Here is a 116,381-nt window from a genome sequence, read left to right as displayed (position 1 = left end):
GTGCCTCTCCTTTTCATCGCGGATCATAGTCAAAATAGGCTTATGATGAAGATCGTTTGAGTTAGTGCACAGAATTGCTCAGAAAAACTCCTGCTTTGTTTTCCTGTCTGCACTTAAACTTTTTTTTTTTTTAAGTGTTTGAAAGGCAGAGTTATACAAACAGTACTTTATACTTTGTGTTTCTGTGTGGGTGCAAACTGTTGAAATCTTTACTTAGTATATACTAAATTGATCTTCTGTATATAAAGATAATTGAAAGTTAATCTTGATGTGAATAGGATGGGAGAGGGAGCGGGAGATGGGATGGTTGTGGGTGGGAGGGAGGTTATGGGGGGAAAAGCCGCTATAATCCAAAAGCTGTACTTTGGAAATTTATTTTTATTAAAAATATAAGTTAAAAAAAGAAAGAAAGAGTTACAGAGAGAGAGAGAGAGAGAGAGAGATCTTCCATCTGCTGATTCATTCCCCAAATGGCTGCAAAGGCCAGAACTGGGCCAGGTCAAAGCCAGGAACCTGGAACTCCATCAGGTCTCCCATGTGGGTACAGTGTCCAAGTACTTGAGCCATCCTCTGTAACTTTCCTAGTTGCATTAGCAGGGAGCAGGATCGGTGGTAAAGCAGCAGAGCTCGAGCTGGCACTCATGGGAGGCTGGCGTCTCAGGTGGCCGTTTATCCTGCTGTGCCACTACCCTGGCCCAACTTTGAAGTCTTAACCCACGACTGAGTTTTGCCGACTACATATGGCACTAAGCAAAGCAGATTCAGACCCAGGCAGGTGGGAGATGTTTTAAATTTGAAATCCCTTGAAACAAGCAGCCAACCAGGTTCAAACCCATGTGTACTGTGTACGGAGCACAAGGAGATGTGTGACAGTCTATCAGGGCCATGTCCAGAGAGGACATGACAAATAAAGTGACAAGGAAGCCGAGACTCGGGAGCAGGTAATAGACATGGAGGCTTCAGCCAGGGCAAGGGGCGAGGGAGTGGAGAGCAACCCTGGCAGAGGGAGAGAACCCAAGGAGGGGACGTTTAGCACAGGGAGGAAATGGAAGAGGGCCACTGCACAGGGAGGGCAGAGGGCACAGGGTGAAGCACAGCAGTAGGCAGCAGCCCTGTTGTGTGGGACTCCAGCTGTTGAAGACGAGCCTTGCAGTCTACAGGTGAATTGGAGACCAACGCACACCACCGACACCTCTGTGGCCCCTCCAAAGTCTTCATTTCGGTGACCACAGCATGCATCCCTTGGGAAACAACAGGCGATGACTCCTATGTGGGAAACTCAGATTGAGTTCTGGGTTCCTAGCTTCAGCCTGGCTTAGCTCTGGTTGTCGTGGGCTTTTAGGGAGTGAGTCAGTGGATGGAGGATCTCTCCCTCATTGTCTCTCTGTGCCTTTCAAATACATTTTTAAAAATTGTTTGTTGTTTTTAGTTGTAACAGGACTTTAAGAAAAAAAGTGCTTTTCGCTGTGGTGTAGTGGATAAAGCTGCCGCCTGCTGTGCCTGCGTCCCATATGGGTGCTGTTCGAGTCCTGGCTGCTCCACCTCTGATCCAGCTCTCTGCTATGGCCTGGGAAAGCAGTATAAGATGGCCCAAATCCTTGGGCCCCTGCACTCGCATGGGAAGACCCAGAGGAGGCTCCTGGCTTGGGATAGGCACAGTGCTGGCTGTTGCGACCAATTGAGGAGTGAACCAGCGGATGGAAGATCTCTCCCCCTCCCTCTCTGCCTCTCCTTCTCTCTGTGTAACTCTTTCAAATAAATAAATCTTTAAAAAAACAAAAAAGTGCTTCTCTTCCACTTAGGAGTTCCTTAACATCGTCCTTGGACTTGGCTCCAATCTTTAGACTCAGAGAAAAAGTCCTTTGTATCAGCACTTTTGTCAGAAAAATAAAAAAACCACAGTATTCACTGAACACCTATTATGGGCCAGTAATGTCCTGAGCCTCTTACCCATCTTACTTCATTTACTGCCCAACAACCTACGAGGTAAGTAGTAACAGCTTTCTGTTGGATAATTAAGAAACAGAAACTCGGAGAGCACGAGTCATTTGCCCAAAGTCACACAGCTCTCAAAGAGTGAGGGCAGGGCTCTGAGCTCAAAGCCCTCATCACTCACTCCCTAGTGAGCAGGTCACAGAAAAGTCACAGTCCTGGTACAATCTCAGGAAGTCACTTCACTGTGTGCAATGATACTTTCAGGCAGCTTCGAGCTGAAAATTGCAGAGCCCTCTCTCTCAACCAAGTGTGGAACTCATTAAGCTGCAGGGAGCTCTTAATATCTTCAGTATTTCAGGGAGGCACTATGCTCCCTGAGTTGGAGGAAAAGAACTCACACCAAGCCTTAAAAAGGTGAATGAAAAAGTCTTTGCTAACTAAATACTGAAAATAAGCATCTTCCCCATTCGCCAGCAATTACCTTGGTCCCCAGTTACATCATTGCTAGTGAAATGATTAACAAAATAATGGTAATGGTACCAGTGGTAAATTAAATGGAAATAAAAGGAGCCCAGTGTACTGCTTAATTTCCCACTTGGGGGCTCCTCCTAAGTTGTGTTCTCCAGCTTCCCCCGAGAATTTCCACGTGGAAATAAACACGCCTGATTGAAAATGCAGACTCCCATGTGAGGAGCATGGAAACCTAAGCCAGAGCTGGTTCCTCTCTGAGCCCTGGTAGCGCTTCCCCAGGCTGGCATCCATGAAGATGAATGTCCCCTGTGACATGGCCCTGTGATGAGTGATGCAAACAGAGACAGACACCTTATAGCACTGACCTCTGCCACAGACTCTGACACCCTCCTGCCCTCGCCAAACCAAGTGGAAAATTGGATCGAAAGACAAAGAATCAGGACTTCATTACAACCTGGAGGCTTTGTGATGTCAGATTCTGACCACCACAGCTCAGCCCAACCTCACCGAGGGAAATTACCAACAGATGTGACAAGAAACGGCCCAGGGGTCCAGCACACGTCAGCTTCTTGTCTGGCCAGAAGCCCTCTCTTAGGGGTTTAGAGACAATCAGTTTTTCTAATACAGTACCCTACAAAGAGCTTGACAGCCTGAGTTTGAAACCTAGCTTTGCTCCATTAAAAACAAAAACAAAATTATTTATTATTTGAAAGGCAGAGCATTAGAGGGAGAGGGACAGGGAGAGAGATTCCATTTGTTGGTTCACTCCTTAAATGGCTGAAATGCCAGGTTTGTGCCAAGCTGGTCAGGAGCCTGGCACTCCATCCAGGTTTCCCACATGGGTAACAAGAGCACAGCACTTGGACCATCTTCTGTTGCCTTCCCAGGGGCATTAGCAAGGAGCTGGATTGGAAGCTGGGCAGCAGAGACTCAAACTAGAATTCTCATATGGGATGCCAGCTGTGCCATCACAGGTGGCAGCTTAACTTGCTGTACCACCAAGCTGCATCCCAAGCTTTGCCTCATATTAACTGAATGTTTTGGGAATGTGTTATTTAAAAAGTTTTCTGACCACCAATGTCCTCTTTTTTTTTAAGATTTATTTATTTGAAAGGCAGAGTTCTGGAGATGGAGGGGTGAGGGGAGTGGAGAGGCAGAGGGAGGGAGAGAGAGAGATCTTTCATCCTCGGGTTCACTCCCCAAATGTCCACTATGGCTGGGGTTAGGGCTGAAAACTTAAGCCAGGTCTCCCACAGGGGCGTCAGAGACCTCACCTAACTACCTGCTCTATCACCACTGCCTCCCAGGGTCTGCATTGCTGGCAAACTGGAATCAGGAGCTGCACCCAGGAAAAGAAGCCAGGCACTCCAGTGTGGGACACACGTGTCTCAGCTGGTACCTTGACCGCTAGCCAGACTCTGATTTTCTAAATAGGACTTGAGACCCTCTTTGATCTCAGACTCATATTGATTTTAGGTTGTATAAAATTCATCTGGTGTTGGAAAAAAATTACTTTTCTCCCACTTACTAGCAGTGTAATTTGAAGCAAATCCTACCTTCACTGAGTCAGTTTCTTTGTTGCTGTAAATTAAGTAGTCTGAGCTAAAACTTTAAGACTATCAAAAGAAAACAAAGTATTATGGGAAAATGACAGCAGTGAGATTATTACTGTTACCTCCACTCTTTGTCTCACTTGGAATAAGGATTTCCAAGAGCACAAGCAGAGAGATTTAAAAAGATTTATCAGAGTTAAAGATCTCCAGGCAGAGTGGCGTAGAGGGGGCTTCCAAGAGAGGAAAAAACCTGAAGTGGTTCCTGGCAGTTTTTAAACACAATTTTGATTGACGGTGCAGTTACAAGGTGATTTGCAATCCTTTATCCTGTCTGGCTCACTCGTGATAAAACTGAAGAGCCCTCACACGGGTGGGATGCCTACTTTGTTTACAGTAAACTGTGAGCTCAGGAGGATGCAATTGCCACTTCCTTGCTATTCTTAAGGTAAAAGTGGAAACTTTCAAGGTGTGGGCAGGCATGCACTTTTGATCTTGCTAAAGACAACCCTTAGGGGAGAGCAAGCACCCTACACCCGATTTCCACTGGGCTCACCCTGCCTATGAACCCATCTGACTCCTCACAAAAGGAGCAAGTCATTAATTAGCCAATGATTTTACACATGACAGCAAACACATGTGAGTGATAAAAGAAAATTTATCAATTGGACTTTGTCAGAATTTAAAATGTTATGTTTCAAAGGACTGTGAAAAAAATCCATATAATAGTAGAAAATATTTGAAAATCACATGAGGTTACTTCAAAAAGTTCATGGAGATATGGACTTAAAAAGCTAACTTTAGGGGTGGGCGTTTGGTGCAGCAGCTTAAGTCACCACATGGGATACCTGATTCCTATATTGGCGTCCCTGGTTCAAATCCAGTCTGGCTTCCTGTAAATGTGCCTTCTTGGAGGAACCAAGTGATAGCTCAAGTACTTGAATCCTTGCCAGCCACAAAAACTAGATGGAGGCCGGCGCCGTAGCTCAACAGGCTAATCCTCCGCCTTGCGGCGCCGGCACACCGGGTTCTAGTCCCGGTCGGGGCACCGATCCTGTCCCGGTTGCCCCTCTTCCAGGCCAGCTCTCTGCTGTGGCCAGGGAGTGCAGTGGAGGATAGCCCAAGTGTTTGGGCTCTGCACCCCATGGGAGACCAGGATAAGCACCTGGCTCCTGCCATCAGAACAGTGCGGTGCGCCGGCCGCAGCGCGCTACCGCGGCGGCCATTGGAGGGTGAACCAACGGCAAAAGGAAGACCTTTCTCTCTGTCTCTCTCTCACTGTCCACTCTGCCTGTCAAAAATAAAAAAAAAATAAAAATAAATAAATAAATAAACTAGATGGAGTTCTGGGCTCCTGGCTTTTGGCCTGACCCAGCCCTAGCTGTTGTAGGCATCTGGGAAATGAACCAGTAGATGGAAGATATCTGTGTGTGTGTGTATGCATGTGTGTTTCTGACTTTCAAATAAAATTTTAATAAATAATTTTTTAAATTTAAGTCTATTTTGCCCCAAAAAGTTTTTTGAAATCTATGCATTGTTTTTTCCTGATAAGCATTTTCCAGGAACTTTTTGAAGACCCCCTAAGGAACTTGAACCTAGAATGCATGAAGAATACTTACAACAACAAAAGGATGAAAATGGGCAACAGATTTGAATAGATATTTCACCACAGAAGATACACAAATAGCCAATAAGTACATGAAAAATGCTTGACGTTATTATCAGCAAAAAACAAATCAGAACCATAATGAAATCACACTTAACACTCACTGGAATGGCTCTAATAAAAAAAAAAAAAAGACAACGACAAGTGTTTGTGAGGACACAGAGCACTTGGAACCCTCATACATTGGTAGTGCAAATAAAATGAGGCACATGCTGTGTTGACCAGTCTGACAGCTCATCAAGGACAGTTACCATATCATCCAGAAATTCCACTGCAGGTAACCAAGAGAATTGAAAACATGTTCCTGAAAAAGCTTGTACATGTATATCATTGTTCAGGGGAACAGGATTCCTAATACAAAAAATACCGACCACCCAAAGGTATGCCAGATTTTGATGAACTTTGAAGACACTGGGCTGAGTAAAATGGCCCACCACACACTGGGACATGTTACGCAATTACATCTTTGCAAAACGTTCAGAATTGGCAGATCCATGGGGCCTGAGAGTAGACTAGTAGTTGCCTAAAGATGGAGAGGAAAGACTGAGGAGAAATGGGAATGACAGGATTTCTTTTTGGCGTAAGGAAAAGCCTTAAAATTAGATTGTGGTGATGGTTGGTCAATGTATTTTTAAAAAGCCATACATTGCAGGCTCACTGTGAAGGGCCTGTTCCAGGTGATTTATTTGGATCTTGCTAGATTTCATCTTTTATAAGATAGGTGTGCATCTTGAAATGCAGCTGGGCTGTACAGGGCTAGAAGGGCTCTGTCCACATTGTGCGCGGGGCTGGGGAAGGAGTTAGACACCCTTGTCTGCAGTATGCAATAACATTTATAGAAGCCTGATTGGCACTGAACATCTGCTTTAGGCCCCAGCAGACTAGATGAAACCAGAGGAACCATTCAAACTGGGAGCTACTTAAACTGAACTCTGAAACACGTTGGCTGGAAAACAAAATAAAATCCAAGTAGGAGATTCATAGCAGCCAGTCAGAGGGGGCCCCCTTTCTTAGTAAAATGGCACAGTTCCACCTGTGGCTTGATCTACATCATCCAAGGCTCTAGACCCCACCACATTGCTGGAAGCCAGGTGACCAGATGGCCCAACCACAGGTGTCAGCTCCACTCCCACCCTAGTGGGATTTGCTGCCCCTACTTCCCTGCCCACTGGCAAAGGTTTAACAGGACCTGCTTCCAGCACAGGTGCTCTCTCCCTCCTGATTTCTCTTACTCTTAGTCTCTCACCTCCCCACCGGCCCCTCGGGCTTCCCCCGCCCGACAATAAAACTTTCCTCTAACTCAGGTGTTTGGTGTGCTTTGTGGCGGCCTTACACCCTAGGCCTGAGTTGGCACAACAAAGAAGTTCCCTCTGCTTTACCCTATAAGAAAAGGAATTTGAATGAATCTATATTTTTTGTTCTGATCCTGCTTTCCCTTTTCAGTCTCTAAGACCCACCTGTGTTCGATGGACTATTGAGCGTGCACTGCCGGTCCTGTTCTTAGCACTTCCCATGCATCTCATTGAATCCTGAAAACACGTCTTCGAGACTCGGAGGTTCACAGAGGTGGGAGGCCAGATGCCAATGCAGGCAGCTTGACTCCAAGGCCACTGCTCACAGCCTCTGTACTGCTTGCCTTCCTCTGCACTCCACTGCTTTCTCTGTACTCCTACCTGGGTGCAGGCACTATGTGCTTCATCAGCACTGAGCAAATAACCAAGTTAAAAATAGCCTCATCGTTTCTTGCTCTATTTCGTAAAAGCAGGGGGTGTGATCGTTTCATTCTTTTAAACTCCCCGAATTCGGGCCTTTCTGGGCGCTGAGACAGGCACTGTCATTTGCTTGCAAGGCACACACTTCTGGCTTCCTGGGGGCTAGGTGTGCTCCTCTTATCTAAGCCACACTGACTGGCTTTTTTCTTCTTCTTTAGGAGATGTCTGGAAGCCAGCAGCTTCCCAGCAGGTCCCTGAAGCTGTGCATTGCTCTACACCAGAGAGGTTTGCTACAAGAAGCCTGCAGGAGCCAGATTTCAAAGGGCCTGTTACTGGTTTTTCCTCTCACCTTCAGCCATAATGCTTTGTCTGCAACCCGGTAATTATTCACAGCCAGTGACTCCTCTATCATAAATAGGAGAACACCACTCTGAGAATGTTGCAAGCTGTGGGTGATGGCAAATTATTCAGGCGTGGCCTTTGCTGCAAGCTGGCCCTGATGGTCAGAGCCTCTGTACAACCCTTCTCTTTCTGCCCACGCTGGAGGTCTGGCTTTTATCACACAGTCAAGCAGGGACCCAGGCAGAAGCCCAAATCCAGCAGACGCCGCATACCAACACCCAAACGTCTGCTGATAATACAGGAACCTCAGCCCAGCTTCCGCACTTGCCATGAAGATAGGGGTCAGTGCCCAGCCCTGGACAAGGACTGTCTCCATAGAGGCACCTGGGGCCCTGCGTGAACTCTCAAGACAGCCAGGTAGCCTCTGGAGTCCTATGTGGCCGCCTGGGCTCATGCATTTGACCTTGGTATGGACACATTGGCCGCAGGGCACACTGGGTCTCCATGTCCCTCCCGATAACCCCTGAGTCAGCAAGAGGAACCTGGGGCCTCAGTCTGGGCTCCGGCTTCCCAAGGCCTTCAGTTTCCACAGTGCTAGGGAAGAATGTGCCTCCCAGCCCTCAGATTGTCCGGTCTCGGAAGGATGGCTGGCCCGGCACGTGGAGCAGAGCCAACTCAGCTTTCTTTTCTGGAAAGGTGGCCTTTTCTACAGGGGCCCAGGCCTCAGCAAAGCAGCCCTTTCTGTTCCACTGCCCTACGCCCTGCACCTCCGCCCTGCCGCTCAGCCTACTCCATCGGCTTCCCCTCCCCTATCTTGTCTTTCCTCTCCTGCTTTTAGCTTTTGCTGCTTCTCTTCAGTCCTGGCTTCACTCCGTTCTCTGTATCTTTCCTTGATTTCTGTGTCTTCTGGTCTCTGCTTCCCCCTTTTGTCTCTTTTCCCTCCTGGGTCCCTCTCTCTTTCTCTGAGTCTACCTCCTTTCACACCTATGGGGGCTACTCTCAGGGCTGCTCACCAGGCCCAAGAGCGCACACAGAACCTGTTCACTTGGCCACTTGAGCTTGGAGCAACCTCAGCAAGAAAAGCCTGCCGTCCTACCCTGGTCCCTACTTGGAGCCAGTGGCCCTGTCACCATTCACTAGAGCTCCAGGGACTCCTGGGAGCTCCAGCAACTGCTTTAGAAAGATATTTCCTTTGCAGATAACTAGTACTTGCATGACAGAATTTCCAGGGTCTAAACAGAGTGAGTGAGAGAGATTCAAACCTAAACATCAGAATCGTAGGATAACCTCCCCTGGGGTGGCGACACGCCAGTCCCAGTACTGACTCCCACCTTGTTCTCCAATACACATTCTTTGTCTCCCACAGGGGCCCCATGGGGAGTGCTGGGTGCAACCTTGGGGTTCCCTGGTCACATACAATTCACAGGTGTTCAACTGAGCGCCCCAGGGCCACGCTGGGCCAACACACCACACCTGCCAGCAGGGCCAGATCTTCCGGGCTCAGATCCACTCCAGGAAATGCTCCTGTCTTCCTTTACTGCCAGGCAGCCCGGAGGGTGGGAAGAGCCTGACTTGCGTGGAACCAGACCAAGGGGCAAATGAGCGGTGTTCAATCTTATAAGGAGGGGCAAGAAAACACGTGACGTGTAACAGGCTCAAGATCATTTCTTTGGCCAGGACTCCCCTGGGGGAAAGTAACACGGGCGAACTCTGATGAACCACTTGAAGTGGGTGCAGGGGGTGAGACCACCCAGACACATTCCCTTGAGTAACAACAGGTGCTGCTGTCTCACTGGGAGGTGGGTCAGGTTAATGGGAGGGAGCTAAGTCTGGACTGCAGCCGACAGTTTGGGCAAGGGAGGTGGAAAGTCAAGTGAAGCCTTCTGTTCTCCTTTCCAGCCTTTTCTCGCAGGACTCTCTCTTCTTTCCAAACAACTAGAGAATGTCTGATTAAGGAGGCATCTAATTATCTGGCTCCCAGGCTCCCCCAGACCTAGTCTGGCTGGATTTCCTGCCCTCCCCCTTCTGCAGTTGACAGATGTGCAGCCTGCGGGGTCAGTCTGTGAGTTAGTGCTGTGATTCACCCTGAAACCAAGGCTGAGTAACAGAACTGCGAGCTCTCCCTGAACACTGTCGTGATCGTTCTCTTGGGTTCGTTTTTCCCTTGCACTCTCTGATTCTGGCCTGAAAGAACTGGGCCATGATCAAAGCTATTGGTGCAAGACTGGTGCTTTGATTTGCTTTTGGCTTCAAATTTGCATTGCCAAATTGCCTTTTCCAGATAAACCTCTTTGAGCACAAGATTTAAAAACTCATGGGTATCAATGGCCTTGAAATCACCAGCGCTTCCCAATCCATCTCAAGAATCTCAATCTATAAAAAATATTTCATAACATCCTTTTTATCATCCTGAAATTAAATTCAAAAGTAATATAAGTCACATAGGCACAGGATTTGAAAAGTCATTACAATGATTTTATCTTGGAGACATAAATTTATTATAATATACTATAATATATATATAATATATTATATATATTATATATATATTATATTATATATATTATATTATATATATATTAATATATATTATAATATAATATATTATATAATATTATAATATACTAATATGAAATATTTTAGTACAATCCAACTGGATACATAATGAAATAGTCAGAAACTACACCTACACATAGAATCATTTATTTTCCTATACATAGAATCATATGCATAGCATACCTATACATTGAATCATGTATGTATTATATGTATATTCTTGATTTTATATATACCACTGTGACTACAAGAGCTAAAATTTCAGATATATAGGGATGCTGTTTTTATGTCTCAGATCTCATTAGCAGTGGTGTTTTTCCAAAATCAATTCTAAAAGAGTTTAAACAACTCTTGAATTAAAAAGGATAAATAAAGTAATGCAGCAATTTCACCCCTAGGCATTTGCCAAAGGGAAATGAAATCCTAGTCACGCAAAGACTTGTGTAGGAGTGTTCACAGCAGTATTATTCCTAAGAGCCCAAACCTGGAAACAATTCAAACGTCCATCAACTGGCAAATTGATAAAATGTGAAACACTGCTGTGAAATGATATTCAGGAATAAAAGAACAAACTAATGATCCACAGTGCAACAGGAATGAATAAAAAAAAAAACAGTGAAAGAAGAGAAATTCAAAAGACTCTAAACCAAATGACTTGATTTATGTCAAATTTCTAGAAAAGACAAATCTAGAGAGACAGTAAGCAGGGGAGAGGCTGCCTGGGACTGAGTTGAGAGCAGGAATTGATTGCAAACAAGACCAGCGGCAACTTCTTAGGATGATGATGGATAAATTCTTAAACTGGATTCTGGTGACAGTTGCCCAACTCCATCAAATTTACCAAAATCATTGAGTTGATTACACATTTAAATGAATTGAAAACACTTAAAATGGAGTGGGTTTTATGGGATGCACATCAGACCTCAATAAACCTATTTTTGAAATATGTAGTTTGCCCTTGCTTTATGTGGCAATTCCATCATCAAACATTCAACACAGCCCTCTCTCAGTATCTGACCATCTGCATCTTCCCCTTGCCAACACACCAAGGGGGGCTACCACAAGCCTGGCCTGAAGAAGCTGTGAGCTCACAGCTCCATCCAGGCCACCCCACACCATGCTGCAGTGTCAATGGCATTGTGGCTACTGCCTTGTTCCACACCATGTGCCACAAAGGCCCTGAATACACGGAGCCCTCACAACAACCTCTTAGTGCTCTCCAAGGGTCAAGAAGCCCACATCCTGTAAGAAATCCAGGCTGAAGTTGGCTTCTTGCCTGAAACAGAACTGCTGAACTTGAGGAAGATCAGTCTGAGTTGAACAAGTACCCTATTCTGAAACAGGGTTTCGTGATGTGGCCGCTGGTCCCCTGTGCTCAGACCTTGGGCCTGCCTGTGGCATGGCCGACACAGGCAAATGCTTCGACAAAACCAGCTACTGAATCTATGCATGCTGGGGACAGGGATCTGTCCAAGGGTTCCAGGTGAGAGATCATGGCATGCATCAACTTCTGCAAGCTGGACAACCTTGGTGCCATTCTTGACATCAACGACCAGGGCCAGAGTGAAGCAGCCCCACAGCAGTAGCAGGAGGATGTCTATCGGAAATGCTGGGTGGCTTTTGCTGGCACATCACCATTGTGAGTGGATGAAGCACAGAGGAGCTGTGCAAGGCTTAGACCGGACCAAGAATCAGCCAACAGCCACCATTCCCAAATCTTCAAGTGTGGAAGGATTTTAGGGATACAAGATAGGGAGTCTTGATGGGGAGCCCCTCTCCAGAAATTTGATGGATCAGATCATTTAGGAAATCTACAGCCAGATCCACATGAAAAAGGTTCTGGTGACTCCTCCAAGGGATGATGCCCCCTTGGTGGACATGGCCAATATCAACATCCCCAACCTGCCCAGCTACAAAGTTAGAGACAAGATAACTACCTGCAAGGTCTATGCACAGGTCCATAGCTGAGCTGGGCTTTGCCAGGGACCATATCATCGCCCTGAATCAGGGCACTGAGAAGTCTACCTTCTTGGAGACCTTCAAAAAGGAGTGCCTAGGTCACTTCATTGAGGATTTCATTGCAAACCGAACATGGTGAGCATGGCCACAGGCTGCACCACATGCAATAGCATAGTGCCCTCCTCAACACTCCTGTGGCCTTCCTCATGTGTACCTTAGACCAGATATACAAGGCAGCCATCTCAGAGCAATGTCATCAACCTCTGTGGCTCCCACTGCTGTGTGACCATCAGGGAAGGTGGACTTCTGTGAGCCTGGTAGATCTGGCCATGTTTCGATCAATCCTCATGTGAACTCTCTTTTACCCAGGTGAGGCCATTGCTACAGAGAAGGTGGTGAGGTCAGCAGCCAATATGGAAATCATCTGCTTTAACCAGACCAGTCGCCTGGAAAATGCCGTCATCTATAGTAACAATGAGGCTACATAGGGTGGCCAAGGCACGGTGGTCCTGGAGTGCAAAGATAACCAAGGTGACCATGATCAAGGCTTAAATGATCCTGCATGAGGTTTCAGCTACCAGTGAGCTGCTGGAGAAGTCCCTGGACAGGAAGCTCATTACTGACAGTGCCTATGCTACCAAGGGAAGGAATCCCACAGTGGAGGACCACTGTGGCACAGGAGAGGAAGTGCCCATTGCCATAGAAGGTGAGCCTGGTGACACTGTCATCGCTTGGCTGTTGGCCAGGTACCAAGAAGCAGGAAGACATCTGGCATTGACAAGGAGGACACTCTGCATTGACAAGGATGTAAACCATGAGGGGCCTCATCACCAAGGGAGGGTGTGGAGCAAGGGGTGAGGGAGGTCTACACACACACACACACCCTCCCCAGCAAAGGTTCTCAAAGATGTACTGAGAGGAGGGCCGGCGCCGTGGCTCAACAGGCTAATCCTCTGCCTTGCGGCGCCGGCACACCGGGTTCTAGTCCCGGTTGGGGCACCGATCCTGTCCCGGTTGCCCCTCTTCCAGGCCAGCTCTCTGCTGTGGCCAGGGAGTGCAGTGGAGGATAGCCCAAGTGTTTGGGCTCTGCACCCCATGGGAGACCAGGATAAGCACCTGGCTCCTGCCATCGGAACAGCACGGTGCGCCGGCCGCAGCGCGCTACCGCGGCGGCCATTAGAGGGTGAACCAACGGCAAAGGAAGACCTTTCTCTCTGTCTCTCTCTCTCTCTCACTGTCCACTCTGCCTGTCCAAAAAAAAAAAAAAAAAATGTACTGAGAGGAGTAGTAAAAATGGAAAAAAATTCAATGCACACTGTACTGTGCAGAAATGACTTGTGTTCATGTTTAGGGCAGAACTCACTTCCAGAGCCAGGTAATTGTGAGCAAGTTCCTTGTCTGCGTGACTGTTGTGCAGTACGTGGTATAGTTCTGAAATGTGAGGGACTATCCTGTGTATTGTTGAATATCTAACATCTTCGTCTTCTACCCATTAAATGCCAGAAGCAACCTCCACTCTATGAGACACTGAAAATGCCCCCAGAGACTTGCAAATCACCTGCCAGGAAGTGGTTTCTCCTCTGCAGAGAATCCTGGTGTAGTCCAACATCACAGGAGGAAACTGAGGCTGAGGGAGGGGCAGACGCTTGCCCAGGGTTACAGAGTGGCTTAGTGTTTATCTGCAGTGAGCCCAGACATCTTAAATCACAGTTCAGAGCTCCTGGGTCTACACTCGGTTTTTTCACTCTTGCTTTTTTTCTCTCCAGACTTTTCCATCATTCTGGTACCTAACATGTAAACAGCTCAATCTCACTCAGAGTTCCGGAAGGCGGGCAGGGGGCCAGAACTTATGGGTATTATGCTGATGCTTGAAAGTCACTCTCAGGGAATTCAACCAGGGCAACTGGTTCTATGAGTCCAGTAAGAAGCAGCAGTGGTGAGCGAATGAGTCCAGGGATGTCAGATTTCCAGCATGCATACCGTCCCTCACCCATGGAAGACACTGATAATTAATGATGGCACATTTCCCTTCTGAGACTGGATGCAGACTCCCATCCTTCTCAAGGTAGCCATTGTCAATTAACTGAAATTTGCAGAAGAGGCCAAGTTACTATCCTGAAGTGATGCATCCAATGAAAGAAAACGTGCTGAGTGCAGGTCAGAGACAAAGAACCAACATTAGTTCAGGAAGTTCAAAGGAGAGGAGAAGGCATCTGGGTGTGATAAACACAGGAGCAAACAAAAATGAAAGACCAGACAAGGACACTGGATCCAGAGTTTCAGGCTTGGGTTTAGACAGATGGGCCCTTAGAGAGCAGATGCTCAGTAAGTGCTTGATGAATGACTGCTACAGAAGAACAGGGACTGTCTGTCCTGTTTTTACAGCAACTTCTTGGTCAGGGCTGAAGCAGGTGTATGCTGCTCCACAAAGTGAGACTGGAATTCATGCCTCTGAAGGTAATCGGCACAGCTTGTGCTGTCTGGAGAGTCCCCAGCCCTCATGGAATGAGCTCATTCTGGCCCCAAGTGTCCCCCACCCCACAGCTTCAATGACCACAGGAACAGGTTTTTCTGAGACCACCCAGAGAGACTCATACAGTGTCCAGCATTTGGGGCCATAGAGTCTAGTGGTTAAGTACATGGAATCAGATCTAGGTGTAAACCCCAGTGTTGTCAGCTACTACCTTGTGGTCTTGAGAAGTTTACTCGAGGTTATTTTTTCTCCTCATCTCTCCAGAGGATCTAACTCACAAGGTGTTATATGGATGAAATGGCTCTTCAATGTCCATTTGCCACTTTTTCCATTTGAAAATAGCCAAATAGTTACAATGACCTGCATCCCAAATTCCAGAGATAGTCCATGGTTGATCCAATCAGTCTGGATTAATTCCTGCTCAGGAATGAGTTACCTTGGCTATGCCAATCAACATGTGAGTTTCTCCTGGTTAGTTCAGCTTCATTCGGTCACGGAAAATCTCAGAAATGCTGTTTGATGGCAAAATACACACTCTTTTTCTGTTTCTCTGCTCTTTCTCAATGACGGAATGTGTGGTCCCAGATTCTGCCAGCAGCCAGTTTGCATCCGTGAGTAAGTCTGGCCGGAGAGAGACCAGAGCATGGAACAGAGCCAAGCCAAAGTGTTACAACTGAGAGTGACCCCAGGGAACTTGTTCTACCCAGGACAAAGTCTGGGGCCGATGGCCGAAGTGAAAGGGCGATTTTTTTGCAAAGTTCTATTGAAAGAACAGGGATAGCTCTTGCAGTCAAGTGGCTCAGCAAAGGGGTCTTTTGAAATAGAAAGACCTTATTGACGTGAGCAGAGAAGACTTCTGGGAAAGCAGCTGGGAGGGGATTTTTTCAGAGAGAAAAAAGCTGTTCAAAGGTAGTGATCTGGGGTTTTATATCCTCTAGAAAGTTTGGACAGGTCCTTTAAGAAAAATGTTCATCATGTGGTGAGCTCAACCTGCCTTCTTATCTCCCATTGCTCCTAGTTAGGCCGTCGCTGGTCCCAGGTGTGTTATCTGCGGTTTAGCTGATTTGCTCCTCTTGCTGTTCATGGCCCAGCTCATTAGCTTACAAGTACAGGTTTTTCTCTCTTATCCTGTTAGCTTTCAGTCTCTAGGCTTTTGCTTTTTAAGCTCGGTATTTGGTTTGGCAACATGTGTCTCCTAAGTGCCCTGTCCTTGTGTTACTTAGTAACCAGGGGCTGTTCTGACCATGTAGCTCCCCCAATGCTTAGCTAACTGCCTACATCTAATCTAACCTAGCTTGCTTTCTCCTACCTCCTGTATCAAGAGCACTGATCAAATCTTTTTCAATTCTTAAAATTTTTATTTAATGAATACATTTTTACATAGATACAACTTTAGGAATATAGTGGTTCTTTCCCCCACCCCCCACCCCCACTCCCATCCCACCTCCCATTCTCTCTTCCATCTCCTTCTTCATTATGCACCTTTTTTAGTATGACTTTATATACAGAGGACCAACTCTATGCTAATCATAGACTTCAACAATTTGCCCCCACACCCACACACAACATATAGGGTACAGTTTGGGAAGAGAATTTGTAGTCGATTCTCGTATCATAATTCAATAGGGACAGAGGTTCTACCTGGGGAGCAAGTGCACAGTGACTACTGTTGTTCCTTTAACAATTAACACTCTTTTTTTGACATCAGTGATCATCCAAGGCTCTTGTCATGGGCTGCCAAGGCTATGGAAGCCTTTTGTGACCACAGACTCTGCTGATATTTGGACACGGCCATGAGCACTGATCAAATCTTATCCTGTACTTGCACTTTTTTATTTTAAGCAAAACTTGAGCTGTGCTTCCTCTTGCTTAAAACAGTTAGTACATACAAATGTTCAATGAATGCCTGAAATCAAAATTGTTAGTACTATACTCAAAAGGATTACTTATTGAAACTGCCAAAAGCATTTGACATTTTCAGCACATGATACAGCAATAATTCTCCCAGTAGTAAACATTTATTTGACAAATCTATTGCACAAATTAAACAAATTATTGAGCTTCTACCATGTGATCAGCTTGTTGCTAGGTGAAGGGTTATAGTGGAGAACAAGATGGACATGACGCTGCCCCCTCAGTTCCTCATCCAGAAATTAGGTATGTATTTAAAGTCAAATATAAATGTTCAGGGCCTGTGCTGTGGTACAGCAGGTTAAAGCCATGGCCTGTAGTGCTAGCATCCCAGATGGGCGCCAGTTCAAGTCCTAGCTACTCTGCTTCCAATCCAGCTCCTACTAATGGCCTGGGAAAAGCAACAGAAGATGATCCAAGTGCTTGGGCCTCTACACCCACATAGGAGACCCAGAAGAAGCTCCTGGCTTTGGTCTGGCCCAGCCCTGGCCGTTGTGGTCATTTGAACCCGTGGATGGAAGTTTCTCTCTCTCTCTAACTCTGCCTTTCAAATAAATAAATACAACTTTGAAAAAACAAATATAAATGTTCACACAAAGGAATTCTATCAGCAATGGCTGCATATGTGGGCCCACTGCCCAGAAACTTCACTCCTTCTCTGCCCCTTTGAGGGGTTTCCTCCTGGAGCTGAAAGGGAGGTCAGCACCCTCACTCATAAACATGGGCAAACCTTGCAACTTGATAATGCAGCAAAAGCCATCAGGTTCTCAGTGTGGGGCTGTGAGGATTTATGCTTTTTCTTTCTTTTTGCTTCCACACACTCCACTTCAGGCCTGTGTACCTTCTTGACCTCTGTCTATCACTTCTCCATCTGTAAGATACTACTTAAGAGGCTCCTTGGCCAAGGTAAACATTTACTTTCTTCCTTCTAGGACATCACAACTGTTTTGTCTATAACTTATCTTGTTCTACTCCTTTAATTTCTCTGGGTCCACTGTTTTCCAACTACCATCTCTTCCAGCTGACTATCATCTTACTCTCCAGGCCTGGAGATGCTGTAGTTTGTATTTACTTCCAGGATTCCTAATGCAGTACTTTATCCTAAGGGCCCACTTTATACCTGCCCATGGTCCCACTTGCCCACAGGATTTCTAAATGAAATTCAGTTAGTTCTTGGCCTTCAGCCTAGACACACCTGGTACCTAAATACATTTCTACTATTAGCATAATGGAGAGGATGCCTTCTCTTCCCTCAAAATCTTCATTGCAAAACAGTAAAAAAAAAAATGCTACATTGCTGTCTCATCTTCCCCAGCCTTGCTTTTTGTTTTGTTATATATAGAGAAATTTAAAGCAAACAAATAACGTATGCTTAAGGGGAAAAGTCAAACAGTACAACATTTGCTAAAGTAGAAAGAAAATGCCTTGCATTTGCTCTCTCTCAGTACCTCTCTCCAGAGACAACCATGTTACTAGCTGACTGTGTAGCTGCCAACCTCCACGTAGGCTCTAATTGCTGGACACCTGGCTTTAGATCCCAGCTCTATCATTTATTTGCTGTAGACTTTTAACAATTTAGGCAACCTTTATATGCCTTAGTATATTTGTCTCTAAAAATAGGATAAGTAATAGGATCTCCTCATGGAGTCACTGGGAGGGAAAAATGAAGTTGTAAGTCAAGTACTTAGAACAGTGATGGGCACAGTTAAATGTTTAATAAAAGTAAAACATTATTGTCTCTACAGCAGTATAGGGTTCCATTGGATTGATATTTCTTACTTATAACATAGTTATGTTATAAGTATAAAGTTATATATGTTATAAGTATAAACCTATATGTTTTATGTGGTTTGTGTATTCACTGTCCAGCTACTCGAACTCGTGATCCAAAATGACTGAAGTTGGAGCCATGTGGAAAACAAGACTGAATGGATTTGGTTTGCTTATTTGGAATCCATTGCTCATTAAAGATTCCAAGTGTCCATGTCCTGGCCAGAAGGCACCTTAAAAGACAATTTCCTAACAAGTTTCACTTCTTCATTTTTCTAGATATAATGTTCTCAAACCAGGAAACCTTTCTTTCCTCCCAAGTTCTGTGTCCCAGGTACCCAGCACTCTAGATAATTACCTATTCTTTGAGCTGAGATTACTACTAGCTAGAACTAGAGTAGTTTTTCACTCTGCTTTACAACATACTTGGTTGGCAACACTTCCTACAGGGTCACAGTGACCACAAAGTGCTTATATTTGAATAGTCCTCTCTCCCAGAGTAAAGGAAGGCAAAGAAGCAACACAGACCAGATGGATCTAAATTGAATACACTTTTCTCTGCACTTAATTTCCTTTACACAAGGAACAAAAAGCCTTCAGGGAATACTTCCCAAGTAACGCCTGGAGTTTTACCATTCGACATCCATTAACCATATTGAGTCTTACGGGGCTCAGCTCCCCACCCACCCCTGAGGAGTCCAATCAGAACCACCATTTACCCTGGTACAATGTCCTGTAAGTAGCACCAACCAATCTTCCCCAATAAAAGCAGACTGCAAGCAATGCTAATTGAGCTCTGCAGAATCTTGATCTGTAGATGCAGATGAGAAAAAGAGAAAGATACAGTAAAGTCCCTTGTAAGCAAATTTTCTGACTTTCCTGATTAAGTTCTCTGTTCCTTTAATGTCAGTTTTCCTTTTGCCAGTGGTGTTGTCCGTGAGCAATCATGGGGTCAAGGGCAGACCAGCTGTCAAGTCAGATCTATTCTAATGGATCTTTTTTTCCTTTTTAAGATTTATTTATTTATTTGAAAGGCAGAGTTAGAGAGAGAGAGAGGGAGAGAGAGAGAGAGAAATCTTCCATCGCTGGTTCACTCCTGCAACAGCCAGGGCTGGGCCAGGCCAAAGCAAGGTCTCCCATGTGGGTATAGGGACCTAAGCACTTAGGCCATCTTTTGTTGCTTTCCCAGGCATGTTACCAGGGAGCTGGATTGGAAGTGGAGCAACCGGGACTTGAATTGGCACCCATGTGGGATGCCGGCACCACAGGTGGCAGCGTCACCCACTACGCCACAGCACCAGCCCCTCTGATGGTTCTTATATCCATCCCAATTTTAGCACTTTGGGGGACATGGGGGACTGACCAATTTATCTCAACCTCTGAAGCACATTTTCCAATTTTACCATCTCTCCCTGTGAAGATGGCCATATCTCTGTGGAACTTCTTGAGAAGTTTTCTAGCTATGCTGATAGGATCAAAGTTAGATCAAAAGAGATAAAAGCAGGTAGACAAGTGCAAGCCACTTAGCAGACCAGGAAAATAGAAACCAAAGCCAAAGGGGTGGGGCACCAAGAAAGAAGCTGGTTCATGCTATGGAGCCCTACAGACTGAAAACTGAAGGAACAAAGAACATCCTAAATTCAGGGTATGGCTGCCATGTGGGATGTGTATGCTAAAACAGAAGACTGGGCTGAAAATCTGTTTAAAATAGAGACCTTCTGCATATTTGCTCCTGCCCCATACAATTAAAGAAAAACATTCTTTTTTTTTATTTTCCATGATTTTTTAAAAAAAATTATTTTATTCATTTAAAAGACAGAGGAGTTACAGAGAGAAGTAGAGCCAGAGAGAGAGAGAGAGAGAGAGAGAAAGGTCTTCCATTCCTCTGGTTCCTCAGTTCTCCCACACTTGGGTCATCCTCTACTGCTTTCCCAGGCCACAGCAGAGAGCTGGCTAGGAAGAGGAGCAGCCAGGACTCGAACCGGCACCCAAATGGGATGCGGGTGCTGCAGACTGGGGTCCTAACCTGCTGCGCCACAGCGCCGGCCCCAAGGAAATATATTCTTCTTTCCCAGTACCTGGAATTATAATCTGTGGAGAGGCTAGACCAAAAGGACTCTTACCTGGAGATACCAGGCACCGCTAAATGTGGGGCACCACACTGAGAACAGTCAGGTCACACAACTGAGGGGAAAAGGATAATGGTGAGGAAATGAGATGCGCCCATGACCAACAGGAATTCCCGAAAGAAAGGAGGAAAAAATAATCCCCAAAGATGTCAACAAATTCCAATAAAACTTCCTACACCTGAAGGGAGATGAGTTTCCAAACTGAAAAGAACCCACTGTGTACTTTGCAGAATGAATTTTTTTAAAAAAAGAAAAAAAATAGAAAAACAGACATAGGACAATTCATTGTGAAAGTTAAGGTTAATGTAGATAAAGAGAAAAGCATCTGGGGCGGGGGGGAATCAAACAAATAGAAAACAGCAAAAATAGGGACGCTACAAAGGTTCAGAAACTCCCACGGCCTCAGACTTAGCGGCCACACTGGATGCTGGAAGATAACGGAGTGATGCCTTCCAAATAACGAAGGGAAATGATTTCCGTATGGGAAAGCCATACTCAGCCAAACTAAAATCGTGATGGTAGTCTGAGCATTTATCAGACATTAAAGATCTGGAGAAATTTGCTTTGTATCATCCTTAGAAGGTTAAAAAATGCCCCAAAATAGGAATATGTAGAAACCAAGAAATAGCAAGGGCCAGTTACTGTCTTACAGCTGCAAACAAACGCTTCTGTGCTCTGCTTTGAGATACTGGGGCAGAGACTCTAAAACTGCCTGTCACCTGGGCCAGCTGGCTCCCTGCTAGGCCCTGCTCATGGGGAGGAGGATTGCTAGGGAGAGAATAAGGGGCTGGAGAAGGAAGAGGGACTTGCTCCTTTCGGTTTGCATCCTGTAGACTTGCGTTTCCTGAGAGCATCACACTGGCAACTCTTCTTCACCTGGCGGAAATACTGCCTTCCCATAGAAAACAGTTGAGTCCAGCTTGCAGTTCAGCTTCTTGTGTCTATCAGAGAGATCAGCTGAGCCACTTCCCACCCTCTGGTCTATTAAAATAAGTGGCATGGCTCCTGAGAGCTGACTTGTAGGGGATTAAATTTGGGTAAAAACATCTCCAAGGATGATGGTGAGAAGAGAGCCAGGGCAGTTGTGTGCACCCTACTGGTAGATTGTTTGCACTGGTAGCTCCAGTTGGTGATACCCCTATTATCCATGTTCCTGAAAAGTGACTTTCAGATTCTTCCATCAAAACATGTGTTTGAATATATTGAAAGAATATTTATATTTCTACTGAAGAGCAAAGTCATAATTTCCTTTTAGATTCACAGAAAGCTAGACAATCTGTTATCATAAAGTTGTTTAAGAATGAAAATATATTATACTAAATGTCTCATCAACAAGTAATATTCACATTGCCATACTGAAGAAACACCAAATATTTTCACCCCAAATAATGGTATGAGGGGGCTCAGAGGAAGGGACTTATGTGTTCAGGTGAAATAGTGCAACAAGAAAATCCTACATTCTGTCTCTGTAAAGTCAAGAAACAGCAGAATAACCATGTTGGAGATATGAAGACACACATCAGAAAAGAACAGCTAAAAGATTAAGTAGATGGCTCTGTGGAGTAGTAATTGTCCATGGAGCAAAGAGTAGTGGATTCATATTGTAAGCCTAGTGGAATTACTTGATATAACCTATGTACAGGTGGTCCCTGACCTAGGACAATGTTTTAACTTTACAGTGGTGTGAAAAATGCTACACTCTAAGCAGAAACCGTATTTCAAATTTTGATCTTTTCCTGGAATAGCAATATGTAGTATGATATATGTGATCACTCTAGTTTACCGAGTTGTTCAGCTACGACATTCAGTAGTTTAGGTATCTATATGCCCTTTCTATTTAATGACATTTTCAACTTAAAATGGGTTTATGGGGAACTTGTTGTAACTCATGGAATACCTGAACATATATAACAAATGGAAATATAAAGCAAATTTCAAAAACTGAATGGACTATATGGATTTCCTTCAGTAGTAATTGCTATTGTGAACTTAAACCCCAAAGCTTGATTTTGGCAGTCATGTCTCTCCATGAAGCTATTTGTAGTAGTGGAAATGCAAACAGTACTCCTTCAGCAATTCTCATCAAGTTGCTTGGCCTCTTGGTCTCAAATCCAGTCAGGTCTTTGGTTCTGTCTCTTGAAATGGCAATCCCTTCTCTCTATCACCATGCCTTTCTCACAGTTCAAGGCACCATTATTCTTCACTTGGACCATCTTCCCAGCTAGTTTACCTGCCCTCATCTTTCTTGGTCCCTTCAAACATTTTTCACAGAGCTGCAGAATAACTTTTTCTGAACAAGTCATCTCTGGCCATTGCCCTACCTAAAGTCCTTTAGTGGTTTCCTTTTGTCTTCAGTGTAAACCCTTTAGGATGGCCGGACAGCTCTTCATGCTCTGTACTTTTGTCCCATTCCAGCCTAATCTCTTGCCATCTGTTAAGCTCATCTCCAGCCATAATGAGCCTCTCCCCACTCCTCATTTTTTGTCATGCACTGGTTTTCGCCAAGTTTTTGCATGTATGATTTTCTACCTAAAACATAGTTCTCTTTTCTGGTTGACACTATGGCTTGCCTACTCAAAATTCACTTTTTTTTTTTCCAACAGAATCCTGGAAATTCCTTGGTCTCAAGAAAGGTGGGCACAAACCCTGGTCTAGAGGTGGGCATATCATGTCCTTGTGGCTAATGATTTGTAAAAGAAACTCTTCATGGGACATATGGGAAGATTTCTCCTTCCTCTTACAGAGGAAGTTATGAGAGCAAAACTCCCAACCCCTAGCTTTATCCCCAGTAATTTGTTGTGGGACCTAGATCTGTGATAAATCAGTAGAAGAAAGGAAAATGTTTCCAACCAGAACTAGGTCCTCTGAACCACCACTAAGAAACATGTACCTTGGGGACGGCATTGTGGCTCAGCAGGTTAAGCTGCCTCTGACACTGGCGTCCCGTGTTGAAGTGTTGGTTCAAGTCCTAGCGGCTCCATTTCCAGAATGGCTCCTTGCTAATGCACCTGAGAAAGCATCAGAGGATGGCCATGCACTTGTGCCCCTGCCACCCATGTAGGAGAACCAGATGGAGTTCCTGGCTCCTGGGTTCAGCCTAGCCCAGCCCTGGCTGTTGTGGCCATCTAGGGGACGAGCCAGCAGATGGAAGATTCATTTTCTCTCACTTTCTCTCTAACTCTGCCTTCAAATAAATGATTTTTTTTTTACATCGCTTATCACCAGACATTTTGCTGTGTAGGAAAATAACCCACTCTTTACGTAAGAACTCTGTTGGCTGGGTTCCTTTGCTTGCAGGTGAAAGCATTTATGCTGGATACACCGCCCTTCCAAGCTAAATTCCTTGTCCTGTAGGAATGACAAGATCACTGCTTGCACCACCTGCACTCATGAAACAACTCTTTCCTTCTGCCCTATGTACCTAGAGCTGGTTCAGTTACAGCAGAATGGCTAAAAGCACCAGCTTGGAAGCCGGGTGACTTACTTAGGTTCATAGCCGACTCTACTACTTGCTACTTAGTGATCTGGGGCAAGTTTCGGCACTCTCTGTGCCTTGATTTGCTCATCTTTTAAATGGAGATAAGGACATTAGCATTCTTATCTCATTGTTATGGGGATTAGGTGGTTTAATGTGTGTAATGCACTTTGTACCTGGTTCCCAATTACCCTTCAGTGAATGTTAGCTATTTTAACACAAGCTTCATCATATTCTTAGCGCAAAAGCTTGATAATCCTTTCCCCTGGGAGATCATAAACATAATGAGGCAGAGACTGCATCTGTCTAGTTCATTGTTGTATCCTCAGAGAAACCTGGCCTAGAGATACGGCCCAGTAGATGTGTATTAGATAAATAAATAGATTATCCCATAATGTGAGCAGTATTTCAAGAGCAAACCAAGTTAACCCACTTGGGAAAGCATTTTTTTTTCCACATGCGGCCACTGAATGGAGTAAAAATTTAGTGCGATTTAGCGAGTCCTTGGAGGCTACTACAGGGAATATTCCCATGTTGGCTCAAAGGACAGGATACTCCTGTGTTCAGATGGTCCCAGGCAAGGGAATTTCACTTGACAAGGAAAAAAGAAAACATCACCAGATCAGCAAAAAGACATTCAACAGTTAGTGTTGGGCTGATTGTCTATAAGTGTTTTACCTTGGCCTTGTCCAAATCTGGCCTTCTAATGACAGAGTCTGCAATCAAGGCGAGGACTGAGAAATAATGAATCACAGAGAACTGACGCCAGTTAACTTTCCTCCAGTGGCTTCTTGCTCTGTTTTGATTTACTGTGCTCACAGTCAGCAGAGCAAGTTCCACTCTCTGGACTTTCAACTCCTCTATTCCTTAGTTGGCTGGCATCTCATGCAAAGTTATTCTTTGCAGTGTGTGTGTGTGTGTGTGAGGAAGGGAGATGGGGGTGGGGGAGGGCAAGTAGCCCATCAGTCATCACACGCATAGATTTTCTGGTGAGTGTGCAGTTTTATCCCTCACGCCGGACAGGTAGGACAGCAGAGGATGCTCCCTGGGTCCTCAGAAGTCTCCATTGATCTTCTCGATAATTTACTTTCTTATCTCTTCCCTTCCCTTCACCTTGAGCAATTACCACAGCTTTCTTTGCAGGCTTTCAGTAATTGGAAAACTGGTTTATGAATCTTGGAACTCTTTCTTTCCTAAAGTTTTTTTTTTTTTTTCTCATCTCACACAGAACAGAGAGAAATAGAAGAGAAAGAGGAAAAAAGTATGCATTTTATTGATATCCAGAAAGATGAAAATGGAATTTATTTAATATTCCCACTTAATACATTTCAAGAAGAACTTGAGGAAGGGCACAGGGATAATATGGGGCTGAAGCCACATTAGTGATTCTCCTTTTCAAATGTCCTTTAAAAAGACTTGTAGCATCTGTGTTGTTTTTTTTAAAGATTTATTTATTTATTTATTTGAGAGGAAGAGTTACAGACGGAGAGAGGGAGAGACAGAGAAAGAGGTCTCCCATCCTCTGGTTCACTCCCCAAGTGGCCACAATGGCCAGAGCTGGGCTGATCTGAAGCTGGAAGCCAGGAGCTTCTTCCAGATCTCCCTCATGGGGCAGGGGCCATCATCCACTGCTTTCTCAGGTGCATCAGCAGAGAACTGGACTGGAAGTGGAGCAGTTGGGACTCAAACTGGCTCCCATATGGGATGCCAGCACTGCAGGCAGAGGCTTAACCTACTAAGCCCAAGTATTGATTTTAAAATATCTTTGTGGGATGAAATCAGCTTCAGAGATCACACCATAACAAAGAGAAAGAATAACAATAAAAACACTAATAATATTAGTAACTGCTCATATTTATTAAGGATATGCTAAGCATGTTATTTTATTTCCAACAAACCCATGGTTAGGTTCTTTTATCGTCTCTTTTTCATAAAGAGGAAACTGAAGCTGAGAGTGATTAAAACCAACTTGCCCGAAGATCATGGAACTAGTAAGTGGAGGAGCTAGGACCCCACACTAGGTCTGACTGCAACATCCAGACTCTTCACCATAGTGGGCACTCACGGGACCTGTGTGAAGCCTTAAGCAGTGATCTGGACCCATTTCAAAACTGCCTCCAATTTTCTCAGGGCTTCTCTCATCTAAGTGCTCAGGAGTTGATAAACCCACTTTTGATCCAAGATATGGTCACAGAGTACAGGCAGGGGGTATGGAGCTCAACAGGCCCATGCACTATGCTTGCCCTAAAAGTATTTTTATAAACAGTACAATCAGAGGGGTATGATACTTCTCAGCACTTGTTTGGGGGATGCTCCGTGCATTTGTTTTTCCCCTCTGTTCCCATGTAGACATTTTGATTTGTAGCTCCTATTTCAGAGCTGGAAGGAAAATATAGAGATCCTTCAGGCTAATATTTTCATTTCGTTAGTGTTTATTTGTTGGCTTATTTATATGGCTTACTGTTGCTTCCTTGTTTTGCGTTTGAGTGTCTATGTATCAGCTAGCTTTCCCTAAATTTTACTTCAAGAACAAGCAACCCTCAGTTTTAGTAGCCAATGGGACACATTTATTTCTTGCTTAGATTACATTTCCCTTGTGGGTTGACTGTGACCCTGCTCTGTGTCTTCTTTCATGTGGGAGTTTAGGATAAAGGGGGAGCCTCTGTCTGGGACATGTGGCCTCATGGCAGAAGGAAAAGAGAGATGGAAGAATGATTTGATGCCTTGCAATGCCTTTGTTACTTCAAAGTTACTGCTTCCAGTTACATTTATTGGACAAAGAAAACAGCCAAGCTGGGTGTCAGCGATATATGGCCTATCATTCCTCCAGAGCTGCGAAGGCCTGTGGAAGAACAGCTAAGAGCTTAAACAAGTCAAGTGATTTCTGAATGTATGTCCTTCCGGTCTTTTTAGAAAAGTGTTACTGTTTTTCCTGATTACTTAATACATTTAAAAAAGTGCAGTGGTAGAAAACTTGTAAAGAGATAAAACAAAATTTAGTCTATCCCTTACCTTCACAGGCAACTCTTATTAATATTCACACATTTCTTTCCAGTCCTTATTTAAGTTTGTTTTTTCTTTACATACTTCTACTAAAGGTCATACTGTAGGTTTTCATTTTCCTTGAGTCTTAAGTATTTTCCTACATCATTAAAAATGATGTTATAATATTTCATTCTTATCTCTATACCTTAAATTATTCTTCCTGTCTGATTATTCTCATTCCTAAACTTCCAAAATAATTGAGTTCTAACTTCCTCAACAAACAAATATGCTACCAGGCCCTGAACTCAGGAATAGCCCCTAGTAAGAAGAAGTAAAGAAAGTCGAGTTTCTCACTGTGGTGTTTTGGAATATGAAATCTTCTTTTAAAGAAATTTTAGGTTTTGCCTGAAGGGGTCAATGTGATGGCTTATTTGGAATATTAAAGACAAGATAAAACTCTCAGAGTACATTAGAGTTATCCAGTGAGATGTAACCGATAGGATATGTAGAGAGATGGAGGAAGGGATTTCTTATGAGAGAGTAGCTCACATGATCATGGGGGCTGAGAAGTCCTATGATCCGTCTTCTGCAAGTCAGAGGCCCGGGAAAGTCAATGACGTAATTCCCAAACCTGAAGGCTGAGAACCAGCAGTCTCCTTGTGTGAGGGCAGGAGAGCGATGACTCTTCTCGAGCAGACAAAGGGAAAATCACCCTTCCTCCCTCTGTCTTTCTACTCAGGCCCTCAGTGACCTGGATGATGCCCACTTCCAAGGATGAGAGTGATCTTCAAATGCTACTCTCTTTTGGAAACACCAACAGAAGCACCCAGAAATAATATTTTATTCGCTATCTGGGCATCCCTTAGATTAGTCAAATTGACAAATAAAATTAACCGTCACACAGGGCAAGCAATGATCACTCCAGAACACTACTCACCCCCATCACGTGGACGTGAGTTGCTGTGTGCTGAGTTGAGATGGGCATGACCTTGGTGTAAGGTAACCTAAGAAGCTGATGCAATTTGAGGTTTAGAAAATCTATGTGAATACAGTCTGACCTGGTCTAGGATATTACAGTGGTGGTATGGATGCCATGCGGCCAATGGCATCTTCCAAGATGTTGCCAAAGTGCTAAAGTTTTCTAAATTAAGTTACATTGTCCTCCAGGTCCCAGGGCCCACAATTTAATGGTTGGAGTAAGGTGGGGAATAGGTCTTGGACCTTGAAACAGAATGGCCTGCCTAAGGTGCAGAGCTAGTCAAAGGAGTCAGTCCCCACTTTTCTCTACACCCATAATCCTCCCATTCCAAGTGGATGTGTTGGAGATTACAGTCCATATAATACTCCAGGTTCCTTAGCCTTCTGTCACTCAAAACTATTCCATGAACTCTACTTAAAAAAAGACTTATAACTTTCAAGCTGGTAATATTTAGATGAGATTCGGGAACTAGAGTTGATGTTATAAAAAATCAAAATTTTGGGGGCCGGGGCTGTGGCATGACAGGTAAAGCTTCAACCTGTGGCACCAGCATCCCATATAAGTGCCAGTTTGAGATCTAGCTCCTCTTCCTATCCAGTTATGTCCTATGGCCTGGAAAGCAGTAGAAGATGGCCTAAGTACTTGGGCCCTGTACCCATATGGGAAACCCAGAAGAAGCTCCTGGCTCCTGACTTCAGTTCATCCCAGCTCCAGCTATTGCAGCCATTTGGGGAATGAGCCAGCAGGTGGGAGACGTTTCTCTCCGTCTGTCTGTAACTCTACCTCTCAAATTAATTAATTAAAAGAATTGAAATTTTGGGGAAAATTGAGGCGATATAAATGAAAATTACTTTGCATGTGCAGTAAATGTGAATTTTTGGACGCCAAAGGCAGATAATGGCTAGCTGAAACATGTTTGCCTTTCCCCCAAAAGATATCCATGTCCTGAGCCTGGAAATCTATGACTATTATCTTCTACGGCAAATGAATGAATGAATACAATGAAGTCTTTTCAGATGTAATTAAGGATTTGGGGATGGTGAAATTATTCTGGATTAACCACGTGGACCCTATACTCAGTGTTTTGTGTCCTTGTAAGAAAGTGGGAGAGTGAGCTATTTATACACAGAAGAGAGGAGATGAGAAGAGGGAGACAGGTACTGGAGTGATGTGGTCCCATGAGAATGCTGGCAGCTGTCAGAAGTCAGAAGACACAAAGAATGAATACTCTTCTTGAGCCTCTGGAGGGAGTGTGGCCTTGTGACTACCTGGATTTGAAACCAATGGTACTGATTTTGGACTTCTAGAATTTCAAACTGAGAGAGAATAAATTTTGTTCTTTGTTAAAAATTTTTATTTATTTGAAAGTCAGAGTTGCCGGCGCTGAGGCTCAATAGGCTAATCCGCTCAATAGGCTAATCCTCCACCTGCAGCGCCAGCACACTGGGTTCTAGTCCCGGTTGGGGCGCCAGATTCTGTCCCGGTTGCCCCTCTTCCAGGCCAGCTCTCTGCTGTGGCCCGGGAGTGCAGTGGAGGATGGCCCAAGTCCTTGGGCCCTGCACCCACATGGGAGACCAGGAGAAGCACCTGGCTCCTGGCTTCGGATCAGAGCAGCACGCCGGCCACGACAGCCATTGGAGGGTGAACCAACAGTAAAGGAAGACCTTTCTCTCTGTCTGTCTCTCTTACTGTCCACTCTGCCTGTCCAAAAAAAAAAGAATGTCAGAGTTACAGAGAGAGACAGAGACAGACAGACACAGAGAGATTTCTTCCATTAGCTGGTTTACTGCTGGCTGAGCCAGGCCTAAGCCAGTAGTCAGGAGTGTCATCTGGGTTCCCCATATAAGTGGCAGGGGCTCAAGCACGTGGGCCATCTTCTATTGCTTTTCCCAGGCCATTAGCTGGGAGCTGGATTGGAAGTGGAGCAGCTGGGACATGAAAGTGTACCAATGTGGATGCTAGCATCACAGGTGGTGGCTTTACCCACTACACTACAATGCCAGCCCCAGATTTTGTTCTTTTAAGCTACCAAACGTGTTGGTAATCTGGTACATCAGCATTCCACTTCCAGGTACTAAAATCTGTATTACTTTCTTGTGACTACTGGTGTTGGGAGAATTAGATGATCTAATCCATGTGAAGCCCTTAGAGCAGTGCTTAGAGTAGTAATTGTTTCTGATTTTGTTAGTATTATCATAAGGATAGGCTTTGGGATGTTTCCTAGAACAAAACTTTACAGGGGTCCTTCCACAGTGGCCCATGGGTGTTCTGGGGTGAACTATGAATTCTCCAAATTTTTATGTAAAGTTTTATGTATTTGGTTTTATTATCTATATACTAATATACAGATGTTCCTTGGCTTACTATGGGGTTATGTCCAAATAAAAACCACTATAAGTTGAAATTATTGTAAATAGAAAATTCAGGGGCATGCATTTAGCCTAGTAATTGAGAAACCAGTTAAAATGCCTGCATGCTACATTGGAGTACCTGGGTTTGAGTCCTGCTCCATTCCAAATTCCTGCTTCCTTCCAATACAAATCATTGGAAGCAGCAAAGATGGATTCTTGTAACCCATGTGGGAGATCTGGATTGTATTCTCAGTTCCCAGCTTTGCCGCTGGCTGGCTTAGCCCTAACTGTTATGGGCATTTGGGGAATGAACCAGTGCCTGAGAGCCTTCTGCAAAACAAGTAAAGGAAAATGGATAAGATGCATTCGGTACACCTAACCTTCCAAACATCATAGCTTAGCAACACAGCACACTGTCGAGTGTTGGTTGTATTACCCTAGTGATCATGAGACTCATTGCTGCTGCTTAGAATCACAGGAGAGTTCCTCACCAAAAATGGCAAGCCTGGGAAAATATCAAAATTCAAAACTTAAAGAACAATTTCTACTGAATGCACATTGCTTTCACAGCATTGTAAAGTCAACAAATTGCAAGTCTCACCACCATAAGTCTGAGACAATCTATAGTGACATGTACATACGTGTATTTGTGAGGTGGAATTAGTTTGCAAGGGCTTCAGTAACAAGGTACCCTAAACTGGATAAATAACAGAAACCTACTCTCCCACAGTTATAAAGCCTGGAAATTCAAGGTCAAGGTACTGGCTGGAGTTAGTATCCTCCACAGGTTATGATGGAAGAATTTGTTTCAGGCCTCCTTGATCTGCAGATGGCCTTTTTCTCTCTGTCTGTTCACATCATTTCCCTGTATGGTGTCTATTTCTGTGTCTAAAATTCCCTCTTGGTAAGACACTAGTCCTATTGGATCAGGGTCTCACTGTAATGCCCTCATTTTAACTCAGTTGCCTCTGAAATCATATTCTGAAACAGTGGGGGTTAGGACCCCATTCTGTCTTTTTTGAGGTAAGTGCAATTCAATCATTAATAACATATGTTTCCATAAGATCTTGAAAATATACAGGACATACTTTGTGTGTACATAGGCATACTTGTTCAGAAATATTAAAAACTTCTTAAAGGATTAGAGTTCAGAAAGTGGGCAGCAGTTAATGAATGGTTTGGGGGAGGGTCTTCCGTGCTTCTAGATTCTCACATCAATAGGCAAATGCCAGATTTTCTTAAGTAGCCTTAGACCAGGCTTTGCAGCAGGCAGTTTATTTGAATGTAATGCCTTCCATCTAAAAAGCGCAAGCTACACAATGATACCAATTTGCCTTGGAATCTGGGTTCTGTGTTGCTTTAGTCAACTCAGATTCTTTGAAACCTTTTTTTTTTTTTGTCTGAAAATCACCACCATACCTTGAGGCTATAGGTTGAAAATGCCAAACTGTTTCTGGATTCCCATCAGGTATACCAAGAGCCACTATCCTTAAGTGTGATAAACACATACTTTGCCTCTGGGTGCCTAGCTCAAGAGCAGCAGAGACTAATGAAGTCTTGGTGGTGACTCATGCTCTGCTCTCAATCTGAGACAGATGCTTCTTGCCTATGCATGTGACCTTGACAGGACAGGTTCACAGAAAATTGCTTTCAGGAAAAGTGGCTCATTGGTCTTCAAGTCAATCAGGGTGGCAGGGAATCCTGTAGTCACTTGTATGGACACTGCCTCAACTGGACAAATGACTTCTTGTTCCCATCTGGAGCAGGCTCAGTTTAATATTGCATGGAAAGTCCATTGTGTCAGGGTAAAGTCTAAGCTGCTGTAATAAAGAGGCCCCACAAAAAAATGTCCTACATGAAGGATCTCTGTGTGTGAGACCCCAGTGAAAAGAACTGGTCATCAAAGAAGAATGTACTTTTCTCTGAACTGAGGACAGAACTTCCACTTTGCTTATGGTCTTGTCTAAATACTGACAGAGTTTTGGATTCAAAAGGCTTCCACAGTCCACACAGCAGATTCATAGAATGACAATTGCTTTAAGTAACACTCTGACCACAGATTCAGCCCTTAAGTCTTCCTGGTCTGGCTGAAAAGCCTGTGAGAGCATTTCAGGCATGGAAAACCAAGATACTTTGGCAAAAAAATGTTCTACATGAAGGATCTCTGTGAGTGAGACCCCTGCAAAAAGAAATGGCCATCAAAGAAGGATGTTCTTTTTCTCTAAGGGGAGTAGAGAACTTCTACTTTGCTTATGATCTTGTCCAATTACTTACAGAGTTTGTGGACTTAAAAGGCTTCCATAGCCTAGGCAGCTTATTTCAAGAACCTTGGGTGGTCACTGACATCATATATAAGAGTGTTAATTGTTAAATTAACAACAGCTGCAGTGCACTAACTCCCCATGCAGGACCTCTGTCCTCAGTAAGTTGTATTATGAGAGTTAATGATAAAACTAGTTCTCAAAAGTTGTGAGAGGCGGCAAGATGGCGGAATAGGCAGGGAGCACACTTAGTCCGGGGGGAGAGAAAGTTTAATATAAGTGGAGATACTGCAGGGTCAAGGAAGAGTAGGGGAAGAAACAGCAGAGGAAACTCTTCCGGAACTAGTGATTCACAGTGGACCTGCGTGGAGAGCGTGGGAGCCCAAGTTCGGGACACCAGCGGCAGACTCAACGCACCAGCGCTGGAACGCGAGGTGAGCCGAACCTCCATAGCCTGAGATACCAGCAGGCAAGCGGAAAGAGGAGGCTAGAGGGAACGAGGCTTGAAACTCCGTGGGGAAAATTTCACCAGGCTAACTAGAAGAGAGAGAAAAAAAATAAAAAAAGTGACTGATACGGACACAAGTTTCTCTCTTTCCGCTCACCTCTCAAAGGCGAGCAAGACAGAGCAGGCGCCATTTTGGACATACGTCATAAGCAGGGCGACCTCAGGTCTGCGCCAGCCCTGAGCCTAGCAGAAAAACCTGACTCTGTGGGGAGGGGTGAAATAACAGGAGATTAGCATCTAACTTGGCAACCAAGTGGGAGACTGCAGGAGAATTGGAGCCCACACTGAGGGCAGCAGAGATTCCCTGTGTGGTCCTTGGGAAAGAGCTTCCGATCTCTGGCTCCTGTGGGTATATCATTTGCCTGCTAACTACCTCCAATTACGTTCAGCTGTGCGGAATTACTTCCCTTTTAAATCAAAAAAAGAAAGAGAGATTTACCACACCTAACCTGGGAGTGTCATCTTTGACACACCCTCAACCCTGAGGAACCAAACACAGCTCTCAGGCCACACTCATCTCAAGCCTCTAAGGCTCCACTGAAAACAGACAGTCCACTTAATATAGAGCCATAGTGTAACAAGAAAAAACACCACAGTGAAGAAACCAAATATCTCCAACATGCCAAACAACAAACGCAAAAACCAAGCTAACAAGAACAAGGAAGACACTATGACGCCCCCAAATGAAAAAGACACCCCAATTCAAGACTATGAAGATGATGAGATCAAAGAAATGCAAGAAGCGGATCTCAAAAAATTGATAAGAACATTAAGAAGTTCTCAAAAACAAATTCTTGAACTACAGAAATCCTTCATGGACAAGATAGAAAATCTCTCTCGTGAAAGTGAAATATTAAGGAGGAATCAAAATGAAATGAAACAACTAGTGGAACAAGAAACTCTGATAGTGACTAGAAATCATAATGAAATGAAGAGTTCAATAGATCAAATGACAAACACATTAGAGAGCCTTAAAAACAGAATGGGCGAAGCAGAAGAGAGAATATCAGACTTAGAAGACAGAGAACAGGAAAGGAAACAGGCAAACCAAAGAAAAGAAGAAGAAATTAGAAACCTAAAAAATATTGTCGGGAATCTACAGGATACTATTAAAAAACCCAACATTCGGGTTCTAGGAGTTCCTGAAGGCATGGAGAGGGAGAAAGGATTAGAAGGCATTTTCAGTGAGATACTAGCAGAAAATTTCCCAGGTTTGGAGAAGGACAGAGGCATCTTAGTACAGGAAGCTTATAGAACCCCTAATAAACATGACCAAAAGAGATCCTCACCACGACATGTTGTAATCAAACACCACAGTGAAACATAAAGAAAAGATCCTAAAATGTGCAAGAGAGAAACGTCAGATCACTCTTAGAGGATCTCCAATTAGACTCACAGCAGACTTCTCATCAGAAACCCTATAAGCTAGAAGGGAATGGCGAGACATAGCCCAGGTACTAAGAGAGAGAAACTGCCAGCCCAGAATATTATATCCTGCAAAGCTCTCATTTGTGAATGAAGGTGAAATTAAGACTTTTCATAGCAAACAGAAACTGAAAGAATTTGTTGCCACTCATCCTGCCCTACAAAAGATGCTTAAAGATGTGTTACACACAGAAACACAGAAACATGGTCACCAATATGAAAGAAGGTAAAGGAAGGAAACCTCACAGCAAAAGATCACAGGAAGCTCAATTTCTCTTTGACATAGAATTAAACTCTGATGCTCTGTTAAAGCAATGTGTTAAAGTAATCTATTATGTTCTCTTGATGTCTGTTAAATTCTAATTGTTCAAAAACAGCTGAATTTTTATTAAGAGCTATGGGTTATTTAAATATGTGCTTTTTTCAAAAATATGAATCATCACCTTGTAACAATGATCAAATTTGGTCTATGTTATGTCATGATTTTAAGAAATCTTATTTCAACCAGATATTTTGGAGACATGATAGTTATCTTAATGAGAAAGCCCCAGAGGCTTAAAGGGTTAAATACTTGTAAAATCCTACAGGTGCTTTCAAAAATACTGTGAAGTAAGCAAGTGCCTCTTGTTGGTTGATGAGTTTATAATTTTAAATTGTCAGCAAGCGATCTAGGACTTGCTCCCTCATTTCTCTATTCTAAGCCAAACTTGTTCTTTCATTTCTCTATTCTCTTCAAGGTAGGAAACTAACTCTATTATGAAGGAATCTGTAGGATGCACAATTTAATCTTTAGACCTTATAAAAGAGATGGCTAACATTTTTCTGCAATAGCATAGCCAAAATAAGAACTCAAATAATAATCTCATAGCTAGATTCACTTCGCCATCAGCGAAGTATACAGTAAGTAGAAAAAACCTCCCTTTCAGACCAAAGGGAAAGAAAGTTTTAAAGTGAGAATATAATTTTCCTCATGGGCATTGTCTACCTTAGAAAAACTACTCCAGAACATGCCTGTGACTATAGACTTGTAGTTCAGGACACCGAAGATTAGAGATGGGACACGGGCACTCCCTTGACTTGCATCCTCTGGTCTGCTTTAACACAAACCAGGAGGAAAAGAAAGCTCGGCATCAGAAGCAATGGGTGGCAGGCCTATTAATGGCTGATCTGTACAGTGATCTGCCCTCAAGGAGACCCAACAGGCCAGTCCACTGCAGTGGCTTTCAATGTGGTAAGCATGGGCTTCAGCAGAAGTCAGCTTGTGAAGAGCCCTGGCAGCTCTGCCAAGAGTTGGATCACTGGAAATGGACCTGCCCTGGAGTCGAAGGATGCCCAGGTCAGAGCCACAGATCTTATTGGCTCTAAGCTGAAAAGCCCTTCACTCAGCCCAACTTCCAAAGTGACACTGCAGCTGAGGGGACAGCCAAGTAGGGTCAGCAACATTGCAGGCAGAACTGTAAATTTCTTGTTAGAGATGCCCCCTGCCTTTACCTGGCCAGCTCTCCTCCCAGGCCAGCCAAGTCATGAAAGTCAACAGAGTGCCTTCCCCTAGGAGGTTCACACCTCCCTTAGGATATACCCCATGTGAAGAGATAGATAGGTCTGGGCCTCTGAATTTACAAGGCCTAAAGCCCACCAGACTATTATCAAGCCCCTTCTATCAGGTTCTATTTGCCTCTCAATCAGAAAACTTAATTGTAGCTTAGACAGCACCTTTCTTAGCTCCTCTAATAATGACTCTGTCCTTTGTTCTAGGCCCTGTCTAGTGCACTTGGGCCTCATTCCTTTGTAATCATAACCTCTACTCTACCACCAATGGCTCTACTCCCAACCTGTGTGTACTGATGGTCCTCTTCCCCACTTAATGCTGTATAATTGTTCAAACCTGGTAAATGCCACTCTTAGGATCATTGGTTACTATCCTCACTCTGTCTTTTATGACCTTGTCTAAATATGATCAGAGTCGGCAAACTTGGAAGGCTTCCATAGCCTTGGCAACTCATGACGACAGCCTAGGATGGTTACTGGCGCCATAAACTAGAGTGTCAATTTGTTGGGTCAACAACAGGAGCCACTGTGCACTTGCTCCTCATGTGGGATCTCTGTCCTTAATGTGCTGTACATTGTGATTTAATGCTATAACTAGTACTCAAACAGTATGTTTCACTTTGTGTTTCTATGTGGGTGCAAACTGTTGAAATCTTTATACTAAATTGATCTTCTGTATATAAAGAGAATTGAAAATGAATCTTGATGCAAATGGAAGGGGAGAGGGAGCGGGAGAGGGGAGGGTTGCGGGTGGGAGGGAAGTTATGGGGGGGTGAAGCCATTGTAATCCATAAGCTGTACACTGGAAATTTATATTCATTAAATAAAAGTTAAAAAAAAATATACTACATAAAAAAAAAAAGTTGTGTGTGTGTGTGTGCAAATTGTTGAAATCTTTCCATAGTATAGAGTTGGTCTTCTGTATATAAAGATAATTCAAAATGAATCTTAGTGGAGAATGGACTGGGAATGGGAGAGGGAGGAGGAGGAGGGGTGGGAGGGCAGGTATGGTGGGAAGAATCACTATATTCCTAAAGCTGTACTTACAAAATGCATGAAGTTTGTATTCCTTAAATAAAAGGTTTATTTGGAAAAAAATAAAAAAAGAAAAAGGGGCCCTAGATGACAGGATCTCAAACTGAGTAAATTCATGTCACAGTTAAGAGGTTAGATGTTGGGGCTGGCGCTGTGGTGCAGTGGGTTAACACCCTGGCCTGGAGTGCCGGCATCCCATATGGGTGCTGGTTCAGAGACCCGGCTGCTCCACTTCCGATCCAGCTCTCTGCTATGGCCTGGGAATGCAGCAGAAGATGGCCCAAGCTCTTGGGGCCCTGCACCCTCGTGGGAGACCTGGAGGAAGCTCCTGGCTCCTGGCTTCGGATAGGCGCAGCTCCAGCCTTTGCGGCCATCTGGGGAGTGAACCAGCGGATGGAAGACCTCTCTCTCTCTCTCTCTCTCTCTCTCTCTCTCTCTCTCTCTCCCCTCTCTCCCCTCTCTCCCCTTTCTTCCCTCTCTCCCCTCTCTCTGTGTAACTCTGAATTTCAAATAAATAAATAAATCTTAAAAATTAAAAAAAAGGATGAAGGAGAAATGACAGCTCAGATACTAACATAATAATAAAAAAAGAGGTTGGATGTTGGGGCTGGAGGCATCTTGCCATTTTCAATGCCTGGCACTCTTCAGCCTCCATCATCCCTCAGCCAACAGGAAGGGGGAGAGACATGCTTGACAGGAGACAGAGATGCTATGCTCAAGCTCTTAAAGGGCCAGGCCATGAGAGCACACATCACGTGCACTCACATCCCATTGGCCAGAATTTAGTGACCAGACTTCCCCCGGCTGTGAGGGAGGTTTAGATGTATTGTCTTTCACTGGCTTGCCATGTGCCCAGCTACATTCAGTTTCTATAGAAAAAGAAGAGAACAAATGGTGGAAATACAGTTAGCAGACTGCTGCTTTCAACTCAAGGGATCTCTTTTTTTTCTTTTCTCATTCTGGGTCTTTCTTAGTCCCTATCTTTAGGCAAGTGACACTTTTGATTATGCTCATTTTCAAAAAACACTTCTGTTTCCCAACACACATGCAAACGTGCACACATTAACACATCTGAATGCTTCCAAACACACCTGTAGGTCTCAGATCTGTGAACAATAAGACAGCAGAGATCTGGGTTCTTATGATTATGGGGCATTTCACAACTTACCTAGGTCTCTCCACCTCATTATCTTATTTCACCTTCACCTCACCTTTGAGCATTGGACACAACAAAACCTATCCTCTCCATTTTACAGCTGCAGAAACTGAGTCTCAGAGGAGTCAGGGATTTGTCTGAGGTCACATAGTCACTCAGTGCTAGACTCAGGGCCTTGATACCTAATTTAGGGCTGTTTCCATCAAAGCCCAGGGAAGAGACTGGAAATTGGAACCCAATTTAATTGGAACAAAGCCATTCATTTTTTAAGAAATATTTATTTATTTGAAAGGCAGAGTTACAGAGAGGCAGGGACAGAGAGAGAGAGAGAGAGAGAGAGAGATCTTCCATCCACCGGTTCACTCCCCAAATGGCTGCAAGGGCTGGAGCTGGACCTATCTGAAGCCAGGAGCCAGGAGCTTCTTCTGGGTCTCCCATGCAGGTGCAGGGGCCCAAGGACTTGGGTCATCTTCCAATGCTTTCCCAGGCCATGGCAGAGAGCTGGATCAGAAGTGGAGCAGCTGGGAATCAGACTGGTGCCCATATGGGATGCCAGCACTGCAGGCAGCAGATTTACCCACTACACCAGCGTCAGCCCCAAAGCCATCCATTCTTATCAGTGACTGTAAGGAAGTGGGGATTCAGAGTAGCTGAAAACCAGGAAAGAAAGTGAGTCTCAGGCATCTTCGTATTTCCTTATCCCCTCTGAAGCCTGGGAATAATCTTCTTGTAGCCTAAGTCTCTCTGCTGCTGGAGGCTTCAGTCAAGTGCCCTGTGATACAAAGCTGCCTCTCCAATTCTGTCTTCACTCACTAGACTTTTCACTTATAGATACTCCAAAGAGGTGTAAGGAAGAAAGCAACATAATTGAGTGGATACCATGATGTAATGAACACTATAATTAGTTATCATAGGAGTAGGTTAAATTTTTAAAATCTTGGTTATAATACTAAAGGAATTTTGGACTGGTGAAATTTTTAGGTGACTATGGCAGAGTAAAAATCTTTGGGAGTTTCTTTTAGCATATGGCACTCCTTCCATTGCTGTGGTGCTTACCTGCCTTGCTGGGCAGCAAGGTATGCCTTAAAATAAAGTTAAGGAATCATAGTACCCGGCTGCCTTTAACTGAGCATCTGCTATGTCTCAGACTCTCTCCTGGGAATATTACCTGCATGACCTAATTCAAGCCTGGTAACAATGTTATCGGTAAAGAGTCATGTGGTATTCATTTTACAGATAATGATAAAAACTGACATTACATTTAGCATTGATTATGTGTAAGATGAGATGCAAGAGTGAATAAATTGACTAACATCACATATTTAATAAGAAGGAATTGAATTATAACCCTGAGGTATATGACTTCAAAATAGGTGCTTTTTTAAATCTAGCTTTCCTTTGTAACTGAAATATATCATCCCCTAAAATTTTTCCCTCTGGATGGAGGCACTGCTGGGATTTTATGTATTCATCCATCCCCCTTTCAATCAACACTTAGTCGGGGGCTGGTGCTGTGGTGTAGCAGGTAAAGCCACTGCCTGCCAGGCCGACATCCCGTATGGGTGCCGGTTCAAGTCCTGGCTGCTCCTCTTCTGATCCGGCTCTCTGCTATGGCCTGGGAAAGCAGTAGTGATGGCCAAAGTCCCTGGGCTCCTGCGCCCACATGGGAGACCCAGAAGAAGCTCCTGGTTCCTGGCTTCAGATCGGCACATCTCTGGCCATTGCGATCACCTGGGGGAGTGAACCAGCAAGTGGAAGACCTGTCTCTCTCAGCTTCCAACTCTGTAACTCTGCCTTTCAAGTAAATAAATATTTTTTTAAAGTCACTTAGTGACTCTTACAAACAAAAAGATGAAAAACATATTGATGATGTATTTTATGTTTTATGATATATAAATGTTCATAAAGTGTTCACTCTATATTAACTGTTTACAAAATATTGTATTAAGAATGAAGGTGCAAAATATATGGATCCCAGTGGACAAGGAAACATACATATATAGATATAATTTGGAAAGATTTACCAAAGTATTCAGTAGTTATAACCTTATAATAGGATTAAAGCTTGGAAGTGAATTGTATGTTTGTTATTATATATTATTAATTTGTCTAATATCCCTCCTGTACTTCTTCTGATAACTATGGTTTACTAGTCCACTCTTTATTCGGGAAGCTTCTTCCCACTTCTCTGGTTTTGATGGAACCTCCATTGTAGAATACCAACCTACCACGCCCAAGAGACAGACGTGGCACTAAGCTTGGGCTGATTCAGGTACCATGTGACTGGTCTCAGAAATAGAGAAAAAACTAGAGCTGAGCAGTACTTTCTCCACCCTTCCGAGTTGACCAGCAGCTGTGTTTGATGACTTCTGGCACACTGCTAGCTTCCTACCTTAATCAACCATGTCTCTGTTTCTCTTCTCTCCAGTGCTGTGGAAACTTGCTCGGTCCAGCCACAGAGTGCTTATCACCTCCAGAGACAATCCTCAGCCGGTAAGGGAAGAGAGTCTGGGGACAAATCATAGCCTAGGATCTCCTGAACTCCAATTGTTCACATAGATAACTTACTCACTGAAACACTCTCTAATTTTTTTTTTTATTTAAAAGGCAGACAGATGGGAGAGAGAAAGAGAGAGAGAGAGAGAGAGAGAGAGAGAGAGAGAGAGAGAGAGAGAGAGACCTAGTTAGATCAGTCAATTGAGCCTGGTTTTCCACATCTCTCACTGCTTTCCCAGGGTGTGTATTAACAGGAAGATGGATCAGAGGTGGAGCAGCCTGGACTGAGGCAGTGCTCTGACACTGGATGCTGGCGTCACAAGCTGCTGCTTTAACCCACTGCACCACGACGCTGACGCCCATCAAAGCGCTCTTTATTGACTCTTCATTTCACCTGCTCCTTCACTGGTGCTTTCTGAGACCCCTCCCTCCCCCTCAAATAATCTACCTACATCAAAGGCTCTCTGTCTAGGTCCTTCTAAAACTGGCCCCAACTGGAATAGAGATTTACTATCTGTTTTCCCTTGGGTTACAATCCATGAGCACAGGAATTCAGAACTCTGAGTGGCATGACTTCCAAGGCATGAGGGTCTGACAGCAAGTGACAGATGGACCAACAGATGCCAGGACTCACAGAAAGGCTCTTGAGGCTGTTGGCAGCCTAGAATCTTGCTGTACTTGATGTCAGCTCCATGTTGACTTTGACCTATCCGGCACTTGGCACCTTGAGCTTCAACTAGCTTTAAGTTGGGTTTGTCCCTTGTAATGGAAAAAGTCCTGGCGAAATGAAATTTATTTTCTTCTTTTTTTTTTTTTGTATAATATAATACAAAAGATACCATAATGCCAAAATTGAAGGAATGGAGCTCTAAGGAAAAAATACCATTTGAAATGTCTTTGACAGTGTTCCCTTGAATAGCCCACATTGGGGCACAGTGCACCTTTCGCTCTTAGTATCAGTGAAACCAGGCCTTCCTGAAACAATGGAATCATTGAACCATGTGTCCTCCCAGGCAATCACTCTCCACAAATGCTCCCACAGTGGTGAATGACACAGGGTCTTTCCTTTGTCAGCTCTACCAATCACCCAGACCCTGGAATGGTTTGGATGTAGCTCCTAATTTGGCCCCAAAGCTGTGCCCAAGTTAATGACTTGGAAAAACATATCATCATCCATATAATCTGCAGAAACCAGAGGCAGCCTGCAACCAGACATTTCCACTGAAGAGGAAGTGTTCACAAATCCTGCACATTTTGACAGTGTTTGCCTTATTTCTCACAACTGTTTAATTAAATCCTGTGTAAACAGATGGGCTTATTTGTTTGAACTTAATAGTTGTAAAATTTGGATATTGAGCATGCTGACAATTACAAATATTTGTATTTACCAAATAATATTGTTTCCGCTAAAAATTCCCTTATGCTGAAGAGGAAATTGATTTATTCTTTGCAGAATCATGCCATGGCTTCTTATTCCCATGGCTTTGAAGAGGCAGGGGTATTCACAAACTGCTGGGTATCACTGGGAAGAGGAATGGAAACAAACCACAGAGTGCTGTCACTCCCTGCTCAGAGCTTGGATACCTCTTCCCAAACAGCTCTGTCTGCATCTTGAGCCAGACATCACAGACACTGGTCCAGATAAAATGGATCCAATTCTCAAAACTATGCAATTCCTTTCCATAATAATTCCATTTTTAGGAACCTACATTAAAATCCAAATTAGAGATATTATCAAAGATATATTTATAGACAGAAAGATACAGATATCTAATACAGTTCTATTTATAAAAACATCAGAAGCAATTCAAATGCACAATTATTTATTAGTTAAATTGTGGTGCATTCATATCGTGAAAACCCATGCAGCAATAAATAATGATAATTTAGATTTCATGGCAATGTAACAGAGCTTTAATTAACAATATATCACAGGTGAAAAAAGGCAGGTTACAAAAGATTATTAATAGCAGTATCTCAGTTATATTTCAATACATTTGAACATTTAGAAGGCCTTACACCGAAACGTATATATTTTGGAGAAGAATGTAATGTATATTTTTATGTTCTTCTTTAGGGCTTCCCAAATTTTCTGTGACAAATATGCATTACTTTTATGATCAGAATAACAAAATTTAAAAATGAAAACCAATAAAAACACAAAAAAATATGGTTAAGAGAAAGCAGTGTGGGGACTTAAATAAGAAACCAAGAAGCTATTCTATGATTTTTATGTCACACATTCAAAAATACTAAGGGACTATTATATATGTCGGTGCAAGATGGAAATGCAAAGTCTTAAAGATAAAGCATGCCCTCTGCCTTTGAAGAGCTCACAGCTTCCAAGTGATGGAAATGCTCTCTGTAGCACCCAAAGTAAGCGACTGTTGGGCACTAAGAATGAAATTTTATATTTAACTTTATTTTAATTAATTTAAACATAAGAAGCTACATCTCAGCAGCCGAATGTAGTAGTGGCTAGTGACTACTGTAAAGAGAGAAGGCATACATGGAAATAATTATAAAGGACTAAGTGATAAGGAAGTAAGTCTCTAAAGAGACATGTTTTCGGCAATAAGTCTTACGGAGTAGCTAGGAATTCAGTGTGGAGGAAAGGCCATGTCAGGTAGAGGGCATTGCAGGTGCAAACATATGGAGTTATGATGGAGCCTGGCATTTTCAGGTGGAAAAAATGACCCATCCCTCTCCCTCCACACACACACTCAAAACAAGCAAGGCTCACATCCCATCAAGAAACAGGTGCAGAAAAAAATAAAGACATGGCCAAAACACCAGAAGTATGACGTGTAGAAAGGAGTCATTTGGATGCAGTTATAAGGGAGAGCTCCAGACTCTAGTATAACTTGCAAATAGAGGGTCTTGAGGTAGTATGAGCTCTTGCTGTACCAAGCACTGTGCTAAAGGATTTTGTACACGTGATCTTATGTAATACCCACAAAGACCCCATTTTATGGGAAATAAGAGTGAAACTCTAAGGATAAATAATTGACCAAGAATATACAGTTAAATCAGTGGATGAACTTGATTTAAAAAAAAAAAAAAAACCCATCACTCATATCTAAAGCCCCGTTTTCACTGTATTATCTTACCTTCCAAAGATGTTTAGACTGAAATAGAGGCACTCAAAATAGAATGCATACACTAAGAAATCATTTAAAAAGATGTCAGGGGGGCCCGCTCTGTGGCATAGGAGGTAAATCTGTGGCCAGCATCCCATATGGGTGCTGCTTTGAGTCCCAGCTGCTCCACATCTAATCCAGCTCCCTGCTAATGCACCTGGGGAAGCACAGTGGCGGATGGCCCAAGTCCTTGGGCCCCCACACCCATGTAGGAGACCTAGAAGAAGTTCCTGGCTTTTGGCTTTGGATTGGCCCAGCTCTGGCTGTTGCAGCCATTTGGGGAGTGAACCAGCAGATAGATCTCTCTCTCCCTCTCTCTGTAACTCTGCCTTTAAAATAAATAAATAAATCTTAAAAAAAAAATTTCAGGGATCAGACTGGGCATTTAGCTTAGTATTTAAGATGTATACCCCCTGGCTCCATTCCCCACCTACCCCAAACCTACACACTAACCTGAGTTTGTTTCCTGATTCTGGCTCCTGATTCCAGCTTCCTGCTAATGCAGTCCTGGGAGACAGTGGTGATGACGCACATAGTTGGTTCCTGCCACCCAGATGGGAGGCTTGGATTGAGTTCCTGACTCCCAGTTTCAGCCCAGCCAAGCCCTAGCCATTGTGGGCATTTTGGGAGTGAACCAACAGATGCAAGCTCTGTGTGTCTCTCTTTCTCTCTCTCAAATAAACAAATTTTAAAAAGTGTTTTTCTAAAACCCAACCACAACAAAAGATTTCATAGATCATTTCTGGGTTCTAGTGGTGACATACCAGGAGACAATTACCATCACTGCTCCTTGACTATGGGTTATATGTCCACCATGGTAGACTGAGCTGGGCCTGTCTGGGCTGTTGTTCTGTTATAGCTTCATTCTGTACTTGAATGTTGCAAATTACTAGAACCTATAGCTCTAAATTCCTATGATCCCTGGGCCCAATTTACAAGGGTACCACCCACTGACAAAAATCACAAGGTTTTAGTGCTTAATCGATGCTGGGAGTTTCTACTGGTGTAAAGTATTTGGAATTGCCCAGGCCCTGCTTCAAACCGTGGTACTTTTCTGAACCCTCTTCAGAGTCCACTCAATAGCCTTGGTTCACACCATAAACTGCCTATACATCTGTTCTGCTCTACTTGTAGGAATTCCTACTAGGTTTGCTTGATGTTGAACTCAATTTTTCCCCCTGCTAACTAGGGCAGCAAGGGAAGAGAGAAGGAGGAAAAAAAAGAGAATCTTACCAATATTGCAACATTGCAGACACAAATCATTAATTTTCTTGTGTTCCATGTATCAGAAACCTCCTATTTCCAACAATGAATATATTTGAGACCTGCCCTGTATTACTAGGCTGGTGTCTCCCATTCCTGGGTTTGGGAAATTTGAGCAGATGAATAAACAGACTTAACACCTGGAGGAGGTCACTAAGTTGTTTATACCATAGGCATGGAGGAAAGCAAGTTTACTAGAATAATAAGAGGCAGCAGAAGGAAGAGGTGAATATATTGTGTTATATATATATATATGTAAATATATATATGCATTAATATTGTCATTATGGAAAATTTAGAAATCAGAAATGTTTAGGTTGGTGTGATTTTAATTTAAGTCATTTTATAGTTTAGTGTACGTTTCAAGGGTGGGGGTGGGGTGAACAGAACACCATGATATTTTCCAAGACTCTGTCCTCTGAAGGTCTTAATTATATCCTGGTTCCACCTCAGCAGAGCTAGGAGATAGAGACACAAGGACTTTAGGAAGGAGGATTAGCCAAATATTGGTAGCTGGGATCCTTAATTAACTGAATTCATTTTTCTGAGCTGTACTCCTCAGAGAAAGACAGTAAAATAGATGTAGGGTTAATATTTCCAAATGAAAGTAGTCAGTTTAGTGAATATTAATTCTCATTAATGAAGGCAGTAAATTCTAGTGCAGAATTTTTTTCTTTGAAAAATTTTGTACATACTTTCATATAAATTTAAAATATGACGACTACAGCCATTTTAGAAAGTGTAGTCTTTTCTTCTTTTTTCCTTTTTAGCTTGGTTCTCTCCCCATCATCTCTCCACTCCACTCACATCAATGCCCAGATTGCCTACCAGTAATCCTAGAGTTTCCACATTTTACTGCACACACACACATACACACACACGGTTTTAGGTACTGTTCATCTTACAAAAGTTGGATCATATTATATATACTTTAATGTATCTGGCTTTTCTAAATACCTCATGAAAATCTTTCCAATATCTGTGTGATGATACTTCAAAAAGCTTGTGGGCAATGGAATTAAACCATAAGTTTATTTTGTTGCAAAAAAAATTGAAATCCATTTTTTAATATATTATGCATTTCCACTAACTTTTTGAAGAGCCTTTTTATGCATGAATTTAAAGTTTTTTAGCACTTCATAAACTTTTGATTCTATTTTCTAAGCACTGTTTGAATACCCTTGCATGGTTCTAATTCATTTAACAGCTATGTATCATTCTATATTGCAAATATACTAATGATCTACTGCAGATTTTTTTCAGTTTTTACTTTATAGATCTATGCTATAATTAACATTTTTGCATTGTGGCTTTTTCCCCCTTTGGAATCTACCTAAGTGTGATTGCCGGATCAAAAAAAAAAAAAGGTTCAACTGTGTTTTGCTATTTAAAGGAGAGATGCTGTCAGCTTTTGTTTCTAATTTGCTAAGTGACCTTGAGCACGCCTGGTTTTCTCCGTGGTGTAGCAGGCATGTGGAATCACAGATGACCTTGAATGTCCTCGGTTTGTTCTGAACTTCTCTGCTTTAGCCTTGTGTTGTGCTGCAGTGACGCGGGAATCCTCACTTCAGCTGAATCAGAAGCAAGCGTGCTGCCTGTCTCGGTCTGGAGACCCGACCTACACTCTGCAGGGACTGGTCCCTTAGCTGATCACTCACTTCTAAATATGGACTCCTTTGCAATGCTGTGCTGAGGGAAGTTCGCCTTGAGTAGTCTATGTCTCCCTGACACCTGGAGTTCCATGAGAATGGAGAAGATAGGGAGGCTGACTGCAAGGACTCCAGGCTTCTGCTACATATGTTGAGATTTACCTTAATCTAAGCAAAATCACTTCTGTGTTTGAGCACCTTTCCAATAATTTTTTTTTCATAAAGAAAGATACTTGATTATCGGTTAACTGAACCACTGAATGAGGAGAGGCAAATGTGGCACGATGATGAGTTACTTTGTCAGACTTTCCAATTCGGGTCTATCTACCCACATGAAACCTTCTGGGCCGAGTAGAGAAAACTGTCTTATTTGCTAAATCTGGGGCGTCTCCGTTTAGGTACCTCACATGCACATTATCATTTAATCCTCAAGCCTCCCCTTGAGGTAGGTTCATTCTTCTTATCTCTATTTTTGCCACCAGGACTCTCCAAGCTCCAGAGCTAGGAGGTAGTGCAGTGTGTCTGCAGAACCCACGTTCCTGGCACCAAACAATACTGCAGTGCAGCTGGGCGATGGCAGACAAGTGGGACAAAGATATCTCATGGCTTCGCCCCTACCAGCAGGGCCACTGGAAATCCACCCTGGCCCTAACATCTATCATCTATAGCAGCTTCAGGTGTCATGGCTCTCATTTTAAAATCACAGTGCTCACACTGTATTTCCCAGTGTTATGGGGGTGGCCAGGAATCCACACGGGCCTGGGTTCAAATCCTGCCTCTGCCCGCTGAGCTGGGCCACTTTCTCCGTCCTCCTGGCTAAGCGCACTGGCAGCTTTTTCCAGCACACTGCCCTGAAGAGCAGCGAAGGCTGGTGCCTTGGTCTTGGCACAAACAGTGGCGTCAGGGCAGTCACCTGAGGTCTCTTTCAGTAGGCTACCGCCATACAGTTGGGTGGACACGGGTTTGCAAAAATAGCTATTTATTTGCTTATCTGCATGGAAGGAGGGTAGGAACAAAGTGATCGAGGACAAAATCAATTACTATTTTTCATCTTTGACAAAGTAATTAAGGCCGTAGTGACTGGCTAATTCCGACCGAATGGCTGCGCGGTGATGGATGCGGATTTACGAGCTCCTTGGCTGCGGCGCGGGTCAGATTATCACTCCAAACAGGCGGCTGCGGAGGGCGGGGGCAGAGGCCCGTGTCCAGAGGACGTGAGCCTTTACCTCTTTTTATTTTTTTTACCCCCGCCGTAAAAACAAATAAATAAATAAATTTACAAAACCACAGCGGCTCCATTCTCTGCGTTTCGCAGGCGCTGATACACGCCCGGGCGCACAAGCTGCCCCAGGGCCTGGCCTCCCGCCCCTCCCCGCACGCTCTCTCCCGCCTGCCTTCGCACCCGAACCTTCCTGCCCGGCTGGTTCCCCGCCACTCCACCCCCGCGCTGGCCTAAGAGCGACACCTCTAGGCCCCTGGGTTCTGGGCTGCCCCTCCACCCGCCACAAGGCCCCTCCTTTCCAGTATCTTGCGGCTAAAGGGGGAGGGTGGTAAGCCCTAGCAGCGACTCCACCACCCTCCCCATCCCCTCAACACCCGCAGCTTTGACTGCGCGTCACCCGCCTCTGCAGGTGCTGACGCGCGGCGGGCCCCACGCGGGAACCCGAGTGCGCACTTGGCCGGGGAGGGCCGGCGGGCCACGCGTCAGGGCAGGGAGCTGAGCGGGGGCGCAGGCGTCACTCACGCCCAGGGCCGCGACTAGGGGAGGCGAGAAGGCCGGCAGAGCTCCCGCGCCGCTGTGCCTCCCTCCTGCTCCTCTGGAAGCCAGGAACCTCGTGCGCCCTGGAGCGTCTCGTACCGGGTGGAGGCTTCATTCACTCGTGGCCCTGTGCGGAGGCTGCTCAAATGCAAATAGCACTGGCCCGAACTTTTCCAAGTCGTGATTGTCCCTCGTGTAAGTCACTCCAGACTGCAGAGGGAGGCCTACGCAAGCTACCGGCCGCGCACCAGCGCTTATCTTGCCTGTCCTCTACCTCCCGGCATCCCAGTCTGGGTCCTTCTTGGAAATTGGGGTTGTTTTGGAATAATCGCCAGGCAGGTTCCCCCCTAAACTTCCCTCGTGGCACCAAGAACCTAGGATGTTTCCCAGCGCCAGCCAAGGCGGGAGAATGGGCCTGCCCTTGCAGGATTCTCGCAGGCTCGCCTGACCCTCTTCCAGCCCGAGTTCACAGGGGCTCACCTCTGGCTCCTTACCGTCCTCCCGGGCCTTGCCGGGTTCCTTCTGAGCGGGCCCTGGGGAGAGAGAGCGCGTGGCGCTAGCGACCACCCTCTAGGAGTGGTAGGGGACTTCTCCGGGATTCGACAAAGATGTTCTGAGCCTCAGCTTTCCCAGCTTTTTAAAATTGGCATAGTTTCTCAAAGACTGCTGCCAAGGCTTAATGGGACCATTCATGGAGAGCCCTTGCACAAAATTCAGTACTGAGACCTCGATAAATGTTAACTCAGACTACAGTAAAAAGCGCCCTGAAACCAACGCAAGCTCTTAGGGAACCTAAAGTTCAAGAAACGCAGGCTGTGGGCTCCAGCTGGCCTCCCTCCAAGGGCCCAGGTGGGAGAACCCAGCAACCAAGGCATCGGAGCGCGGTGGGCATCTCGGGAGGGGGCAGCCCTGCAGTGCCCCCAGCGCCCGCCGCAATCTGCCGCTGCAGCCTCTGCCTGCGGCCGCCTCGGCCTTATCCTCCAATCGCAAGGGGGCTGCCCAGCCGAGTGCGACTGTGAGGACCCGAGGCAGTGGGCCGGGCGGCGGGCAGCACGGAAGGGAAGCGCTGTCCACAGCTTTCCACAGCCACTCCAACCCCGAGGCCAGGAGTTCCCTGGGTGAGGCTGGCAGGGGTGGAGAGAAGAGAAGCCTTTTTGCTGAGCATCCCCCTCTAGTTTGCAAACTACCTCTTTGTGAAAGCGTTTCCCCTTTCTTATGATAGTAACCCCTGCCTTGTACTAATTGGAAAGTCCAGTTAATTGCGGTGGCCACTGCCCCTCCCCTCCTCTCCAACAGACTTAACGTCCTCCTTGGCTTCCTGGGGTCTGTGCTGACCCCGGTTGCCTGGGGATCGAGGTTTTTGTTTTTTTTTTTTTTGGTGGGGGGAGTGTCTCTAAGACTCCACTTGCTTACAAATCAGGCCTGGCTCTGGTTTTTTCCTGAAAGGAATATGAAGGAAAAAAAAAAGACAAAAAACAAAACAAAACAAAACAAAAAAAACAAAACGGGTGTCCTTTGAAAGTGGTCTGAAACCCAGGTCAGTGGTGAAAATGAAATCCTTTTTATTTCTCTAAAACATTTTCGAAAGAACTTTAAAAACTACATTGAGTGCAATCAATTGCTCAGCATTTTCTCTTCATTGTGTTATAACAGGACCTCAATTCGAAAACCCAGGGTCCCTCCAAGAACCTTTGTCTTGGATGGTAGGGATGCGGGAATCTGAAGTCTGCGTGCAGGCAAGGTGGGTACACCCAAGGGAATGCAGAACCTGTGTCTGTACCAGCCATGGCACAGCTGTGAGTCTAGGAGCAGACCTTCCATTGCTTTCCGGCTAGTGTTATGGAGCCTGCTGAAGGTTCAGAGAGACAGTTCTGCTCCTGGAATCTGCTGGAAGATAAAAACACGATAGTGGTCGAACCCCTCCCCCGCTCCTACCTGGACAGCCCACTCCACTCTGCTGGCGTCTGCGCCTGGCTTTGGGTGCAGTGGGACGTGTCCCTCCCATGTTTCCATTAATTAGGAGGAGGCAAACTTCTGTCTTCCCCTCCCACCAGCTTTGGTTTAGTAATCAGACCCACATGAGTCACGCCAAACACACAGCCCCCTCCTGCCCGACTGACAACTAGCAAGCGTACTCTAGGCTGTTGTCCCTTTAAAATTGGAATCCAAGGGGGTAATGATTTATCAAACTTGTATTATCAAGAAGATGTCAAACGAAGGGCACCTTGCTTTGCACTGACGCAAACCTGGCGTTTCCCAAGGAGATATAGAAACGCTTCTCCTGCGGAGCCAAACCCAGTTAATAGTGGCTTCGCTCTCTACCGGTTCAATCTGTTGCCTGTGTCGGACATGGTGAGTGTTCCTTTTGTTCTTTTCATAGGAAAGTGGTCTGAGGGGATAGGAAGGCAGATTCGTTTTGGGTATCTCCTTTTGAAAGACCTGTGCGTTGGGCGGGAGGAGGGTGAGCAATTATTGCAGCCGTAGGTATTTGTATTGGTGAACAACACCTGCAGTCGGAAAGAGGTTTGCTATGCTATAGGGCTGAGGGGGGTCGGTGGCGGGTGGCTCTCCAAGGCGGGATTCTGAGCACTGTCCTCGGTGCTGAAAAACCAGATGCCACTACACAGGCGCGTTGCCCTGGGTCCTAGAGGCTATTGAGACAGCAAGGCTGGCTTGGGTAAAGGCGCTTAGACTGGATGCAAATTAAGGAGTTCTGATCTATGCATTTGTGAAAGGGAGCTGGAGGGGGGGGGCAGGTGATTGAGGCGAAGGTATTCTGATTATTCTTACAATATAGCAATAACTATTGATGCTAATATTTAGGAAGCCCCAAAGCTAAGACGAGGGGCACAAGAAGCCCAAAGGAGCACAACTGACAGTTGTTCTCCTTTGAAATCCAATTGGGAGGAAGAATTATAAATTAATTGTGAGTTTTGGTCTTCATGCAAGGGTACGGGTGTGAAGGATATTAGATTCCTGTGAACAGTCAATGCCTACAAAACGAATGCAATACAAAAAAATTTCAGGCTTGTTTACATTTCTGGAAATCTGAAGGTGAATGTAGATTGTGGGAGATAGACCTTGTGTTTTAAGCATGGTTAATTATTGTTGTTGTGGGATTTTGCTATTGGTGGTGGTGTTTTGGTCGAGATCTTTATCTTTGCCTCTGCTACCCAGCAGGCTGGGGTGAGTTTGGGGGCTCTGGGATTTGCACAACCAATTTGGCCTCAAGCGCTCACTGGTGCCAAGGCATCAGCTTTGTGGCCACAGCTTGTCTATGGGAAAGAAAAAAAAAAAGGCAATGTGCATTGTTGAATGACAAAGGAAATGGGGCGGAAAATTAAAGAATCTTTCTACAATGGTGATGGGGGCGCCCACACCCCACAGCCGTGATGTGAAATCCAGAACAGGCGGGGAGCTCTGGGCTGTAGGGCTATTTACACCCTCCCATTTTGCCCCCTCCAAAAACCACTTCTCCCTCTTTTCTTACTTCGTCCTCCATCGGGAAGGGCATATCAGCTTGCTTCTGTCATCGGGTTACTCAGAGACTGCAGAGTTGAGAAATACTGACTGCAATCTTTCTTGGGGAAAGGGAAAAATCCAAATTCTGACTTGCGCCCCCAGATAATGCGTCTGGACGTGAGCTGTGAAGTCTCCATGTGTAGATACAGGTATTTTTAACGCTGCCGCGACTTAAATTTTTTTGCACGAATTTAACGTTGTGTTTGCAGGATTGCAGTGCCCCCAAGGAAATGAATAAGCAACCGGCCAACAGCCTGGAGGCGGCGGCGGTGCCAGGCCACTGGGATGGCCGGTGCGCGCCCAGGACCAGCCCTGAGCAGGAGCTGCCCGCGGCCACCGCCGCGCCGCTGCCACGTGTGCCCAGGTCGGCTTCAACTGGCGCCCAAACTTTTCAGTCAGCCGACGCGCGGGCCTGTGAGGCCGAGCGGTCTGGAATGGGGTCGTGCAAACTCAGTAGCCCTCGGGCGCAGGCAGCCTCTGCTGCTCTGCCGGACTTGAGCGAAGCGCACCGCGCGCAGGCGGTCTCGGCTTCGGCGGGCGCCGGGCCAGGCAACGCGCTGCACTGTAAGATCCCGGCTCTGCGAGGTCCGGAGGGGGATGCGAACGTGAGTGTGGGCAAGGGCACCCTGGAGCGGAACAATACTCCGGCCGTGGGCTGGTTGAACATGAGCCAGAGCACCGTGGTGCTGGGCACGGATGGAATCGCGTCAGTGCTCCCGGGAAGTGTGGCCACCACTGATACCCAGGTAAGCAAGTCGCGTGGGGCCCGCGCCGCCTTCTGCTCTCCAGCCGCGCACGGGGCGAGACAAGGCGAGCCAGGCCGTGGCGGGTGCACGTGTGCTGATGGGGAGACCGATTGGCAGTGCCAAGTGATGGATGCGGGACACGGCTTTGTGGCTTCAGAAGCTCGCACTGCGCTGAGGTGGCCGGTTTAGGGCGCGAGGGCTGCAGTGACCGTGCCAGAGGGGCTACAACTTGCCACTTGTCAGCCCAGGACGGTGGTAGGACCAGGGATTCGGGGCACAGATCCGACAGACTACCTGCTTTGTTCAGACACAATTCCTCTCCTGCCTCTTACCTCTTTATTTGTTTTCCTTAAATCAAAAAACAAAAACACGGAGTAAACTCTGTGGTGGTGGCGGCTAATGGTTTAATATCAAATGAGGATTCATTGGATGCAAGGTAGGTTTGCATGAGGCTATTGAAGCTTCAAGCTTTGGGGCCCATCTTTTGCCCTGACCCTTCCAAAACCTGGTATCCAATATTCTCATCATAATTTTGCTCCTCAACTCCCAAAACAAACTTTCATCAATTTTGTAAGCTCCAGGCCCCACCAACCTGGGTCTGTCCCTGCATTTGCCCCCTTACCATTCAGAGTGGTAGAAACACCCAGTGAGCTAATCTCTGCCCCTGGTTAGGGACAGAGGCAGCTCTCTTTCTTCCATGTAAGCTTTTGTTTTCTGCCATTTCCCTCCAGTCAATTCCCCTTCTCTCATCCTCTGTGTGAGTCCTGTTTCACCGACTGCAGCTCTCCCATTGCCTGCCTTTCTGCTGTTTCCTCTCCTCTTCTGGGCTCAGGGGCTAGGTTTTTGTCCAGCAATAGGGGTCTCAGACCAGAATATCTGCCTGTGTGCAATGCAGGGTTTATACAGCCCTTCTGTCCTTAGTCACGTCAGTGTTTGCACCACACACACACACACACACACTCACATTTATCCAATAGACCTACACCCAGCTGCTAGAATAACTAGAAATGAACATGAACTTGGACTTTCCCATTCACCCTTGCTTTGGGGGGTTCACCTCTGTCTATGTGCATTAGCCGTCTGTGACAGCATGAACCCCATAGTGTGACCCTGAACGTGGAAGAAAATTCATTTCACATGCCTTGCTTAACCTCTGCACTGCGGCAAGAGGGACTGGAGCTCCCCATCCTCCCCCCCCCCTCCTTTACAGCCTGGAAGCCTGGGAGGTGGGGTTAGAGGTGGGGGTGGTGTGTGGGTGGGAGGAGTACAGGGAGGATGTTCTGGTTCTTGCAAGTACTTTTTTCAGCCCCGCCCATCTTGCTGGTTGTGGTTTTCTGACACTCACCCTGCTCCTCCCCAGGACTTCTGTTTTACCCTCTGGGTGTGTGTGTGTGTAGTGAGGGGAATAGTACAAAGCTCACCAGGTTACTACAATGGGAGGAGGAGGGTGACTGAGGATGGCAGTGGCCTTCCTCTGGAAGCTTTGTGCAGAGTCCAAGTGTCCTGAACATGTTCAGAGTGCACCTTACGTGACCTCACCCCACAGCTTTTCCTGGTGAGCAGTCAGGCATTCCAGGACCGGGTTCAGCCCCAAGAAAGCATCGTAGTGGGAGCTCGGAGAAGTGAGCCATGAAAGATTACATAGATTGCTGGAGCTGGCCAGTGCCTCAAGGGACAGTTATTTCAAGCCCCTTGTTTTACAGATGTGGACACAGAGGTTCAGAGAGTGCAAGTGGTTGCTTGGGGTAATCTAACTGATCAGCGGTAAAATTTAGACCAGAACCCAAAGTTTTATACTCTCTATCTCTTACCATATGTACCTTTTCCGTTTGCCCTCTTCTTATTTTCACCCCATCCCCCTTCTGCATTTCTCCTTTGCCCCAGGGCAGAAGTAACTTCCCCTTCCCCTAAATTCATTTCCCCTTCCAGCTGACCAGGCAGGTTTCCTGTAGGCTTTGGTGAGGCAAAGGCTCTGGCTGGCTTCAGGCATTGCAGCTCTCTTTCTGGCCTTGGCACACAACCCACAGAAAGGGCAGGCAGGGGAGGGGTGGTGTGGTGGCGGCACTTTGGGAGGAGAGGGAGGGATTGGTTAGGAATCTGCTTGCTGGGAACTTTGGGCATGATGTTGGGAGCCTGCTTGCCAAATAAATTCTTGGGGATGGAGGGATCTGCTTGCAACCAACCTCTAGTTTCAAGGTTTGGGGACAGCTGCTTGCCAGTGGGTTCGGACTGCAGGATTTGACAAAGGGGATTCTGGGATCTGTTTAAGGTGGATCTTCAGATAAGAAGTTGGGGCCTGCTTGTTGAAAGACTCGCAGGGCAACGTTGAAGGGTGACGTCCTTGCTTGTAGATGCATTCGTCCTTTAGAATTGGGGTCCTGCTTGCCGATGCATCCTCGGTTGAAAACTGCGGGTCTGCTTGCTGGGAAGGACCCTCGGCCGGAGGGCGGGGTGGAATGGGACCTGCTTGCGACCTAGCCAGGGCTGTTATCCGACAATGTGCTTTTCCGCCCCCAGGAGGACGAGCAAGGGGATGAGAATAAGGCCCGAGGGAACTGGTCCAGCAAACTGGACTTCATCCTGTCCATGGTGGGGTATGCAGTGGGGCTGGGCAATGTCTGGAGGTTTCCCTACCTGGCCTTCCAGAACGGGGGAGGTATGGCTTTTCCGCTCTTTCCGCCTGCGGCGCGGCGGGGCGGGCTCTCGAGGGGCGTGGGGGGTACGCAGAGCCCTCGGGCAGGGTCCGAGGTGGGAGGCTCAGGGCAGCCTCGGCAGTCCCCAGCCTCATCCCCTGGAGGCTGCTGCGTAGAGCTGGAGAGCAAAAGCAACAGTAGGCGGTGGGCGCTGCATCCAGGAGGCTTTTACCTGGAGATGGAGAGCCAGAGAAGCCCCCCACACCTGCGCCCGATCCAGTCTGGGGACCTTGGGTCGCGCCCCTAGAGAGCATCGACGCATGGGAGTGCAGACTGTAGTGTAGCCGTCGCGTATTTGGGCAGTGACGCGAACCTAATCGATTTTACAGCCAGGTGCTGTGCAGTCCTGGAGGTCCGAATTAAGAACATTCTAAGACGATAACGAGGAAATCTAAGCTTCCAGGACAGACTAAGAATGCGCGCGGAGGAACGCAGCAGGCAGGCGGCCCGGAAGGCGCGAGGGGGGAGGGGCTGCCCTTTGAACCCCCCGCAGAAGCCCCCTTCTCCCGCCTCCCACACAGCCCCTCTCCGGCAGACGCCGGCTACATTTCGATTTTGGTAAAATCGATGAGCAATCGCAGTTTCCTTTCCATTGTCCTAACTGCGGAGATGGCGAGAACGCGGGATAGGCCCGCGCCAGCTGCAGGGCCACCACAATCCAGCACTTCCGTCCCCGCGGGGAGGGAACCGACGCGTGCAGGGTCCCCTTTGCTCCCCCCTCGCCACGCGACGCTCAGGCGCCGCGGACCAGACGTTCGTTCCCACGTCCGCGGACCAGGCGCCCTCTAAGAATAAATAGGAGTTTGCTCCTTTCCCGCATCGTCGCAGCTGCGGTCAAAGGGACGAGGCGCGCGCTCCCGCTCCCCAGAGAGCAACTTCAAGGTGGTTTCGTTTTGCTTTTGCCTCTTGGTTCCGCACCAGGCGGAGTCTGGCGCGGTGAGACGGACAGGTGGGCCTACACGGGACGGCTAAAACGGCAAAAATGGGTGACCTCCTCCCCCCGACCGGTTCCAGATTAGAACACGTGGACAAGGACTCTTGAGGCCCGCAGAGCTTTTGTAATCAGGAGTGTCCTGGAAAGAGAAGGCTCAGCGCTGGCCGCACGAAGAGAGATAGGCGCCCTGCAGGGTTTCCCGCAGGCAGACCTCAGAGCTGGGGGCGGGAGCTGGGCTACCGGGGCCAGAATGAGGCTTCCAGGACCAGCAGGGGTGGGGACCCGGGAAGGGAGTGGAGAGGGAATTCAGCCAAGGGAGTTTAGGGACACAGGTGCCTGCGCTTTGCTGGCCCGAGATCCGTGGAGTGCGGGGCTGCGGGCGTGCGGCCCGGGAGGTAACCGGGGATGCGGGCGGAGCCAGGTGTCGGGAGCGGGAGGCAGACTTCTCCCGCACTGCGACGGCGCCCGGGGCCCGCAAACCCTAGCGCAGGGTGCAGAGCCCGGCCCCTCCTTCTCCTCTCACAACCCCATCCTTTCTCAAAGCTGTGAGGAGAGGAGGATAAAGCAGGGTCCCCCGGTTGTCTCCCCGGCGGCCCACGGTTCCTGTGGGAGAGCCTCTGGCTGGAAAGGCCCTTCCGTGGAACACCGGCCTGGGAGAGGGGCCACTTGGAAGGCGGCACCAGAGAAAGATCAGCTTTCTCTTTGCTGAATAGTGTTCTGGGCTATGGAATCTCTACCCCTCAGACTGATCATGGAAGAGTGCTTCCTGGTTAAAACCTCCTAAAACATCATGGCAATTCCCCAAGCCCCTCCCACACAACCTCAAAGAATCCTTGGAGGGAAGAAGCCCAGACCACCCTCAGCAAGTCTGTGAGGTTCCCAGGCACTGCACTAGGGTGGGCATTCTGGGGAATGGAGAGAAGGCAGGTAACTGACTGAGGTGACTCACCACCCTGTCCAGACACCCACATCAACGTTAGCCAGGGATCAGAGCTTGGGGCAAGGTGCTGTGGGAAGACAGAGCAGGGAGACTTTCTGAGGATGAACATTTGCATTGACCTTGAAGGCTGCAAGGGAATTCTCTTATGGAAAAGAAGGGTGAATAGTGTGTGATGGGGGTGGTGGTTGTGGGGGAGGGATGCGCATGCTGGCTGCTTGTCCCACAGAGCAGACACAACCCTGGTTGGCACAAGGTGTACCTGGGTCATTGTGGAAGATGGCTCCCCAGGATTAGCTTAGCAGGTTTTAGATCCTGGGAAGGCTGGGACTCTGATGTGATTTCACCCAGTTTGCTTTCAGTGATCAAAGGCATGGATTTGTTGATCCCTAGAGGGGTGTAATTTGGAGACATAAAGTGCTGCCAAAAATGAAACTGCAAAGCCGCACATCACCCCAAGCATTCTGTTTGATGGAGCTTTGAGACAAGGAGTGAATTTGTATAAATTCCCTTACACTGTTGGAGGAGGGCTTTTAAATGAACTGGGGTTACCTGTTATTGAGCCAGGATGTCAAAAGCTTCTTTGGAAAAGGAGCTTAATTGTCCTTTAGCTCATTAAAAGGGAGTCCCACCACCACCCAGAGGGCTAAGGTGGGCCAGAGCCCTGCCTTTCCCTCCCAGAGCTCTCACTTCCCACTCTCTCTTTCCAAGGTGCTTTCCTCATCCCTTACCTGATGATGCTGGCTCTGGCTGGGTTACCCATCTTCTTCCTGGAGGTGTCGCTGGGCCAGTTTGCCAGTCAAGGGCCAGTGTCTGTGTGGAAGGCCATCCCAGCCCTACAAGGTGAGTCCCACCTGCCTCCCAGCCTGCCTCTCCGGGCCCTTACACTGCCCTCGCTGGCTCCAGTAGAACTGTGATCAGTAGACCCCACTCCTTCCAATCTTTCTGGAGGATAAGTCAAAGATCCTCTCTGACGGTGTTGAGGTCCTGTTAAGGTGCCTCAGTGTCCCTGGTAGACACTGAGTCCACCCCACTTAGGACATCCCTCTGTGCTAGATCATGACCCTGTAGTCAACTCTAAGAATTCCATGGGAATTGGGATAAGAATGAACTCTAGAACTTTTGCTTCTGCAGGTTGTGGCATCGCAATGCTGATCATCTCTGTCCTAATAGCCATATACTACAATGTGATTATTTGCTACACACTTTTCTACCTGTTTGCCTCCTTTGTGTCTGTGCTGCCCTGGGGCTCCTGCAACAACCCTTGGAACACACCAGAATGCAAAGATAAAACCAAACTTTTGTTAGGTAAGTTTGGATATACCTGCTTTAGGTGTGTGTGGGTTGAACTATTATGGGGTCATTCAACAGAGATTAATTGAACACATGTTTGTCAGCCTCTGTACTAGGTGCTGGGGACACAGAGATTAAATCAAACAACCCAACATGTTTCGTTCTAACATTTAAGGAGCTCATGGCTCAAAAGTGGGATAGTCAAATTCCTCTTTGCTCATGAATAGTTTTAAAAATGCAGACTCACTTCAACAATGAGGCTTAAAGTTATGTGTCCAAATCTGTCTCAACAGGGAGGTGATGCTTACAGTTTCCTATAGGCAGATACCTAGTAACCAGGTACAGAGCTAGCCCTGTTTCTGTATTGTACTTCAAACTCAATGCCAATTATCCGTGGTGACTTATTCAAAGCCGTGGATTTGGGTCAGGTGCAAAATCCATTGTAGTAGTCATTATAAAAGTTTGCTCTGCCTTCACATTATTTACAGTATCTTAAAACATAGTACATTTCTTTCGATGAATGTTATCCCTGCCTAGTCTGTACTTCAACTTAGTGGTTCTCAGAGTGCGGTCTCTGGACCAGAGGATAAGCATCATCTGGGAAATCAGCAAGCACACATCCTCAAACGTAGGGAATCAGAAAGTTTGGGGGAGGGGCCAGTGTTGCGGTTTAAAAAGCCCTCTGGGTGGTTCTGGTGCTAGTTTGAGACCCACTGTTGCAGCTCAAACAGCCGCTGCTGTAATTCAGGCCCGGTGAATCTCAGGTACCAATTTCCATATGAGTTACCTTATTAAATACCCTAATCTTGACCATCTGGTGGTGATTCCCCAATTTAAATATTCTAAAGCAAGAACATTTAAAAAAAATGCAACTCCATAGGCCTGCCAAATAGTCCGGCTCATTAGATTTTGGTGGAGTCATATAATTCGCAGTTTTACAAGGTCTTCCAGGATCTTATGTTCCAAAGTGCATCTGTCAGGCTGGCAACATCACTTCGAGGGTGATTAGAAGCCCCACTCTTGCCTGCCTAATGCCCAGGTGACTCGTCTGTATGGCACAATTTGAAAAGCATTGATGAAGGTCCTAAAGTCAAGGAGAGGAGTGATAGAAGCAATCCCCAGTCACTCTTCACAAAATACGGCTCAGGTCGCCAGGTGAATGTGAGAGCAAAGCCTTCGACTTAGCCCTCCAATGGAAACATGCCTGCTGTAGGACCTAGATGAGGGCAGGTCTGCGGGGGAGTGTTCTTGGAAGACCATTTCAGATGGGAGATTGCCTGGGATGTGAAGACTTGAGGGAAATGCCAGCCTCTTGGATTAAGGGCAAGAGTAGATTTGAGGAGGAGCAGGGCAGATGTTTGAAAAAGGCTTGTGACCTGCCAGACATCTCCCCCACTGACTGTGTATGTCTGGGCCAGATAACTTCTCTCTGGACTCACTTTGCTCATCTGAAAGATGGAAATAATAATAACATTCTTCACCCCACCTACCTTAGGGGATTGCTGTCGGGAGAAAAGATTTGGGAGAGGTAAGTGCTGTATAAAAGGGTAAAACTCTCCACATAGAAGGTGGTAGTATCAGTCACTTTTAACGGGAACGTATGAGCAAGGAGCTTCTCCTTTCCCTCGGTCTGTGCTGAGGACAGTGTCCTGTGATTGCTGTACAGGTACAATCCACTCTTTTGCCCTTATAATCTGTGCATTACAGAAAACATTATTTAACTTGTTGAGTCCATTAAGGGCAAAAATATGATTTTCTATCCTCTTACCACCCTAAGAGAGATGCATATACCTAAAGACGGTAGGTAATTCATACTGGGGTGTTTTTCCATACACATGCCTGTACATATATGCCATGTTCAGCCTCCACCTAGAGAGACCTTGAATGAGTCTGCAGGGGAACTCAACCTAGAGATACTTGCTCATTAAGTTCAAACCCTGTGTACTTGGAAGTGCTCAGTGGTAGGGAATGAGGATTTGTGGAGGTCCCTAGGTGTGTGGTTCATTAGTGGTATCCTAGTGTTATAAGGGACACAAGAGTCATTGTCCCTTAGCCTCTCTGGGCCATGGTGTCCTTATTTATACAGTTTTCTCATTAATGGTTCCTTAGGTTAGAATAATGGTTCTTAAGTCCAGCTGCTGCACATCAGAACATCCAGGGGAATTAAAGAATCAAAAACGTCATTAGCGTCTGCCCCAGACCAAGAAAATCAGGCTATGGGTGTGGAGCCTCAGAGTCTTCCTCAGGTTAACCCAGGGTTGGAACCACTAGGCTAGAGATTGCCCACCTCCCTTAGTTAGGCTGCCCTTATCCAGCTTTGGGATGGAGAGGCCTACCTTTTTTGCCCTGCTGTCCCCTTATCCAGTGGTCAGGTCTGCAAAGCTGCCATCTGAAAGAATCCAACCCAGGTGGCTGTTAGATTCACAACCAACAATCCCTGCCAGAACGGTTGCCATGTAGGATGTAGGGTCTGGAATGAAGAAATACCTGAAGGTCATAGGTCATCCTAGAGCTCGGTTTGTCCTTTCTGGATTATAGGTGGGGGGAGGGGAGTCACTTTCCAGGGGAGTGCTGTTGGAGGAGGGCTGTTTCTTTGATTGGCATTCCAAGGGTTGCTTCCCAGGGAGCTTGCTGATCTTCAGGAGAGATAGCATCATCAGAAGAGAAGCATCGTTCTCCTCTACCAACAATACCCACTCTTGTCCAGCACTGTGGTAGTGTAGAATAGCTGACCTCACAACAAGCACCATGTTGAGCCCTTTCATTGTATCACCAATGTACAGGTGTGAAAATCTGCAGCTCAAAGTAACAGTTAGCTTGCTTGTAGACTTGAGATTTGAGCCAGGTTTGCCTGCCTCTCAAGGCTGTGATCTTAGCCACCATTCTAAATTGCTTTCCAATCTATGAAGCAGCTTTATAAATAATATTGCTGTTATTCTTAGCGAGAATGCTGTGTGTGCCAAATGCCGGGTGACATAATTGCTATTTTGAAGGTGACAAAGTGGACTCTGAGGCTCAAGCTGTACGTTGTAAGGTAGAACCAGCCCTGGAATTTGGGTCTCATGACCCAAGACCTTCTGCTCGTCCAGGGTTCTTAGAGTCTTCCTACAATAGATTCTATACAGTCAGTTCCAGAACAATGATGTCATTCCAGGTGTTCCCTAGCTGATGTTTATGGTTGAGATTCTATGGAATAAAAAGTAAGCTTGTATGAACAGTGGTTAAATTTAGTACTTTTACTTCTGAAATCTATCTTAAGGGAGAAATTAGAGATGGAAGTAAGGAAGATACAAGGTTATTAAATGCAGCTGTATTTACAATACTGGCGCACACCAGAAGCATATAAACATGGGACCAAAACCCATGTCATGTTAATTCCACAGAACCAATAAATTATGGTTCATTCAAAGGATTAAGTATTCTATTGTCACTCAAGATGAATCATCATAAAACACAGGAAGATCCATATCATAGCATGTTAATTGCAAAAGCAGGATATACATTTATAGTATAATGTTATCTTTACTTGCAGTATGTGCAGGGGTATAAAACATAGGAAAATGACATAAAAATAATAACAATGGTGAATTGGGAACCACACTTTTCTGCATTTTCTAACATGGATGTGTATTTATTGCATAGTCTTTGTGTATGTGTTTTTTAAAGCACACACAGGCTGGCTGAATGGGCCAGGCACATGGATGGAGGCCCATGTGGTAGAGTAGACCCTGCCTCTGGGCTGGTGTTGTGGCATTTCCACTCTGGCTCACAATAACCCAGGGCACAGGAAGGGCAGAATGAAGACCCTCCATGGCTAAGCTCCTATAGACTGGTGCAAACCATCATGCTCTGAGCACAGGGAGACAATGGACATCTCTCACTCTGACTGCTCCCTGTGAGCATGTGGACAGGTTGGCCAGATCCTATCTCCTCCTTAGCCAGTGATTTCCTTTTCTTTCTTTCATTTTTTGGTCAAAGAAGCAAAGTGTCAGTATCCAGTCTCTTCATGCAGCCCTTCCATCTGTCACGCTCTATGTTATCTGCACTTGAATGTGTGCTGTTCCTGGGGCCAGGCTCTCCCCTGGCGAGAGTCTTGGTCCTTTCAGATTCTAGAGTAACTTGCAGAAGGTGGTGGTGACCTGACTTGCAGAGACCTGGGTGGCTCTGGAGCCTCCCCGCTCTGCTGGCCAAACCAGGAGCCCAGATAATGGGTAGCCCAGGCTGAATCCCAAGTGGCCATGCTGAGCAAGGCTATTTTAGAAGATGGAAAAACTCCTTCCCCCAGCACTGTCCCCAAGATGACCTCCCACGCTCACCCTCTCCCCTACAACGCTGTAGCAACACGCGTCCTGTGACAACCGGGCAAAGGGACTCGTTTCAGGAGAGGGAGGATAAGCAAGCCCTCCATCATGACCTTCAGCCACGGTGGGGAGATGTTCGTCCCTCATCCCTCTTTGTGCTGCTAGGGACATGCGCTCTGGGGTTCCTGATTCCCCGTGAGGATGCTGGGGCACCATACCCACTCTAGCCACCGAGAGAAGTCCTGGCTCTTGCTTGTGTGTGGAGGCCGCGTCTTTGGGAGTTTCTAAGGTGCAGGGGGTAGCAGAGGCTGTTTTTCTAGGGTAACGACCTCCAGGCGTCTGTAATGCAGAACCAGTAGGCTGTGCCCTGCCAAGTGAGACCAGCGACAGTTTTGTGAAAATACGGAGCTAGCTGGGTCACTTCGAATGGGAGCAACATAAATACCATTTCTATTTCGGGAATGGCTTAATTTTCATTAGAACTTTAATTAAATGATTCCTTTTCTCCCTGGCCTTCCATGTGCTTTCATTTATTAATAATTGCCTGAGTAAAGAGATTCCCATTCCAACAGCTTCCAATTTAGCGCGATCATTATCGCTGTTCTTTGTTCGGGGTTGCTGGGCCGCGGAGCTCTCCGATGAGACGGCCCATTATTCCTTCGCGTGCAGACCCGCGGGCTGCGGCGCTGAGAAGCGTGCTCCTGCCGCCCAGTGGTGAGAGGCGATATGACAGGAGGCCGGAGGCTGCCTGCAGCGAGAGCCCGGAGAACCCGTGAGCCCTGCTGCATTGCCGCAGGAACCACGACCTTGTGCGACTGCGGCGGGCAGCGATCCACAGACATCGCGAGACGCTCTCTAGGGAAGCTGCCTGCCTGCTTCCCAGTGGCGGTGTTGGAAACGAAGGATTTGGCACGTGCCCGTGGTGCTGGTGATCTCTCCAGTCTTAGGGAATGGAGGCACTGTTTTGGCAGCAGGTGGAGAAATACCTTCTGTGCTTACAGAATTAAAAAGGGATCTGGGTGATGCCGTAGTTGCTTTCTTTCAGGTTGCTGTTGCGGGAGAGAACAGCTTGCCCTGTATATCTCTGAGAGTTAGTACATGAGAACCGTTCTGAACCTCTGTTATGTGACCGAAGAAGATAATACTGAGTGGGAAGATACTTCAAGGACTCTAAGGCAGACATTTTCACCCAGGGCAGCTCCCATGAGGGCCATGGCCCATGGCAGTGCTCCCAGGTGTTTTCAGTTGTAGCTAGGAATGGGGTGAATGCTCCTGGCACTCTGTGTGGGGGCCAGAGATGCCACTGGGCATCCTGCAATGCACAGGACAGCCTCCCACCACAGAGAATTAGCTGACTTCAAACATCATTAGCACAACTGTTGGAAAGCCCGGGTCTAAAGAACTCATCAGAGGGAAGGGGCTCTTTCCATGGTTGTTTTAATCCTTGCTCCATATTCTGGGGATGTGTGAGAGGCAGCAGGTAATTTATGGCAGGCAAGTGGGCTGTAAGAGATAATGCTGAGGACCAGGAAATCCAACCCATGAAAAGTTACAAGGATGAGGATTGGGTAATGGCTAAGACTGGAGGGCTGGGCATTGTGTGACATTTTCTGATTTAATTTGGTCCTTGAAGTGACCCTGTGAAGTAGATAGCGCTATTGCCAGAAGATGGGGGCTTGGGCAGAGCCAAGCTCTCAGGGCCGGGGAGGACTCCCAAGCCTGTCCTCTTGCCCACTTCGCCTTCCACAGAGGGCATCAGATGGAAGTCCATGCACTGCATCTGTGCTGCATTTGTTTTTCTGTTGTTGGCCACAGTATTTAAAAACAACTTGAGCCTATTCCTAGCTTTTTAAAATGGAAGGGTCTCATGGAAATATTCAGATTTTCTGCATCTTTTGCCAGGGCATCTGGAAAAGTGTGGCTCTGATTGACAGGTACTCTCCGGTTGGCCACGGTTTCCACTTCTCCCAATTATTCCCCACTTTCTGCCTTCTTCATTGTGTCACCAGTCAGGCCCTGTGAGTGCTTGTGTTCATGTTCCCTGCTCTCTGTTTCACCATGGAGTGGTTAAGAGCATGGACTCCAAAGAGACAATGCCCATTTGCCTCCTGGCTTGATGCATGACCTTGGCAAGCAACTGCTCCTCTCCATGTCCCCTATTCTTTACCTGTAACCTAGAGTGACCAACAGAGCCTGTCACATGGAGGGGTGAAGAGAGCTTTATGTAAGTCAGTGCATATAAAGCCTTTATTACAGAACTTGAGACATGGAAAAGGCCATATAAATGTTCTGTTGATATTTTTACTCTTTGCTTCTTTACAAAATTATGTCCTTTGGGATTGGTTCCAGTGGATTCTTTGTTTACAATATCTGTCAATTTATCTGTATTGATAAAGCATTAAGGAGGCTTTGTAATATGTCAGAGAGACTGCAGATTCACCCTATTTAGAATGAAAACAGCGTGGGTTATATGAGGATTTCATGAGGTTACCTAAGCACAGTGCCTGACAAACCAAGACCCACATGGTTAAGTCCCTCCCTATCCTGCCCTAGACCAGGCCTTCTCAACCTCAGCACAATTGACAATTTGGACTGGATAGCTCTTTGTTGTAAGGGGTTGGCCTGTGCATTGTGGGATATAGCAGCACTCCTTGCTTTTACCCACTCAATGCCAGTGGCACTCAGATGTGACAACTACAAATGTCTTCAGCCATTGCCAAATGCCTCCCGGGGAGACTGTCTCTAGTTGAGAATCCTTGTGTTAGATCCTGGTGCCCACTCACTGGCGGATGGTATGGCCGCTGCTAAGCCATGTGAGAGGAGAAAGCACATGCATAGGTATCTTGGAGCTCTTACGTGTGTGCATCAGCTGTGTGCCAGGCTGACTCAGGTCCAGGGCAGACTCAGGAGTGTTTGTAAACTTTCTCTGGCAGTAGCCCGTCAAGAGGTTTGTGTATCTCTGATGCATTCGGCTCTGCATTTGTTTTCTGTAATGTCATAAAGATTTGGGTTTGAAGCCTGATTGTGTTCATCAGTCGTATGACTTCAGTAGATTTATCTAACTTCTCTAAGCCTCTTTCCACATTTTAGAATTTGCTCAGTTCATTCTTTTTCCAAGTTACTGGCCAATCTTTGGCAAACGATTTTGGCTTTTCTTTTTAAACTGCCAGAGAGAGAGAGAGAGACTTGTGTATGTTTTCTGTTCAGAGTTCACCACGTTTCTGTTCTGTCCTCACTTCAACAGATTCCTGTGTTATCAGTGACCACCCCAAAATACAGATCAAGAACTCGACATTCTGCATGACTGCCTACCCTAACCTGACAATGGTTAACTTCACCAGCCAGGCCAACAAGACTTTCGTCAGTGGCAGTGAAGAGTATTTCAAGTAAGAGGGCTTGAGCATTCTAAGGGAAACCCAGGGAATTCACCAACACCCTGCAGGCAGAGCGGAGGTCTGGGTGGGTGGCTGGAGGGGGTACCTCCCTCCTCATCCTCTTCCCGCTTGAGTGATCACAGAGGAGGCTTGTTCTCTGAAATGTCCTCCAGGAGCCCGTGGGCCTGGAGAGGAGGGTTGACTGAATGATGGCCAGTGGAACAGAATCAGGGCCAGCGTAGGACATGATGGTGAAGAAAAATGTTTCAAAGCCTTGGCCTAGTGGGATCCAAGCAGGCCTTCAGTTCACCAAATCCTTTTTCCCATCTATATTTGACTTTCAGAGACTGTCTGTCTGCTTCTCAAATAAATAAAGTGAGAAAAAAAGCCCTGGTCAACGTTTTAGTTTAGATAAGAACTATTTTTATTTTACAGCTTCACTTTAGTTTTGTACTTTCCATGTTTATGTGTCTGTACCTTCAAGATGGAAGTATAAGGACAATGGGGCATCCTCAGTTCCTATAGGAAGATTTAGTGATGTTCATGAAGTTATTTCTGAAGAGAGGTCAGTGCACACAGAGTTCAAGGGAGGGTGTGTGAAGAACAGCTCTAGCCTGGCTTTAAGTCAGGAACTGTAGACTCAGGTTCACTCAGGGCCTTCAGTGGGGCAAGTCTAAACCAGTGATGTGATTGAGAATGGTGGGGACTGTGGCAAACTCAAGAGCTGCCTGCTGTGTGTAAGGGAGGCTGGTGATGCTCAGCTTTGGCTGGTAACTGCCTTGCGGGAATAGGGGGCAGTGTGGAGAGCTTCCATCCCACAAGGGGAGTTGAACATAATGACTGGAGTTTTAAATGTGATCTCTCCCATTGTAAATGTTAGCAAAATAATTCAAATAAAACACTTGTGCCAAAAAAATGCACCTGTCAGTGGCCTCCCAGCTTATAGCCTTTCCCCAGGATTGGGGGACATCTGGCCCACGGGCCACATAAGGCCTGCAAAATCATTTGGTCTGGCAGGCCCAGGTAACTAAGGTGGGATTTGAAATGAAATTAACCTATAGCAGGGTAAGTTTTTCTTTAAAGATTTATTTTATTTATTTGAAAGATGGAGTTACAGAGGCAGAGAGAGAGAGAGAGAGAGAGGTCGGTCTTCTATCTATCTGCTGGTTCACTCCCCAAATGGCCACAATGGCTGGAGCTGAGTTGATCTGAAGCCAGGTGCTCCTGGCTTCAGGGTCTCCCATGTGGGTACAGGGGCCCAAGGATTTGAGCCATCCTCTGCTGCTTTCCTAGGAGCATTAGCAGCAAGCTAGATTGGAAGTGGATCAGCCGGGACATGAACAGGTACCCATATGGGATGCCAGCACTGCAGGCCAGGGCTTTAACCAGCTGTGCCACAGCACCAGCTCCACAGAATAAGTTTTAAATTGATAAATTGATAAATTGAGGATGCTATAAATATCCAATGGCCCTTGGTAGAAAAAAAAGATTGCCTTCTCCAGCTTAGGTCATCTGAAAGGATTACTAATTGTCCTGCTGTTTCTCCCAGTTACCACTAGTTCCTGACAGGTGTTCTCTTTATGGAATCAGAGGGCACAAGGTTACCCCTTGCAGGACAGAAGGGAGAGTCAGGTTGAAGGGTTAAAGGGTCCTTTTTGGAAATAACTACAACAGGAGTAGTCTGGATGGGCCCTGAATTCACTCTGAGTGAGAACTGACTCTGTCATGATGTTAGAGGGCAAATCCTGACCCCACAGCCACTGGGGTTAGCTGTACTGGAAAATGATGCACAGACCTGCTTTTGGTGATCTTTACTGATTCTCTGTGGCCAGTCTTCGTTTCATTTGTTTCTTTTTATTTATTTATTTATTTTTGAGATTTCTTTTTGAAAGGCAGAGAGAGAGATTGGAAGAGACAAAGACAGAGACCTTCCATCCTCTGATTCACTTCCCAAATTCCTGCAACAGCCAGTCTGGGCCAGGCTGAAGCCAGGAGCTGGGAACTGCATCTGGGTCTCCCACATGAGTGTCAGGGACTCAAGTACTGTTGCCTGTCAACAGGGAGCTGGACTGGAAGCTGAGTAACTCAGACTCAAGCCAAGCACTCTGATAAGTGGCGACTTAACCTGCTGCACCACAATGCCAGCTCCTCCAGTCTTAATTTCTAAGAAGAATGGAAATAGAAGTTTCTTGGGACTGGCCTGAGGTTGTAATGGAAGCATGGAGTGGCTGAGGAGGCCAGGGTGCTGTGCAATGGACTCAGTGTTTTACCCAGATGGGCTATGAGGACATGAGGAAGGGCTATCTCACTGCTTGGGAAATATGATGTCAAGGCTTTGCCTTGGACCCAAGTTCAGGGTTAGCTTGATCAGCCCTGTTCAGTTCCTAGTCCCAGGTTGCTCTAGGCAGAGCTTGACCATCCCCGTCCTGAGAAGCACGTCTGTGTGCTGGAAGACACCCTCTCCAGGAGTCCCTCCCTGCCTGCCTGGGCGTGAGGTAGCAGCCAGATCAGGAGTGGCACAGCCATTTCTGGTCCCCTCGTTGCAGTTTGGATTCTGGCCAGCCCTTTGATAACAGGTCACAGAAAAACACCCACCAACCCATTCCAGCAGTTTCTTACAGGATGGACAGCTAGGTTGGTGCTGAGTTCAAGGGATTGTCTGCCTCCCATCATTTATTTGCCTGCAAGGGAGACAGGGGTGGTCAGTCAGGCTGTGGCTTTGTCCTTTTAGAAGAAGGGGCTGCCGGTGACCATCGCCCCCTTTGCTTGCAGCTATGCCTCTGTCTTTGAATGTATTCCTTGAATAAAATCTAGCCAGCCCCATTTTCACCTTGTAGTGAGCTGCTGCTCCAGGACCTGCTCAGTGCAACTGGAACTGACGTGCAGGGCAGCATCCTAGGTCTCCTGGCAGGAGCAGTTTCTGCTGTGTACTAGTTTGCTAAGTGTAAAATTAGGCAGACCCGATCAGAACGCATCCTCATGAAAGACTCAGACCCTGGAAGCACACAGACATCATCCTGCCGCTTTAGGATTCTGTGGCCCTTCTTAGGGGGCACTCTAGGCAGGGGTGGAGCTTTGCTTGGAACCCTGTGCAGGCTGCGAGTGGCCCCCAGCGCATCATTAAAAGCAGAGTAGATCCAGCTGGTGTCTCTGAAGACAGCTGTTGTGGAGAGTGCAGATCCCACATTGCTAGCAACCTCATCTGAGTAGGTCCCTGATGGCGTGGGGAGGGGATGGTTTGTTCAAGGCTCCTGGCTCTGCTGGGAGATGAAGCCTGCAGAGCGACACCTGTCTGTCTGTCTATCTGTTTCCTTCCATGTTTTCCTCCACTCTCCCTCCCTCTCTTTCCACGTTCTTAGGTACTTTGTGCTGAAGATTTCTGCAGGCATTGAATATCCTGGCGAGATCAGGTGGCCACTAGCCTTCTGCTTGTTCCTGGCGTGGGTCATTGTGTACGCGTCCCTGGCTAAAGGAATCAAGACTTCGGGAAAAGTAAGCACTTGGAGGAGGAAGCTCTGGGACACGTGGCTAAATCATGGAGCAGGCAAAAAGAGCACCTGGAAGAGAGTCAGGGGCCGTGGATGCTAATTCAATTCTGCCCCCGGTAGCTGTGGAGTCGTGAGTGAGTGCCTTCAGTCTTATCTGTAAAATGGGGATAAGCAATGCCTTTCCTACAGGGCTGTTTTAAGGACTGAGTGACGCAAATGTATGCAGAGCTCCTGAGATGTGGTGGGAGTACTGTTCTGGGGTCAGTTTCCCTCTTTTCCACCCAGGGGCTTGCTGACTTTTACCTCCGGTTCTGGCTACCAGGTCAATTCTGGCTTCTGCCATGGAGCTGGATAAGGATCAAAATTTTGAAGTGGATTTCTTCTCACTCCTGATTACAATGTTCTTTGCCATCCGTGGCCCTCTTCCAGCCTCCCAGTCCAACATTCTTCCACTCCAGGAACTCCTGGCACTAAAGGAAGCCAGGTCCTGCTGGTGAGACTTTGGCTGAGAGCATACTTGGCTCCTCTTGCTGAGCCATCACTTGGCTGGGCCCCGTGGGAACTATGGGACTCACTCTGCATGCCCAGATCCAAGCCTCAGAAAGCAAGGGGTCCAGGAAGTGTCACGCCACACTGGCCATGGTTGAAAGGGTCTTGCTGACATGTCCCTGTCTCCCTGCTGCCCTAGGAAAAAAACCCACTGAAGAGCTAACCAAACACTGTGATGACGACCCGGGCTATGTCATCGCTGCAACAGGCATTATGCATGTTTCAGGGTAAAAATGGGGAAGAGGATGTAATGGTAGACTCTGAGGCTGTAGGCTGTGGAGTTGAGGTCTGGTCCAGGTATCCCAGCCAGGGCTTCCTGGGGGTTACATTGCTACCACCCAACTTCAAAAGGATCTGGTCCTCTGGGAGGCTTATCTGTGCACCTCCCATCCAGGCGTGCTGCCTGTCCTCCACCAGGCACCCAAACCTAGCACCTGTTAGCCACAGAGACCAATCTGTTCCCTCTGGGCAGCTTGAGGTGCTCACAGATGCCTTTTGGTTGCAGCTGTTTCTGTGCTGTCCCTATCATGTGACGCCACAGGGACTTGGATGGTGGCCTCTGCAGAGCTGTCAGGATTAGTACGTACATTAGGTCACACCATGTGAGGAGAAGCAGCCACAGAGAGAGAGCCAGACTGGGAGCTGGGACACCTGGATTCTTGACTCTGGGGACCTGTCACAGGGCTTGCGGCGGAAGGACATCCATCTCCACTTGGGCCATGGAACTTGGCCGAGTGTCTGGTTTTCTCTTAGCTTTTACTTGTTTTTGGGTGATAAATGAACAGTTGATTTTCTTCTCAGCTATTTCGGGAGTCCTCAGCTTCTGCACTTCTAAAGGGAAGGCGGCTGTATCATATCGAGGCCGTCAGCTTCCAGCCTTATTCTGTTGGAGCACTTGCTGGGAGAGCTGGGGGTTTGCTTTCACTCTCTGATCCCAGTTTCCCCTCCTCTAAAATGAAAGCTGGGTTTAAGTGACCCCCCAACAATTCTGCTCCTCAGAATGAGTACTGTGAGACTGCAATGATTGTTATTCTTATCTTTTTAGATTTTATTTATTATTTGAAAGGCAGGCACACACACACACACAGATACCTTTCACCTGCTGGTTCATTCTGCCAAGTGTCCACAACAGTGAGAACTTGCCCAGGATGAAATCAGGAGCCTGGAGCTCTGGATTTCCCTCGTGGGTGGCAGGGAGCCAAGTTCTTGAGTCATTACCTGGTCTCTCTCAGGATGTGCATTGGAAGAGGCTGCAGCGTAAATGGAGGAGGGCCTCAAACCCAGACACTTCAATATGGGATGCAGGTGTTCCAAGCAGTATCTTAAGCACTGTGCCAAATGCTTGCTCCTGGATCAACTGTTTCTCTAGGTTCATAGGGAGATAGGAAACTGTTAATGTGACCCTTAACGTTGATGGCTAGTGTGGCCTGAGGTTTTCTGGAGTTCCTGCCCTCTATGGCTTGGAACTCAGCCTGGATGGACATTGCATTGTCTTCACGAGGCCCAGCTAAGTCATTGCTCAGCAAGATGAGTTAGGTGTTTGCTTAGCTAAATCTCACTGGCAGGACTGTTCCCTATGGCTAGGGTTGGAGAAGAGGTGACTTCAACCGTGATCTGGTGGACAGGCTAGGGGGTGTGACAGGCAGGGGAAGAGGCAAGCGTGGAGGGTGAGAATGCAGCCTTGTTGATGACACAAGGAAAGATGCCCTGGTGGCTTCAGAGTCGGACCGATCTGAGCTTAAATTTTAGCTTTGTCACTTTCTATTTGTGCAACTCTGGCCAAGCTATTTAACCTTGACTTATTTTTTAATCTGTAAATTTGGGGTAATAATAAATACTTTATAGGGTTGCTGCAAGGATTAGGCGATGCATGTAAAATACATGGCCTATGATCAGTTCTTAATTACCAATAACTTTTAATTCTCATTACTAGGAATACCTGATGTGTTGAGTGGGTATTGTGCCACTCTGACATTTTAAAGGCATTGACTTTGTTGGGGAGATGTGAAGAGAAAGGGAGCTTTGTTGAGTATGTTGTGCCAGACACTGTACTAATTGCTTTCACAGGGCATTAGGTCATTTAATCTTCACCAGCACAGGCTAGAGAGTAACATTTATTTTCATTTTATAGACTGAGAGCTGAGGCTCCTTACGGTAGAGTTAACTGCCTGAAGTCACAAAGCTTTTACCTGGCAGTGGTGGGATTCGATCCCAGGTCTGTCTTGCATTAAAGTCTAGACTCTTTCCACTCCATGACATTATTAATTCATAATTAGCTAAGGAGCAGCTCTTAGGAATAGATGGGAATGCAGAATTGCTGAGTCATCACTCGTACATCCTGTGGATAGTGACTTTGAACTCCTGCCCTCCTGCCGGGTCTCTGCTGTCTTTAGCTGCATGACTTGGAGCAAGTCACAAGATGCTTCAGAGATTCGTTTTCCTTGTTTGCAAAATCAGGTGTTAGAATAAATATTCTTTAGGATTCCGTTTGGCACTATTAGTCTATACGTTTTGGAATGGCATTATATCCAGTTCTTTCCTCTGATTTAGAATTAGAATTTAATCCTTGCAGCTCGATTTTACAGGCTTTCTGAAATCGAAGTTTTGAGTAACCTTTCTGCTCGCTTAGCTCTTGCCTTCGTCGAGAACAGTTTTCAACCAGAAATCAATTTTTTTAAATGAGGAATACCGTCATAAATAATAAATCACAATTTATTATCCTTCCCTGGGCTGTATAGGTCTTAATCATGGAACATTATTTGGGAGCCAAGGTGAAGGCATAACTAAAGTTGATCGTTATGACAACGCCGTGGTGATTGAAATTCCAGGAACACTGCTTTCTATGCAATAGGGAAGTCCTTCTCCTGTACCTCCTCTTGTTTAGGTCCCAAGGACACAGCATGCCCTGTAGCTGCTTCTGAGACTGAGGCTTTTGAGCAGCTAGAATTCCAGAAGCTGGGGGACCAGCAGGCAGCCTTAAGGTCAGATGTAGCTCACCTGACCGCAGGGACTGCTCTGCCTGAGAGTTATGGCGACAAAGCAAAGCTGACCTAATTAGCTAGCACAGGCTGGCGGGGCACTGCCACCTGTTCAGGTCTCCTGTTGTGAGGAAGATGCTGCGAGGTGTCAGGCCAAGAGGCTCAGATCAGCTAGTCATTGTCACTCCTGCCAAGTATAATTCATTACTGTTCGAGTTTAATTCTTCTGACAGTACATTCGGAAACAGGTGCATCCTGAAGCTTTCCTGACACAGGGGGAGTAGCTGTGCAGGGAGCCTCGGTGCACTCCTGACTGACATTTGAGGCAACACAAGGATTTATGAACCAAACTGTCAGCCTTCTCAGTCCACCAGAGTCACCATCTACAAAGTGAATGCATCATCTGCTCACTGGGGCCAGCACAAGCAAGTGTTTAAGGTACAAAATTTAAAGAGACACTCACTCTCACATCCCTGTGTGTGAAGGAGCAGTACGTGAAAGTGGGTGTCTCCTTAAATTTTGCACCCTTGGTGCTTCATTTGCCTCACCCTCATTCTGGCCTTCCCGCAAACATTTTTGATTGTTCAGCCCATAGATTCAGTATTCATAGAATGAATGGTTTTGGAGTGAGAAAGCTCCGATGGTCAGGGGTGAGCAAGGCTGTTCCTTGGTCTCCCCCACCTCCTGCTATCTTAGGCACAGTGGGAAAGTCAGAATGTTTAGGTCATGTGCTGCCCTTGTAGCATCCCTGTCTCTCTGCCCCAGTCCACAGCTGAGAGGCCAGCCCGGAGTGAAATGATTTTCCCTTGAGATGTCAGATGACCTTGGGTTTAATAATGGCTCTCCGTGGTGGGGCTGAATTTTCCCTTCAGGTTTTAAGGGAAAGAGAGAAGCAGACTGGGCAGAAATAGGAGGCAGCTGGTTATTCCTCCTCTTCCTGCAGTGTCTACAGAGGCAAGTTCTTTGGGACCAGGAGAAAGGAGAGGCTGCTGGCCCCCAGGGCAGGGAAGCAGCATCCTGGTCCATGGAGAGGAAAGGAGGCAAGCGCATCCTTGAGGATGCAACCAGAAAGAGGAGTTTGGTGTTGAGTGTTAGGGCTTAGAGGCAGAAGGCACTCCTCTGTTTCAATGAGTGTACCTGTGTTGTTTACCTTATTCCTTCATTCCCACTTCGTTGCCTCCTTTACATTGTACTTGTCCCTTAAGATTTAGCCCACATGCCATCTGCATGAGTCTCTTAGGAAGCTCTCAGGTTGGGCACAATGCCCCTCCCGGGACTTCGGCTGTATTCTGTGTGTGATTGTGCATAGCCTACTATTTGGCATCAGCTCTGGGTATTCTAGACTATGGGTTCCCTTCATCTTTATGTATTTATGGCCTGGCATAGCACCCAGCTCACCAGAGGCCTTTGAAAAATGCTTAGTGAACATAGCAGCATATATGGCAACTGTGCTAGGTGTTGTCCATACATTAGCTATTTCATCTTCATGATTGTTTATAAGAAAGGTGCCTTTGTCCCCAGGTCACAGATGCAGAAATTTCTGTTCTGAGAGTATAAGTGCTGTCCAAGGTCACAGTTACTCAGTGCCAGGGGTTCAGTGTTATTTGAATTCAAAGGTATTTAACATCATGGCCTTTTTACGTCATCTGGCATCCTCACTTAGGGTGTCTGTATAAGCAAGGATGGGAACTTAAGCTAAAAAGATTAATTTCTAGTGGTGGGACGTGGGGTACCCACCAGGGGTGGGAGTTGGGGGGGGGGAGGAGAGCATCATGAAGCCTCCCCCCGCCCCCACCGTGGTCCCTCCCGGACTTGTCCTTGCAGTGATGGGGAAGATGACATCTCCTGCAGCCCTCTGGCTGTAGGCTGACTTGTTCCACAAGCGCAGATCTCCTCCTCAGAGTTTTATTTCTTGCTCTCTCGGTCTTGCCTTTGGGCCCAGAGCCCTGTCTGTGTCTCCAGGCCTGGCAGCTTGATGGGCTCACCATCAAGAGCTTCTTCTGAGACTGCCCTCCCCCTGCCCCACTCCGAGTGACTCTGGCACAGGCCTGTCCCGCATGTCTGCTCACTCAGCCCTCTGCCTATGGCTTCCTAGGTGGTGTACTTCACGGCCACGTTCCCGTACGTTGTGCTCGTGATACTGCTCATCCGAGGAGTCACCCTGCCCGGAGCTGGAGCTGGGATCTGGTACTTCATCACACCCAAGTGGGAGAAACTCACGGATGCCACGGTGGGCTTATTGTTCCATTTGTGATGGGCCTCATGGGGGTGGAGCTGGTTTGTCAGCTCTCAGGGGTGGGCCCCACGCTGGAACATTGTTCAGCAGGAGGGATGAGACCTCCTCCCCAGAGAGACTCTCTGTTTGCTTTTATAGGTCCTGGTGGTCTTGGTTCATGAGGTACTCAGGAAACATTGAATGAGAAGGGAGTAGCTGAGGGTTTTCAGATTCCTGGAATAATTGTCTCAGGAAGACTGAGAACGAAGGATGAAATCCCTCCAATAGCTTTTGGCCATCTCACCCCACTTACCTGTTACAAGTTATAGAGCATCAGAAGTGGAGTTTTGCTGGTTGGAAAATGACAGTACTCAGATAAACCACAAGCAAGCTCACTTTAAAAGGCTCGGATGCATTTGAATACTTCTTGCACACCCACAGAGCCCCAGCACACACGTGGGCTTTGTCTTTGCAGATTCTGCACCTGTTATATCTTACTCTGAAATCCACAATCCAACAACCTTCCAATGCGGGGATCATTATTTAATGAGGAGTAAATCTTCTCATGGTAAAGAAAACAGACTTTCCAGGGCATTTAAGAATATGTAGGATTGAGTTTGATTGCACATTACAATTTTCAGATAACAGCACCTTAGGATAAGTTATTTCACTCAGTCAAAAACCAGTTGAGTGACCTGATAACGTCATCGTGACCCAGGCTTCTGCCCTGCCATTGTCAAGGAATAGCTCTCATATAGCTGCTAGAGCTCTAGCCATCATGCCAGTATTCCAGGTGGCACAAAGATGTGAGGGTGGAGGCAGAGATAGGCACATATCCCACTTCTTTTTTAAAAAAAATTATTTGATTTATTTGAAAGGTAGTGTAATGGGGTGGGGTGGGGGAGAGAGAAAGAGAAAGAGATCTTTCACTTACTGGTTTACTTCTCAAATGCATGCAATGCCTGTGGCCTGGCCAGGCCAAAGCCAGGAGCCAGGAACTCTGTCTAGGTCTCCCACATGGGTAGCAGGGGCCCTAATACTTGGGTCATCTTCCAGGGCCTATATCTTCCAGGTGTATTAGCAGGGAAGCTGTGTTGGAAGTGGAGTAGCCAGGACTGAAACCAGTGCTCCAGTATGGGATGTTGGCCCAGGCTGCATCCACTGAGCCTCAAGACCATCCACCCTTACTCTCTTTTAAAAAGGAGAAACATCAGAAGTAGTATGTAACATTTTATTTTCACACAGTCAGCCAGAAATGAAGTCATATGATCATGTTCTCTTAGCTGTATCTCCCCTGGAGGCGGCTGCCCTTTTTTTTTTAGATTTATTTTATTTATTTGAAAGAGTTATAGAGAGGTAGAGACAGACACAGAGAGGTCTTCCATCCGCTGGTTCACTCCCCAAATGGCTGCAATGGCTGGAGCCGAGCCGATCCAAAGTCAGGAGCCAGAAGCCCCCTCTGGGTTTCCCACATGGGTTCCTTGGGCCCCATCCTCTGCTGCTTTCCCAGGCACACCAGCAGGGAGCTGGATCAGAAGTGGACCAGCTAGGACTCAAGTGGGCACCCATATGGGATGCTGACACTGCAGGCCTGGTTTTAACCTGCTGTACCACAGTGCCAGCCCCTAGATGGCTATTTTTAATGTTGAGCCAGGCACAGACTTTTCTAGTACACACTTGAAGCTTTTCTCTGCATATGCTAAGCACAATTTAAATACAAGATTTAATTTGTAAAGGGGATGGGAGATCTACCACATAAATCATATCAGACTATAGCTCAGATTCTTGGTGGCCTCCTAAAGTTTTAAAAAGCCAATCAAGGGGCTGGCGCTATGGCGTAGCAGGTAAAGCTACCGCCTGCAGTTCCAGCATTCCATATGGGCGCCAGTTTGAGTCCCAGCTGCTCCACTTCCAATCCAGTTCTCTGCTATGGCCTGGAAAAACAGTAGAAGATGACCCAAATTCTTGGGCCTCTGAACCCATGTGGGAGACCTGGAAGAAGCTCCTGACTCTTGGCTTTGGATCAGTGCAGCTCCAGCCATTGCAGCCAACTGGGGAGTGAACCAGCAAATGGAAGACCTCTCTCTCTCTATCTCTTTTTCTGCTTCTCCTCTCTCTGTGTAACTTTGACTCTCAAATAAATAAATAAATCTTTTTTAAAAAAGCCAATGAAAAGGAGTCACCTAAGAAAACCAGGGTGTGGTGCTGGTCCCTGCTGCTGGACTCCAGTAAGGGGCTGAAGAATTTCAGATTTTTCATAGCGTTGTTGGAGTCCCTAGGATGTCAGCTAAAACATGGTTTTAATTTTGTATCCATGAATCCATTTTGCTGTTGTACATTTTTCTTCGGACTGTTTGGTTTTACATGGGAGGACGTGTAAGCATGAGGTGTGTGTACAGTTCATCAAGTTCTGCACCTGTGGTTAGAGGGAATGAAGGAATCTTCAGGTACTGCCTCTTCAGCACAAGTGAGGTTGTCTCTGATTTCTCTGGGTGCCCACAGTCATCTTGCCCTGACTGTCATTCACATGGGAAGATGATGGACAGGTGACACGCCCCTTCCCGTCCCCTTCGGTAACCTTGACTCTCCGCCTTTCTCCTCCCAGGTGTGGAAAGATGCTGCCACTCAGATTTTCTTCTCCTTATCTGCTGCCTGGGGAGGTCTGATCACTCTTTCCTCCTACAACAAGTTTCACAACAACTGTTACAGGTATGCGGAGGCGTTTCCAAGACCCAGAGGTCGCTGGTGAGCGGAAACTTGGTCAGAGGACAGAGAACTGAATTATCAGATATCTGAGGTCAGATCCAGACTTCTCCCCAGGAGGAGTAGGGATTTGGCTTTGGCTCAGAGATGTCACCTGTTAAGGACTAGCCACTGGCTTCTGGCCTCCTGCATACGCTGCTGACTCTGGCACATGGTGGGGGCTCGGGGATGTTTCCAGGATGGACTTGAGACTCTGAAGATCACTGTGCAGCCATCTAGGTCCTCCAGGGGGTCACTTGTGAGCCAGCTACTCCATGGATGCCATCACCCGGCAGTCATTTATAAAGTGTGGTCATCTGTCACTTGCCACATTTTTCTGGAGATAGTTTGTAATCAAGGCCAAGTAGTACAGTGCAAACAGCACCTTAGATTTAGCTACACTTGCATTTGATCGTGACCTTACTATTTCCTGAAACCCAGACATAGGCAAGATATTTCAGTTCTCTGAGCCTCTGTTTTCTCATCTGTAAAATGCAGGTTATGATATTTTGTGAGGGGTAAGAGATGATGTATGCAAGGTCCTCAGAGAGTTATTTTGCACATTTATTACTCAACAATGGCAGATGCCATTATTATTATTAATTATTATTGAAAGTGAGTGAAATATTTTGTGAACAAAGGGAGAGACAGAAAGATTCAAAACCCACCCCTGACCTCAATTACTTAGAATGGAGGTGAAGAGGTATAGGATCCCTGGGGTGGTTTCTGGTTCAGATTGTCAGTCACCTTCACAAAGCACTATAGGCTTAGTGAACACAAATGTACTCACCTTTAAGAAAGGATATAGGGTAGGGAGCAGAGACCCAAACACAGCAACAGGGCAGTGGAGACGTCTGTCACCTAAACTCACCTAGGACCTGAGCTCTTCACGTTGCCCAGTTGGGACTAAAGCCTGGTGCTGAGGGCCACTGTGGGTGCTGCTCATATTATAGTGGGAGAAGTCCCCTGGCTTCAGTACCTCTGGTCACCTGGAAGCTAGAAGGGTTCAGCCCAGCTACTATTTTCAGGGTCACAGTTGCTCATGCATTACAGGTCATGCATATAAAGTGAGCTCAGGCCATGCTTAGTCAACAATGTGACTGTAGTAGCCACACAAGAATCTGTTTATTTACTTGGTCTTCGAGGAACTTGGACTAAGGCTCAGACTTTCCTCATGCATTTCTGCAACTGAGGAAGGGACTCAATTAGCTATGAGCTGGGGCGTCTGGGTGGCCTCTGGGGGACAGTGGTCCTGGGCCATACTCCAGGAGGTGTAGTGGAGAAGGGAGCATGGTTCAGGTGGCAGACAGAGCTGCAGGCGGGGATGAGTGAAGATGAGTGTGGTAGGTGTATGTGGAAGGAACAGGTGGGTGGGATTGGAGCAGAAGGTGTGTGCATGTGGGCCTGGGTGGAAATGGACCACGGATACCAGATGGGGAAGAGTCTTTGTATTAGTTTTTGCTGGCTGCCCTAACAAGTACACAAACTGGCTGCTTTCAGTAATGGAAATTCATTGTTTCACAATTCAGACCACAGGTCCAAGCTCAAGGTGTTGCCTTCTCCCTGTGTCTCACGTGGTCATCTCTCTGTAGGTAGCTGTATCCTAATCTCCTCCTCTTATAAAAGACACCAATTATATTGGATTAGAACCCAAACTAATGGCCTTGTTTTAACTTAATTGCCTCTAAAAATACCTGATTTCCAAATATACCCTGAAATACTAGGAATTAGAACTTTAGCACATGAATTTTTAGGGGATGCAAGTGTTGGGAGAAGACCCACATTCAGCTATTAACAGCCTTGAGTGCCAGGAAAAGGCATTTTTTGAATTCTTGATCCCAGCTGCTCATTAACTGCTGACCTGAATCGTTGTGAACGCTGTCAGAAGGTGAAGCTTTGCCACGTGCTTTATCCGAAATGAGGCTGTGTAGCATGGCAGAGGGAAGCTACTCTGACCCCTTATTTGCATGCACCTTCTCTGGGCCACAGCTTCCTTGTCAGTAAACTAGGGAGTCAGGGCGTGTCGTTCATTGCAGATTTGCTGTGTGCTGGGCCCTGGGCTTGCAGGCACCAGCTCCTCTGTCCTCACAACAACCTGTGAGGCAGGTAGGGCTGTTGTGGCCATTTTAAACCAGAGCGCAAAGGAAATGACTTGCTCAGGGTCGTGCTGCTAACCAGGAGGAGAAAACCAGGACTCTGTGTAGACCTGCAGCTCCCCACCCAGCTATGGCCTCACATTTGAGTCCAGGATGGCTGTTCAGGGCCAGCCTGGGAGATTCCAGCCTTAACCTTAGGCTGCCCTCATACCTTGGTGGCATTTCCCTGTCCTTACACATGGTTCCTCTCACATGCACCTTCAGACTCCATCTTCTTAATTTCTGCTCTGAGAGACGGATTTTCTCCAGTTTTGGGATGATGACTTAGTCCCTCTGGGCTGCTACAAAAAAACTCTTTAGACTGGGTAAGCTATAAACAACAGAAGTGCATTGCTCACAGCTCTGGAGGCTGGGAAGCCCAAGATAGAGGTGCCAGCATGCTCAGTGTCTGGTGAGGCCTCACTCTGCTTCAAAGATAGTGCCTTCTCTGTCTATCTCTGTGTCTTGCAAATAAACAAAACTAAAAACGGGATGTGCATTTGGCCGGGTGCTAAGAATCCCTCTGGGACACTGGCATCCCATATCAGAGTGCCTGGCTTGGAGTCCTGGCTCTGCTTGCACCTCCAGCTTCCTGCTAATGTGCACCCCGAGAGGCAGTGGTAATGGCTCAATAGGTAGGTCACTGCCACCCACATAGGAGACCTGGATTGAGTTCCTGGCTCTCAGTTTCAGCCTGGCCCAGCCCTGGCCATTGTGGGAGTGAACTAGTACATGGCAGTTCTCTGTCCCTGTCTCTCTGTCTCAAAAAAAGACATGGTGATACCTTGGTGCTGTGTTGCTGTGTCTTCAGGTGCTGGAAGAGGCGAGCTTGTTCACTTAGCCGCTCTTAGAAGGGCACTGATCCCACTCATGAGGACAGATGGGAATTATATTTCAGCATGTGAATTTTGGGGGACACAAACATTCAGACCATAGTGGATGAGTGGGGAACCATTTCGGTAGCATTGGTGCCAGAGCGTGGATCCAGTGGCCCTGGATCAGACATTTAGGGGAGGTTTTTGAGCCTTTTGGTGCTTTGTGAAAGCCCAGGGACATCTGTGGTTAGGACTGCTGTTTCTTCCCTTGGGTGGATACGTGTTTAGAAATGGAGGTGTTTAGTGGGAAGAAGTGGTCATCAAAGAAGGAAGTACTTTTCTCTGAAGGGAGAAGTGAACTCCCACTTTGTTTATGGCCCTGTCTAAATACTGACAGAGTTTGTGGATTCCAAAGGCTTCCAAAGCCTGGACAGCTCATGTCAAGAGCCTAATGGTGATCACTGATGACATACGTAAGAGCGTTAATTATTAAATTAACAAGAATTACTGTGCACTAACTTCCCATGCAGGACCTCTGTCTTCAAAGAGTTGTATTATATTATGTCTAAGTGCTCACAAAAGATGTATCATTCTTGGGTGCTTCTTTAAAGTTAATTAACTTTCTAAAAAAAAGAAGTGAAATTAATTTCAAGATGAAATGACTTTGAATAGCCCTTGTCTCCACTGTTGAACAGTTTGTGTGTGTGTGTGTGCAAAATAAAAGGAGGGATGGGAGTGTGGGTGGGAGGACAGGTATGGTGGGAAGAATCACTGTATTCCTAAAGATGTACTTATGAAACAAATGAAGTTTGTTTTCCTTAAATAAAAGGTTTCTTTAGGGAAAAAAAGAGTGGAATAAAATCTGAAAAAAAAAAATGGAAGTACACATCTTTTTTTGAGGGGGTATACATCTTTGTACTTAGATATACATGAGCACTCCTGGGTGTCCTTCCCCTTGTTCCTTCCTGCTCATGTAAAATGCATCTAATAGCAAACTCTGGTCTTTCCTTGCAGGGACACTCTGATTGTCACCTGCACCAACAGTGCCACGAGCATTTTTGCTGGCTTCGTTATCTTCTCCGTTATCGGCTTCATGGCCAACGAACGCAAAGTCAACATTGAGAACGTGGCAGACCAAGGTATGGGGTAGTTGTCATCTGCTGTTGCCAGGCAGGCTCCGGCTCGTCTGCCAAGTTCCTAATTTATGTTTCGGTGGGAAGTTGGTCTTTGGAACAGGATGGGGGAGGCAGGATCCCAGCTGCCCCTTTACAGAGGGCCCAGGACAGCTCAGGTAGAAAGCTCACTGCAGGGTTAGAGATGGCCCTTCCCTAGCCAGACAGAGTCCTTTGAAAGTTCTCTTTCTTTTTCCTTCTTTTCTTCCTCTCTCCTTGCTCCTCTTAATTCAGCTCCAGCCTGAGAAAGGTCTATCCCTGCTACTCCTGTTCAGTGTGAGTAGAGGATTCATTAGGCAAGCCAGTGCCCGTGGAGCTGATGTCGGCACAGCCTGCTGGGGGATGACAGTCCTCATAGAAGACCCTGTAGAAACCGAGCACGACTGCTTAATGAGCACCGACTTCAGCGAGGCGTTTTCCTTGCAAAGCACTTTCTTGATTGTTAGGTCAAATGTGCGCAGGGCCTTCTGCTTACTTAGCAGTGCCGACCTGCAGTTTTCTCTCCAGTGGGGGGAAAGCTTGGAGGTTGGTGGATGGGAGGGGGCACATGCAGTAAATGTTTACTCTCTACCCAGTGATCCCTGTATTACTGGCTACCATTTGTAGGGTCCTTTTCTGCTAAAAAGGGCTTTCATTTTTATCTCATTTAATCCACACTGCCGGAACAGCATTGGCAGGGAGAGTTTTTGAGATTTTTACTGCAATCTTGATTTCCACCCAGCCTGGCTTGCTGTTTTGGTGACCAAGGGTCTTCATTGTGATCATGGCTTATCATTATAATCTCATTCTCTAATCTGACATTTCTGGGATGCCGGGGTGCGGGGACAGGTACTGTGGGACATGACGGTGGGCCCTAGACACCCGCAAGTCTATGTGGGAGGGGTTTGTCTGGAATGTATCTTCCTTTGAGGAGCTCATTCAGATAATGGCTGAGAGAATTGAGCCCTAGAAATGTCACCTTTCAGTGGACTGCCGATCTCCCCAGGGATAATTAATTGCTGCTGCAGCTTGTGCAGATAGGACCCCAAAGAGTTAAAGAGCCAGCATGTTCCAGGGGTGTAATTATCTCTCCCTGGAGAGAGTGCGAGCCCCTGAGGGAGGTTTGGTTCTGTGGCAGTGCACTGAATTAGAGGGCCTGGGGGCTGAGGAGCTGAGCGAGTGTTTTTCCCTGGTTGAGAATTCTCGACTCCCTGGGAGGCAGTGAGGGAAAGAGAGGGTGAGAAGACTTTGTCCTCTGGGTGCCCCAGCCACCTCCAGGTGTCCTGTAACCTGGTTTTCTCCAGGGTGGTAGCTGAAGCACACAGGTTCTGCCCTACTTTCCAGCAGATCGGAGGCGTCCGCTGCTTTTTGTAATGTTCCTGAGAGTGTTGGGGACCAGTGGCCAAGCTGCCGGGGACAGGGATCCCTGAGAGCAGGTCACGTAGGTGACTGCTCTGAACTCCTTCCTGCCCCAGGGAGGGGCTTCAGGGGAGATGGTCCTGAAATGTAAACAGAATTTTGTTTATTTTGTATGTAAAAAGCAGCCACCGATTGCCGGTGAGGTGACTCGCTCTGAAATTGCCCTTGTCCAGTATTTCTTTCTCTTTCTCTAACAGAAGAGGATGCCTCACAGGTTCTAACTGGTTAATATTGGCCTTGGCACAGGGACACTAGGCTCCTTTCCCCAAGGAGAGAGAGCCTGGCCCAGGAGACCTTGCAGAATCTGGGGAAAGGTTCTCCTGCTCATCTAAACTCACATATACTCTTTTTTAAAAAATAAATGTTTGTTTATTTTTCATCTATTTGGAAGGCAGAGAGAGAGAGAAAGAGAGAGAGAGAGAATTTTTCATCTGCTGGTTCATTCCCCAAATGCCCACAATAGCGAGAGCTGGGCCAGGCTGAAGCCAGGAGCCAGGAACCCCATCCAGGTCTCCACTGTGGGTAGCAGAGGCCCAAGTTTCTGAGCCATCCTTCCCTACCTCCCAGGATGCATTGGCAGGAAGCTGGATCAGAAGCAAAGTGGCTGGAACTTGAACTGGCAATCTGAGGTGGGATTCAGGTGATACAGTTGCATCTTAACCCACTGTGCCACAATGCCCACCCCTCACGTATGTTCTTTTTTTTTTTTTTTAAGATTTATTAATTTTGTTTGAAAGTCAGAGTTACATGGAGAGAGGAGAGGCAAAGAGAGAGAAAGGGGGGCGGAGTTGTCTACCTGCTGGTTCATTCCCCAGATGGCTGCAACAGCCAGAGCTGTGCCGATCCAAAGCCAGGAGCCAGGAGCTTCTTCCGGGTCTCCCATGTGGATGCAGGGGCCCAAGGACTTGGACCATCCTCTACTGCTTTCCCAGGCCATAGCAGACAGCTGGATTGGAAGTGGAGCAGCCAGGTCTCGAACTGGCACCCATATAGGATGCCGGCCCTGAAGGCGGCGGCTTTACCCACTATACCACAGCGCTGGCCCCTCTTTCTTTTTCTTTTCTTTTTTTTTTTTTTAAGTTTTTTAAATCCAGAGATTTTACTTAACACACATTTTTAAAAAATATTTATTTATTTGAAATTCAGAGTTAGAGAGAGGAGAGGCAGAAAGAGAGAGAGAGAGAGAGGGAGAGTCTTTTATCTGCTGGTTCACTCTCCAGTTGGCCACAATGGCCAGAGCTGCGCCAATCTGAAGCCAGGAGCCAGGATTTTTTTCCGGGTCTCCCATGTGGGTGCAGGGGCCCGAGGACTTGGGCCATCTTCTATTGCTTTCTCAGGCCGTAGCAGAGAGCTGGATTGGAAGTGGGGCAGCTGGGTCTTGAACTGGTGCCCGTATGGGATGCCAGCACTGCAGGCCAGGGCATTAACCTGCTGTGCCACAGCGCCGGCCCCACGTATGTTCTTTCTTTTTTCTTTTTTTCTTTTTTTTTTGACAGGCAGAGTGGATAGTGAGAGAGAGAGAGAGAGAGAAAGGTCTTCCTTTTTGCCGTTGGTTCACCCTCCAATGGCCGCTGCGGCCGGCGCATCGCGCTGATCCGAAGCCAGGAGCCAGGTTCTTCTCCTGGTCTCCCATGCGGGTGGAGGGCCCAAGGACTTGGGCCATCCTCCACTGCCTTCCCGGGCCATAGCAGAGAGCTGGCCTGGAAGAGGGGCAACCGGGACAGAATCCGGCGCCCCGACCGGGACTAGAAACCGGTGTGCCAGTGCCACAAGGCGGAGGATTAGCCTGTTAAGCCACGGCGCCGGCCAACATATGTTCTTATATGAGCTTCATAGTCTTGTTTCTTTCTGTCTAATAGAGGCTCTGCAGAATACAGGGTAGAGATTTGGGGTCAGGCTTGCATTAAATCCCAGGCCCATCTGCTCCTCGCAACATTAACACATAATCATATAATACATTACATTTAATTTTTTTAAATTTAAAGGCAAAGAGACAGAGACACAAAGCAAGAAAGAAGAGAGAGAGAGAGAGAGAATAGATATTGAGGTGGAGAGACAGAGATTGTTCATCTGCTGGTTTACTTTCCAAATGCCCTAAGCATCCAGGGCTGGGCTAGGCCAAAGCCAGGAGCCCAAAACTCAATCCAGGTCTCCCCTTGGGTGCCAAAGGCCTGAATACTTGAGCCAACACCTGCTGTCCCTCAGGGTCTACATTAGCAGGAAGTTGGAGGCAGAAGTAGAGCCAGGACTTGGACACAGGTACTCCCATATGGGAGGAGGGCATCCCAAGTGCTGTCTTAGATTACAAAATCCCCACCCCAGACATATAGTACATTTTGATGACCCAAAGTTAGTAATTAAAGTTTGACCTTTAGTCAAAAAGAGGTTCTATTTCATGACCTATGCCTGTTCTATTTAGTGTACCACTCCTTCTAGGGAAACATTTCTGTCAGAATTATCATCCCAACCGTTGGCCATATCAGAGTTTTTAGGGGCTGAGTATAGGACTGTAGATGAGGCTAGCTGCCCTCTGCTTTTACAACCGGCTTAGGGAAGGTGAGGTGTTCTCATAAATCTACTCCAGAAATGCAGCTTCCTGGGAAATCTGTCTTCAGAACTATTTCCCAAACATCTGTATTGCTATCTGTAGATCACTGGCTCATTTTCTTTTTTTTTTTCTTCTTCTTTTTTTTATTTTTTGACAGGCAGAGTGGACAGTGAGAGAGAGAGAGAGACAAACAGAAAGGTCTTCCTTTGCCTTTGGTTCATCCTCCAATGGCCACCATGGCTGGCGCGCTGCGGCCAGCGCACCACGCTGATCCGAAGGCAGGAGCCAGGTGCTTATCCTGGTCTCCCATGGGGTGCAGGGCCCAAGCACTTGGGCCATCCTCCACTGCACTCCCTGGCCACAGCAGAGAGCTGGACTGGAAGAGGGGAAACCGGAACAGAATCCGGTGCCCCGACTGGGACTAGAACCCGGTGTGTCGGTGCCGCAAGGCGGAGGATTAGCCTAGTGAGCCACGGCGCCGGCCATGGCTCATTTTCAAAACTTGATCTGAAGCCTTAAAAAGATGTTTTTCTTTATTTAAAAAACATTTTTTTTCAGAATAATATTTCAGTTTTAGATTTATGAAACAAAAATTGTGAAGTAGTAATACAAAATATACTGAACACAAAAATATACTGAGATATAATAACAGCTGAATAACATTTCAGTTTTAAATTTACAAAACAAAAATTTTTAGCTGGCAATACAAAAAATCCCATATATCCCTCACCTGATTTTCCCTATTACAAAGCTATAGTAATTAAACCATGGTGGCCAGCGCTGCGGCTCACTAGGCTAATCCTCTGCCTGTAGCGTCATTACCCGGGTTCTAGTCCTGGAGGGACGCCAGATTCTGTCCTGGTTGCTCCTCTTCCAGGCCAGCTCTCTGCTGTGGCCCGGGAGTGTAGTGGAGGATGGCCCAAGTGCTTGGGCCCTGCACCCGCATGGGAGACCAGGAAAAGCACCTGGCTCCTGGCTTTGGAGCAGTGCGTTGCGCCGGCCGTGGCAGCCATTGGGGGGTGAACCAATGGAAAAGGAAGACCTTTCTCTCTGTCTGTCTCTCTCTCTCTCTCTTTCTCACTGTCCACTCTACCTGTCCCCCCCCCCCAAAAAAAAAAAAAAAAAACAAACCGTGGTACTGGCATAAAAACCAGCACATTCATCAATAGAACAGAATAGAGAGCTCAGAAATTAACCCATGTATTTTAGAGCCAACTGAATTTTGGCAAAGATGCCAAGAACATACATTGGGGAAAGGATAGTCTTTTTCAATAATGGTTCTGGTAAAACTGGATGTAAATATGTAGAAGAATGAAATTAGATCCCTACTTCTCTCCATTTACAAAAATCAACTCAAGGGGCCAGTGCTATGGTGCAGCAGGTTAATGCCCTGGCCTGAAGCACTGGCATCCCATATGGGCGCTGGTTCTAGTCCTGGCTGCTCCTCTTCCAACCCAGCTCTCTGCTATGGCCTGGGAAAGCAGTAGAAGGTGGCCCAAGTCCTTGGGCCCCTGCACCCACATGGGAGACCCGGAAGAAGCTGCTGGCGACGGATTGGCACAGCTCTGGCCGTTGCGGCCATCCGGGGAGTGAACCATCGGATGGGAGACCTCTCTCTCTCTGCCTCTCCTCTCTCTGTGTAACTCTGACTTTCAAATAAATAAATAAATCTTTAAAACAAATCAACTCAAGATAGATCAAAGACCTAAATGAAAGACTGAAAAGTATGGAATTGCTAGAAGAAAACATAGGGGAAGCATTTCAAGCCGTTGGTGTAGGTGATGACTTCTTGGGAAAGTTGCTTTTCTAATAGCAGGTGGAGTGGCTTAGATCAGGGGTATATCAACACAAATGTGTGTATATTATTTAGAGTTCCAAGGTACAGGTTGGTAACTCAATGAATCAGGCCACTAGGTTCCCTTGCCCCCTAATAGAGACTCTGCAGAGCAAAATGAACATTTTCCATCAAGACTGACTGCCTACCCCCTGGCAGCCACCAATCACCTGGATCCCAACTGTTCTTCCCCAAAGCACAGGAATTCAGGTGAAGTATTCTCAGAGAACTCGTCCCATTTGTAATAGGTATCTCAGCAGAGTGGCCGCCCCACCTACATATTGCATTCACCAGAGCCCCTTGCCATGTCTTTAGTGGTGCATTAGCATAGGGAAGGCCCTCACTGTGGACACTCTGGTGGTCCTGCCCACATTGCTGACATGTGGAGCTCTCGCATGGAAGGAGTGATAACGGTGCATGTTCACCGAGTTCCTAGTAGGTCCAGGCATACTCTAAGCCCTTTACTTGCACTAGCTCACTTGATTCTCATAGGAATTCCAGGAATGTAGGTACCTGTTATTACCCCTGTTGCAGGAATAAGGAAGCTAAGGTTTGCCAGAAAGAACAAGTGACTCACCTAGGGTCCCATAGCTAGTAGGAGGTAGTTTGTTGGGGAATGGGGCCTGTATTCGAGCCGTGGACTGTGCTGCCTCCCAGTGGGAGAGGAGACGGGAGTTGGCTTCCATCAGACAGGCCGTGTATTCTTTTCAATATTCCACAGTATTATTCTCTGACGACTTGACTCCCCAGCCTCCTTGGCTAAGGCAGAATCAGCTGTAACATAGCTTGAAATGATACCTCCACCTGGGCACTTGAGGGAGGCGGCTGAAATTGAAGCAGGCAAAATATTTTGAAATTACTCTTCTCTAAAAAAGCCCGAAGTGTCAGCTGCAGTTAAAGTGAGCTGCTGTGGTCCTCTGGTATTAGCCATTCAAGACCTTCCTGTCAGCTTTATAGGCCCGACTCTCGCCAGAACTCTGAACTGGCTTTCTTGTTGTTCTGCATTGGAGACCCATTCGAACTGTGGTTTAGTACAGACTTTTCTTTTTATGGCTCACATAGGGAACCTTCAGAGGCTGTCTCTACACTCTGTGCAATAAATGCAAAAGCAGGGGCATCTTAGGTATTCTAGGTTTTACATTTTAAATACCCCAAGGCCCCAGGCAACATTAGGAACTAACAGCCTGATGAATTCAGGTTTTAAAAGGTGCTGTTATGCTTGAGTCATGAAAGCTCCAGGTGCCGAGATTTCTGGTTTCCACACGTGCACCAGCTGTGGATTACCCTTGTGCCCACATTCACTTGTCTCTGCCCATTACCATTTAGTTGTCTACTTACAAGGAAATTCACAACTGCCGCCTTTAATCATCTTTGGTTGTAGCAGCCTTCCCCGTGAGACTGTGAGGCAGGTTGGAGTGGCTGGCTCATACCAGAGACACCTGCAGCTCTGAGGCCCCTACCAAGACAACATGCCATATTCCTTAGGAAAACCTGACTCCAACCTCCAACTTCCAAGTTCACTCATAATAAAAGCCAATGTTCTGTGAGCGCTGATGGTATGTGAGGCACAGGACTCAGTGTTTCACCTGTGTTTTCTCACGTCTTCCTCCTAACCACATGGTAAAGAATGATGTAATCCCCATTGGACAGAGGGGCAAAATCGAGGCCTACCAAAATTAAACAGCGCATCTAGGGTTGCACAGCTGGTAGCTAATGAAGTCTGGATTTAGGCCAGATCCGAGTGACTCTTGGGGATTAAGCCATCTTAACCCCACACCCTGTTTGCCCTTTCTCACCCAACTAATTACCAGGGCACTGATACAGCTTTATGTTTAGCAAGCAGGGCGAGATCCTGGAAGTGTTGAGGAGATCCGTGTTTGGGGTGACTGGCTTCTCCTGGAGAGCTGAGTAGGAGGAAGCGTAGTTCAAGGACGGGGAGGCATCGTGCCGCTCTGGTCTTCTCACCTTTAGAGCAGAAGTTCTCGGCCTCCACACTGGTGACATTCTGGGTCATTCTGTGCTGAGAGAGGCACTGTTGGGTGTTTACCAGTGGCCCTGGGCTCTACTCACTGGGTGCCAGCAACCGTACAACCCTGCCCCACCTGTGCAGATCAGAACGTCTGCAGGCAATGCCAATTATCCCTGGGCCCCAAAGTTAACCTTGGCTGAGAACCACTGCTCTGGAGGGGAATTCTGTTCTCCCTCAGCTCATCCAATACAAAAATGGAGCTTCTCATATTATCAGCATGGGGTGCAGCCTGGCCTGAGTCGAGTTGAGTTGGTGCTGAGTCTGTTTTGACACTAGTTCTGTGCCTTTTTTCCAAGTTACTCTAGGTGTAGACCTGACTCTTCTGGCCTTTCCCTTCACAGAGCTGAAGATCTGATTGGGGAAATGAGTGGAGATAAGGAAAAAAACTAACGAACAGTGGAAGCAACATAGACTATGTGATAACCCGGGAACTCAGTGCAGTGAAGGCTTTGTGGGCTCTGAGAAGAGAGGCCTTGACCTGAGCTTGCCTGCAAATTTCTTGTCTCATTCCTTCCAGGGCCAGGCATTGCGTTTGTGGTTTACCCAGAGGCCCTAACCAGACTGCCCCTCTCTCCATTCTGGGCCATCATCTTTTTCCTGATGCTCCTCACTCTTGGACTTGACACTATGGTGAGCCCCTCCCCCCCTCAATCCCTGTCCCAGGAGCCTTCTGAAGACTTCCTCCCCTGGGTCCTGGGTCCAGCATGCAGCAGAAGGGTGGGCTTAGAGGTAACTGAACATTTCCACATTTCCCCTGAGTGGTGCAGGGATGATGAGTGTCATGGCTAGGACTCGGGGTAACCTTGCATTTCTGGGGGCTCATGAGATAGAGCAGAAGAGCCATGCTCTCTGTCCTTCCCTCGTGTTCTTTGGGTGACGATTTAGTACTTTCTGCTTTGGTGTCATTTTTGCAAAGCAAATTCTTTGGGGCTGGATAAGGCAGAATAATATGAAGTCAATTTGAGGGAAATTGCTGTGGAGCTGACACTACCACAAATCATGCTGACAGGTGCACAGAGTTTAGTCGTTGGGTGTAAAGAAGGCTTTTCCTGAAGTAGAAGATCAAATGTGAGGTAAACGGGAGGGGAGGAATTTACATCTCATGAATACAAAGTGAAGCTTAAAATGTCTTGATGGAGGAACATGAGTGCCGTCTCTGGGGGCTGGCAGTACCGTTTCTAAAGCTCACATCCTGCTTGGGTGGGATCACTGGAAGGCAGTTTAAACCCATCCTGGCAATGTCACTCTAACCCCAAAGTCAAATACAAATACAGCTTTCCATGGGGGGACAAGCAAAGGGATTTCTCCTGCCTCCTGGAGGGGGGGGGGGACAGTTTGACTCAGCTGTCTGTTTCCTGACACCATTCCAGTTTGCCACCATTGAGACCATAGTGACTTCCATCTCCGACGAGTTCCCCAAGTACCTGCGCACACACAAGCCAGTCTTTACGCTGGGCTGTTGCATTTGTTTCTTCATCATGGGCTTTCCAATGATCACACAGGTAAGCTGCCTACTGGGTGCAGGTGGGAGCGGGTGGGAGGCGCATGGCCGTCTGTCCTTTACCCTTAGTTCTCAGAGCTCATAATGTCGACAGGTCACTGTCATTTCCACGTACATGACACCAGTTCATTAGGGATTTTGACCACAGAGGGAACTATGTCAGCTGGCTACCGGTAGATGCTTCTAGCAACTTCGTAATTGAGTTGTAGTCTTCCTGAGCCAACAAGGCAGATGTGTCCTACTTTAAGCATGTGGAAACTGTTAAAGTCCAAGTGAACTAACTAGACAGATTCCCAGGTGATTACTCGCCACATATGTCTAGGCCACTTGAGTTCCTGCTAGTCCTAAGTGACTTGGTAAATCGAATGTTAGCTCTCTTAGTATATACATTGTTTTCTCTGTGACCTTCAGCTAGTCACCACTCTGGGTCATGGTTTCTTCATCTTTGAAATGAGGGATTGGACTGAGATGGCCTCTAAGCCTCATCTATTGTAGGGAGACTTAACAACGTAAGGTAGAGATACATGGGGATGTGTGGGGAATGTCCAGACATATCTAAAGGTCATATAAAAGTCAATTAAATGCGAACACATGGGTGAATTTCCCCTTCTTTAAAGGGATACAAAGAAATCTGGTTGCTTTCAGATATACATCTTCTGATGTCGACTTTTGCCTTAGAAGAATAAGATGTTAAATCGCTTTTGTGTTTGCCCTATTGATTAATTCAGAGTCTGTCAAAGGCTGCTTTGCTAACATGACAAGGACCAGGTGTAGGTTGCTGCTGTTGACAGCACAGGAGACCCTTTGGCTCCTGTTTGCACCTGAGTCTTGTTGACACGGGAGGATTGGCTGTTTGGAGTGGGAAGACGAGCCCAGCTCCAGGGCTTTTGTTGGAGCTGATTTCTCGTTTGCTTCATTTAAAAAATATTTAATTCATACATAATACAAATTTATGGGGTTCAGTGTGACACACACATATGATGTGTAATGATCAGATCAGGTTAATTGGCATAGCCATCATCTCAAACTATTGTTGCTTCTTTATGTGAAAACTTTTTAAAAAATTTAAATTTAGGGGCTGGCACTGTAGCGTAGCGGGTTAAGCCAGCGTTCCATATGGGCACCGGTTCACCTGGCTGCTCCACTTCCTATCCAGCTCTCTACTATGGCCTGGGAAAGCAGTAGAAGATGACCCAAGTCTTTGGGCCCTGCACCAACGTTGGAGACCCAGAAGAAGCTCTTGGCTCCTGGCTTCGGATTGGCGCAGCTGCAGCTCTTGAAGCCATTTGGGGAGTGAACCAGTGAATGGAAGACCTCTCTCTCTCTGCCTCTCCTCTCTTTAAAAAAATTTAAATTTATTTGAAAGGCAGAGTTAAACAGAGAGAGGGAGAGACAGGGAGGGAGGAGAGCAAGCGAGCGAGAGCGAGCCGGGCTGAAGCCAGGAGCCTGAAACCTTTTCTGGGTCTCCCGTGTGAGTGCACGGCCCAAGTCCTTGGGCCATCCTCCCCTGCCTTCCCAGGTGCATTAGTGGGGAGCTGGATAGGAAGTGGTACAGTCAGTCTTGAACCGGCGGCCATATGAGATGTTGGCATCACAGGCAGTGGCTTAACCTGCTACACTACAATGCCAGTCCCTTTATGGCAACTTTCAAAATCCTCTCCACTAGCTATTTTGAAGTGCAACTAATTATTGTCATTCACAGTTAGCTGATTGTGCTGTAGAATGTAGAAGTACTTTTTCCCACCCAGGTGCACCTCTGTACCTGTTGAGCATCCAGGGCTCACGTGCTGCTGGTTGTTTCTCCCTCCTACTAGGGTGGAATTTACATGTTTCAGCTTGTGGACACCTATGCTGCCTCGTACGCACTTGTCATCATCGCCATTTTTGAGCTCGTGGGAATCTCCTATGTGTACGGTAAGGGAGTCTCTATGCCTGCTGCTGAGTAGAACTTTCACGTTGGTAGCATTTTCATGGGAAGCGGATTTCCCGTTTTAATGAGACACTGAGAGAATTTAACTGCAGTGACTTAGGAAGCACGAGCGAGCTGCACTTTGACTTCCAAGCTTGCCTCAGGACTCTTGTGGTCCAGATTCAACACAGGGACAAGAGGCTGATGGTGAATACGAGAAAGTCCTAGTGGCACACCTTCGGGTTGGGTCTGTCCTGGGGACAGGTAATGCCTGTGGACAATGGCCAGGTGAGGGAGGGAGGAGGCGGGGAAGAAAGCTACCTGAAATTGCTTCATGGTCTTTATAGCTGCAGTTCTATGTCACCTAGTCTTTGGGTGCTAGAGCGTAACAGAAACCACTTGGCTCACAGATGCTTAGGAAACTTTATTATCACTAAGGAAGCCTGTGATATAATATCTCAATCTCAGATTTTCTCAGTAATAAACTTGCAGTTCCCTTACAAGTTAATCTTCCTACCTTCACTATAGCAACCTGCATCCTATAATCAGCAGGTCCACTATCAAGTACACCAGGAATGGTGATGCCATCTTTGCCCACAGTGCAGATGTGTTTGTGGTGAGGTTTACCAGGGGAGCTCCTGGCCCCTAGTATGCCCTACCATTCAGCACAGGGGAACCTTACTGGATTCAAGGCACTACTGACTGCTTTGTACCTTGGTCTGCTCAGGACTGTGCTGAGTCTAAGGACCACCATAGCAAATATCAGAGAAGTGAAAATTTCCCCCAATTCAGGTGATCTAACTGAACTTCAAACACAAAAGAGATAGCAACATGCTCTATGTTAAAAAGGAATGTGGAATATCCCTTGGAATTCAGAATATGAGAGTGGCAAATGCATGCAATATCTGGAACCCAAAAGAAGGTTCAGGCCAGAGGGGTCTTCAAAGCTCTTTCATTTAAACTTGGGGCCCAACAAAGCTTACCCTGACTGCCAGGTATCCTTGATATAAATGTCTGGACTCCAGTGTGGTTGTTAGCCTCTCGCTCAGCATATTCACAATGGCTTCTTGCTTTCCTGGAAACCTCATGAAAGTGGAAGGTAATTGGCAGGAATCATGGTGTAAGAAGGAAATCACCTGTGAAAACTTGAGCACCCAGAAGCAGCAAAATACCACAGTCATTTTTGAGTGTTTGTGAAAGAGGAATTTGTATCAGGTTGGAGATCACATTCCTGTTGGAGGGAGAGTTTAGTTCCTGGCAAGAGGAGTGGGCAGCCATGCCAGATTCCCTATTGAGATCAAAGACCAAGTTGTCAGCACTGTTGGCTAGTAAGAGCCTGGACCCTACGGTGATGTTGCGACTGAAGATCTGATGTCAGAGTAAGAGTGAGGCTTCAAAGTACTTTCTACCTGAGCAGAGAATGGCAGAAATCCACCACAGCGAGTCTTAACTTCCTGCCCAGGTACTGAAGGCCTTGCAAGGAGAGGCAAGGAGCAGCCTCTAAGAAAAACTCAGCACTTGCTGGGCTCACATGGAAGCTGAGGTCTGCAGACAGTGTATTGATACAGTGAGGGATGTGCTTCTTTTCTACACTGGCCCAAACGCAGGCAGCTGTTATCATTTATCTCCTCTGTTACTTCTGTCCTAACTGCTGATTGCCACGAAAGATATATTTGCACAGTTCTTTGCTGTAAAACAGGGCTGTCTGCTGTGGTTTAAAAGGTCATTAATACAGAAGCTTTTTAAACATTTCTATTTTTAAAACTTAAACAGCTTCTCTATTACTACTCCTCCATGTAAATCCAGTAGTAGATGTCTCTTTTTTAAAGGAAAAAATAAATCTTGAGTGCTTCACTACCTGGGCTATTCTAATCTTCCTGAGACTGTCCAGAAAATTTGGTCTCTAGGAGTGCTAGTGTTGGGCCAGCCTCCGGAATCATCCGTCTGACTCTGTGAGGGGCCCAGGTTGAACTTGACTTCTGCAGTGTCAGATGTGAGTTTGAACCTCTGAGTTGGATCTGGATAGAATTCTAAGTAGATCTCAGGAAGAAATAGTTGAGCTAAGCTAAAATAGTTGCTACAAAGGAAAAGAAAAGCTTAGACAAATATGTAAATTATACCCCAGAGGACAGTGCATTCTTTATTGAGTTGATGTTGCCCCAAACCAGTGTAAAGTTGGTTAAAGACAACTTTGAACCTGTGAAGAATGAAAATGAACCTGATTGATTTTGTGTGTTACCTTCCTGAATATATAAAAAAGCAAATGGATTGTGTTTTCTTCTTGCTTCTAATAATGATTCTAGATGATGTCATTCAGACATTTGCAATGGGTTGGGTACAGTTTCAAGTTTACCAGTAGACTGAAATAGCAGATTGAAGTTCTCAAGTCAGCATGCCCCAAAGGTCAATAGCTGGGTTTGAGACATGTAGGTTTAAAAGTGGAGGTCACTGTAGTGCAGGAGAAATTCCTTTAGGAGACATTTTTCCTAGGCAGAGTCACTTTGAAAAAGTGATTTTCCTTTCCCTGAGAGCCAATGCAGGGAACTTCTGGCTGGGGAAAAGGCGAGATTGTACAGCCACCACTGAACTCTCCTGCTGGCTAACTTCCTGGCTTTGTGTTGCACGTTTCCCCAAGATCTTGCCATGTGACGTGGTCTTGCTGTATTTTCCAGTTCAGGCAGCTACTTGTTTCACCTCCCACTCCCTAGATGACCTCCACATCTTTGGGAGGGATGTCAGATGGACACCAGGTGATGGCTTTACTTGATGGCATATGTCTGTCTCCAGTTCTTGTCATCCTGCTGGCTGAACTTGGCAAGTTTTCTTAAGTATAAAGCAAAATAGAAAAGCAAAGCAAGCAAGAAAACAAAAGGTTCCTGCAGAATTCTATATATTCAGGCTTACTTTTTCCTCTATTCTTGAGTTCCATTTTTACTTTTTTTTTTTTTTTTTGCTCCCTTTTCTGGGTGTAGCGTTTCCCAGCTCACTAAACATTAGGAGTAAGAAGCTCCACTCCATCCCTACAAGGGTGCTTTAAAGAGTTTATGGAAGATGGAACAAAAAGGTAAATGTATTTTGGTACCAAAAAATGTTTAATTCAATGCATAACTTTTTCATAGTGAACATTTTCCATGAACTTTTTGGAGACCCCTTATAACATACACATATGAACATGTGTAAATAAATGGACAGGAATTTATTAAGTGCTTACTTTATGCCCTATGTACTCCTGAAGGAAAAAATTAAGCTTGAATTTGTAGGGTCCTGGGGGGGCAATTTTTGTTTGTTTTGTTTGATTTTTGTTGTTTTATTTTTCTTTTGATTTAAAAATCTTTGCTGAGTTTAGTGAACAAGATAGGCAACAAGAGCTCAAGACAGACATATTCCATCATGTGAAAGCCATTGCTATGTGAGCTAAACACCACTTACCAGGATGTGCAGACGGTAGGATTGTTTTCCTGCAGCCACAGAGCTTGCCAAGTGGCTACCAAGGAAGAGCAAACACATTTAAAACACAGAGAAGAAGGTCAGTGCTAAGCTGTGTATCCCTGGCTATAAGCCCTTTTGCAGCTCACAGATAAGGAGAGCCAAGGTAGTTAGGAAAATCTCAAGAAGGTGGCATCTCAAAGATAAAAATGTATAAAAGAGATAGACACTGAGATCTAGGGTTTGTTAAACTGAGTTGATTGCCAACCAAAAGCAGAAAAACCTGTCTACACAGAGGATCTGGCTCTCAGGGACTGGCCTTTACATTAAATATAAAAGAATAACTTGGTGATTTACTTGTAAATAGGTACATACAGAATTAGAGATATACTTTATAGGATTTAGAACAAAATGAAAATGTTGAGTCCCTTGTTAAAAAATGATTAAGAATTTCGAGTTGATGGCCAGAGAGCATTAAGTCTGGTTTCTCTTCTGAGCACAGGACCCTGTATGTCTTCACTGCTCACATGGCCAGGATGCAAGCCCTGGCTGGACGCACAAGGAGGGAGAGCAGTCTCTATAAGGACTATGTCCAGACCAAGGCATGCTTATGTGATTTGCAGAGGAAACAGCCAAAGTTGCCCGGGCACAGTGATTGGTTGGTTGAAGCAAGTCCTTGAATTCCTAATTCAGGATCAGCTGGCTGTATGGAGATTGTTGCAGGCTGATTTCTGAGCCTCAGATGTGTTTGTTGAGTCTAGCAGAGTAGCCGTGTGTTCACCATTTTAGTCTTTCCCTTACCTTGCTGTTTTTCTTCTTATTCAGCCTAGTCTTTGAGATGCAGATGTTCAGATCCTATTTGGGGCCTCACGTCTTACTGTCTTACTTCTCCAATCTTAAGGTCATAAAATAGGCAAGTCTCTTGCACATGCTCAAAACTCCCCTAACGTTTCTTTTCTCAAAAGTTAGACATTGGACACAAGATGGATTTGGATTAGTGGAAAGCACAGAACAGGCAAGGGAAGCCATGTAAACAAAGCCAGGGATAATAACCATGGACTAGGAAGGGACTCAGAGAGTGACTTGGAGGTGAGCTAGGGAATTGGAAGGCTGGGGCTGATTGGGAGCTGGAGCAAGCTAGAGACTCAAGGGATTGGAGCAAGAGGGTTGCCCCGTGGCTCCCACCTGGTGCCTCTGAGGTGCATCTACAGGACCAACCTGCAAGTTGGCAAAACACACACAGCAATAATAGGATCTGGAGCCTATCTAGGCAGAGACATGTGCCCTGAGACTTTGCGTAAGGTCCAGGGAGGGAGATGACTTTGCAGAGCCTGAACTAGCCCTGTAAGCCAAGTCTTTTCTTTTTTCTTTCTTTCTTTCTTTCTTTTTTTTTTTTTTTTTGACAGGCAGAGTGGACAGTGAGAGAGAGAGAGAGAGAGACGGAGAGAAAGGTCTTCCTTTGCAGTTGGTTCACCCTCCAATGGCTGCCACGGCCGGCGCGCTGCAGCCAGCGCACCGCGCTGATCCGAAGGCAGGAGCCAGGTGCCTCTCCTGGTCTCCCATGGGGTGCAGGGCCCAAGCACTTGGGCCATCCTCCACTGCACTCCCAGGCCACAGCAGAGAGCTGGACTGGAAGAGGGGAAACCGGGACAGAATCTGGTGCCCCAACCGGGACTAGAACCCGGTGTGCCGGCACCGCAAGGTGGAGGATTAGCCTATTGAGCCGTGGCGCCAGCCCCAAGTCTTTTCATAGTGAATCCCAGGACTGCTCATCTGATTTAGGCTGGCTCTTGCTGGAAACTGAATGTGTGCCATCCATACCTTCCCAAAACTGGAGGTCCAGCTCATTGTTCTGGGGAAGGTTGGCACTTAGAATGTGATCCCTTTTCTCATAGTGGAGCCTGTCTCTATGGATTCACCAGGTCTGACCTTGAGTCCTATCATATCAGTGCCCCCAGTCAACCTAGACACTATTGTGTCTTGTAGTTGGCTTGGTGGAGAGGAACAGCTTGACAACAAGATTGACCCTGATAACAGAAGTTTCTAGATTTCCTTTTTTAAAAAAGAACTGAGGCCTGTTCTCATTGTTTTGATATGTTTTTAAGGGACTCAGCTTTGACTTCTATTTTTTAAAAATATTTATTTATTTATTTGAAAGTCAAAGTTACAGAGAAGGAGAGGCAGAGGCAGAGAGAGAGAGAGAGAGAGAGAGATCGATCTCCCACGCACTGGTTCACTCCTCAAATGACTGCAAATGGCCAGAGCGGGGACCATCCAAAGCCAGGAGCCAGAAGCTTTTTCCAGATCTCCCATGTGGGTGGAGGGACCCAAGGACTTGGGCCATCTGCTGCTGCTTTACTAGGCATATCAGCAGGGTGCTGGATCAGAAGTGGAGCATCCAGGACTTGAATCAGTGCCCATATGGGATGCTGGCCACTGACTTCTATTTCTTTGGTTTAGTCTGCTAACTTATGCCCCAGGCAATGCAATTTCCAGAGATCATTCATTTGAAAGTATTTGATAAGACACTAAAGGAAAAAAAAAAAGCAAAAAACAACACAACGAAAACAATGGAAAGATGGGGAAATCTCCTGCTCAAAGCATGCGGTTCTTGCTTGTAGACCCAAAGAAGCAACTGGGAACCTGCTTGTGTCATGGATTCATTTCTCTGGATCGTTCTTGGAGCTCATGTGGCTCAGCACCCCAATAAACCAACAAAGGCTCAGGGAGAACACTTTACCTAAGATCACCCAGTGAGTTAGAGGCAGAACAGGGTTTAACTCTTGGATCCTAACTTCTGGTACTATGCTGTTTTCACTGCACATCTGTGACTGACCACTAATAGAATTAAATTAGAGTTGTAGCCTGAGAAATGTTCTAATTTTTAAAAATATTTTATTTATTTATTTATATGAGTTATAGACACACAGAGAGGGAGAGACAGAGAGGAAGGTCTTCCATCCACTGGTTCACTCCCCAGATGTCCACAATGGCTGGAGCTGGGCTGATCTGAAGCAAGGAACTTCTTCTGGATCTCCCACGTGGGTGCAGGGGCCCAATCACTTGGGCCATCTTCCACTGCTTTTCTAGGCCATAGCAGTGAGCTGGATTGGAAGAGGAACAGATGGGACAGGAATTGGTGCCCAAATGGGGTGCTGGCTCATCAGGCAGAGGCCTAACCTACTATGCCACAATGCTGGTTGCAGTCTGAGAAATCTTAGAGTGAGCTGAGAAAAGTCCTTAGTGAATCTATGAATTATTCCCAGCACAGGCTACTGAGTCTTTTTAAAAAATTATTTAGTTATTTATTTGAAAAACAGCATGCAGCAGAGAGTGAGAGCAAGAGAGAGCTCTTCCATCCACTGATATACTCCCCAAATGGCTGCAATGGCCAGGAGCCTGGAACTCCCCTTGGTCTTCTTTGTGAGTGGCAGGGGCCCAGACACTTGGGCCATCTTCTGTTGTCTACGCAGACACACTAGCAGGGAGCTGGATTGGAAGTGGAGCAACCGAGATTCAACTGGTACTCCCATATGGGATGCTGGTTTGGCAAGCATTGGCTTTACCCACTGTGCCACATACTGCTGTGGCTATGAATCTTGACTGTTCGCTAAGATGTCGTTGAGGTGGTCTGGAGATTCATAGTGATGAGACCTGGCTGATGCTCTTGCACTGAGCTTGGAGGAAGTAGAAGCCAATGTCAGGAGCTGAGGCCCATGAAGGTTCTCAGGATCCTTTATTTTGATAGCGGTGGCTGAGTGAATTTTCAAGGTGAATTTTAAAATTGAGGCTTAACATATACACAAGAAGAAGTACATGCCTTTTTATTATAAATTTGTATTGGATAGCGACAGATTATAAATGTGTGTGTGTATATATATGTATACAGTGATGCTACAATGGATGTATAGAATGTGCAATGACTAAATTAAGCTATTTAGTGTATCTATCACCTCAAATACTTGCTGTTTATTTCTCCTGCCTAACTGCAACATTCCACCCTTTGCCCAGCTTTGCCTGTTTTCCCACTCCCCAGCCTCTGGGACTGCCATTCTGCCCTCTGCTGTTCTGAGTGACTTTTTAAGATTTCACACATAAGAGAGCACATGCAGGATTTGTCTTTCTGTGCTTAGCGTTTCACTTAGCATAATGCCCTCCAGGTCCATCGATGTTGTTGCAGGTGACATGATTTCCCTCTTATAAAGCTAAGTATAGCGTTCATTGTGTATAAATCCATATTTTCTTTATTGTTCATCAATTGGTGATTACTTAGATTGACTCCTTAACTTGGCCATTATGAATAATGCTGCAATAAACATGGGAGTATAGATTATCTCTTGAAAATATTGATTTCTTTTTTTTTTTTATTTTATACAATGGCTTCCCCTTCCCATAATTTCCCTCCCACCCGCAACCCTCCCCTCTCCCGCTCCCTCTCCCTTTCCATTCACATCAAGATTCATTTGCAATTCTATTTATATACAGAAGATCAATTTAGTATAAATACTTCAACAGTTTGCACCCACATAGAAACACAAAGTGAAACATACTGTTTGAGTACTAGTTATAGCATTAAATCAAAATGTACAGTACATTAAGGACAGAGATCCCACATCAGGAGCAAGCGCACAGTGGCTCCTGTTGTTGACCCAACAAATTGACACTCTAGTTTATGGCGCCAGTAACCACCCTAGGCTGTCGTCATGAGTTGCCAAGGCTATGGAAGCCTTCCAAGTTCCCCGACTCTGATCATATTTAGACAAGGTCATAAAAGACAGGGTGAGGATAGTAACCAATGATCCTAAGAGTGGCCTTAACCAGGTCTGAACAATTATACAGCATTAAGTGGGGAAGAGGACCATCAGTACACACAGGTTGGGAGTAGAGCCATTGGTGGTAGAGTAGAGGTTATGATTACAAAGGAATGAGGCCCAAGTGCACTAGACAGGGTCTAGAACAAAGGACAGAGTCATTATTAAAGGAGCTAAGAAAGGTGCTGTCTAAGCTACAAGTAATTTTTCTGATTGAGAGGCAAATAGAACCTGATAGAAGGGGCTTGATAATAATCTGGTGGGCTTTAGGCCTTGTAAGTTAAGAGGCCCAGACCTATCTATCTCTGGATACATACCCAAGTGGGATTGCTGTGTCATAAGGTAACTATTTTTAGTTTTTCAAGGCATCTCCATTCTATTTCCCATGATGGTGCATTGATTTACATTCCAGCCAGCAGTGTCCTAGGGCTTCCTTTTTTCTACAAGAAGCACATGTCTGGAGTACACAGCTCTATGAGTTTTCACTTCCCAAAAAATGAGCACCTGCGTCAATGTATAGAACCTTTTCAGGGCCATTTTTTTTTTTTTAAAGGACTGAGTTGTTCTCCTTCCTGGCAAGAATACCACAATCTCTGAGTCTTATTCTGTATGAGATTGTCTTTTCACATTGCATCCCTCCTTCCCCACTTCCACATGAGAACACAGGACCAGGAGACAGATCGTCTGGCCTCGGGTGGGGGTGGTGAAGGGCCACTTCTCAGGTGAAGGTGGACAAGGAGGCAAGAGCAGAAAGGTCAGAGGTGGCAACTGAAGGCATGATGAGGAGCACCCAAGGAATGAATGTACCTTCTGCTCATGGTTCAAAGAGCAAAAAACCCAGAAACCCAAGGGGCTGGGAGAGCCAGAGAATGGGAGGAGCAAGAGGAGCAAAAGGCCCAGGTGTAGACAGAGAGCCTGAGGATGTGTGCAATAGAGGAGCTGTCGGAGGAATGGCAGCTTTCCCTGGAGGCACCTCAGACCCCCTGGACCGGCAGGGTGCCACTTTTCACATTAACCACTCAGAGCATGAAAGAATGATGAAAATTTAAGCTGAGTCTGTATTTAACTCAGAACTGCTGACTACAAAGGAGCTTGGACTTAAGGGATCGATATCCCATCATTCTGAGAAGTCCACACTTCTGATAAGCTCAGGAAAGAATACAAAAGCTGCCTGGCTCTAAAGCATTCCTCCTTTCCTTTCAAGGAGAGGTTTACAGACCTCCCTAGATGAACTGAGTGCAGGAATGGTAGCTACGTAGCACCACGAGAGTAACTATCTCCTCTGCATTTTACTTTAGTGACTTGATGAGTGTCCTCAAATACTATCATCCTTTGAGTTCCAACAAAGTGTGCAGTGAACACTTGGAATTTATGCTCATTTTTGCCTGCCATTGTCATCTTACGTGGCGTGGAGATCAATGGACTCACTGAAGAGTGTCTTTGGGAGACACCAATGTACAGTGGCTCTTGCTCTGTGTCACAAGGATTTTGTAATACTCTCTGCTGTGACCTCCATCTTTTTCACCTTTTTTTAAAAAATGTTATTTAAAGTTTCCAAACTTCATGCATTTCATATGTACAAATTTAGGCACATAGTGATTCTTCCCATCTTCCCCTCCCTCCTGCCCATACCCCAACCCTTCTACCTCCTCCCTCTCCTATTCCCATTCTTATTTTTTACAAAGACCTATTCTCAGTTAACTTTATGCTCATAAGGTTAACCCTACACTAAGGAAAGAGTTCAACAAATAGTATAAAGAAAAAAAATACTGTTCCTTAACAGTCAAGACAAGATGATGTTCAAAACCACTGCGTCTCAAAGAGTGTTGACCTCCATCTTAACTGGTTTTGCAGAGCTGTCTCTAAGCGTGTGAGTCCAGGTCAGAAGACAGCTGTGTCTGTGAATATTCCAGGCTGCAGCAGAGTTCACACAAGGGGTTTGGCTGGAACTGAGCTCTTTAGATGTCACCACGGGCTGACATTTCTGAACCTCACTGCAGAGAGTATTTAATAACTATTTAAATGTTCAATTCGCCCTACTCTTCCTGGCAGCAAGTCATTTGTCTGATGGGTTCCTGCATAATAGGGGTCGTGTTGACACCAGGCTGGGGCCATCCCTGGCCAATGGCGCTTGAATGAGGAGTTTTAGTGCCTGCCCCCTGCCCTGCCCTCAGCCCCTGCCACTTCATCTCATACTCTGCTTGTCTCTTTGCAGGCTTGCAAAGATTCTGTGAGGATATAGAGATGATGATTGGATTCCAGCCCAACATTTTCTGGAAAGTCTGCTGGGCGTTTGTAACTCCAACAATTCTGACCGTAAGGAAAGCATGCTTTCTTGTGCACACAACACCTGGGATGTGTATGCTTTACATTTGAACACAGTGTGTGCGTGAGTGTGAGCCGGGGAGGTAGGTGGGGTGAGTATTGTTTTTGTCTTTCAGATGAAGAAACAGGTTCAGAGAAGAGAAATGATTTGCTGAATGGTGTCTAGCTGGCCAGATGCAGAGCTGGGACTCATACATAGGTCTTTGGAGTGTTTCTATTGTATCTTTCTGTCTCATATACTGAAAACGGATAAAAATCAGCCCATGGTTCTTGCGTGCTGACCACATTGCCAGCCTGTTTGTAGTGTGTTTGCGTGTCCCCTCATGGCTCCTTCATGGCAGCTCTGCAAGGCTGGCATTGTGACTGTCTCCACTGTACCAATGAGGAAACTGAAGCCCAGGGATTTTGTGGCTTGCTGCTGACGCACCCCTAATGATTAGCAGCAGCCTGGATTTGAGCTCAGGCACTCCAGAACTCCAGAACCCATACTCTTAAACACTACTCAATCCAGGGGCTCAGCAACTAATATTACATTAATTGGACATTTATTATTCATTTTTATTGCTTTTGAAACCTATCTTGTCATCCTCAAGAGTGATGATGACATTTTAGGAGCACCTGTCATTCATCTTTTTAATGACCAAGCCTTTCATGTGCCAGTAAACCCGCACAGGGACTGAGTCACATCTTGCTACCTTTATCATTGTGCCAAAAGCTGCTAGTTTTACCCCTTTCCCCCTTCAAGCACAGTAATTGATGAGGATCTTGCCTTCCTCTCATGCCTTCTGGTGTGTGGGCATCATGTTGGCAAGGCTGGAGGAAGGTGACAGTAATTCCTGATGAACCCAGTAGGTGGCACTAGAAACCAGATTAACACCCCTGTTTTGCTACCTGGTACCAGCTTTGCTAAAGGAAGACAGGGTGAAAGTATAATTTCAGAGAAAAACTGTATTCTCTTCTTATTTTTAAAAACAGTCATAGAAATAATTTTAATCAAAATGGCTCAGTTTCTTTATGAGAAGCTAGAGGTTCAGACAGATAAACCATTCTTCATCGATCTGCCTCTGCATTTCCAACAGCAGCTATATCCCTAATTGTAGAGGCTGCAATTTGTCTGAGAAGCCTCACTAGATCTGGGGCATGAGCATTTTTGAAAAGGATGAAGATAAGCACCGGTCTACTCAGTTCAAGGCTGAAATGTTTACGAAGAACTCGGATTTAGCCAGTTGGGGGGAAGAGACGTTCTGTTAGCGGAGACTCTGACCTGGAACGGTCCCCATCTCTGCCTCACATTTCATTTCTCCAGTTACTGCTACACATGATGTATGCTTGTCTGAAATCAAATCTAGAACAAATTCTAGATTCTACCTTCTTTTCCCTCCTGTCCTAGAAGAGAGTCAGTGTGGAAGAATTTTATCCTGTTTAACAGAGTCCTATCACTAGTGATAATCAGCACTACTGTTTGTTGAACTGTGCCATGAGGTAGGCACTTTTTATGACTGTTGTCTCTCAAGTATAGGACCACAATGCCTGGCAGATACTTCTTCTCCCCATTTTACAGATGTGTGCACTGATGTTTGTAAAGGTGAAGGAACTTGCCCGAGGCCACAAGGCTTGTAGGTAGCAGAGCCAAAATTTGAATCTGGGGCTGTCCAGACTTCATCCATGTTCCAATACATTTCCAACAACCCAGTGCTTTTGTCTCCATGTGGAGTTTGGGCAACTTTGGATTAAAACAGTATAGAACTTCTTTTTGAGCAAAATGGAAAAGAAGAGTAATTCTAGGGGCTTGCTGTGTTTCTTGAGAAAGCTGCTCAGTTCTGCTATGCTTTCACTGACTTAGATTACATAAGTCACATTAGATAGCCATGTAGAAGTTGTAGAACATATCCTGAACCGCATTCCCTTTCCGCATTGTTCAGGAGCTAGGGATGATCAAAACTGGCCAATTCCATTGTTACGAACCACTGAGTTCACAGACTTTCTTTGGCTGCCATCAACAAATGGTCAGGGTGCACCTGATTCAGTGGCAAATTATCATCTCTGTTGATTGGGCCCATGAGAGGGTTTTATCAAAGCCGACCTGGCAGAGGGAAATTTATGGCACAGAACAAGTTGCACTGAGAAGGTTAGTATGATATTTGTGTGACTGGAAATAGGCATCAAAGGACCAAGTCCAACACTTATTTTTTGCCATTTGCCCTTCTGTAAAATGGATTTTTGTGATGTGCTGGAATAGGTTAAGATTATGAGTTTAAATTACTTCAGAGCCCCTAAAATAAAATTGATCATTTTTATATGTGCCTGTGTGGATTTATAGAGCTATAAATATTCTCCATGCAATTATTGTATACACAGTCAGATCACGTTACTGAGTTATGCACACACATAAGCAGATGTATTGCTATTTATATAGTAAATGAAATGGAGCAGCTTGCCGTAATTACATTAGGCCATACTTCCAATAGACTGGTTAATAAGGCTTATAACTCTAGGGGCAAATGTTTAAAAGGGGGCCCTCAGTAGACATCTCTTTCCATGGGAACATTTTTTTTCAATAGTTGTCTTCAGGCTTATATTGCTTTGAATCAATATATTGAATTATTGTTGCATTGAAATCATCACTTGGCCCAGCAGCCTGGGCTTTGGAGTAAAAATAGAGATGCCTTCCATTCGTATAGTGCTTCATGCTTTTCCAAAGACACTTCTGAATTCTCTCTCCTGACGTAATTCCCTCCATTCATTTTTGGGCAGTTATTTTATAGTTTAAGATAGGATGAGAGAGATGGGGAGGGGAAAGGAACACAGGGCTGTAAATTATTCTCTTTTTTAAAAGATTTATTTATTTGAAAGGCAGAGTTTACAGAGAGAGGAGACACAGTTCTTTCATCTGCTTTTTCACTCCCCAAATGGCTGCGATGGCTGGAGCAGGGCTCCAATCCAAAGCCAGGAGCTTCTCCCAGGTCTCCCATGTGGGTGCAGGAGCCTAAGCACTTGGGCCATCTTCCACTGCTTTCCCAGGGACATTAGCAGAGAGCTGGATTAGAAGTGGAGTAGCTGGGACTAGAACCGACACCCATTTGGGGTGCCAGTGCTGTCGGCAACAGCTCTACGGGGTACACCACAGGGCCAGCCCCGGGGTGTAAATTAATCTAAGCTAAAGCTGTCACAGGCACAAGGAGTTCAGGCAGCCACACAATTTTCTCATGGAAATGTTCCCCAGAAGCTTGGCTGGCATGGAGGCCCTTGTGGCATCTTCCCAGGTGCCTCTATCTTCAGCAAATCCTTGTTTCTCTTCAGCTGCACTGGCCAACTCATCCGAGTTCTCTCAGTCACTGCCAGCCAGAGTGTGCAGTGATAGGAGAAATGGGCAGGAAAGAAGTCAGGAGGGGAGACTTTCGAGTAAATGCAAGGCTGCTGTGTCCAGAAACCTGGTGGTGTTTACAGGATGTGAATCTATCCATTGTATAGCAGATAAGTCTGACACGTGAGTCCCGTCCACTGAGAAGTGGTGAAGCCGAGATCAGCCTCCTGGCTCTGGTTCTTGGCTCATGATTGGTAATGATCCTTGTTCACCTTGAGTCAGTTGGGGGCAGGGGTGGAGGGCGGCGCTGTGCATCCACTATCTTTGTCCCACAGCTAATTATAGGACTGAGCTCCTGGCTCAGTCACTGCTTGGGGACCACTCTGGCTCTCACTCAGCCAGCTGGAGAAGCAGTTCCTGGATGTGGGCCATTCCCCATTCAAGAAGAAAGCAAAATGGATTCATTGTTAAAAAATGAAAATATATAAATATTGTGGGTCTGTATCTCATAGAAACGTTTGATTATCCACTATAGAAAGTACGCTACTCCTTAAAAACACCCTCCCACCCCCTTCTGTTCATTACTTGGTTGCACATCCTTTCACCTTGCCTTCTCTGTCTGCATGCACACAGAGCCGTGCACCTTGCTCAGTTCCTGTGGGATAGTAAATGCAGGGTCAGCAGCTAAGTGTGCGTCATCTTCATCTCTTTGCAATTCAGTGTCTTCATCTGGAAAACTTTTTTTGAGGTCAACATGAGTGTAAAATGTAAGAATAAATAGAAAAGCAGCAACCTCATAACACAGGTGCAGTACATGCCCGTTGAGTGAGTGAATAATTCCCTTCATGGCCTAACACGTGTATTTCTCTTTTCTTCCCAGTTTATCCTTTGCTTCAGCTTTTACCAGTGGGAACCCATGACCTACGGCTCTTACCGCTACCCGAACTGGTCCATGGTACTTGGATGGCTGATGCTCGCCTGTTCTGTTATCTGGATCCCAATTATGTTTGTGATAAAAATGCATCTGGCTCCTGGCAGATTTATTGAGGTAATTCTGTCAGCTCCTCTCCCAAGGGAGAGCCCCTAAAAGCTGTGTGCATTAAAAGACAAAATATTCAGTAAACTTATTCGAGAGGGAGACTTGGTGATTAAGTGATTACAGTTGCCACCGTTTCTATTAAACCTATTTTTATTATGTATTGTTTCTCTGATGGAGGGGCTCAGCCAGTCTGCAGGCTGGGCTGTTATTATGCTATTCCTCAGTGCAGTGACAGCTCTGGGGAATAAATGATCAGTGTGTCCTCTTTCCGGGAGTTTCTCCTCCTCTCTCCTCATCCACAGTTCAAAGCCTGGTGCTTTGTTTTTAACCACACATCAGATTCCCACTTTCTTGAAATTCCTGTTCGTCCAAGCCTTTTCCCTCCCAGACACCTCTTATATTCAGTTTAAAATCACGACCCCCCTCTGTTGTGGAAGCCTGTGTTAGGGATGGCTGAGGGACCAAGCTGATTAAAATGTCACTGTGGCCATGGAATGTCATGAGTGCCAGGGCTTTGTCGATGTGAGGTGAGACTTGTCTTGCTCATTCTATCCTAGCTGGCCCCATTTTGAATGCAAAGGGCCCCCTGCTTCACTTCAGAGTGGATGGGAGGGAGACCACCATTTATCCAGTCACCATGGACGTGGGGCCAGGCTTCTGGTGTTTATGAGAAGTCACTTGCTTAGGTGTTCGAGGAATTGGTCAGCCCCAGCCTCTGTCTTTTTTTTTTTTGACAGGCAGAGTGGACAGTGAGATAGAGAGAGACAGAGAGAAAGGTCTTCCTTTTTGCCGTTGGTTCACCCTCCAATGGCCGCCGTGGCCAGTGCGCTGTGGCCAGCGCATCACACTGATCCGAAGCCAGGAGTCAGGTGCTTCTCCTGGTCTCTCATGCGGGTGCAGGGCCCAAGGACTTGGGCCAACTGGAAGAGGGGCAACCGGGACAGAATCTGGTGCCCCGACCGGGACTAGAACCCGGGGTGCCGGCGCCACAAGGCGAAGGATTAGCCTATTGAGCCGCGACGCTGGCCTACCCAGCCTCTGTCTTAAAGGTGCAGGGGAATGACATGTTGGATGAGAAAAGAGCTGTGTAGGGTTTGGATCAGGAACAGTAACGTCATTTTTCTGGGACCTTTTTTATAAATATAGGTTTTTAAGCTCCAAGCTGTTGCACTGACCCAGAATCTTGGGGAAGTAGGACTCTCGTGTAGCTTAGCTATCTTGCAGGTGATTCTGATGTACACGTAAGTTTGAGAAGCAGTGGTCTAGAAGATGAAGAAATGCCTGCTGAGACAGGGGACAGGAGCATAGCTGTGTAGGCTTTGCTGTTGGGTAGCCAGGTGAAGGAGAGGAGAAGCAGGGTGGGGGTGAGGCCCATGAGTAGGTGCACAGCACAAAGGTGCACTTGGAGGGGAGGTAGCTTTGTTTTTGCTGGATTAAGGATGCAACAGAGTTGGTAAGGGGAGGTGAAACAGTCTTCTTTCACTGAAACCATTCTCCAGGTTTCACCCTCAGGAAGTTATGTTCATTGTCCGCTTGAGGTTAACTAACGGGGGCCCTAATCACCCCCAGGGATGCTTCGGTCCCACCCCAGGAAAACCTCCCCACCAACTGACCCAGAAATCTCCTTACCTCTGAACAGAACCTGTGATAACCTCAGCTACTGTAATCCTAGGCTGAGACTCCCTAAACTGATGAGTTGGCTGTAGAAATTTATTATAGTTGATTTGAGACACAAGGGTGGCACACTGATGATTAAGGGGAGATTAAACTAACAGCTGTAAGAAGCCGCTTCACTTTCATAGGTAATAAACATGTAATTATTCCCTCTTATACAGTCAGAAATATTTTTTTCATTTTTCTAGAAAACATTCCGATGAAATTATGTTTTCCATAAGAATTTCAGTTGAAGGGCAGAGGCATCCCCATTATTTTTAGCTCTCCTGCAAGAACCCACACTGCTGAACCAAGTCAGAAGCATAAATTTTTGTCAACAGATAATTAAAGTCTTTGCTTACATTCGGCCATGTATCTTTGGGGTTGAGAGTTTCTTTTCTGGTCATTTATATACATTTGAGAAATATGCTAAACAAAAATTCAATTATTTTGATGTAGCAACCCACTGTTGAGACTACAGAACAAGTAATTGAGCACATGTCTCTTACACCCTGCACTTGGCAGTGGAGACAGAAGCTTGTGGATTCTCTTCATTTGGAGGGGGAAACTGTGTAATTAAAATCTGGGCCCTTTATCCTCTATTAATTTTGTGCAAGGCAAACATGGAGCAATTGTAATATTGCTTGCAGAGTGAGGTAGATAATTTCAAGTGAACCAAACTGCATCTCTTCTTTAATCTGTCTGGCCTACTTAATTAATGGGGGCTGATTGTCCTAATTGCCTTTCTTGGTAGGGGGCCTCTTAGCTCAAGGGGTGTGTGGGTGGTCCGAACAGGAGGGAGGTGCACTGCTGCTGTGACCACGTGTGTCTTTGGCTTCTTTGCAGAGGCTGAAGTTGGTGTGTTCACCACAGCCGGACTGGGGCCCATTCTTAGCTCAACACCGTGGGGAGCGTTACAAGAACATGATCGACCCCTTGGGAACGTCTTCTCTGGGACTCAAACTGCCAGTGAAAGATTTGGAACTGGGCACCCAGTGCTAGTCCGACGGTGTGGGATAGTGCAGACTCAATCCTGGTTTTCTTCTCTGCCTTCCCCTAACATTCCATTTTTCTTTGTTCTCTCCACATCTCAGTTCACATCCATGCATGACAGTGGTTACCTAGGGAAGTAGGACCTAGTGTTGCATGCTACAGTGAAGAGCTAGACAGATCACTTGGAGTGCAGTCTGCTTGTGTCCATGGTGACATTTCTGATAGGGCTGGTCTCCTAGGCATGTGCTTCACCCTATAGGAACAGATCAACTAGAAGAGCCCTGGGAGGCACGTGTGGTTTGACCAACAGAGAAGTATCCACTGTGTGTTGTCTTTGGGGGGTGCTAGGAAGGCACACATAGAATGACAGAACTATAGGACTGTTCCTTTGGAACCATCAGCATTGTAGAACTGAGCTGAATAGAGATTTTTGCTCAGACACTAAAAGTTCAGGACAGGGTATGCTTAGAGGGCTAGCAGAAGCCAGAAAATGTTTTGGATGTAAGACAAGGCTGGCAGATCCAGCAACCACTTAATGGTTGAATTCAGATTCCCAGTCACAACTGGGACCTGTTTCCTTCATTTGGACCAACTGCCTCAAGTGTACCACGAATTCAGATGCTTTACTCTCTGCACACTGCAAGTCTGTGAGAACTGAGGGTTCTCTTCCATCAGTTGTCTTTTTGTTGTTGTTGAATAGCCACATTTGTGAGTCCTTTTGGTTATTTTCTTCTGTGTAAGAAGCCATCTTATAATTTGTGCCTGATTTTGTATGTTCAGAGTAGAACTCCATTCAAGTTTCTACATGTCATTGAACACAGTGGTTCAATGTCATGGCCTTGTGTTTCTTCTCCTCTTAATGTCTTTCTATAAACTGTAGACTTATCTTCCAACCTCTGGGAAAACAAGGCTTACCCTGGTTCTGTGTATATATTTTATATGTAGGACACAAACTCTTAAAAGACAGAAGTAACTTCTCAATTTTTACTCTTAACTTTTTCATTCACAGTAAATGCCAATTGTGGTTATAGAGAAATCAAAGAATTGCAGAAGGTAGGAGAAAGCAACCACAATATTCACTGCTCTGGCAGTACATTTTAGGTCACTGTGTTTACAGAGATTTCTGATAAATACAGCTTAGGTAAGTAGAGTAGTGAGTGAGCCAATTAAGACTATAGCCTTTAAGACTACATTTAGCCAATTCAATTTTAAGAGTTCCCTATTCACAGTCCTCACTGTAACTGCAGCCTAATGAGAGTAAATCCTATGTCTGCAGAGAGTGGCAAAGCTGTAACCTTTATTATCTTCTTGTAGCCTGAACATGCATATATGAAATTTTAAAAATGTGATATATGTTCATGTAGTGTCTACTAGTAGTGGTGTTTTCTGACCTTATAAATATCTTATGAATCACTGTAGAGATGGTGACTTTAGAATAGAGTAGTCTGGATTTCTTTTTACTTACAGTAATACTATCCAAGCCTAAAAGTGTTTCCTGTAGGGGAAACCATTTCAATCATTTTCTTATCCATTCGTCTTCATATTACAGGGTCTCAGGCAAAGTTTTAAGTTCAAATATCCTATATTGATGTGACATTTTCATCCTGTTCAACAGCTATGAAACCCAACAAAAGGCTTTAATGTAACATTTTTACAAAATGACTTCATTTGTAAGAAAAGCATTGACTCATTTTACTGAGCTCTTCCTTTTCTAGACTAAACATCATTGCCACTTGCCAACACCGATGTGAGCTTCCGGTCTTCAAGAGTAGCCTGTCAAAGGTTTTAGGAAGGGAAGCAAAGATGGATTTTGAATGTCAGGTTGTCACATCTGTTGTCTGTACTTTGTGTTTGTTCTCCTTCTTTTCCTATTTCCAAATCTAGAACTTTCTAGAATCTATCTCACCAGTCCAGTGTTTGCTGTCACAACCTGTTGGCCATTGACACTGATTTCTCCAAGAAAGCCATGCTGATGAGAAATCCCCATTACTGTAGCAGATGTCACAGAGTGGTAGCAAAAGTGAACCTCTAGATTGGGTATTAGGTGGAGTGAGAGAGGTGGGGAGGAATAAATGAGGCTTGAAAATTATTGGCAGCCTTTTCAATTTGAAGGTTGAAGAAATGAGCTTAAATCTGTTAGCAATCTCTTATGGGACTGATAAATTTGTGTCACAATGAATAGTTTTTGGCTTTTCTCTTAACTCTTGGCTAAAACTCAAGCCTGATGCTGGATGCCAACCCAATTTCTGCCGATCATTGCTGTACTGATGAAAAGAAGTGGGGGAAACCCCATGAACGTTGTCAGGTTTGTTTTGTACACACTGGTGAGAATGGAGACCCCCCTCTCAGACTCGTCTGTTTCATATGTGGGGACAGCCACATGTGTGTTAATTAGGTTTTATCTAAGTAAGGCAGACTCAGTAGCTGCTCCCTGAGCAATGGGACATTTTTTCATTTTCTCAAGAATTTCTGAATTTTCTATAACATTTGCTTGAAGTGTTATGCTCAGGTGAAAGGTTCTGAGCTGACCTGGAAACAGTTAACTTGAAAATTTAGTTTTGTTCACTTCTCTAGCCAAGTTTAACTTTGTGGCTTTCCATGGTGTGGGTGTGTTCAGTATCTCAGCTATTTCTAGTCATCATCTATCTACTGTACACAGCTCTATTGGGCTTGACCAGGACGCTGAGAGCTGAGATGTATTCAACCAGATGGATTGCTTCCATGCAATTAAAATGCACAGTCAGTGGGGAGGAAAAATGAATGAATAAAAATGAAACAAGTAGTATTGTCATAAACTGCCACCCAAGTTTCCCTTCATACTGAGAAAAAAACAAAAACAAAAACAAAACCAACAAGTTGCTTAGGAAAGACTTCCATTGGTTTTCTGTGCTGAATGGTGGGACATTTTCCACTAGCGAGATTATTTCATGATACCAACAAATGCTGGAAACCCATTCAGAGAAAAAAAAGCCATATGTGAAAAAACAGTAACCCTGTAATATCCTTAAAGGTAAAAAAAAAGTGTATATTTCTTAACGACTGTTGTGGCTTCTTATGCAAATGTTTGTCTTGTGTATCAGTATATTTTGATCTCTTTTGGGGTGTGTTTGTTGTATACCAATGTGTCCAGTTCTGGTTCTTTGTAGTAGCTACTGTTTATTTTCCCTTTGTATTTATGTACTGCATGAAATCTGTGGTCAATGCAAAATCTCGATGACCTCTGTGTCTTTGAAATTTCCAATGTGTGTTTACTGTGTAAGAAATGTAATTGACTTATATTTCAGCAGCACTTTAAAAAGAATGGAATGCCATGACCTTTAAATGGGTTGTCTTTATGCTAATATTGCATTGGAGTTTTTTTCCTTTAAGGTTTTGTTCTTATCTACCTGTGCTGCAGAGGTTCCTGTCCTTCATCTGTCACCATGATTTTCCCATGCCTTAAATTAAGACTTTTCTTTCTTCTTTGTTCTCTTGTCAATTGGTTGTGGTCCTCTTCCCAGAGGCCAGCATAATAACTGTTGCTCCACATGTGTGATGGCAAGATCGTACTACTGCTCTTGTCCCTGGACTTGGGTTTCCTGCCTGCTTCTTTGAGACTGGTGACTCATATTGGGGCATGCTTCGTGGCGAGTTGTCTTGCAGCAACAAAAGACAGAGGCCAACAAGTGAGCACTTCCTCTATTTCACTGTGGAGACACTCCATGCAGACCACTTCAATGCAGGGAGCAAAGGCGGGTGACTTAGTCTTGATACTCGTTTCCCAGTGAAGTAGCCCTAAAATTTGTGAAAGGGAAGCTTCCAATGTTTCGTAGATTTTGCTTCAGTTTTCCAGAAAGATCACTTCTGAGCAGGTTGCAGCTGAAGAGAAAGGTCTTTCAGATTGGATATTTATCACCTCTGAGAAGGAAGCAGTGGTTTGATTTGCTTGCCATGGTTAAATACATCTTCAGGTAACCATTTGCCTTATAGGTGTATTTATTGTTAGGATGATACTTAGTAATTGACTAAGAACTGCTTTGTGTGTCATTTGTTGGTCTTTTTTTGCACTTTACTATGGACCTATCAAGGAATAGGTTGATTCTTAAATTGTATACTTGGCTAATGTCCTAAATGCAGGCATCTTATGTGGGCACTGTTGCCCATGAATAAAGATGTGCTCCCTAATCAGGTCCTTATATTTTTTCATTAATTGTACATGAAGAATATATATTATGTTATAAATAATACTCATATATATATCTTATAGAGTACATATTATATCCTGTGCATTATTCATTTAAGAAGTCATTATTCTTGAGGCCCTACCTCAAATTTTATATTTATGTGTATAAATGCAATTTATTGTATTATATATTTGCCTATTATATACTGATATAAATTAGAATTTATCCTAATAATGTCTGAGTTCACAAAACCCTAAATAAATGTCAGTGTTTAAAATATAATGATTACAGTATTGTGTCTGCTACAGATCCATTACCCACCATCTTTCTTTCTTAACAATGGCCTTCAGGTATGCCCAGGATTGATCTATTTTATTGTGAGGAACTTGGAACAGTTATGGAAAATTGCCCTCCTGGGAAAATGAGATATTGTGCTGCTGTGGAAACAAATATCAATTAAATTGTTATATTCTTAACTATCAGAACGCACTATTGTTTGATGAATTATTTATTATCCCCCATAGTGGGGAGGGAGAAAGAGACCGGGGGCAGGGAAGAAGAGGGAGACAGAGCAAGAGGAAGAGAGTGTGCATGAATGCAGAGGTCTGAAGTCTGAACAGAGGGACTGAGCAAGTTAATTCCTTGTGTGTGTTTTCATGATTATTTCTCGGATTTTGATCTTCAATTGGGCAGACTTTTGTATATCTTCTGTAGTGTGCAAGGCCCCAGGCAAAACTGAATAAAACAGTCCTGATATCAAGAAACTCAGAGCCCAGTAGGAAGATCACCCAGATTAAACAAACAAATGAGTAAATGTCACTCCTGTCTGCTTTTCAGGGGCTAGAACCCCATGCTGTCTGCCCAGAGATGGGGCGCTGAGGTATTGTGTCATCATCTCTCCTGTCTGCTCAGGTCAACTCAGAAACTTGACTCTGTCCTGCTCAGATGAGGGCGTGACACACTGATGCTCTGCCTCCATCACCAGCTTCAGTGCTGGAAGGCTGATGTGGATCACTGTCGGTGGAAAACAAATCCCTTCACAAGCTGATG

The 116,381-nt window shown here is 45.9% G+C and overlaps 1 protein-coding gene across 1 annotated transcript; it reads left to right on the top strand.

Moving 5' to 3' along the window:
* Positions 1-49,238: 49,238 nt before the first annotated feature.
* SLC6A5 (solute carrier family 6 member 5) lies at positions 49,239-111,177 on the top strand. Its single transcript, XM_062197492.1, has 18 exons — positions 49,239-49,519; positions 50,158-50,207; positions 50,675-50,856; positions 52,236-52,772; positions 55,290-55,428; positions 58,048-58,179; positions 58,471-58,644; positions 66,175-66,316; positions 69,664-69,796; positions 75,415-75,549; positions 78,140-78,243; positions 82,241-82,365; positions 90,725-90,837; positions 91,578-91,709; positions 93,523-93,622; positions 104,070-104,170; positions 108,364-108,531; positions 111,022-111,177. Exons 1-18 carry the CDS (start codon positions 49,239-49,241, stop codon positions 111,175-111,177), a joined length of 2,904 nt encoding a protein of 967 aa, XP_062053476.1.
* Positions 111,178-116,381: the final 5,204 nt, after the last annotated feature.

The sequence above is a fragment of the Lepus europaeus genome, chromosome 7 (assembly GCF_033115175.1).
Source record: "Lepus europaeus isolate LE1 chromosome 7, mLepTim1.pri, whole genome shotgun sequence".
Lineage (NCBI taxonomy): Eukaryota > Metazoa > Chordata > Mammalia > Lagomorpha > Leporidae > Lepus > Lepus europaeus.
Note: the sequence above shows the minus strand (reverse complement) of the source record. Positions and strands in the feature narration are given on the sequence as shown.

Bases quoted from the DNA above. Each gene is read 5' to 3' on its own strand.
- SLC6A5 (XM_062197492.1), top strand. From the start codon at position 49,239: ATGTTAACTCAGACTACAGTAAAAAGCGCCCTGAAACCAACGCAAGCT. The intron at 75,550-78,139 runs GTGGGCTTATTG...TTCTCCTCCCAG, and splicing joins AGAAACTCACGGATGCCACG to GTGTGGAAAGATGCTGCCAC. The intron at 82,366-90,724 runs GTATGGGGTAGT...CATTCCTTCCAG, and splicing joins TGAGAACGTGGCAGACCAAG to GGCCAGGCATTGCGTTTGTG.